A 144,179-nucleotide genomic window follows, 5' to 3' on the forward strand; every position below is an offset into this window, starting at 1 on the left:
GTGTGTGTTTAAATCAGCCGGTGGCGGTGGTCAGCAGCAGGTAACCTGGCTGCCGGTCAGTAATGGAGGAGGAGATAACTATCTGTGTGAATTCTGTTATCTTTACCCTCGTCCTGTGCTTTGTCCAATCAGGTTTAAGTGGGTGCAGTGAGTTGTATAAGTCAACACACTACACACACACTTAGTGTATTTCAACACACACTCTTAGTTTTTGTCAGTGCAACACAAGTGATTTTTCTGAAGTTTTTCTGATTGATCAAAATCAAAGTTGTTCTTCAGGCAACACTTTCATGTTTGCAGCTTCAGCCACATGAAGATTTAATGTGTTTTAAGTTTTCAATCAATTAAACATCTTGTTCTCTGACACTAAAGTCAGTTTGTGTGACTATACATGCTTTTCTTTAGACATCGACATGATCTGAAGACATCACCTTTAAAGACATCACCCTGAGCTCCCAGAGATTATATTTGGCTATTTTATCCTATAGGTAATATCTTTAAGGGATAGTTCAACATTTTGGCCATTGCCATAATCCCTATAGTCATAGCAGTAGGTTCGTTACCTTTAATTGTCGGTGCAAGCTATTTTTAGAACGGCGGAGCAGAGCCGCGAGCTGCTCAGAGCTATGCTATGGAGGCTAATGGGATTTCTTGGTTTCCCTCATCAAACTCATCAAATACACAATCCAACAACTCCAAAACGCTCTGGTGGACAAGTTGTGACCTGCACATTCACCACGCTATGAGATAATAACAGAACGTTACGAGACAGAGTTGTTTTAGAGGTGAATGCAGAGACTGCTGCTGAAAAACTGCCCCCGACGGGAACACGCATCAGTGGTTTTGCATGAATTTACCTCGAAAACAACTCTGTCTCGTAATGTTCCGTTATTATCTCATAGCGTGGTGAATGTGCAGGTCACAACTTGTCCACAAGAGTGTTTTGTAGTTGTTGAAACTTGGATTGTGTATTTGATGAGTTTGATGAGGGAAACCAAGAAATCCCATGAGCCTCCGTAGCATAGCTCTGAGCAGCTCGCGGCTCTGCTCCGCTGTTCTAAAACAAAGGTAACAAACCTACTGCTATGACGATAGGGATTATGGCAATGGGCCAATTTGCCAAAATGTTGAACTATCCTAGAGAGTAGATCATGTTTATTGAAAACAACTTTTTCCTGTGAAAACTCTTGAAGCGATCAACGACCAACATCAACAGTATATTAAACTCATTAAACTTTATTATTTTTTATTATATTTATATTTCTGTAACAAGAGGCGATGACAGATAAGGAAAATGATAGTTGAAGCACAGGCTTCAGTTTCAGTTTGAGTCGATCATATTTCTCTGATCATGGTCACGAGGATGGTGCGATCTTTGCTCTTCATGGCATCGTTCCTGAAATCTTTAATTAGGCTACACAGTGTTTTGCTTTCTTTTTCTTCTGAGAACAACATCTCATAGGTTAAAGCATCCTACTGGTAACTCAAAGTAGAAGTGGAGCAGCATCATACAGGATGGATGAATGTCATTTCCCCTAATTTAGCGTCTATGAGTCACTAAGTCACACTTGCTCCAGCTCCAGCTGTGAGGCCTCATTTTAATTTTCACTGTGTATCTTTACACAGCGGTCACAAATGTTCAGCCAACAAGAGCAAACAGGATATTTAGGTTAGTAGTACCCCAGCTCGCTCGTTCACTCGCTCAGGTTTATATCTAATGAGATAAGAGCTTATCTGGTTCCGGAGGAGAGGAGATGTTTGCTTGCACCAACTCAAACACCAAATACTTAGTGTTCACACCAATCAGCTCACTGATATTGACCTTTTATAATAGTCAGGAAATTACATGGAGGTTGTTTGTGTTAAGTGGCCGTTCCTTAACCACACAGATACAGAAAAACTCTGCAATAACTTATTATGTCAAATATCCCACAGGCAGCAGCTGGTTAGCTTAGCTTATTTTAGCATAAAGACTGGAAGCAACGCTGTGCAAAGGTTGTAACAGTCTATGGTTGTAACACCTGCTTATCAGCAACTTTAGGGCTCATTAATGGAAATGTTTTATGATAAGCTCTGTTGTTGTGGGACATTAATCAATATATTCAATGTCATCTTATTGTGCGCCAGACTTGTTTCCTGACCAGAGACTTTAAGGAGTTTCCAGCAAAATGAATAATTAATTACGCTTCCTTTATAACCATCCAGCTTAAATTAACCCGGACTAAAGTTTTAATTACTATTTAAATGTTGTTTACACATTAATGTGGATTAACTTCTGGTAATAAAACTCAATGTCTAGTTGATCAAATGTAACGATAATCAGTATTATGGCACAATTGTGTCATCAAAATCAAAGGAATTAAAGCTAAAGATGTTATTTGATTATTCTTTATTTCAAACATTTGAAAAAAAAAAGAGAAAAGACATAAAAATAACAGGTGTTATAGTGTCCCAAAAAACTATAGGGACATATTATAAGGATATATTGTTTCATATCCACAACTTGCTGTGGATTTAAATGCAGCTCAGCACAAAAAGAGCTCCTTTTTTTTTGCTCAGTAGTAAAATATGAGCGAATGGCTATGACAATAATGCAACTCTGGAACGTAAAGCTGGAGGCTTTTGGCAGTGCTGCTCTGACAGGGATCATCCAGCCTAATTTATACCCTGTGAAAGGCTTGTGTCCAACGACATAAATTTAGTTGTGGTGTGCGCTGGAGAAAAAAAAAAAAAGGGAAGGCCCATAAACCGGCTGCGACCCAGAGAGAGAGAGCCACAGACACAGAGAGAGGGAACAATGGGCAGCCATCAGGAGGAGAGCCCCAACAGCTGCAGAGCCCCACATCACAACACCAACACACACAGTTTTCTTCCTCCTACTCTCTGGCCAGGTCATCTGAATGGGGGCCAGCTAAGCAGATGTTCTGCCACTGTGATGACAAAAGGGCACAAGTGAGTGGTGGAGGAAGAAAAAAGAGAAAAAGAGAGGAGGAAAAAAGAAAAGGAGAAACTTCCTCATTGACTCAGCAACTCGTGACAAGTGCTTATTTTGTTATTTGTTTAAATCTTTGTTAACGTATCGGATGTATTTCTCAGTTCATTCATTAATCAAAAGTCAAACATCCTGCATTATAAAAAAAATGTGGGTTTATTGTGAGAACTAAATAAAAAATTCACTAAATTGCATTATTATCTTAATATTTTGATGTTACATGCGATCCAAGCAGAGGGACTTTAGCTGATTTATGTACTGGTAATGATTCCCAAGTTATTACTATAGGAAGTTTTTCTCCTTTTTAACTTAATTTTATTAAGTTTTATCAACAATGGTACAATGTACTTTACATTCTCATACAATTACTTTACATTTCCCTCCACAATTGTACAGTTTATAGTCTTTATGCAAACATACAGTTATTCAGGGTTTTAACCATCTGATGGTTATACATTTCAGTGCTGCTCCGAGGAATATTATGTATTTCTGTTCAGACCCTTATCTCCCAATAATGTCACTGTGAAGCTGAGGAGGAAACTTTTTGAGTAAAAGTATCAATATCTGTTCAATACAAGTTAAGTCAAAGTGGTCAGTGGTATTTGCCTCAGACATAAACTGAATATAAAGCAAGCGTATTATTGTGTTTAAGTATAATTAAGGTAATGGCGAGCTAAAGAGAGAGACATTCCACTTCCGTGCATACAGGCCATCATATGCACCAGTGCACAACCTCAGGTATCATGTGACATCACAAGACAAGACCTCGCACAAAGTTTCCAGTGTGAAAACTGCACTAATTTATGTTGTTTGTCAAAATGAAGTTGGTCGTATATGCTCAAAGTTTTACGTCCCTCCTGATGCATCTTATGTCTTTTCCCCCCAACACCCCTATGCCCCCACCTCACATACCCATCCACCCACTGCCTTCGCTCTCCCTTTTTCTCTCTTTCTCGCACACAAACACACACGCACCACGCAGCCTGCAGGTTTTGACCTGTAAATAACTGCCCAGACAGGGTCTAGTCAGTCCGTCGCGGAGGCAGGCTGAGGCGTCAGGGCCTACATGGCTCCTGCAGAGCAATAACAGATGCTTATCATGTTTTACTGAGGGGAGTGGAGGCAGTGGTGGTGGTGGTGTGTGTCTGTGTGTGTGTGAAGGAGTGGGGGGGTTAATGTGGCACGTTGGGGCCCTGTTGTTGAATGGCTCTGACAATAAATGCCCTCAATCATGGGTAGACATTGTACCTTAGAAAACAGAGCCACAGTTATGCCAGGAGTGTTATAATGGATTCAGACTCAGATTCTGTGTGTGTGTGTGTGTGTGTGCTTTAAAGAGGGAGGTCTACAGAGCGCATGAGCACTCGTACACCCACTGCAGCTTTTCAGCAGCTCATCCTCTCTTGCACATTCCTAGTGGAGGTAACAGCAAACAAATGGCTTAAGGTTCAAGTGAAGTATGTTTCATTCCTTTCTCCGCTGTCTCGGCTGCTCTTAAAGCCTCCGGCTGTGGGTCGCTGCTGCTGCTGCTGCTGCTGCTGCTGCCGCCGCCAGCGGCCGAGCAGGAGGTTAGATGCAAGGTCAATGAGAAGAGGATTACTCAAGATACACTTCAGATAAAAGTGTCAGTCCAATAATCGGCAGTGATCCATCATGTAGCCGTCTGTGCTTTTAAGTTGAAGGATTAAAAAAAAAAGGGAAAGCCTTCATGTGTGTGCTGTAATGAAGATGTAGCTTTATGGAAAGAAGACAGATTTCCCCCCACCCTGACACACACACACACACACACACACACACACACACACACACACACACACACACACACACACACACATACACACACAATCCAGCTCATTTGTTAAAAAAAAAGGTAACAGATGACTCAGTGGCTGTGAGGTTATCGCCATCCTCATTATTGCTTCTCGCTGAGACCAACACTTTTCTTTTCTCTGCAGAGGGTCAAGCACATTTTTTTCCCCCTTTCCCCCTGAGATGGGAGCTGTTTTTCCCCACTGTTTGCTGAAATGCCTTCACAGCTACCAGTGAAGGTGGTAATTTGAAGTCCCCAGCTCTCACCACTGCACCCCGACCGAATTTAATTCACATTTCAGGGACAAATATGTGTTGAATTTCAATGGAGGAGGAGGTGGAGCTGGAGTCTCACAAACTGTCACCCAGAGCAAAGCTTACACTCTGATCCAGGGGTATAATTTCATAATATACATATTACACAATATGTACTGACGTATTCCCACGTCATGCCACCTAATACTTCACCCTGTGGAGAAATATTAAACCTTTGACTCATCAGCTTCACCTGAAAATATATGATCATCCTCTGTGGTGCATCGTTGCAGACAGAGCCAACTAAATGTCAATAAAGTAGTTAAGACTCCACCTCAGTGACAGTGTGATTAATGTTTCACTGTATAGGCTATATAATAAATATGACTCATGTACACATGTGTCTTTGTAATAATGAGTGTGTTTATGTTTTGGCTGAATTACAGAGGGAGCATGCTCTTCTGCTTTACAATGACACATCTGTTGCAGTAAACTTAATATGTAAGATAACTTAATGCTTCCTCTACTACAACTAATTATCGGTGAATCTGCCCCTGGTTTTAGCTTTGAATTGATCAGTTGAAGTCATAAAATGGGTCCTGACAAGGAAGGAAGTTGTCTGAATTTTTTATTTCTGCTTAAGCAATCAAATAATAAACTAATGGTTTCAGCTCTGAACTGTCTGCTGTCATTGTCTTCGTTTGAAATAAGATGCAATCAATATTGATTAGATAGACTTTAATGACATTTTAGTGTGCTCACTGTTTTACCTCATGTGTTTTTATAAAATTGAACAACATTTGCCACATAATAACTTTATATTACTTTGTGTTTGTTGTTCATAATGATGTGATGCAGTGAGACTTTATTTGGAGCTTCTGAGCTAATTAATTTATTTATTGTCAATCAATTTACTTGTTGTTGTTTGGTTACCAGGTTGTAACCGATGATTATTATTTCCCAGCAGGATATTAGGACTGTTTACCAGCTGTTATTACGGCATCACTCATGATGGTTCTCTGGAAAAATCTCTCTTCCACCACTTTATGGCATCAGAGTTCATCAAAACTTGACAGCCCCTGTTGTTATGGGTCAGTTAGTTGATACACAAAAGATTAATATAGCTATTGTTTTTATTTTACGATGCATTAAGTTGTTTATTAAGCAGAAATGCTCTGGTTCCTGTATTTATCATATTTTTTGGACAGTTTGGACACAAAACAAGCAATTTGAGTAAATCAACAGGTCTTTAGTTAATTAGGCAGATGCAACTTCCCTTTCTTATTCTCCAAAAAGTCATTTACTGCAGATTGAAAATAGAGATAAGGTTATTGTACTAAACTTTAATTGTGAGATCTGTATTAAAGCCAAGATCTGTTTTGATGCTCACACATACCCTTTCATTCCTAAACTTTCTTTATTTGTACAGTGAGAAACAGTCACGGCCGATGCAGAGCCAAGTTATTTTAAAGTATATTAATTTATGTACAAAGGTCCCTGAACTTTGAGCCTGGAAAAAAAAGCCAAATATCTGAGCTGCTGCTGCAAACATGAGGAGAGGGTGAGGAGAGGCGCTAGAGAGAAGAGGGAGAAGGAGAGAGGGAGCGAGCGAGAGAGGGAGGGAGGGAGGTAAAGTGTGTGTGTGGAGCCGAGAGAGAGAGGGACAGAGAGAGAGAGGTGGTGCAGTTGAGCGCAGAGATCCAGGAGTGCGTGAGGCGACAGAGCGGAGGTGACAGCGGAGAATGGAGAGGAGCCCGTCCGCCCGGCGAGCTTTGACCGCGGCGAGCGAGGAGAACCCACTCGGTCCTTCTTCCCTTCTGGAGCCAGCGTGCTGAAAGAACCCGGGGGGAGGAATAAACTGGGGGCAAAAGGAAAGGAATGGCTGATCCTCTGCGGAGGACTTTACTAGCGAAACTCCGGGGGAAGAAATCCAAGAAAGGAGCGACGGTCGTCGGTGGATACGGCTCCGCTGCTGCTGCCGCTGCGGCTGCGGCGAATGGGGGCCGAGAAGGTAAAGAAAAAGTTTTGCAGACGCAGCAGCGAGACTCGGACGAGACTCGTCCGCTAGTGTTGCTCGCGGGGCTGGATTGCACGTCAGAGAGAATGAGTACGTACGAGAATTGTGTTGACGGGGCGATGGTGCAGACCAGGGGGGTTATAATAGTCCCGGAGAGGCTCGCGGCGGAGTTGGCCGGCGCGCGCCCCCAGGAGCGGAGCAGCGGGGGCAGGGGTCGGGTTAATGAGGAGCTCCTGGGGGTCTCACTTCAAAGAGGCGGGCGGTTTGTGGGGCTTGCGTGCAGGGAGGGAGACGGGAGGCAGCACGGCACGGTCGCGGTACCGGCGGGAGTCTCGGGACCACATGTCCAGAGAAAACACTTCGTGTCGGTGCCGCGGCAGTGCAGCGTCGGGGATTCAATCGGGTTTGGGGACAATTCAAATCACGTATTGTACTACCGTGCACGAGTAGACGCGCACAGCAAACCTCCAGAGGGCCGGTCGACCACCGCTGAGAGTGAGGGGACAGAGCCCAGAGACGCAGGACAGTCCCAGTCCCAGCACATGGCAGCGGCCGTAGTGGCTGAGCATGAACACAACAACGCCAACTGGAGTTTTGACAACAACCCACCAGGTTTGGAGACAAACTCTCCAGATTGCGCTGCGCTCGTGCATCCAAACTGCGCGTCGAGAAACACGGAAGAGCACATTTTAATCCGAAACATCGAGAGCTACGAGCCAGAGTTTGCAGCGGTCATTAGAGGGTCTGCGGGCGGTCTGCAGAGCCCGACCTTTTTCCCCACGGAGTTAGAGATATGCGACATTAACATGGCATCCCTGTGCGCCACAGAGGGCCCACTCACTTACCCCTTAGACAGCGAGGACGAGGATTATTATGACAATGAGATTCTGCCTTTTTATGAAACTATTAGAGTGAAATCAGATGGTGACAGGGCAGAAGCTGGTCACACCGAGGTGCCACAGACAGGTCAGGACAGAGGACAGCTGGATGACTGTAACAGCGCTCAGGAAACAGACAGGCTTAGGAACCAGCTGAAAGAAGCTTATTACCTTCTCATCAACGCTATGAATGATATCAACCAGGATGTGCAGCAGATTAGTAGTGGTCTAACCGAGCAGCAGGCCGCCTCCTCCTGCAGCAGCCACTCCAGAGACAGCCTGTGCTCACGCTTGTCTGCCAAAAACATGGACAGCGACTCGTGGTCCTCAGGAGGAGACCACAGCCCTCAGCAGGTGTCTGACACAGACTCAGTCCTGCTCTGCCTCAGTGGCAACTCAGAGTTAGGGCTGAAAAGCAAGCTGAACAGTAAGAGCATGGTGAACCTGTCAGAGACCAAGATAAGGCCCACATTAGTGCGCTCTGCTAGTGATGGAGCTATCAGGTATCCAGACGGGCTGTCGGTCTGTGTCCAGCTCCCTGGAGCACAGAGTCCAGAAACATGTAACGATAAAGATGCAAAAGAGGCCGAAGGAGCTGCTGAAGTCAGAGGAGAGGGCGTCATCATCGTCAGCAGTGATGAGCAGCTGCAAGATGCAGGCGGTGATGAGAGCAGCGGCTCGGTCAACAGCCTCACGGGGTCTTCAGACAGCAACGCCGAGGCTCCGTCGCACCAGGGGCAGGACGGCAAGCAGGAGGCGACGGGGGCCAGAGCTCAGGGGGGCAACTCTGTCAACAAGGGTCACGGTGTCACCGTCAACAAGATGCAGGAGTGGATGCACAAAGGCCGCCTGCTGTCCTCAGAGATGAAGCAGCGCATCGAGGGCTCGTCTTTGCCCCGTGGTGGCGGCCAAAACCAAGACAGACAGCCCTGTGCCCCCGTTAACCCCGGAGGGTCTAAACAAGGGGTCCAGGCGTCCAGCCGAGGAGTTAAACCCACCAAGGCAAAATCACCCACAGTCAAGTCACCACGGCAACAGCAGCAGCATCAGCAACAGCAGCAGCCAGGTAGGAAGGCTACACGGAGTGGCCTCAGCTCCCGTGGATCCTGTAAAAAAAAAAAAAAAATCAAAGACCTCTCACCCTCCTTCCTCCCGTCTGATTATTGTCATCCTCCTCCACTCATAGTAAACTTCGTCTGGTGGTGGTCCACCCTGCACTCCTCCATCTCTTCTGGATGAAAAGCAAAGGGGACGAGACACCTCAGATCTCTTTGCTTTCCCTTTTTTTTAAGACTCTAATAACCGGTGGCGGGTTCTGTCCTTCACACTAATTTAGGTGCATTTTTTTTGTTTTAACACTGAATCCATAGCGCATCAAGCCGTAGGTGGGATCACTCACAGAGTAGACCAGTAACAACTAACTCACTCCCCTTCTGGTAGCTGCGGTGGTGTTGGTGGTGGTGGTGGGGTTTGTCTGTCTCTATATGTGTGTGTGTGTCTGTGTGTACAGTTTATCATGTTTGATTGTATTCAAAATGTCAAATGATTTTCTTGTCTGTTCTTTATTCATGTTCTGTTTGTGATGGTGAAAACATCTGTATCATGAAACCATTCAAGTGTCATCAATCCAGCTCTAAACTACATTTACTCACTTGGTCAAACAATTGAACTCATGACAAGAAGGTTTATTGTCAGGTCGAAACAGGTTCATGAGAAAAATAAGACAATAGAAAGTCTAAAGCAGCAGTTCGTGAATAGGAGCATTGAAAATGAGAATTAAAAAGTGCAACTGGGTATCGATAACTATGGGTTTACATGTTGCACAAGACATGTAATGTAAGGGATGTGTTTTTGCACTACACATCTCCAGTGTTTGGCATTAATGAGTTGCATCATAGTGTCTGTTTAGTAGCTGCTCTGGAGCTTTCAATCACATCATTTAGTCTTCCTCAGCACATGGCATTGGCCCACTTTGCGCTGAAGTTGTAGCCTAGTTTTTAAAATTTGCATGTTAAGTATTTTTCTTTCATGTTTGCCTGAAAAGTTCAGACTGACACTTTCATCTTGACCTCAGACTCTGTGATTTCAGTTTTTTAATGCAGTGAGCGACCCAGCAGCAGTGATGATGAAAACATTTTTACTTACTGCATCTCTAGTCGTCGTAGCAAGCAGCAGAGTTTCATCACGCTGTCCTGACCTGACTTCGAACGAGGCAGTCGGCCAGTTTAATCACAGGATTCGGAAACTGCGTGTGTGGAAAACTGTGTATTGACATTTGTGGCAGTGCACTCGCTTTGTATGGATCAAAAAACAAAAACTACCGTCTCTTTCTATTCTGCCACTCGCTTTCCTGTCTGCGTTTGGATGTTTTTTTTGCATGTGTGGTTGTGTGTGTGTTGTCCTGACGATGCTTTCCAGAGTAAATAGATGACCTGCCATGTGCGCAGGATGTTGTTGACTGTCAGCTGCTAGAAATAGAGTGTGATCTCCGAGGCCCGCTGAGTGGAAGGGCCTCTCTGTGTTTGACTTCCAGCCGCCGCTGGCACATGCAGGCAGCACAGGCAGCACCGACCTCTACACCTCCAGCTCTTTCCCCTCTGCCGTGCTTCGGTTAAAGTAAAGACAGGACTTTTTGTGATATTAGTTTCCAAGGTCTCTTCCCCCCACTCTTGATTCTTATTTTCCCCCCATTATGCTCAGCTTTCCCCTCTCTCGCTCTCTGTCCCCACTGAACTTTTCCACAGCTGTGGCCAGAGGAATCCAAAGCAGGAGAGAAGCCACTGCAGTTATTCTCTATGTGTGTGTGTGTCTGTGTGTGTGTGTGTGTGTGTGTGTGTGTGTGTTTTGTGTGTTTGAGTGTTGAGAGGGAGTGTGGGCTAAAGGGGGTGGGGGTGAGGGGTGAGGGGTGAGGGGTGGGCTGGGCTGTCATGTCGCCTTCCTCCCCAGTCATTTGCTCAGGACAACTCCATGGTAACTTGCATTTTAAAGAGACTCCCGATTGAATATTTAGGATGCCATTCCTGTTGTTTAACTTGTTTGCGTTGTGTCACTTAATTCCTCACCATGAATGAACAAAATGAAGGGCGATTAAGTATTTATTAAGGTCAGGACTGGGCTTATCTTGCCCCTGTGGGCCTCTCAGTGCCTCACAAAGAGCCATTTAAAAAAAAAAAAAAAGGAAGAAGAAGAAATGCCAAAAGCTCTCAAAAGCTCCAGTGAATTGCTTGTCTTGGCTTGAAACTCTTCATTGAGTTTATGCGTCTACTCTTACTTTATGCAAATGTTTGTGTATTCCTGCCTGTCTAAAAATAAGCTAGCTCTTGCCCCCTGGAGTATTGCTTAGAAATTAAACTTGACTATGAAGTCATAGGGCAAATTATCGGCTTATTTAGACAGGAACTAATTTTTTTTCTGTTTTGGCTTGTCCTTTAAACGGTTTGTTAAAAAAAAAGAAAATGCAAATTATCAACCATAGCTAAGTGTGAGTCAGTTCTTTTATATGAACTTGCATATGCACATCTGTGTTGTGTGCATGCATGTTTGTATTTGCAGCTGGTTGGATTCATAGTTTTGTTGCGTTGTGCTTGTGCGTGGCAGCAGGTAGGCAGGACCCAGACGTCATGTTTTTGGCCAGACCTGAATTCAGGAGTGTCAGTCAAGCCTGAAGAAGTTGAGACTGAGTTATAGACACCACAAACAGAGGAGGCCGACCGACTCCCTGGAGGCAGATAGTCATTTATTTTATTACCTTTTTCTTTTTAAACGGCTTTGTCTTGTTTTGCAGTCTGAGAACAGTCATCCTCCGCCCGCATGGATGAAGATGCTTTAAGAGTGAGATAACTTTTTGCATGTCGGTAATAACTGCCTTTTAAAGTAGGTGTATTTTGCTTTCGTGTAAAGAGTTGGACGATAAGATCAATCATAAACTAGACTGACTAGACAGATGTGTCAAAAGCCGAGCTGCAGTGTTTCAAAGCAGCTGAAGTGAAGACATCAAGTTGGCTTCTTTCCCTGTGTGTTAAGACTTTATGCTAAGCTAAGTGGCTGCTAATATCATAAATAGCCTACTGCACCAAAATGAGAGTTTCATGATTCTTCTCATTCAACTCTGGAAGAAAATGAAAAAACATATTTAACCCAAGCTTCATAGAATATTGCTCTACATTTTTTAGGACATTTTTTGCCTTTATTTTATAGGACAGTAAAGAGAGAGAGAACCCCTTGCTCTACGTTTCTGATCATATTATTTTCTGCTTACTCAGTGGATTCAAAGCAGAGAGTCGTGAGTTGAGGCTGCAGGTGTAACACAATCCTCCTCGACTGCTGTCAAGTCATGTCGGAGCGATGTGGTGTTTGGTCTCTGCATTGTGCCAGAAACCTTGTTACTCAGCCTCCGTGTTGTGTTTTTTTCTCCCCCCACCTTCACATTTAAATACACGTGGCTGATGGTGGAAGTTCAGTAATTCGTCTTGTCTGCTGCGACGGGTCTTTGACAGATTTATGGAGGATGGTAGCTCATAAAGACGGATCAGGTGACTGGAGGAGAAACCCGAACCATCGGGGGGTTAATATCAGGATGGTTTTTTATGGGATGGATGGCTCATGTGAAGGCGTTGGAGGATGAAGACTGCGGGGGCCAAACACCAGCAGCTCCTTCTGTACTTTAAAAAGACTGATTTGCAGGTGGCAGCATTTTTTGCAAGAGCTTCAGGGCATTTCAGTGAGTTATCTTACTTTTATCAGGTATCTGAACTGAAATGGAGCAAACTGTGAGTTCAAGTTCCTTCTATTTTAGATTGTATATAGTATTTTCTTTCTTTTTTCAGTATCAGTCTCAATGAGACAGGACAGAGGACCGGAAGAGCAGCAACACTGAAAGGAATTAGGGTTTTCTAGCCAATAGCTAGGCCTATACTGTGGAGGAAAGGATATTAGCATTAGCATGCTCTGCTGCCATGACGCCTCTGTGGGATGCAAGTGTTGACATGTGATGCAACCCTGGACGATCTCCGCTCTGCCCTGGTGTAAAAAGAAAAATCTACACTGAGAATCCTAATTATCATATGAATGAGTGTCAACAGGAATGTATGGCACACAGCAAAAGATTCCCTCTGAGCAGGAGAGAAAGAGAGGGAGGGTGAGTGTGTGTGTGCTGAAACTCTGTATACACAACAAAAGTGTTGTCTGTATGGAGGAGAAAACTAGCTGGTGTGTGTTTTGCACTTATCAAAAGAGGAGTTTCTATGAGGGAGAAGGAATTTGGGGGAAATAAAAGAGAAGCCTATGGGAAAGTGGATCGAGTGTTTTGTCTTAAGAGGAAAAAAAACAAAAACGACTCGGCCAACTGCGAAGATTAAGACATGAATATAATTGGGTTTACTGTCAGGCTCACAGGTTCATACCAGCACATCCAGGAAATAAGCTGTTTTCTTTATAAGTTTGCATTCCTTTCAGCACCTCAGACAAACCCGCAGCTCCTCCTCCTCCTCCGTCGTCGTCGTCGTCCACCTCTCTCCGCCCTCTCCACCGTGTGTCCTCTTCATTTTCTCACAGGGACGTGCGCTCCTGCACTTTGTGTGAGTGAGCTCTGGCCATCTGTTACCTCAGAGTCAGGGGAGTGAGTCTGTGTGAGTTTTCTGTGCACTGAACACACATCATCTTCATAAAGTGAGGAGGACACAGGCTTCTGTCTGGTCTGTTATGAAATCTGGATCTGTGTTCTGGTTATAGGCAGTGAGTTAGTAGGTCTGCAGGTTATCAGTCTTAAACTATTACTATTTACTTTATTAAATGACAACTTGCCTGATATTAGACAATGTAAGAAAACAGCAGGGCTGCACACTTAAACTCTACAATAATCAAAATCAGTAATCAATTGCAATATAGCCAGGTGCTGTATCCAAATTGCAGGAGCTGTCATTGTCTTTGGCAAAATGTGTCACATCACTGTTGAGTGTTGTCAGCAGCGCTATGAGTGTTGGGTTGCTACGGAGTCGCCCTGGACAACAAATCACATCCTCAAGGTTTTAAGGGCCATTTTTTGTTTGGCACAAGATCTAACAAATATCACATCATCATTGTTATATTTTTCAAGTGAAAATGAACCCATACAACTGAGATAGCTAAAGCAGATCATATATCTGCCTTTAGTTCCTGTTGAATAATTAGAAGTTTATATGATGTTTTGTGCATATTATTCAGCTCTACAGCATCTACTAAATTAAATACCGACTTCCTTGAGCTAAAAAAATTATAGAAAATATTTCAAATTGCACAACATAACGTCTTTAAGCTAAGTGTGTGGTCTTGAAATAGTTTGTTGTGTTTAAACCTCCCAGAAATGTCACTTTATCACAAGACAAGTAAAATCAAGAAATCCTCCAGACTGACGAGCCCTAACAAAACATTTTATCAACTGATCATCTACTAGTTCCTTTTCTGATAACTGACTAATAGATGATGAATCATTGAATAATTTCAGTTCCTGTTGATAAGCATCCTTAGTTCAGCGGCGTAAAACAAAGCTGGTTTCTCTCTCTCTCTCTAAGAAACTCCTGCCATCTATCTGCCATTACCCAGTCTCACTTTTAAAAGTAATGACTGGTAGAACTGCTGACACGCTGAGCTCTGAACCATCGACTGCAGCGAAAACGTCTAAAATCTCACTTATTAAGTCGGAGCAGTGACCTGCCGTTGCTCAAGGAAGGTGTTTGCTCCCTGTGCAGAGTGTGACAGCGGCGGGCGGCTGTAAATCTGGAGCTGTGGTCTGGAATGTGTTCGTGTCAGAACTCGCTTCCTCTTCCAGTTATGAAAGACCCCTCAAAGAAGATGGCATGCTGACAACAACTCCATGCACACAACCACCTCACCTCTGTTCGGTCTCGCGTTACCAGACCGAGCGTCGGCGGTGGCAGAATCTGCTGTTTTATGGTCTTTAAGATATTTCCCCCGTCCTCATCAAAAAGTTGTATATTGTGCTTTTCTACCAGTTTCTTTAATCCACAAGTGTCAGATCGTTAAGTTTTGATTCAGACAAATTGGTTTCTACCTCCTTTATAGCTTTATTTTTGGCCTTTGTGTCGATCCTTATGTGTTTAAATTTAGCACTTTTTTATTTTTAGTTATTCCCAGACATACACTCACTTACCAGTTTATTAGGTACACTTACACAGCTTGTTGAGGGTTGTTATTTCTCCCTCATGTTGGTTCAAACAGAAGTAAAAGCTGCTTGTATAGACTGAGTTTAGAGGGTTACAAGGAGCTGCCAGGCCAGAACAGCTGAAAACAAACCATGGTGGATTATTATAGGCCTGGCGGCTCGGGCCTACACATTAACTCATGGGACTCTGCGTAGAGCCAGAAACATGCATTCTCTCCTTCACTAGAGAGTCGGCGCAAGCTAAAGCTGAGCTGAGCTCCAAGGTCCTCAAACACAACATCAACCTCTAATCCGGGGCTAATGCAAACACGATGCTGGCTCAGGTCGTACAAAAAACACATTTTTCTGGCTGGAAACCTGCTTTAAATTTAACAGAAAGGAACGAAAGAGGACATACATAATGCATAAAGATGTGTTTTATATCGTATAGCAGCACTGTGGTGCGTTTGAGTTCAACTAAATATGGGAGTGACTGATTGGTTGTGTTTTGGTTGTTCAGGCTGCTTGTTTTTTCTTCCCTGTGGAGATTAGGGATGCCTTTAAAGTGGCCCCTGTTCCAGCCACTGAAAGCTGTTTTATACACTTATATAATCAGCTGGCAACCAGAGGAATGGCATCCCACACAGAATCAATTTCATCCCACTTTATATCATACTTGTCATATTTCTCTAGTGGGGGAGAAAGAAAAAAAGAAAGAAAAGAAAAGCCGCGCTGTGGCATTGGAGTAAAGTTCGAGAGTTGTTTTGTTGTGGGCGAGAAGAACTACAAAGTTGGTGTTTACGGGATTTTGGGGGCAGCAATGATTGCGAGTCAACCGTTGCTTTATAAAGTTGTAGATCAGAGGAAAGCTGAGAGGCTGGTGACTCCCAGGGAAAAGTAAATCCCAGCGGAGCCCCCCCCTGCTCACTCAGTGGAGCTTTTGTCAATGAAAGCGACCAAGCAAAAAAGTACCTTAGTCTCAACCTACTGAGTAGATGTTATGCAATTTGAAACCATGTGATTTTTTTTAATGTACTTCTGTTCTCTTCCCTTCGACTGCCCTGGATTAATAATACAAGAAAAGATCTAGAAGTAGAAGAAAAAAAAACCCTCTTGTGCTTCATCTTGACTCATTCACACCATTTTTTTTAATGGCACAGTCACGCAGACACTCACACACACACTGGATGCCCTGTTTTCTATTTCTGTTTCGTAAACTGAAGATATTCTGACCTCTGTAATTTGGTGGATGCAGCAGGCCGGCGCGCATGAAAATGCATTTCCTCGAGGAAAAAAGGAGAAGTTGTCATTATATACTATAGCATGTGGAGGGGCTCGTCTGGGAGCTGCCGAGGATCAAAACAGTCTTTTACACGAGTCTGCTGCTGTACATGTTAGAGCAAGACCCTGCCCTCAGCACCTCGCTCTCCCTGTCACACACACACACACACATATGCATGCATTGAGGTTGTTTTTCTCTGCCTGCATCTGCTCATCAGATCTTGTAAAAATATAAGCACGTCAGATGATATCAGGAGGTGCTTTTTGATTTCTTTCATTCTTTCTTTTTTAGAAAACGCATCAACACGCTCGAGGCTACCCAGGCGCTCTTTTGTTACATTATGTTGCATCTCTATTATTTGTCCCTTTTCACTGTGCACATATCGCCACTGGCTGTACTTACTGACAACAACCCCCATTTTTTTCACTCTCAAACACACACACACGCACACAAATTCCCCCTCTCTGCTCTATTTTCACAGCTGTAATGCCAGTGGTTTCTCGCTCCTCTTTTTTTCCTCCATGTTGGCGTGATGTGTTCAGTTGCTCTGTGATCTCTTTTGAATCCAGAGCCCACATAACCTAAAGCTGCCATCTCCGAAAGTTTGACATTGTCCTTAGAAACTCTGACAGCCTTCAAAACTATGTCACGGTCAGATGAGACGTGGTGACTTTTTAAAATGCAGATACTTCAATCAAAGCAATATGTTGACACCTCTGGTTTCTTGATACAGATGTTTAAAGGACACAAATAATGTGATTCTAATCAGTAATTTCCTAAATGATGGTGATCAGGAGGATGATGAAATGATGTTTCAGTGGGGATGAAGTAACATTCACTTCTTTTCTCCCTCAGCTTTTATTGAGAATGCCCAAACCCCCTGTGCTAACGGCCGCGAGGTGGGCAGGACCACCGAGCCGTCGTCATGGAGGCAGCCGCTCACCACCATCACCGTCTCCAAGAAGCGCAACTGGCTGCAGCAGAGCTCCCTGGGGAAGAATCACAGCGCCAAGGATGAACAGCCGGGAACGCTGGGAGCCGAGGAGGAGGGTGGTCAGGGCTCCCACCAGCCCCCTCCTCCTCCCAGTCCCTCCCCAGACCACCTGAGACCTTCAAGGGGGGCCGCCCCGCCGCGACCGGTCCACCTGCAGCTGCCTCAGGTGAGCTGAAAGATACATCTCTGTGTTTACAAGCCAGAGGTTTATGGAGGTTTAGTTTAGTTTGTATGAAACTTCTTTATTTGGATAAACCCCTTGAGATGTACCATCTGGTTTTCGAGGGGGTCCAAACATATAGACAAACATGAATTCAACAAACAAACATGTTCTCAACAGTATAGAAAAACAAACAGACAAAAAAAAGTCAACAACAATAAAACAAACAAAGGACAAACCACAGTTAATGTAACTACATTGGAACAATACAACTGTAAGAAGGCCACAATGGCCAACACTGAGACTGAAATAACAGTATATGATGATTAATATTAATTCAACAAAACAGAAATGCATCTTCAGTTAAAACAGGAACAGTTTAGTGTGTTTATTTCAGTCTTATAAAAACAAGTTCAACAGACAAATATAAAAGTATAGATACAAAACAAAACAAAAACACAAAAAAGCAATACAATGCACTTTGACCGAAAAGGTGTAGGCTGAAGCATCAGCTTATTTTGCCTACCCTTCTTAAATTAACATTTTCTGTTCATATTACCATTCATAATTCAGTTTTATATTTATTAATAATATTATTTTTAAATACGTTTCTGAATCTGTTAAGTGTGTTACACAGTTTGATTTCTAATTCTAGTTTATTCCATTGATTGACTCCTTTAATTGATATACATCTTTATTTCACATTCGTTTGTTTGCTTTACTGTACATAAGTCCCTCTTAGTTCATATCTACTGGTTTGAGTCTGAAACATCCTCTGGACATCATCTGGAAGCATATTATCATTATTTACTTTATTCATAATTTGAGCAGTTTTATAGTCCACAAGATCATTGAATTTTAAGGTCTGTACTGGTTTATGAAAAATGTGTTTGTTGGGTCTCGATAATCAGCCCTGTTGATTATCGAGAGGTAACACAACATCTAACACAACGTTGTGTCATTCTTAACGTATACGTAGGTCGGTCAGGCCAAGGGGTCTCCTCCTCACCCTCGGAGCGTGGACCCAGCTGAGGAGAACGACGCCGACGATGAAGGAGAGATCTGGTACAACCCGATCCCCGAGGACGATGAACTGGAGGCGTCTCACCGACCCTCGGTCCGGCTGCTGGTCCCGCCTCGACCGGAGCCGGAGAGGAGGCCCAGCAGGGGAGGGGATGTGGGTCACAGCAGCAGGACTCTAGAGGCCGGTAGTGGTGGCGGCGGCGGCGGCTGCAGCGTGGGGCCGGATGTGCTCGGCGAAGGCGTCGGTGGTGGTGGAGGATCAGGAGATGCGAGTCATGGGAATGCTGCACATTCCACAGAGGTGCTACATCTGCACAGGCAGATGCTCGCATGCAAACCTCAGGAGGAGGGGGGGCCTTCCAGCGGCAGAACCACAGGTGAGGCAGAAAAAAAAAGAAAAAGAAAAGAAAGAAAGACACCCACACACCTTCACTCATTCTTCCTCTCCTCCCCTTCCTGCTCTCTGCCGACCTCAGACTCATTCAGTCTTTCCTTACTTTTTCTTTGCGCCCGATGCTCCAGGGCCAATTACTGTGTCTGCCGTTATGTCTCTCAGCTCGTCTCTCTCTCTCTCTCTGGGCAGATTTTTGCGGTTTTGCACACACTTTGAGCGCTAATTACAGCCACTAGTGTTGAAAACCTTTTTTTAATGGCGAGGAGATGCATTTAGTTGCACGAAGATCCTGGGTTACCATAGCACCGCTCACAAATACAAGTTTAAGACGATGTAGGACTGAAAAATCTATAAATATACCGTATCCATACATAACCACTGCTTTTACTGCAGACAGGAGCCACAGCTGTCGAATCATATCGCTCCATATCAGAGTCCCTCATTAGTTAAACTCAGACAGACATTAGCCAGGAGGAATTCAGAACCGGCATTCCTGGGAGGAAAAAATATCCATTTATGTGTGAATGAGGCTCACACACTCACACACTCACACACACACAAATAAACTGGTGGTTAGTAAAGATGTTCAGTCCTCAGTTGAGTAAACGTTCTCTCACCTCAGTTCAGCTCATTAAAACTGAGCAGATGCAAAAACACTGACTCACAGCCTGCAGAGTTTTTAAGTTTTTGTGAAAGAGTTGGTGTTTATTTATTGGTTTTCTTGGACTTAAAAAAAAAAAAAAAAAAAGTTGTTGACAACTCTCTTGACAACTCCACAAAGACGGCATAATAATGACAGCCAGCACACGGCTCCCTGTCTCTTAATAAGCTCGGTCTGTCTTTGCTAACTTCCGACTTTTTGTTCTCTCTGATGTGGCAACATGGTAGTTTGAACCAAGTGGCACATCTCGAGCTGAGCCTATAATTACAACTTTTGACAACACTCCTGTGGCACGCAACAGCCATTCCTAGTTGTAGCAGCACAAAGCGAAGCTGAATACTTTGGGTATGCTCAGTGAAATCTAATACGGGAGCTTTTAGCCTTCACAGCAGCAGATTTACTGCAGGGATGAAGGTTTGAAGAAATGAGCTCAGAAACTTTTTTTTTCTTTTTTTTCCCCCCTAAAATGGTGAAGAGTTTAAAAGTTGAAGCCACAATAAGTCAGGGGTGATGTGTCGTTAGAAAGAAATGATTATGCTTTTTGGCTGCAGTTTTTGAACCAATCAAAGCGCAGAAAGAAAGAGTTTATCTCGTGTGTAAGTGGAAAAGTCTTTACTTTGCCCTTGATGAGGACACTGGTTTGATTGGCGGCTGATAAACTCCTTGATCCTCATTGACTGGCTTCAAACCTCCTGGCGCTCGCTGACATCACGTGCAGCTCAGCCAAACTCTCCGTCCTGAGAGACTTTCCCTGTAGGATTAGGATTAAACCGGTCCCCAATGAGTCTTGGTGTACTGGTGCTAATCATAGAGCACACTAGCTAATTAAATTGTTGGCTATTTGTTCCGGCACAGTTTGCACTGCAGACCTATTTTTCTCTTTTGCAGTCTAGATTAATTTTGCCGGTGGTGTCATAAGGCGGCCTCTTGATTCTGGGCTATAAGCAGATGAGTGGACAGAAACTGCTTGGCTGGTTCAGCAGTTTTAACAGACGGATGATGAGAAATCTTGTTCTCCGCTCATATGATGGGAGATTTAATGTTCACCAATTTGTTTTCCATCCGTTCAAAGACCTGCGCCGCCTCATTTCCATCCTCTAAAATGAGATTGTGTTGAACAGCAGCAGGTCTGTGACAGTGTGACTTCACTTCACCGCTGCTCTGACTGGAAGCTGTGAAAGTGGGAGTAGCTCTCTATGTGTGAGTGTGTGTGTGTGTGTTTTTTTTCTTTTTTTTTTACCCTCCCGCTCCGGAACTGCCTCCCTCTCTGCTGCCTGTTGACTTTGCAATTGATTCCTGTGGGTTTGGCGACGCCATCCCACACTTCACTGCAACAAAAAAGAGCAACAAGCAGAGCACCGGCTACGTGTCATGGTTGTTTGTGTGTGTGTGTGCAGTGTGTGCATGGTTGTGTGTGTGTGTGTGTGTGTGTGTGTGTGTGTGTGTGTTGTGGGCACTTTGGTATTAAATCAAAGAGGGGGTTTGGCAGGTATAATATCACTTTACTGACTTTCCACCTCAACCCCTAGAAATTGTTCTGTGGTGTGTGTGTATGTGTGTGTGTGTGTGTGTTGTTGCTGCTGTTAACACAGTTTGTATTGGCTGCAGAATGACACTGCACTCCTCCTCCTCCTCCTCCTCCTCCTCTCTTTAACTGGTTGGGAGTGTTGGGGGATGGTGAGGAGGACAACAGCCTGCTGTGGCCATTCACTCCTGTCGGCCTCCCATCCCTCCACTGCAGCAGGCTCTCACTGTGGGCCTGTTTGGGGACGTGGATAATTAATAAAACAAGATTATTATGAGGCATTTTCTCTTGTTAGACTTGCAGCAGATGATAAATACTTGAAATCCTGGATATGAATGAGCTGTTAGGTCACTGATCGATCATATAAAGAAGTGTCAATAATGAGCAAAAAGCTGTATCTCAAGCTCACTCGCAGAAAGAGGAGGAAACCAGACCGTGCACCAGACTAAACCTCACTAAACACATATTTGTTGGTAGTAACATCACTGTTACCACCACAGTTTGCTGTATCTCTACCACATCTACTGTACGTGTGTTTAGGGCCGCCACATGACATGTTGCCTCGCCACCCACCACGCCTCTTTGGGAATAATGGTGCCTTGATTTGAGCTTTGACAAAAAAAAAAAAAAAAAAAACATTAAGTGGAGCCGCTGTGTCCAACTCCACTATTTTCATCCCTTCTTTTCTGAACTCATACAGTCCCCACTTCATCTGCAGGATTGGAAATTTGACAGGCTTCTCGTTGATTGAGCACGAATAAGAGTGTCTGCTGAATTAATGAAGCTGTGCAGATGTAGATGACTCTCTGCGACTATAGTTTCCCTCTGTTCGGCTGGCTGCTTCTTTTTCCCTCACCGGATACACTCCAGACTCCTCATGTGCTGCCTATTGACTGACTTTTTGTCCATCTGAATGCTCTATTTGTATGGAGAATAATGATTGATGGACTTTGGGGGGGGGGTGAGTGTGGTGTGTTCCCAATCTCTTGTTCCCTTTAGTGCCTGTTTGGGGAATCTGACTTGGCCGGCGCTCAGAGTGGGATCAGAGCTATTTCTGGGGGTTGTTTTGGTCACGCTGGCCGCTGCATCGCTTGAGGGTTGGCCCCTGGCTGCTAAAGTTACATGAGAGTTCAAGCCTCTGAGTTCAAACCTGGAATCTAATCTGGGCTGACGGTTGCACGGTTCGGTCTGGAGGAGGTCAACAACTCCAGAGGAGAGTGAGCGACGTTGTGAGAGCAGCAACTTCAAAACCAGAGCAGATTCCTTGACTTGGCGCTAGATGTGAAGTGAAGTTCGGGTCACATAGTTTTCTCATGGTTCTTTCTCTCTCCGGTCTGTTCTTCATTTCATCACCAGAGCAGCTGTAGAAAACCAGTGCAGAACTCCGTCTTTACTATATAATGGATGGATCAGAGGTGACGAAGGCATCTGCAGTTTGTTTGGTGAAGCATTTAGACCTGCAGCTAATCTTCATTTACATTACTGATCAATCTGTTTATGTATTTCTCAGTTAAATTACAAAAATGTCCAGAACAGATTCCCAACGAGAAGCAAAAGATATTGCAATGGCAACTTCAGTGAATACAAGGTGGAACTTTATTAAATATGCGACGTTGCTATAAAAACACTGCAGTAAATCCTCAAGTGTTTGTCTGAATGATGACTAAGGATAATGCTAGAAACCTGTTCCCTGAGATGTCGTACTTCTTTATATGTAGTTTTATTTACAGTTTAGGAAGAAATTATTGACTAAATATCATGACTGTGCAGTTTTAAACATCACTGTTGCTGCTGGGGAAACAGTAATTGATTATATTTTAAACAACATTCATGCATATTGAATAATTCAGTTGAAAAAATAATTTTAATAATTTCAAAAAATGTTTTAGTAATACAATAGAATCAGTTAAGAGTATTGATAAAGCACTGAACTAAGAATAAGTATTGTTTGGAGTATTTAAATTGATAACATCCAAATAGTGCCAATGCCTTTGCCATTAAGAATATCATGTTAAATTGAATGTTGGCAGAGCTAAGATTGTATCGCTGTAGATTTTTTTAGTTTTTGGTTTGGTTTTCAGGTAGAAACGGGTCATGTTGTGTCAGCACATCATGTCTCTCCTGTCAGTGCCTCGCTGACGGGTCGGTGGAGGTGCAGCGAGGCCGAGGTGTCTGTCCAGAATTAGCAGCCGCTCTGTCGCTTGAGTGACGGCAGAGCAGGAATGCTGCATCCAGCGGTGGAGCGAGTTAAGACTACATGAGGGGCTGCTTTGGCAGGGGGCCATGTTGTGCTAGTGAGAAGGCCTGCATGCTTGGATATATTAGCAGGGGTTTTGTAACCATTGTAATGAAACGACCGGGGCTCCCGTTGCCCCTGAAAAGGCCCTGTCCAAACGCTGAATGACTCAGAGGTGAAAGCAGAGAGAGAGAGAGGAAGCAGCACAGAGCCCGGCCTTGGTCACCGGGCGAGGAAACTGCAGGACAAGTATGCCATTCACTGGTTTATTTACACTGCCCTTGTTTGTCAGCACACCCCGGACCTTACTGTTTTTACATTTAACACACACACACACACACACACGCATTTGGCAGAGCTGCTTGTACGGACACATACACCACTCAAGTGAATACAAGTGGTTTTACAGGGGTAATCAGGGACAGCAGATTATTGTCCCCCTCTCCAAGGCTTATCAGAGTGTAGCCTTTCTCTCTTTCTCTCACACACACACAAACACACACACACACACACAGATTGTCACATTGTTGTATTCAGGCATGTAACATTGTCTAATCAGAGGACATCTCTGACTATTATTTATGTGTTGGCACCGGCCACAGGGACGATTTGGCTCGTCGACCGTTTCAAGATGGCTGTAAAAATATAGCAGGCATATCTGATAATGAGTTTGTCACATAGACATACACATGCACAAACACACACACACACACACACTGTCCGCCTGCACCTGTCTGGTGCCAGCGTTGTGAAAAAGCACTCGTCATAAATTCCTGGGCTTTGTCCCGGTCTTTGTTATGAGGTGTCAGTGGCCGGGTGCCTGAGGAGGGTCGTAGGGTCAGCGAGGGCGTGTGTGAGTGTATGTATGTGTGTGTGTGTGTGTGTGTCTCTTTATGTATGCATATTTACATGCACTCTCTCTCTTTTGTGTTACAGTAATCAGGTGAGTGCATGTGCATGTTAAAGTGCAGGGAGGGGATGGGGTTAGGACACACAGTTGCCCAGCTCAGGTGTCACCCAGAGGAATGCAGACCTTTTGCCCTTTGCCCCCCCAGAACATGGCCCTGGAGGGTTGGGTGTCAAACCATCGCCCCTGAACCTCAGCTACAGCCGAGGTGTCACGTTACTCTCTTGGCTGCTGCCACAAGGCCAAAGGCTATAGAAGACACAGCTGCATGCGTGTGTGCGTGTGCGTGAAGCCACAGTCATTAACGACGCAACAGTGATTAATTTAGTCTGAGGCGAGCTGGTGTTGATCGACTTCATGCTGCTGATCAGATAAATGGGAAACAGCAGGACACTGATGGAGGTTGTTTTGATTGTTGAAAGACACGAGTTGAACTTTTTTGAGAGAATAAATGGAGATGAATGGAGATCATGACTTTGTCTCTAATAAAAACCAGAGAACCATATTAATATAAAGGCTGACAGTTTGGTTAAAACCAGTATCATAGAACATTAAGAATATTTATGCCAATATTTATAATTTTATAATGTCTACCACATCAAGTATCAGGAAGGGAAGTATGAGCTCATAGTCCTACATATATTAAAACTTTTGATACTTAAATCTGTGTTTTATTTATTTTATTTTACCCAGAAAGGATGAGATTTTACTCATATATGGATTTTTTTTTGTTTTTTTGAGAAATATGATGGATTTTATTAAATTTTCTTACACTAAATAATAACTTCAGATAGTATATACACATACTTAATGTTTTCTTTTCTTTTTCCAATTATCAGAATGAAACAATCATATTCTCTGTTTTACAAATAACTACAGAAAAACAGTCCCGACAATAAACAGAGACAGATCAAACCCAAAATCAATTTATATATGGATTTTGACAGCAAGTCCTGTTTTGACTAGATTAGCTCCAGCTTCCAGCCATAACCACAAACACATGGAGAATCAAACTAAACAGTAATGTTCAATAATACAATGAACCGTGTTCCCTTGTTATGTAATATTCCTTTCAAAATCCATCAGTTGTTGATTGTAATTGGCTGTAATGAAAGTCATTAATTTGGACAAGAGAGTTTTGTAATCAACATGATAGAGTTTGCAGCGTTTTCACAATAATGAATAATAATAACCAGTTTAAATATGGTAGCATCCTCTTCGTTCAGTCTTGATACGACTACTAATGTACTTCTGCTGTTCGACAGGTTAAGATTATATAAGACCCTTTCAATGAGTTCAGCTGTGTGAGGAATTTCTCTCCTGAAAACCTTGTTTCAGACCTGACCGGGCCTCTGTGTGTACCCGACCCCACCCCAGATGTTGTTTGGTAAAAAAAAAACTTGCACCTCCCAGTGCCCTCGACCCATTTTCTCCCTTCGTCTCAGAGCACCTCTGTGTCTCTTATTGGCAGGAAGTGGTGACAGGGAAGGCTACTCAGCCAGAGGAGGAGGAGGAGGAGGAAAAGGAGGCTAAACATGGTTTGGTTAGGAATGTGAGAGAACAGCCGTGTTCATTTGTACATTCACCAGCCGGCTTGCCAGCCTCCCAGTCGACCATCCAGACCTCTGAGAGCCTGGACAAGGGGTGCCTTTGTCCCCCATCTGCAGGCTACACCCTGCCCTGTTCCTGCCCCCCATCTTACCCTTCTCTCCATCCTGTTGGACCTCCTCTGCCTCCCTCTTTTCACTCGCGGACCCTCATCCCAGAATAGCACAGCAGGTCTCCTCTGAAAATAGAGCTGGTGCTGTTGGCAGGGTCAAGCTCTCCCCTCGCTCCTCTTTCTACTTTGTATCTCCCTCTCCCTGTGTTTTTCTCTCTCACTTACAGAAGCACTCTTTTGTCTCTGAGATTTATTCAGAGAAAGTAATTAGCCTGTTAAAACAATAAGTGCGTTTTCATCTGAAATGAAATGACACATCCAAACCAAGCGCAGAGAAACTTGACGTCATGAATGTATTTGATGTCTTAAATATCTCAAACAGCCCCTGGACTTAGTGTCTTGTTTAATATCTAGGCCTCATCATCAAGAGGTAAATTCCTCCCACTGAGTCATGTGGTCCGGCCTTAATCTCCCTTTAACTCCTGCGGTGAGGTATTCCCCCCGTAAAGTGTAAAAATAATGCAGGTTAGCCGGAGAGGAAATCTTATTAAAACAGCACTGAATGTAGCAAATAGCTGTTTTTCTGTTGAGGGAGGCTCAAGTTTCCCATTGAGCAAATAGCAGGATGCCCCATAATTTGACAGATTCCACTTTAATCACTCAAATCAGAGCTGGCTCCGTGTCAACCAGTTTTTTCTTTCTCTTCCCCTGCCAGATTGTTTTTACCTTTTGATAGTGACTGAAATGGTTGCATGAAGGTCAATGATTGGCTTTGAAAAAGTGTGTAAAGTGTGTAATGAAAAATGTGAAAATCACAGTGTAGTTCTAGGCACCAGGCCACAAGGTGCATTGGTACATTGTTATCTGTTGTCGTAATGGCACAGTTACAGTCAGTACGTACTAATGGACGTACAGTGTAGACAAGCAAATACTCAAAGTGATTAGATGTGAACATACACGCTGTACAGATAGGTGACAGTGTAACCAAGTGTTTACTGGCTCCTAAAGTTTCTATCACTGATATATTTACAGGCTCAACAGATTAAAGGAATATGTGTATCTAAGAAGAGATAATTATTACTCAACTTTGCCATTTATTTTCATTTTTTTAGCTCATTGTTTTGGATTCTCGCGGCTCTCCTCTCTGCAGACAGCTGCTTTAAAACCCAAAGATACGGTGGCCCTGAAGGCTCAGCGCACCGCAACTCAGGAAAGCACATGCAGAGACACAGACACGCTGCAAATTCGGAAAATATCTTCACCAATTTAACAACACGTGCAGATGAATGTGCTGCAACTTCAGTCCTACAACACAATGAAAGTGCGTCTCCAGTGGACACCATGAAGGCCAAATCCTAACCCCAGTGCTTATGACTTTAAAATTGACAGATAACAAGTCCCAGCTAGGTTAGTGTCCCATGGAAACACACTTAGTTGCTTCCTGTCCATCACTTGACAGCAGGCAGAGCCACAGGTGATGGTGTTAGTGTCTGTTAGCGACAGGTTACCTTTAATAACCCCACTAAGTGACATTGTGTCAGTGTTGCATCTTAAAACATCTGATGCAGGTTCCAATGTCATATACTTTCGGTTGGTCTGGTGAGAAACTGTTTGTAGACTAAACAATGGCTGTCACTCTTGCATAAGAAATCTAGACCCTGAAATTTCACGGCGTAGACGTCTAGTTAGGCGATAGCTGCCTTCAAGGTCCAGTCCAAATGGATATTTTCAACTTGAATGATGAGGGAGTAACTCTAGCTCGGCCCTGAAGCAGTCGGTGTCTCTGGACGGACGTTTCCCCGCTCGTAGACTTCTTGTTTTTCCTGGAGCTGCTGCTAATTGACATTCCGCTTCGTTGTTTGATTGAATGAAATCCACTTTAAGAAAATGAAATGCGTGGAAACTTCTTTTCAGATCTGTTTTTTTTAAACTGTAACTTACTAAATCACCGTCTGGGTTTACATCTATAGACTGTAACTGTATTATATAGAGCCAAAATGTTTATATGAAGTGTCGCCTACTCAATGTATCTCTGGCAGTGGATTATGGGTTGCATGTAAACCTAATCACTTGATGATGTGCTGCGGAGGTGTAGCTGTTTTCCTGACAGACTGTAAATTATGGCTCATGCACACTTTGCCTTTGGTTTCTCATCAGTCTTTCTCTCTCTCCTGTCTGTCTTTCGCTGGACATCTCAACTGTTGCTTGTAATCACAGGAGTGAGGTGGATTGTCTAGAGAAACCGGCGATTACGCTGACTTTAAGAGCTTGTGACTGGTGGTACCCATTTGTTCCTGTGACTGAGCCAAAAATTGCTTTTGCTAAACACCTTCCTGCCAAAGAGTTTGGCAGGAAAATATGTTTAAACTGTTCCACCAAGTGTCAACCAAAGAAAGATCAAAAGCCAAAATGCGTCAGACTCCCCCCCATCCCTTTTAACCAACTTTTTCTCTTTGGCTGTGTCATTTCCTCTGTAGATGTTCCCGATGTGCCCAGTGCTGTCGGCTTCTCCCCTCCCTCCAGCCCAAACCCGGCCAAGAAGAGCAGCTCCATCAACTGGTCCTTCCCAGACAAGATCAAGTCCCCGCGCACTGTGAGGAAGATCTCCATGAAGATGAAGAAGCTCCCGGAGCTCAGCCGGAAGCTCAGCGTCAAGGGGATGCCGAGCAGCAGCAGTAACAGCAACAGCGGCGGCGGCAGTGGGAGCAGTCAGGCGGAGCCCAGAGCCAATTCCCCGAGAAACAACGGGAACGGATCGGAGGCCGTCTCCCAAACGTCGGGCCCTCCGAGGTTAGCGGCATCCGGGGGCGGGCAGGCGAGCCGCAACGTGATCTCGAGGTACCACCTGGACAGCAGCGTGTCCACACAGCACAGCTTCAGCAAGAAGAAAAGCAACGGCAGCTCAAAGTCCGCCAGTAAAGGTGGCTACCTCAGTGATGGCGACTCGCCGGAGCTGGTGGCCAAATCTGGGAAGCACGGATCTGCGGAGGGGAAGGGCGGGAAGGGCAAGGAGGTGGAAGCAGGCGGGGGCTCGAAACTCAACGGCACAGAGCTGGACATTGACGCTTTCCGCCACTACAGCTTCACAGAGCAGCCCAAGTGCAGCCAGTACATCTCCGGACTCATGAGTCTGCACTTTTACGGCGCCGAGGACCTCAAGCCTCCACGCGTCGACTCTCGAGACGTGTACTGCGCCATCCAGGTGGACTCGGTCAACAAAGCGCGAACGGCTCTGCTCACGTGTCGCACCTCCTTCCTGGACATGGATCACACCTTCAACATCGAGCTGGAGAACGCGCAGCACCTGAAGCTGGTGGTGTTCAGCTGGGAGCCCACGCCGAGACGCAACCGCGTGTGCTGCCACGGCACGGTGGTGCTGCCCGCCCTCTTCCGGGTGACGCGCTGCCACCAGCTGGCGGTGAAGCTGGAGCCGCGCGGGCTGATCTACGTCAAGCTGAGCCTGATGGAGCAGTGGCAGAACTCGCTGGACGGCGGGCCGGACGGAGACAGGGAGCCCCAGGTGTTTGGCGTGGAGGCGTGGCGGGTGGTGGAGCGGGAGAACACGGGACTGATGGTGCCGCTGCTCATAAGCAAGTGCATCAATGAGATCGAGAAGAGAGGCTGTCAGGTGAGTGTGTGATGTTTGTTGTCAACTAGCAGTTTTGTGCTAAATGTCCTGGCTCTGCAGAGAAACAACAACTCCTCACATCTGTGATGCTGCAAATAGGAAATATTTAGACATTTTATTAAAGGGATAGTTCAACATTTTGGCAAATTGGCCAATTGCCATAATCCCTATAGTTTTAGGAGTTGGTTCATTACCTTTAATTGTCGGTGCAAGCTGTTTTTAGAATGGCGGAGCAGAGCCGCAAGGTGCTCAGAGCTACGCTAAGGAGGCTCATGGGATTTCTTGGTTTCCCTCATCAAACTCTGGTGGACAAGTTGTGACCTGCACATTCACCACACTATGAGATGATAAGAAAATTATACATTTACCTCTAAAACAACTTTGTCTCATTACGTTCTGTTATTATCTCATAGCGTGGTGAATGTGCAGGTCACAACTTGTCCACGAGAGTGTTTTGGAGTTGTTGGATTGTGTATTTGATGAGTTTGATGAGGGAAACCAAGAAATCCCATTAGCCTCTTTAGCGTAGCTCTGAGCAGCTCGCGGCTCTGCTCAGCTGTTCTAAAAATATCTTGCACCGACAATTAAAGGTAACAAACCTATTGTTAAGACTATAGCGATTATGGCAATGGGCCAATTTGCCAAAATGTTGAACTATCCCTTTAAGGACTTGATTAGTTCTCACATTTGTTGTCTTACTCAAATTATTTCAGCACTCAGATGTCAAATACTGATTATTTTCATGATCGTTTAATCTGCCCATTGTTTTCTCAGTTGATCCTTGTATTGGTAACATTACAGACAATAGTGAAAACCTAATTAGTGTTGTTTCCCGGGGCTCAAAGTTGCAGCTTTAGAGAATCTGGTCAATAACCCCAAAACCGAAAGATTTGAAATTTCCAATGAAATATATCACAGAAAAAGAGCAAATCCTGAAAGAAAATAAGAGCCATGGCAAATGTTTCATTTTTGCTTTTAAAAAAACAGTTAAATTTGATTATAAAAACAAAACACTAAACACTAATCAATTTATTTCCTGATTAGTTCTGCTCTATGAAATATGTAGCACACGTTCAATGGCGTGTTTAAACAGTACGTGTGGATGAAAGCCTCTCTAATCCTATTCTGCCAATGTAAAACAGATGTGGATTCCTTTTGAACAGAAAACTGGTAGGATACAATTATATAACACATTTTTGTATGAGAGTGAAAGAACAGGAGGAGAAAGAGAGAGAGAGAGAGGAGAGGAGCATTCAAACCCTGCAGCCAGTAATAACGCTGCATGGTGACTGGCGTGAACAGAAAAGATACAGGAGATGTACAGCATGTACCGCACTTCATGATGTCACCGGGAACTTCCTGAGGCGACTGGCTCTTTTATTCAGGGAGGAGAAAGACTCAGAGTGAAGAGATCGCGCTGCTGCTGCTGGTGGTGGTGCTGCTGCTGGTAGTCATGAGGGTGGGGGTGAGGAGGAGGAGGAGGAGGAGGATGATGATCATCATCTCTTCTGCTCTTTGAAGCCCAGAAAGAGGTGGCGGCGTTTCTCCTAATTAGGTCCTGAGACAGCGGCAGTAAAAGTGTCTGGCCACTGCTCCTGACTGATCACTCTGGAAGTGTGCATCTATGTGTGTGTGTCTGTTGTGTGTGCGTGTAGGGGGGTGGCATGCCAGGGGCAGTCAGTCAGTCAGTAGTGCCTGGGGCCAATAGACAAACATTAGACCTCTCCAGAGAATGTCTGAAGCTGCCAGTCGGATCATTTTGTTTTAACTAAGTTTCCCTCAGAGGAAGTTTTCTCTGATCTTTAATGCAAATGTCCTTTAGTTTAGTTTAGTTGCAGTATTTCATGTTTATGCATCAAATGTACTGGATCATGCACTTCTTCTTGTGGTTTACTCACTTTGCTCCGGTTTCCTCTGATTCACTCTTTGCTTTGTCTTTCCATATTGTGATTCCCATCTGTTTCTTTCCCCTCCTTTGTCTGCTTTTGTTTTTATCTGTCTCTCCTTCTGTCTCCCTTTTTTCTTTTTTCTTTTTTCTTTTTTCCCCCCCAGCACACTCCTCCTCCTCCTGTCCTTTGCAGTGTTGTTGTGGTACTTCTGCCCGTCTGTTTTGCTGCCTGCTTTCATTACACTGATGCTGTTGCTCAGGGTATCAGTCAGAGATCAAGCATAAGTGCTCCCCACAGGTTGCAGGCAGCCGGGGGTGAGGGTGTGGAGGGGTGGGGGTGGGGGAGTTAGGGCGGCGTTGTTGACACCAGATCTCAGAGGAATTTGCAGGTAGTGTCACTGAAGCTCGCATGGCCAGACGTGTAGCTCGCTGTGTGTCTTTTTTTTTTTTTTTTACAAATGATTATGTGGATCTTTGATGGAGAGACTCTTTTTCAGGATTGCGTGTCCTCGGGGGGAGAGACTTCTCCAAGCTTTTAAGACGCTGGCTGATTGTGGGTGTTTTGAAAAAGAGACTGCAGATAGATAATGTCTGTGTGGAGACTAGAGACAGGAGTTATGTATGTGTGTGAGCCCATTTAAAAGAGATATATCTTAAAAGGAGCTATCCCAGTAACCTACATACTGTCTGTCACACATGACAGACGGAGATGAACATGTATGCAGTGACATGTTATGAACGGGTTTAACAGCGGCGCCACGGTGGAAAGCTCAGAAATCCTGGTGCTGTGAAGTATCAATGGATCTGCTGATAATTCTCCTTCATAATCATCTGCACTAATGACTTAATGCACTAATAACTTTTCTAATTAACTTCCTTGCCTGATAGATAAACTCAATCTTTTTATTCTTTTTTCTGCGGATTCACCCTTGAAGTGGCTTGAAGCTTAAGGTTAGACTGACACACAAGTTGAAAAAACACTTCAGAACATCATTTATATAGTGCTTAGTCATGGAATACTAATTATTGTTGGTTTATTAAATTGATTTTATTGCATATGATGATGATGGTGGCCTTTTTGTAAATGTTATAGCCCTAATATGTGGCCATTTTGACTTTACTGCCCTTACTTTAATTATTATGCACTATTTTCATGATCAGTTCATTTTTCCACGGACGTTTAAATCAAAGAACGCCACAGATCTTCTCTTTTAAGCTCGTTATTTGTGACGTTTTGTTGTCTTTCTCTTTGTCTTGTGTGATAGATATTTCATAGATCAAAAACATAATTGATTAATCAAGAAAATAATCAGCAGATTAATTGATACTGGAATTAGCTAATTATCAGTTGCAGCAGCCCTGCTTTGGTTTCTTTGTTGATTTATTCAAAGTCATACCCTTAATACGTGTACGTACATGTGTGGCAATTCTTGAATCAGACCCAATGAATATTTTCATTAGTGCCATTGATAAAGGTGAGTCATCGTGTTTGGAGGAAGTCAGTGAGTCGGTGTTAGTGCTCTCAGATGCACTTTTCTTTATTCTTCTTTGATGTTTCTATAAAGTCCCTAAGCTGCAACAACAACAACAACAACAGATCCCATCATTGATCCACATTGGGAACTCGTTTTGGTTTGTGGTCATTGTTTTTGCCCGATCCTACATATTGGTCCCTGCTGGTGCTGCTTGTTGTGTTGCCCAGCAGCAGCAGCAGCAGCAGCAGCAGCAGCAGCAGCAGCAGCAGCATGAGGAGGAGGAGGAGGAGGACCCTCTTTTTGCCAACAGCTGTTCCCCGCCTGCACTCGGGCTCGCCCCCAAACACGGAGAGAAAGAGAGAGAGGGAGAGAGACTCCTTTTTTTTCCTGAATGGACTTGTTGTTCATTGTGCCCAGTGACTTCTGTTTACTCTCACACAAAGCCAAATCCCTGCCTAATCTGTCCTCCTCTCTCTCCCTCTCGTGTGAGGTTTAGAAAACACTCACGACTCAAACGATGGAGCGAGATGGAGAGCTCACGAATAGTTGGTGTGGTGGGACGGGGAGACTTTAACAGCGCTCCTACGCTGGAGCCCGGAAAGGCCAGCAGAGTGTGTGTTTGTGTGTGTGTGTGTGTGTGTACAAGTGTGTGTTTGTGTGTGGATCCAGACTCGACCCGCCATTCACAGCCCACTGACTTAACACGTTGCCGGGGCAACCACACCAGTTGGTCTGCTATGCCACATACCAGACAGACACATGTAGGAGAAATTATGGTATGTCTGCAGCCAGGGCCCTAATCCCAACATAACAAAGAAAACCACTGGTGCCGAGTTTCAACTATCAAATGTCGACGTCTCGAAGGAAATTGTTGAAGAGTTCCTTCAGGTCACAACTCTGGAGGCGTATGTGAAGAAACATAAATGGTTTATAGCTGAGCTGAGCGCTTCCATTTTTAATGCTGAGCTGTCAGCCTGTTTTTACATTTTTTTTATTTATTTTTTTTTTAGCTCCGTGTTTATCCGTTCAGTCATAAGGACGTGTCACTTCTATCACACCTCTGAGTGCAGTGTGCTGCAAGTCAGGACACATTTTCATCTTCAAATAAGCTGAACAATGAAACTATGTTCACAGAAGTGATGCCGCCGGTCAAGTAAAAGTTGTACGATTTGAAAGTGAGATGATGTCTTCTGAAACTAAGCAGAAATACAATCCAGCAGTTATAGAAACATAATACGCAGACGCAGGATTAGGATGTAAAGTGTGAATATTAAAGTGATGAGTGATGAGTCATGGCTTCTCAGAGGGATTCACTTGGTTTTTAAGCAGCTTGTCGCAGTGTCCTGTGTCATACTGAGCCTCTTACTGTATGTCTCATGGAAAAAGTGAGTCCTTATACCGATTAGAAAAAAAAAACAGTTTAATTAAATGAGCCGTCGTTTTGTCGAGATAAAACAGACGAGAGTTTTGTGACACGTGAGTTTTGTGTTGAAAGTCGTTCTGGCTTCTGTCCAGCACTTTGTTTGAGCACAAACGTAGAAGTTGATCGATTGTGGTTGTAAAGATGTCTGTGTCTCTGTCAACTGTTTGACTCCTTCAGACGTGCCTGTTTATTTGACCTACTTGTGTGTGTGTCTGTGTGTGTGTGTGTCTCCAGGTGGTGGGTCTGTACCGTCTGTGTGGGTCGGCAGCAGTGAAGAAGGAGCTGCGTGAGGCGTTCGAGAGGGACAGCCACGGCGTGGAGCTGTGTGAAAACACCTATCCTGACATCAATGTCATCACAGGTAAGCTGAGCACAGGAGAGCTGAGCAGGCTAACACAACACAAGATCAACACACACACACACACACACACACACTCAGTGTAATTGGGAACTGGTAATTAACGAGATGGTGGTGCCAAGCTGCGCTGGTGAACCTCTTATATCTGGATACAGCTGCAAAACACCTGTACTCATCTGTACTACTACATCAACATCTTTGTGTTTACATGATAGATTATTCTGCTGATTAGTTTCAGCACAAATCGCAACGCAAATCAATTTGAGGACCTGAAATGTGATTTTTTTTTTTTTTTTGGCATTATTTCATAAAAAGTTATTAACTTTGCTGTTTAATTTGATGATTTCCTAATTAGCTCTAGTTTGGACCTTTTAAAATCAGAGACCATTGTGAGACAATTGAATTATGAAACACATTACAGAGATTCGTTATATTGTCCAAATTTTAAAATATAGATATCATACATCTGCCAGAGAAAAGTACTTTATTTTAGGCTTCTGACACATATTACAATAATAAAACGTATTTGACACAGTTTTGCAGCAATTATCAACCTAAAAACAACAGAAAAATAAGACCTTAATAGAAACCAGAAGAATATCAAAACACAGAGACTGTGAAAACAAAGAGGTGGTAAGAATTAGTAAAATAGTACATAGAAGGAAGAAAGTTGTGTCAGTGAAAACGAACTAAGGCTTAGGAGCACATGTACGCTGATAAGAATGGGGCAACAATACCTTGGTTGTGGTGGTATTACTGATTGTGTCGTTGCCCCAGTGAACGTGTCTGAACCCGCGTGTCCGCTGCAGATGGGTCAGCACATGCTTCCATGTACGTACGACCGTGGGTGTATGTGTGAGTCTGCGATTTGTAGTAAAAGCATTCCAGCAGTCAACATACCAGGATAGGCCAATGCCTGAGGGAAAAGGCCCACACATGCACACACACACACACACACACACACACACACACACACACACAGATGAGACCGTGCTGTACATTCAGGTCATTCTTTCTCCTTCAGGTTTGTAGTTGAGACATGCTTTGTACTGTCCCTTCCAGGTCATGTTTTAGTCGGCAGCCGAGCGACTTGGCCTCATAATGGCGGCAGTCAGTGGGAATGTAAACACTGTTTACTTGCCCCCAAAAGCAGCGCTGCACATCTCGTGCCTCATTATTTAAAGCCGGTAATTTAAATACCTCTCACAGACGGTGTCAGCTGCGGCTCATCTTAAAAAATGTAAACCGTGAGTTACAGCACTGAGTCGAAAACAGCCATGTCACTGGATTGAGTGGTGACTACAGCAGTGTGACAGAGTTTGAGCGTGTTGGGGGGGATTGGGGGTGTGGGGGTGGGGGGCAAAAATAGTAGAAAATGTCTTTGTCATGATTTTTTTTTTCTCCCACAAAAAGAGGAAGACCATGGAAACCCCTGGGCATTGTAGGAACTGCTGTTGGTTTTGGGAAGAGGCCCCGTATAGGCGTCGTCCTATCATGCCTGCTTTGATCCACATGCATTTGCATGGCAGGGCAAAGAACACAGTTAACAGTTGAGCGGGTCAGAAAAAAAGGGCCAGCACCAGCGTGGATTGTTGGTTTTTGCTCGCTGCCTAAATTTGCTCTGCCAAGCGAGTTGCTGTTGCAGTTGGACCTGAGTGAGTGGAAGAGGGCAGAGAGAGAGAGAGTGGGGGTGGGGGTGGGGGTGGGCAAAATGTCCATCTGGGATATAATCATGGGTTTAGTCTTAAAACATATTTCCTGAAACATTTGGTTAAAAACCTGCCACTTTCACTGACCTCGTTTCACTTTTCCTGCCAGTGTTTTGAAATGTAATCTCCTCATGTTTCAAGAAACGCCTCCTAATCTGAATTCATAATTAAAGTATAAAAATAATGCAGAATATTGGATTAAAAATGAGCCTCTACGCTCAGAGTATAGGAGCTAATAAGCAAGCCAGCGAACGGATGAGCTAAGAGGGCTGCTGTGTCACACGGCTAATTTAAAAGCGGAGGTAGTGAGAGGGATTAACCAGGAGTCAGAGTTCAATCCAAAGCTTGCAAAACATGCTCAGTGCGCAGCCCTCCGTTGTTTCAAATCTCCGTCCCGTTGTTTCAAATCACTATTCACTCAGAGGGAAACAGAAACATGTCGTCGACAGGAGCAACATGCTGTGAAATATCAAGGCAAACAATGTTATCATCAGTCAGCAGTTTGTGTTACACTACTGTGAGAAAAAAAACTGTCACAGGGAGAGTCATTGTGGTGCCGTGGATCAGCTGCAACACTGTGTACGATGTGGTGGTGTTGACAAGAGAGAGGGTCTTCATAACCGCCACTCACTCCTAGTGATAATAGAACAATGTGTGAGGACAGTGGCCCAGTTTCCTTCCTAATTTCACTTGATACTTTTATAAACCCCACTTTAAACTTTCTATAATTAGTTCCTGAATCAGCAGAAGACGTCAGAGTGTCAGATTGTGAAAGACTAGTGGAGATAGAAATGCAACAATCTGGGCGCCGCGCAGATAAAACCGTCCATAGACTCACAGATTGACATGTTTACACTTCAGTTATGGGGTGTGTTAAACAAACAATGTCTGATGAGTTAATTCATGACCTTGTTTTTTCTGCTTTTTAGATAATCCTGTAAAGACTTTTAGAGTTTAGAGTTTATTCTTTAAAGGGATAGTTCAACATTTTGGCAAATTGGCCTATTGCCATAATCCCTATAGTCATAGCAGTAGGTTTGTTACCTTTAATTGTCGGTGCAAGCTGTTTTTAGAACGGCGGAGCAGAGCCATGAGCTGCTCAGAGCTACGCTACGGAGGCTAATGGGATTTCTTGGTTTCCCTCATCAAACTCATCAAATACACAATCCAACAACTCCAAAATGCTCTGGTGGACAAGTTGTGACCTGCACATTCACCACGCTATGAGATAATAACAGAACGCTACGAGACAGAGTTGTTTTTGGCTAATTTGCCAAAATGTTGAATTATCCCTTTAAAGAAGGGTGAAAGTGCTGCTTATTCTATTATTTAAAACATAGTTTTAATGTTCATTCTACACCAGATGCTGCTTTTCTGGAGCACTCAGCCCCAAGCCGTGTGTAATGCATGTCCGTCAGATTAGTGTTATTCATTATAAACTGTATAGAGCTTTGTTTATTATGTTAGTGGTGAAGCAATACGTGAGCATCAGTAGCACATTACAGTTTATCTTACAATTCTCACACTAAGAAATAATTCTGTTTGGATGAAACAAATAAACACAGAATCAGAGTGAAAAGGTTTGTTGTTGTAGGACGGTTTAGTGACTCTGAATAATGATTAATTCCTCAGCTCGACCTGTTTGGCCTTTTCTATGGAGAGAAAACTTGTGATGCAGTGACGGAAAACTGGTTCAGGTATTTGTCCTCTGAAAAAAAAAGAAAGAAAGAAAGAAAAAAAGAGAAACTACTAGCGTGTCCTGAGTCCTGCTGGTCGGTCCAGCGCTCAGCACGGTTATCGATCATTGTTTGTGGTTTTTTTAATTCTGCCTTTGCCTGACATGTCTTTTCCATAACCCACTTCCCTTCGTTGCCCCCCACCCTCGGCAGTACTCCAGTGAAGACATGGAAAGTCATTAACAAGTGCCCCCTTTGTTGCCGAACAAACACAGATGGTATTTGGCTCATGCATGGGGGATTAGCTGAACCCTGGGCCGGCCAGGGAAGCAGGCAACCACTTTACAAAGAGCTCCGGGCCTGTGTGGGTGTCAGAATATTTCTTAAACTGGCGGGGTCGGGGCCCGAAAACCCGGTTGTGGACAAATTTCTGATGAATCCACTTGTGGCGTAGTAAGAGCTGCAGAGTTGAGTTGGGGTTTAGCTCGTTTTGAGGTTGTTCTGTCTTTTGGGGAGAGGAGGCGGGGAGGAGGATGGGGGTTGAGTGTGGCTACGGAAAGTTTGAAGCACCACACCGCAGTGTAAAAGCTTTACCATGTCAGTGGAAGAGGCAGAGACACACACACACGTCTCCTCTGGCCCCCCCTAGTGCTGTGGGGGCGTGCAGGGCAGCAGGGAGGAGGGGGGCAGGACAGGAGAACAAACCCCCGTTTGTTCTCCGGGGGCGAGGCGTTGACTGCAGCGCTGACAAGAGGAGTGACCTTCCGCTTTGTTTGAACAAGAGGTCAAAGGTAGAGCCGTGCCCCAGTGCATTGTGTGCCTTGTAGTGTTTGGTGGCACATTTAAAAACACTGAAAGAAAACTGTTTACATCAAAATACTTAAAGCTGCCGTCGTCTTAAGCCGCGTCTCTGTGGGCTTCATGGATGAGCTGATTGGAGGTTCAGGACCACCACAGTATTGCATGTTCCTCTGCTCAGTCTCCTTCAGCCTGTTAGGTGTGTGTGTGTGTGTCTGTGTGTATGTGTGTATAATTCATATGAAGCCAAGCCCCAGCACTTTGACTGTGAGGGAACAGACACTCAGCGTGCGCTTGTTGTCAGCTTGGCTGTGAAAAAGAGAGAGGCACCTGCAGGGGAAGCACACCTGTTCACCCCCGAGCCCATGACCTTGTGTGTACATGTGTGTGTGTGTGTGTGTGTGTGAGTGTCGATCAGGGGCTAAGACGCTAAAGTAAACACTAACACTGACTCATAGCAGGCTAATGATTTACCTGGATGCCTGTATTTCTCCTCACATCAGACAAACACCATGTGCACACAGACACACACACACACATACACACACATACACACAAGTCTGGACTGGACTGACTGGTGTGTTTCCTGTTTTTTATTGCAATAGAAATAGTGCGTGATATTTTCATACATTGCATGTGAGGGGATGAGGCGACGGCCTGCTTTGTTTTCTAAGGCGACGCTAACGTGAAACAGTCGCCGTTGTTGTTTCCAGATGAATCTGCTGCCTCACAGCACGGGGAGAGAGGGAGGGAAGGTCACAGGGTCTGCCATGCCTGAGTTTACATGTGAAGGAAAGTGGTACTTCTCTGCTTTTTATTTGCACACTTGAGTAACAAAAAAAAAAAAAAGCTTTACTTTGCAGAGATAAGGATAAAAACACATGGCCACTCTTTGCTCCCAGGCAGCAGCAGTCCTGTTTTCCTGTGATGAAGCAGGCTGATTATTATTATCTCTGTACAGTCGTGCTAAAGATTGACAACGGGAAGCAGGAGGATGTTCACAAAGGAATTTCTGTGTAATCTGTTTTGGAAATCAGCGTGTCCAGGGAAGCGTTAAGGAGACTGAATGTAACTTGTGTTTATGTGTGCGCTGCTTATCACACTGTGCTCATACCAAGAACCCAGGAGCGTTCATCAGTGTGAATCAGAACTAAAACAAAATGGAAACATGCAGCCACAGATCGGCTCCGCCGGCTTCAACAGGCCAGAGGGGACGTGTTTAATTGCAGGGGCATTTTTTTTCTTTTTTATCAAGCTTTGAGTGTGTGTGTGTGTGTGTGTGTGTGTGTTTGCCTGAAGCCGTGTCAAAGTCTGACCCCGGTGACTTAGAGCTGTCATTGTGTTGGTCTACCTGAGATGGGGCGGGCTGACACAGAACGCCTGTGTCTTTTTTGGGTATGGGTTGTTTTTCTTCAGAGTTAATACCAACGGCCTCAGGGATACGCAACATTTCTGCATGTATGTGTGTGTATGTGTGTGTGGGTGTCAGTGTCAGGACCTGTTTCATCTGTAGTTCAGAGGAGGGGATGCAGAGGAAAGAGAAGAGTGGTTAAATACCACATAGATATCACAGCATTTATAGTCGCAGCTAATTGTAATACTTATCTCTGACTTGAGCAGAGAAGAGTATACAGTAGCACGTAACCAATGCTGATACCGATAACCGACAACATTTTTAATTGTTTAAATGCACGCCAGAGGTTAAGAAAGGCTAAGATGTAGAGAGTAAAGATGAATTTAACATTATAGCTCTGCATCTGACTTAACAACATAATATAGCCGACATCTCTACTGTAATCGCAACAAAAACAAGAACAGTTCTGACTCTTCAAGTATCAACATTTACAGTATTAAACGAACTGATAATGAGTGAAATCAGGGCAATGTTAGCTGACTATAATTGGCTCTAGTTATCGGCAATTCAATTATCTGACTTATCTGTGCGATAATTATTGGCCAGTATCGGGCCGATAATAACCTGTACCAATAGTTAATGTGCACCTCTAATTTTAGCCCTGACAGCAATCAACCTGGTTGGTTTAAAATATGATCAATATATAAATTGGATTGGACTGGAAAAAAATACATATGTATGTAGAACTGTAGAAAATACATCTGTCAGTAAGACAACAGGTTCCAGCCATGCTGAGAAATCAAGTTTTTTTTCTTGCCTGTGGTACAAGATGACAAGACAGAGACTCAGAAAAGTTACCGAGCTTCATCCTGAACATCTGCACAAAAATGTAATAGCTATCATTTCTGTTGTTGTTGAGACATTTCACAGATAAAACAGCCGATTAGCTGTGTCTGAGTGAGTGTTGCTGATCGCCCTTTATAACAAGATGATCCCAGTCCCAAGCAGCTCTGTGGAAACCCTGCAGTAAGAAGCAGAGGTTGTGTGATAGTGACACGTCTCACGTGCTGCTGAAGGGTAAAGTCTGTAAACTTAATGCTGAAGGTTTACAGTGGATTATCGTCCTGATAAGTGTTGAGTTTGGTTTTTTTTTCGTGCTGAATGTCAGTGTGAAGACACAGAACCTAAAGCTAATCTGTGCTAACCTAATCCTAATTGTGGTGTAACATTGAACTGATTTTCGATCCGTCCTCCTCCCTCTAATCCGGCATTCAAAGACTCCTGGTGCCCGTCGGAGCAGCTGGAGAAGAAGAAGAAGAAGAAGAAGACGGGGCATTTGAGGGTGTCATCACCTACGAGTGATGACGTCAGCTTTATTTTTGAAATGTTTACCTTTGTTGTTTATTCTCCAGACACTGAGGTGCGATGCACCGACAACAGCAGCTAGGAATAGACTGAGGAGTGTTAAGCCTCGGGCTCGCTTAAAGAGCAGAGCGGGGACTTACTGGGATTAAAAAGTTAACGTGTTAAGTTGTGCCCTCCATTCTCCTGACTGGGCCTAAGGGGACGTCAGTGGATTTACTGTGAATCTTATTGGAGTTTTCTGTAAATAGAAGGCGGGAGGCAAAGAGGAAAAACACCTCGGGTACCCAGTGATGCAGAGGCGATGATATTTCCAGCATCCTAATCACAGTCTGCGCTGAAAGCTGCAGAGATTTTGTCACTGCTTTGGGAATTTAAAGGAAGACTGTGTTGTAGTGCAGCAAGTTGTTGCAGTGCTGAGCAAAATTTTTTTGGGGTTTGATCGCTTCCTCTGTGGAGTTTGCATATCCTCCCTGTGCCTGAATGGGTTTTCTTCAGATTCTCCTGCTTCCTTCCATAGTCGTTGTTTGTGTTGTTTGTTTCTATACGTTGGCATTGTGAGACACTGGCAACCTGCAGGGTTTACCCCACCCTCGCTCTCTCTCTATCTCCAGCTCCCCCACAACCCTGCACAGATAAGCGGTATAGCCGATAGATGCTATTTGACACAGATACCCATTTACCTTTAGATTTTTCAATACCTTAACATCCTGTTGTTGTACTCTCTAAATGAGAAAACTGCCAAATCATGGGCTATACAATCTGAATGTTGATATTGCAGCATGAAACTGCAACCAAAAGAAAAGTTATAGCTCAGCCACTATCACGATCAATAATCAATATCATGCTGCATATAAATAGAAAGAAGAAGCATAAGAAAGCAGCACACATGAGAAGCAGATCTGTGTAAGAGGGATCGAAGATGCCATCAGCATCAGCAGCTTTCACATTTAGCCCCAGAGGACACAACATGATGAACATGTTCACACAAGCAACTGATGTAGAAAACTCGTCACGGTCACAAAGTTGCCAACATCACGGGCAGGAAATCTCTCACTCTGGTCCTTCGGGTGCATGTTTGAACCGGGGTGGCAGATAAGATAAGATAAGATAAGATAAGAAGGTGAAAGACAACGTTGCGGAACAGCGGCAGCGTGATTACTCCTCAACAAAGCCGTCCTGAAGAGACGGGGATGGACCGTAGCCAGGTGAGGGTTTAAGGCTGCTCAGTCAACAGCAGCAAGTGTTTGCAGCAGTTTGAAAGTCTTTGCAGATGAGCAGTGCAGCAGCAGCAGCACTGCAGCTCAGTCTGGTGCAGTGTGGATGTATTGATCGGAGTATTGTGTCTGCTGGCGTTCGATTGCAGCAGCACAGGACAACTGATCTGCCTGCTACTGATGCTCACTCACAGGCGTTTCTATTGGCAGATCAAGTCAAATATGATCAAAAACTACCATTAAAGTTGCAGTTGGGAGAACAGGAAGTTGCTTTGTGTGCAGTTTCTAATTGGTTGAACCGACGACACACTAATTTTATATGAGAGTCATTTAGTTTCATACAGACAGACAGTGTGAGTTACATTGGTGCATAACTAATATTGCTGATTACACAGCCCCCGGTCTTCTCTGGAAACTGATCCGGCTTCATGCAGGGAAAAGGGAGCAGACACTCACCACAAAGAGCTGTCACACTGCCAAGAGCCTTTTTTTATTCCCGTATTTATTATCTTTTTTTTTTCCTCCCCCCCACCTCCCTTTGGCTTTGATGAAAAGACATGCCAGGGCTGTTTGAGGGGCTTAGTGGAGACAGACAGCGTGGGTTTCATGTGTTGCTGTGTGAGTGTGAGTGTGTGTGTGTGTGTGTGTGTCTGAACTGCGGGTGTGACAGGTCACAGGTGTGAATGCACCGTCACAGACACCGGGCTCTCTGAACACTGTTTGGCCTGCAGAGTCCCGCCGCCGCCGCCTGGCTCTGATCAGGGCGTCCCGGCAGAGACGCCACAGGATCACCCGAGGAAACAATGGCACCTCGATTTAGCAGCCAAGAGACCGCGCCAGGTTCATTTGTGAATAGGAGACGGGGAAATAAAAAGCTTTTCATTTCTCAGTGGCAGGCAGCGCTTCATAAAGATGTGTGGCTAGTGATTTGTCTGCTGCAGTGTGGAAGAGAAAGAGCTACTTTTCCAATGAATGACCCTCAGATCTGCTGCAGAGAGATGGTTTTTTATTATTATTCTTTTTATTAACATCCTCCCTCCTTCTCACTCTGCATTGTCTGCCTCTCCTCAGGAGTATTGAAGGACTACCTACGAGAGCTGCCCTACCCTCTGATCACCAAGCATCTGTATGAAGCCGTGCTGGAGTCCATGGCGGTGAGGCCTCTGCGCATGGGAGCGTCGGGCTGCGAGAACGACCAGGCCGACTCGGAGCACACGGTCGGCCTGCTGGAGAACCTGCCGGACGTGGAGAGGGTGAGGACGATGAACTGACTCTCATAGTAGTCGTCACAGAAAGGCAAACTGGTGAAAGGCAATAATTGTGGCGTAGATAATGATGGTTATGATGTCGAGATTACTATGTTTAATTTCTGTTACGCAGGTTCATACACTGGCTGATATTAGTGGTGGTGGCGCACTGACCACACGATGTTCTGTCCACGTCTTTTCATTTAGGGATTTTCAGATTAATGATGAACCACACAAAGTGAAAAAAAATCAGAAATAAACAAACAACTGTCTGAGAGCCTATAAGTGGAGTTTTAACCCCTCAGTCACCAGGGTGTCTCAGATATCCTTATTATATTGTACAAATATTTAAAGGATCTATTAAATATGTTTCTTTCAGAATAACGAGGCAGTGATTTTCTACTACTACAATTATAAATTGCGTGTACTGTAAATTCACACAAAACCGCTGATGCACGTTCCCGTCTGGGGCAGTTTTTGCCTCTAAAACAACTCTGTCTTGTAACATTATGCTATTATCTCATAGCGTGGTGAATGTGCAGGTCACAACTTGTCCACCAGAGCGTTTTGGAGTTGTTGGATTGTGTATTTGATGAGTCTGATGAGGGAAACCAAGAAATCCCATGAGCCTCCGTAGCGTAGCTCTGAGCAGCTCGCGGCTCTGCTCCACTGTTCTGAAATAGCTTGCACCGACAATTAAAGGTAACGAACCTACTGCTATGACTATAGGGATTATGGCAATGGGCCAATTTGCTAAAATGTTGAACTATCCCTTTAACAGTGTCTGCTCAGCTAATTTATTGTTCCAGCTCTGTGAATATTCAGGCACTAATGACAATAAGTCGCAGCTGTAAGTGTCGGCGACGGTGAGAGACAAACAGAGAGAAACTCACTGTCAGCAAGAAATAAATGCTCCAGTCTTTGTTACACATGTCTAATGGATTTAAGGTCCTGCAGTGCAGAAAATAAAACCGTTTTCCTAATGAGAACCAGGACAAGTGTGTGTTCAGTTTTGCTGCAGAGTGATCCACGTGAGATCAGATAACTCCAGGAACATTTTTTCCTGCAGGAATCCCACTTGGAATAATCATTTAAAGGCTCCGCTGGTTAAACTTTCCAAACAAAATGTCAGAATTTCCTTCCTTCGTAACATTTTCTGACTGCAGCATGATGTTTCTGCTAATACGATTATCATAGCTGTTACACTAAGACCTAATTGGAGCATTATCGTGAACATTTTGCCTTCTTTAGTAGCTCTTCTGCTGCCAATGCAACTATAAATCACAAAAATAACATCTCTTATGTTGTCTTCTGTGTGTGTGTGTGGATCAGATGACGCTGCGGAAGCTTCTGGACCACCTGAAGCTGGTGGCGTCCTACCAGGAGGTGAACAAGATGACGTGTCAGAACCTGGCGGTGTGTTTCGGCCCGGTGCTGCTGAGCCAGCGTCAGGAGGCGTCCTGCCACACCAACCGAGTCTTCATCGACTCCGAGGAGCTGGCCAGCGCTCTGCACTTCAAAAAGCACATCGAGGTCCTGCACTACCTGCTGCAGCTCTGGCCAGGTGAGCAATCAAAGTGTTTTATTTCGTTGCCATGGCCTGATAAAACATCTTTTTTTGTTTTACAGTCAGGGTATATGTCTGTGGTGTCGGGAGCTGTCTAAAGCCCCAGGGGCTCGTACAGATCAGCAGCAGCTCTGTGGTTCAGCTCTACAAAGCGACTGTTGTGGGATCGGTCGTGCTTTGATCGTTGAGGTCATCCAACACTGGCACAAGTACAGCTGATAGCTATTGGCCACCATCTGTTGGCTCCCAGGAGATGAAAACCCTCCACAGAGTACTTCATGGTTGGCGGGCTGAGCCAATCAGAGCCAAAGCCACTAAAACCCTAATGTAAACCAAAGTTTCAAGGCGTGGCCCCGCTGCCTTTAAGATAAATCGGCAAAGCCAAGGACAGACACCCAGTACCAGCCTCGCTCAACAGCACAGGTCATCTGTCTGCCTGCACAGCTGCTCCGTGCCAGCTGCAGCTGTCTGCTCAGTGTGAGACATGAAGGAATCCAGAGATTATTCAGGAGGGAGCTGAGAATGATGAGAGAGCAGCAGACGATGGAACATTTATATTGGTCACAGCGGCGAAGTTGAAATGTTTCTAAACTGTTGGGCTCGATTTTTTTTTTTTTTAGGAATTTCTGTTCACCTCCTCTCTAATCAGTGCGTTCGAGCCTCAGCGGCGTGAGGAAATTAACCAAAATGTCACTTAATGTAGCTGTGTATGTTCTGCCTACGCACAGATTGAACAGATACTGCCATTTAAGAATCCATTAGTGCTCTCAGGACAAAATCCTGCAGTGCAGCTGTTGGCACTTTGCCTGTTCTAACCTCTTTGGGTTGTTAGCCTACCACTTTTTATAAACATCATCCAATTTTAAACATGCAGCCATCTCAGAGTCTCAGTCAGCTCTGTGTTTCCTCATTTCAGGAGGTACAGAAAGAGAGACTGTTTTCTAAGTCCTCTAAAAAAAAACAAAAAACTGCTGATCGATGGATGTCTGACGGAGCACTGACACCGTGACTGTGTCTGTCCCTCTGAGTTTAACTCCCACGTTGAACCGGTTCTGTGTAAACCACTGCAGTGGAGCAACCTCCACCCTTACTGTGCATCAGAGAGAGAGAGACTGAATAAGTCAGCGTTTGTCAATCCTATAATTGCAGGTAGCTGAAAGTGAAGTAGTGAAAGCACAAGTGGATTTTTAAAAAAGCTCAACAGGGAAGTTGACACTGACATACTGTAGGAAGGTGGGAGGAAGTTTGCTGTTTGATCACATCATTTCATCAGTTCCCGTCTGCACCTGATGCTGATGCAGCTACTGCCTCTAACAATCTGTAATATTTATATTTATATTTTATATTTATTTATTTATTTATTTAAGGAGGACAATGCAAATTAATGAACATAATAAAATGTAAAGGTGCCAGTGTTAGCCAACAGCTAGTTTCCGACTGTAGTCCTCCTGGCAAGGTGTTAAAAGCCATTAAAATGAACACAAGGACATAACAACATAATTCATAAAACAGGAAAAACACATACAACAAACACATATACGTATCCAACAGAAACCAACAGACAAAAAAAAACTACAAAGAGAGACAATTAACATGACACTACTATAAAAACAAAAAAACAACAACAACAGAAAAAAGACTATTTATGGATGGATACAATGGATGAAGATGCAACAATGCAAGACCAGAACAGGGTTTCTTGATGGAGTTGTGCGAGGATGGGTTGACAACACAACGAAACTAAAATATAATAATAATATAATAATAACCTTGTCAGAGCTCTCAGTCCAGGTCATAGTCCAGGTTCAGGCCTTTTTGTTTACCCCCGCTGACACCTCCAGTCTGTCCGCTATCCTCGCTCAGAGCATATAGCACGGCCGGGACTATAATTAAAGACATTCCAGGCTTAACCTTAGCCCTCAGCCCCTGAAGCTTCACCCTAACATTTCACAATCATTATGGGATATTTCCAGCCGCCTCTTCACGCCTCTCACGCACAATCGCACATACTTTGGCCTCCAAGGCATCAGGTCTCAAGTGTGCATGTCTTTGGACAAGCACTGAGGGTGGAGGGCGGGGTTGGGTGGGGGGGGCATCTCTGCATAAAATCACTGGCACTACTATTCCCAGGAAGTGTGAGAGAGCATGAGCATATGTGTGCTAAAAATGCTGAGGAGGTGTTGTTGAGTTGAGTGTGAATTATGCAGCGTGCCAACTGTACGTGTGAGCAGATATTTACTGACAGGAAGAAGAGGAGTGTGTGTTTGTGGTGAGCGTGCCACTGCATTTGATTTGTATTAGGTTCTTATTGTTGTGCGGTAACGCTTTAAAAATCAAGCAGCATCACCACATTCAAAGCACAACCCACATAAGACCCACTGAGGTTTATTTTACAGACATTGCTCTTTGTTTAGCACCTTACCTCAACTGCATGCTTTCATTTTTCAGCACAAATTCAACCAGGAATATGACTCATCAGTAAAAAAAAAAAATGTTGTTTTTGTTACTTTTCAAACACAGCAGAGAAATGAAAGAAATAAATCTTCAATATATTCTATTTATTTGTAATAAATAGAATATATTATTGGTAATAATAGATTTGATCCCAGCATGATTTATGTTAAATGAAAGTCTATTTCCTGATGAATAGACTGAGGGGAAAATGAGCCCACACAGCACATTATTCCTATTGTAAGTCAAGGTGCAGTGTTTCTGTTTGCCTTCATTTTCTCTGCTGACAGCTAATAACTCCAACAATGGTGCCATCAGTGAATCATGTCTGAAATGAAATAACACGGTGCCTCTTAAAGGAGGATAATTTCTGTTTTTTTAAGGGTGATAATTGCTCGAGTCTTTAACCTCAGGGGAGTTGCAAAGCGTGCAAACGCTGCACATAAATACTTGTATCAGCACCTGCCACTCCTGGTGAACTGAACTGGACTCGACGTGGATCATAACTCATCAGTATTTCTGATTATGAAACATGTAAAATCTTCCCCCCCCCCAGAGACATAATCAAACTCTTTTTTGTTTCATGCTGTTCCTCTTCTATGTGACTGAACACCCTAACTTCTTACACCTTTTTGTGTTTTTTTGTTTTTTGTTTTGTTCCTGTCCAATCCAGTAAGGGAGAGCTAGAGGTGTCAACAAGTGTAGGTACACTGAGATAAAGAGAGACAGGTAAACTGGACTGTGCTGGTTGTGTTGGAGTGCTCACTGTTCCTTTCTGTAGCACAGTCAGATGATCCTTTCGTAACGTCCAAACATAGTTTCAGTTTAGTTGATTTAATACAATACTGCTTTAGTCAACAGATGATAACAAACAGTACAAGGTTGGCACCAAAGTCACAGAGTGTGTTGGTGTGTTGGCTTCAGCATGGTTTTTGACTGTGAGCACGGCATGGCATGTTCATACAGTATCTGAATTATTTTTGGCTGGACCTGTTTGAGATATGAGGGTTCATGAACTTAACTGCAGACTTATTTTAAATTTCTGTGGCAAAAGAATCTGAAGTATTTTTTTTATAATGGTAGAGAATTAAACGTGTCAGGTTGGTTCTTGTTTCTGAGGCATGATTTCACCACAACGTTACCGACAGGGGTGTATGTAACACGTAAAAGCTTCATGTAATTTACAAAAAAAAAGGAGGGAGACTATTTTGTCACTTGCAGATGAGCTCTGCCTCTGCAGATAGTTTCCGTTTTGTGCACATGTTTTCAGATGTGTTGAGAATTTCATTTGTGAAATTCAAAGCAATGGAAACCTACATTAAAAAGAAAATATCAAGGACAGACAATTCAAAAACATGTGCAAACAAAACTTGAAAGCATCTGCATGGCTGGACACCACTGGGGTGAGAAAATATCATGGTTTTCCTCTGTAATTTGGGTGAACTAACCCTTTAAATGAATATTTGCTCAATTTGGGAAATATCCTTTCAATAGATTTTTTTTTTTAAATAGCGTTTCTGAGGAGCTAATGTTTGGCAAAAACAGCAAATAAACTTGTTTCCCGAAATAAGCCTGTGCATATTCTCATTTGTCCAGGTCATAGTATCTCAAAGGAGGTTAAATCGAAAGCAACTGGACTTAGTTATTTGTCTAGGAAGACGTTTCACCTCTCATCATCACCTCTCATCTGTACATGAACTGATGAAGCCTCTTGGATGAGAGGTGAAACGTCTTCCTAGACAAATAACTAAGTCCAGTTGCTTTCGATTTAACCTCCTTTGAGATGTTTCCCGAAATGTGAAACTATTCCTTTAAGGGTATTAGTTCAACTGGCCTTTATAATGCACATTTGATTAACTTAAATTAAATTAAAACTTGTCTTTTGTCTCTTGTCTCTCTGTTCCTCCAGTCATAGACCCACATAGACCCACAGACTCCCTCTCAGCCTCCTTGGCGCCGGCCTCGTCGGACTTCCTGGTCGTTCCTCCTCTGCGGCGGAGGAAGGAGCGCCCCCAGGTCCTGAACCTCACCGAGGCGGAGATAGCGGGCGTCCTGCGGCCCAGACCGGGTCGTCTGGACAGCCCCAGCAACCGCTACGCTGGAGACTGGAGCCGGTGCGGCGAGAGCTACTTCCCCTCTGAAATGCTGCTGCTGCTGCCCCCCAGCAAAGAGGAGGCGGACTACGATGACGTCCCCTCGGAGGACACGGAGGCAGCCGAGGAGGGGAAGTCTGATGACAACGCAGAGGAGGATAAAGCGCAGAATTCGGTCACTGCGAGCTCCGCGTACGAACCCGCCGCCGAGCAGGACCAACCTCCAAGAGAGGAGGTGGTGAAGGAGGAGGAGGAGGAAGAGGAGACGGAGGAGACAGACGAGAAGGAGAAGCAAGGAGAGAATGATAGTTCAGGCACCGGGCAGCCGTTAGAAGATGATGAGGGGGAGGAGGAGGAGGAGGAGGAGCAGGAGGAAGAGGAAGAGGAGAGGGTGTGCGACCACATCTTGCCGCCGCGGCTGCCCAAAGAGCACACGTACCAGGCCTACATGAAGATCCAGGACATCAGCCCCGTGCTGAGCAACAGAGTGAACCTGAGGGACCTGCAGGAGAGCATCGACACTCTGATAGGAAACCTGGAGAGAGAGCTCAACAAGAACAAGCTCAACGTCGGATACTGACTCCTACCACACTCACACACTCTCACACACTCTCTCTCACACACACAGACACACACACACACATATATCACATCACACACTCTCACAGAGCCTGATGAGGTTTGGGGAAGATCTTTACCGATCAAAGGTGCTTCAGGATACAGCCACAGGGTTGCCGCGGAGATCTTTCGAGGTGACCATGGCAATGTGGCGTGCAGTGCTGCTGTAAAAAAAAAAAAAAAACGAAAGGATGACGAAGATGAGAAGAAGAAATTGTAACGGGGCACTTCTGACGTTTGTACCTTACCCATAGACATTCCTAATGTTTTTATTTTCCCTTTTTATTTTGTCGACTGTCTTACTCCATGTTGTTGTTGTTGTTGTTGTTGTTGTTGGTTTGTTTCAGTCCAGTTCTGTGTTCCATGTTGTTATTGTTGCTTCTCTTCTTATTAGAAGAACCCATTGACCCCTCAGGGGTTTAAAAGGTGCCTTAATTGTGTGAAGGTGGTACGTCGAGATGAGAATCCACCCTGGAATAAAATGCATCTCCTCCTCTGATCTTGATACGGTGTAAGCATCGAAACAGGACGGCCTCTGTGAGTTTTTACACAAGAATAAGGCTCAACTCTGGGCACTATAAGGCTCTACTAATGCAGATTGAAGTTACTGATAGATTACATTTATCCACTCTTCTTTATCCTCCATTTTCATATTATAACGTCCCAGTACTTCCAGAGTTTCCCCCTCTTTCTTGGCAGAATCTGAGGCAGCATCTGGACGTGGGACATTTTCCACATCCTTTCAGTGGTAGGAAAAAATCTGGGATACATTAGGGCTTTCAATTAAGAAGTGGTTTCCAGCAAAAAAATATGTAATTAAGTAATTAAATTAATATAAAAATGTGCAAAGATAACAAAACCATCCGGTGGGTCGGAGGCAGCCCCTCTGTCGTTTTTGGCTGCAGAAGAAATATGTTCCGATATTTTATTGAATCCCACTGATATTGACCAGAACATTTGTCTCTAGTGCTGAACAGGGGAAAAAAGTTTCCAGAGTTTCAAACTTCATCCAGTTTCTCTTTTGTAACTTTATCTTTTTTATTAAATTAGATCAATTTTGCCTTTTCTCCTTCAGCCACAGTAGATTTAACTGTTTCATAAGGTCATATTGAACTCCTGTTGATGAGTATACTAAATCAACAGAGCGTTCCTTAAATGCAAACCAAGATTTCAGGAGGAATTTATTATTTCAAGGTGGATTTCCTTGTTTAAGGCAGCAGAGAGCTTTTCTATTGAGGTATGAAACACTAAATGTTGTACAACAATAATGCACTTATGAGGCAGGCAGTAGTGTAGATTGTCATTATAGATCATGCAGTAAAATAAATATTGTGGCTGTGGACCGCGGCAGCCGCCACTGAAACCTCCTCTAAAATACAACTAGCCCATAAAAGACATATGGGGTTGAAATATATTTTACTTTGATCAATATTTTTCAATGTCTAGACACCCATCTACTGTTGAGATAAGGTGACTAACAGTTGTGTCTCTGTTTATCTCTGTTCACAAGTGTACAGTAAGAGATGTGTTTGATTTTAAGCAAGCAACAAAAAAGAGAGAAAACGCACGTTTCATATGGTATTCATGAGTTCAGTTTTAGGCTTGAAAGGACAAGTTCAACATTTTGGAAAATTTGTTTTTTCACTTTCACACCCAAAGTGAGATGAGAAGATCAATATCACTTTCATGTCTGTATGCTAAATACTAAGCAAAAGCCTGAAGACTGCTAACTTAGTTTAGCTTAGCATAAAGACAGGTATCAGAAACAGCTAAATATCATGTTCAGTTAAAAAGTGATTCGATAAATATATTATTTTTTTTAATCAATTTTAATTTCAGTTTGCCAAGAAAGTAAAAATTTACACTCAATAACATATTATTATTGTAAGACACAAGAAGAGAACTTGTGGTTTTACAGGCTCTTTATTTAGCAGCGTTTGGCCTACAGATCGATATTAGATCTTCTCATATAACTGTTCCCGAAAAGAACCTGAATGTGCGTTGTTATCCCCACAATATCAAACTATGTTGCTTTAAAATCCTTCTGCTTCTTCTCCCAGTTTCTGGTAAAAACCGTGAACTAGAAACAGCCCGAATGTGAAGCACAACTTTCATAGCAGCGATGGGAACTGTCAGCGCTGGGCTTCAGTTAGTGCGACTAAATAGCTAGCTGCCTAAATCGACAAAGGACGTTTTCAGCAATCCAGGGATTCAGAATGATCAGTATTTAACCTATATGTATGTGTATATAATTATATAAATGTATTCGGAGTATATTATTTTTACAGCTTCTGTTTCAATGGCGTATTTAAGTACTTCCGATGACCTCGTAGTGTTGACTTGTAGCAATAGTCGCTTTTCCTCCCTTCAAGCTACCTGTACACATCTTAATGTGCTGGACTAATGGTACAACTTTAGCTGTAAAATATATGATAAAATCGTGCTCTTGCAGAAAAAGTGATATTGTTATTTTTGTTATATTGTGTATATATTTGACATTGTTTTGTGTCTCTGGTGGACTAAGCTGTGTTCATGTGTTTTTTTTTTTTTTTTTAAGGTACTGAACGTTGCATGGTCAAAAGCTTTACTGACATAAACAAGGCTTCTTCTCATCTGCCTTTGTATTTGATATTTATGTGTAAAAAGAATATTTTGTTATGTATGCTGGTTTGTTCGTCACCTTGTACCTCCAATAGACAGATGTAATTGCATTGTTCAAGCTTTTTCTCCAGAGGACTCAGAGGCAGACAGACCCTGTTTGGTGCAACTTCTGACTCTCTCCAAGTTTTTTCTCTATTGATTTATTTGGTCTGTTAAAACCAGAAAATTGTGAGAAAAAAAACACAATTTGTAATGGTCATGGTTCTAAGAGGGCCTAATATTAGGCTACAAGCATGAATTTGTGAAAACATGGATTGATATTACACAAACACTTGATTACACAAAAATATCATTGAGTCAATATCATAAAAAAAAAGTTTAGAATTTACAAAATAAGACAATTTCACTTTTCTCTCGCCATCCTGCATGATATCTCTTCATGATCCCACTGCTTCCTGGTGAAGCTGTGGCTGCTGCTGCTGCTGTCAGCCCAAGCGGCTCTGGTGAAAAGCGACTTTCAGCAGGGTTCCTTTGAAACCATCTGTCTGCCCAGGCAACACAAAAACAACCAGGGCCTCATTTAAAGAAGTCAGTGTGGAGTGTCGGCCAGACTTTGATATCTTTCAGATCCTTAATCGAAATTTGAAGATTCTTTTTTTTTTCTTTTTAAAGATCTGATGTTTTTAGTAGGAAGCCCTCAAAGGAAGCATTGAAGCTAGATGTCTTTTTTCTTTCTTCTCTTTTTGTGGTTTTTCATGATAAGAAGTCTAAATTCATCATGGAGCCTCTTTTAGGCAGCGCGGTTCTGTCAGATCATCTGTTGCTCAAGGATCCAGCCTTGGGGCTAGAGACACAACATCCAATTTCATTATCAATGCATTCCTCTGTCGACAGCAAACACCTGCATTACTTTTTCTCTGTCTTGTCCTCTTTGTCCTTTGGAGAGAAAAAAGCCACGTGAAAAGCATCGCTAAACAAAACAGAAAATTGCTTTGTATTGATCCTGAGAAATGTATGGTCATAATAAAGTATATTATTTTACATTCACATGTAGCCTGTCTGTGTGTCTTTTTTTTACCAGTGACAGGGACTTATTATGCTTGCTATACTGGATTAGCTTTGCACAACATGTTCAGATTTGCACTGTCAGATTTGTGGTCATGCACAGTTAATGTCTTCTCACTCCTACGCACATGAACAGGCCTGGAATACATTCATAAAAAACTTTGGTTGGACATTTTTAATGCATTATCTGCTAATCTGCATGCGGTTCAGCAGACATATCGCTGTTGGTGAAATGACTCAGTCCTGCAGCCGCATTTTCCCAAACAATCCTGAAGACTGTTTTTGTTTTATTGAAAACCATTGGGAACAGATTACCTTAACTTCAGGAAAATGGACCCTTTTCTTCTGTTTTTGTAGATTCGTCTCTTTGCTGTGGGAGCAATCGTAACCCAACCTCAGCAGAGTACAGATAAATAAGTCGGGGAATTGCCCTTGCTGGCTTGTGGGAATCTCCCAGAACGACTTTCAGCTTCAGGGACATTCCCAGGATGCAGCTGCATTTTGCCGTCCAGTAAAATCCACTGCTGCGCTGTGACTGTGGCTCCAAAAACCAACATTACCAGCAACATTTTGTGAGAATTACGCAATTAAACTTAACTTTGTGCACCACAGGTAGACTCCAAGGCAGTTAGCTGAAACAGTTAATGTTATGAGCTCAGGATTGTGCCCAAGTGGCTGCTGCTGCTGCAGCTGAGGTGATATACATCTCTGGCACTTAGCATGAGAAGTCAGTGCAGCCGCGGGCCTTTCAGCACTAAATGGTTTAAAGCCTTGTTTGATGTCACTACTGCAAGTTCATATCATCTTTTTAATGGCTCTCTTCACAGGTATGAGGAAGCTTTAGGGTACAGAATGTACACACTAAATTTACATGCACCCTGCAGCCATGTTTTATGTCGCCACTGAAGTAAAAAGAAGAAAATCTACCTGTCCTAAACTTCCATAAACATTCAGACTGGAATTTATGTGGAGACAGCGAAATATTTCCTAGACAGTTTGAACATATCATTTCAAATATGGAGAAAAATGTTCCTGTCATACTCAGTTATTTAAGGTCTTCCACTCCACCAGTTAATATTTATTTCTTCCTTTTTGAATTCCGTCTTTAAACATCTGGAAAAAAGCTTCAGGTGCTGACTCGAAACGCAACAGGTCAGTTTTGTCTTTCATCAAAAAAGTATCCACGTTTGACTTGCAAAGTAGTTCCCTCAGTCCCAATGAAAGCAAGAGTGAAATCCCATATGAAGATGAGGTAGACATAATACCACGGAGCCTGTTTGGATAGTCAGGGTCGCCACTTGATATCGGGCTGTCTGACTGCGTGAACTCAACTGAACTTTTGTTCATTTCTAATTTGGGAGAGAGCAGAGATATGGGTCTCTTTAGGTAAACATCCTTGACAGCCACCTGCATGTGAAACCAGACCTTTTCTCCCCTTCTTCTTCTCCTCCTCCTCTGTTCCCTTAATCTCTGCTGACCTTTGAGTCGGTATCAGGGCCAAGCAGCCGAGCAGCCGAGCAGCCAACCACACAAACACACCGTCTTTGTTACTTCACTTTTTTTTTAGTGTTGTGTAGTTTTAACCATGGCAGTAAAAGGCAGACTGATCCTTTGGCAATGTAACTGTTGCGTGAGGACATACATATATCATTGTGGAGAACAACAGCTGTTAAAATATCTGATGCATGATGATTTTGTTGAACAGGAAAAAGCAGCATTTATCAAAACCCGAAGGAAATAAGCACAGAAATCTGTGTTTCCCACGAAAAATGTCCAATTGAGGATGTGGAGAGTATTTGTCCTCAGTTTCAGGTTTACCAAGTAGCAGGTGTGAGAAGCTAACACTAACAAATACACATAAGATGAGTCTAAGAAGATGAAGAAAATCAAACAGTTATTTTAAAAGTCAAAAGTGTAAACAAGTGTTTGGCACATTGAAAATGAATAATGTTTGTAGCTCTATTAATGAACTACCATGCACTTAAAATAAGTTGATGAGTGAGTCCATTGAAAACACCTTTGTTCCTGACCATCTTCCCCGATTGGTTGTTGCTGTTCACCTGACGACCTACGAGGTAGAAGGTCTGTAAGTTGTGCTGATATTGGAAAATTATCGATAGGCTACCCCTCAAAATATGTTGGACATAAAGCAAGTAACACCCTCCTTTGCTGTACAGTGTGTAACCTACCTGCACAGCTCTGCCAGAAGTTGAAAAATGCATTTTGTGCTCCATTGATCATTTTCTGCTGTTTCAGCTTACAGTAATAGGGAAAAAGTTAGTTGTTACTTGAGACGTATGTTTATTTACATTCAACCAAAACCACAATCCTGTGTTTGTCTCGTCTGCTCCGACCACCTCCACCTACAAACATTTCCATTGGAATTCATAAATGGACGTTTTATATTTGTTTAGGAAAACTGTACGTCTGAACCTCATGAATGCAGCCAGCGATTATGTTTGCTGCCACAACATAATTGTGGTACTACAGTTTTTTCTTCCAGATGGACAACACTTTTGGTTTTATACTAAGTTCCCTCTGTAGTATCTGTGTTATTTGCCTGTGCTGGTCTGAAGAGGGTGAGGCTCCAGTGGAATAAGCCGGTGTTGTCACATATTTCTGAGCACAGATCAGAGTTTGATTTAACATTTGATTGATGATGTTGGTGGGTTGTTTGCTTATGTTGGTAGGCCACTGTCAATCAAATTTAATCAAAACACAACCACACAGACCTGAAGCAGATTTGGCAGAGTTTTAAGTCCAAATTCGGTAAATAATAACTTACAATACTTTGTCTTTTTTGTTTTGTTACTAATGGAGACACCATGTTTCTTCTTTCAACACATCATAACACTGTGGCAGGCCTTTTTTATTAAATCACAACTACATGCATACGTTATAAATTATGAAGTCATATTCAGTGTTTTCAAGCTTTTAAAAATACATTTTTCACCGGAGGTTGGGTTGGTTAATGGTCTGCAGTGCACTACTCATTCACTCCTTATAAACATGGCAGAGCTAAGCCTGAGTAATTGCTGGGAACCTTTATGCAGTGACCCTGGGCACACATTCCATACATGCAGCGTCCTTCAGTGGGAAGGCTATTAAACACATTTTACCAAGGTCCAAGCCTTTCTGCTGTGTTTTTTGGGGGACTCTTTTGTTCCCCTTGCGGTCCAGCCCCTGTACTTGGCAGCTCATCTGAGAGCCTCGGGGCAGATCTCTTGACGCACTGCTGACAGATCAGCGTCGATGATGAGAGAACAGCCCGGAGGAAAGGAGTGGGGAAGGAGGGGGGGAGAAGATGAGGATAGAGCGAGAGGTGAAAGTGAAGAATGGAGGGAAGGAGAACACAGAGGAGCGGCGCTTCAGATCCTCCAGGGGCCGGGCCTCACACAACGTAGGGCCCTCTCCTCTGTCCTCCCTGGCTCTTCGCTCCTCGACCTCCATTGCTCTGTCACTCAGGACTAGACTATTTCATTTTAATAAGGCTAATCCCTCCTAGAGGTAAGCTGCTCATCACCTCACTCCCTCCTGCTCCTCCAGAAGAGAGCAATCTCCTTTCAGCGTGAAGACAGGATGAGGGTGAAGGTTTGCTCCGCTTGATACGAGAGAAAAAATGTGAAAGGTGAGACTGAATAAAGTCCTTGACAGCAGCTGTGGTCGGGCTCAGCGAGAAGATTTGGGCCTCATTGGTTTGATAAACCTGCAGGTGGTAGCTATACACCTTCAGTCCTGATTCAACCCCCATACAGTCTTCAACATCACACTCATAATAAGCATGATGATATCTTTGTTCCCTGGAGAGGAAATGAACTGATACAGTATTTTACTGGAGCCTACACTATCGTCTGCCTCCTGTCAGGGGAGCATTATCCAGCTGTCAGCAGTAAATCTTAGTTTGCCTGCTGCTTGAGGTGATGCCTCCTCGGTGCACACTGTCTCGCTCCCTCGTCTCACCTAAGCTTGACATTTTGGAAAGAACACTTTTTCATTTTTCCCTGCGGAGTAAGTAAGATGAGACGACTGATAGGATAAACATGAAGCTGTAGGCTAGCAGTGAGTTAGCTTAGGTGTTGATTAAAAAAATAATTGTTATTTTATGTGCATTATCATAAAATATATTTGAAATCATATTGAGATCATGTTTGCCAGTTTGATAGTCTTGCCAGTAATCTGTGCCACCACCAATCAGCCATTGCAACAATGTGAGTTGCTTTTGACAGGAAAAAAAGGTCTGAATGTTGTAAAATATTGTAATTATTATTGCATTGATAAAATAAGAAAATATATTAAAAAGTTTGTTGCTGTGTTTTGAAAGAAAGGGGTTTGAAAAAGAGGAATAGGTCAAGCTATGCTCCTCACCAAAGCTAACACAACTTCTAGTTCAAGTTTACAAACTAAAATGTTTATATGTTTTTCAATCGCTTTAAGTAATATGAAAGAGTGTGGTGTTACAAGTAACACTAGTAACTAATTCCTGGATCCACATTACTGTCTGTAGGCTATATGTTTTGGTTCGTCTGCTTTTCTGCTTTTGTGACTAATGACAGTATTCATGTCAAAGAGGTTGATCCAAAGTTTCCATGGCCCATAAGAAAAGGCCTTAAGGGTTTTCCAGTGGGCTACACTCTGATAGACTGATAGTTTAGATGACAGATCCCACTCTGCATCCTGGTCTGGATTTTTGCCAAGATACCAAATGAAATATTTCTCAAAGTTCAGTGGTGATGGACTGAAATTTCATCACCTGAACCTGAATTCTTTTGATAAAAATATTGTGAATACTTTGTGACTTACAAGCTTCTTTTTGAAGTGGTTCAGACAGTGGAGCGTTAGTTGTTCACGATGACAGCCACAGGAAGGAAGCCCTGCTACTACCCTTAATAATTAACTGTAGAGAAGCTGAAAAAGAACTAAAAATCTGTATGAAAGTTTGCTTTTTTTTTCTTCTTTTTTTTAAAAATTAGGTTAAAATCATAAGTAGTAAATCAGTTTTGGTGTGATAATGTTTGGAGTGAGGTATTTTTCCACCACTGAATATGTGAAAAGGTTTTGAGCGTGCCACAGGCATCTTTATCCTAAAAACAACAACAAAAAACATAAGTGTGAAAATGCTAACTCAGTTCCACTCTGTGTTGTGTTGTCGACTGTAATATCCTCGCAATAATTAAATGGATTTAATTTAATATGTCCAAATCTTGACTTTTTTGTTAAATAATGTAGGCACATTAGCATGCTAATATTAGCATTTATCTCAAAAATATAGCCAGCTGCTAGAATGACTAGATGCTCTTAATCTTGTTGAACAGATAGTTTGTGACGGCAACTGATGCACAATCATTAAGTTAATTGTGATTACAAGAAATGTAAACACATCAGCAAAAAGCTGCCATGTGCAATATGAATAATTCAGTCAACCGCTTGTGTTGGAAGTTTGGTTGTATTTTCACAGACACACACACATGTACCAGCACGCGCCCACACACACGCACACACATACACACACATGCAGGCCGCTGTAGGCCTTGGGGAGGCTCTGGTAAAATGACAAGAATCCAAACTGTTGAGAGCTTTTAAATTAGAAAATGAAAAGGAGTCAAGAGGGAACATTCCTCAGCAGTGCCCTGGTCACCTGATCTCTTATGAGGTCAAGGGTCAACTAATGAAACCTACCACCAGCCTCTCGGAGGTTTTAAGCAGAAACAGCTTTACGGTTCACAGCGATGAAATGTAGCCTGTCGATTTAACTGGAGATAATTTTAGCAGAAAAGGACGCTAACAAATTCCTGTTGTGTTTATCTTTTTCACTAGAGGCTGATGTGCTCTGACAAAAAGACAACATGAAGTCTGATTTTCATGACTCGGTTTTCTTCTTGTTTTTTTTTTTATCTTTGTTGGGCATCAATCTGTCTCTGCTGCTGCACGACCTGTGACACTGCATGTTTGTGTCAGCCGTCTGCAGCTGGGGTCCCATCCACTCAGTTGACTGTGCAGGGTGCCCCCATATTGGGAGATTTAGGCAGCAGACCCCCACTCCACCCCAGCCCACAGCTAACACCCTCCCCAGCAGGAGCAGCTAAGAGGCCAGCCAGAACAATACCAAGGCAATGGCTTAATTCGCCAGGCCAGATTTACAGCCCCTCCTGCCCAGCACCTGCTCACATTGTTTCCCTGGATTTGGCTTGAAAACTTTAAAGAACTGGTGATAAAAAATTGGACCGCAGGCAATCCAACCTGTATGGACGGCCCCCCTTCCCCTCCCTCCCTTAGTTAAAGCCTCTTTTTTATATTTGGGAAAGCTCTTGGACTTGGATGAAGAAATCAACCGAGGGAAATAGGACAACATGAACACCCGTTCATCACGCCAGTGGGAGTGGCTGGGTTTATGGCCATGCTCTCGTCCATTGCCCAGAACATTAACAATGTGTAAGTGGTGAGCGGCAGAGTTTAACCTGCAAATGTCTGCGCGTACGTCTGTGCAACTTCAAATGCCACAAGTGTTTATGTTACACATGAGCTGTCTCAATTGCACAACATTCTTTGCATCAGTCATTATAATAATAACTAACCAGCAAGGGTGAAGGCATTCCCAGTGTGTGTGTTATGTGTGTGTGTGTGTGTGTGTTGGTTTGCAGAAGGCACATTCCTGAGCCGGCCTGGGAGAAAGTGAGAGGCTCCCGGAGGAGAGAGGGACTGCAAAACAGAATTCCCAGAGAGGTTTGAGGAGGGGACGACTGGAAAGCAGAGGCCCCTTTTTGTCACCCGGGCCTTGTTGGTGCCTCAGGGGCCATATGGACCCCTGCCTCTTTGCACCCTCACATCAGCCCATTCTTCACCCTCCGCCCCCCCTCCCACTTTTGTGACAGGACCGTCCACGTGAATGAGTCATGGCCGGAGTGAAGTCGCTCCCCAGGCTCACTTCACTTTGACTCTGTTTTCCATCTCTTATGTTCATTTCCTCTTCTCTCTCCTTCACCTTCTCACCCAACATTAACCAATTGTGTTTTTGTTCTCTGTCTGCTCTTGGTATCATCTCTCTTCTCTCTTTCCTTTTCAGGGCATCTTGGACATAGTCTTAAAACCTGGCAATAGACAGCTGCCCCCCGTATTATGCAGCGACTCCCCCCCTCCTTCTGTCCCTCCGGCCTCTTTTCTGGCAGGGTACTGGCTGTCAGTTGTGACTATAGGTTTGCTGGGCTGCTCTTGACCTGAGGTGGACCCGGCACTCTGAGGCGTCCTTATTTTATCCCCCGTGAAGGAGCGAAACTAATGGAGTCCACTTGTTGTAAGACACTGAAATGGAAACAGCGCTCTCCTACATGCTGTGGAGACGGTGTGGCAAAAAATCAGTTGAATTTATGAAAACCTTTCCGTTGCGGTGAAAGACTTGAACTGAAATTAATGAACAAACCATGTGCTTTTAGCCACAGAGCTACTTGTGGGTGTAAACAGTGCATTGCTTGGTGCACCACCGCCCCCTCGTTACTGTTGGCAACGACTATTTCAGATCCTCCTTGACAAAGTTTCAAGGCCCACCATCCGGGTGCAGTTTCCAGTGATCTCAAAACAAAGATGATTAGATAGCAACAAGGCAGCAAAATACAGAAATCATCAAATTCCCATCAACTCCTGAGTGAAAGACTAAGGAGTTGCTAAATACTCCACTATGTTGAACAGCTCAGTTCCTGGGTCACAGGATTTCACTGTTTGTACTTTTACTGTTTGTAATTACTGCTGTAACTGATGAGTGACTGGAACAGTGAAGTTAAATGAAAACAATGAGCTGACAGAGACACAATCCCAACTAACAACAGAAATATGTACAAGCTTTATTGCTATTGTCACAGTTTGAAATCCCTTTATAATAATAAAACATGTGTACTGAACATACTGGAGAATCAATAGCATAACATCATGAAATTAAAGAGCCATGAAATGACTTACAGCCAAGGTCAGATTCCTCAGCCAAATCCAAAGTGGATCCTCAGGGAGCAGTGGTGAAGGGGGCATTAATGGATGGCATATTACCCAGTAATTAGACCTCTGTTGGGTGGATGAAATGAATCCATTGGTGACCCTGAGGCTTCAACCCAAGGACTGTCTTAGTGCCGATGGCAGAATCACCTTGGCGTGATGCTAAGTCTCTTCAGGAGGTGTCCACAGGCCCATGCTCTTCAGGAGGCTCTCCTCCAGCAACAGGTACTCATCATACAACTTTTTCTCTTCATCCTCTTTCAGGGATTGGACTGACTTGTCCAACTCCTGGGGGCAAAAGAAGAAGAGAAGAATTAGACATAAACCACAGAGAAAAGGACTGGGCACAACTCTGAGGCAGAAATAATATCACCCTACAGTAAAAAAACAAACAGTAAATGAGCTAAAAAGCCCTACAGAATCTCAAGGTGCAGAAAAACATCATTAATGGATTATAGTCATATATAGTTTTATAAAATCTGGATATTCATGTCAACAAGTGACAGGGAAAAAAAAAACACGACGTGGGGAAATATTTGCTTGTTGGGAGGAACGTAGAGACAACATCCACACACACTGAAATGAATGTGAGATTACTACGGCACAACAAACCTTCATCTGCATTTATAACAGTCATCTCTAGGTTAAACTGAAACATTCAGCCATTAAAAGATTTAGCTTCTATAGATAGCAGACAGACTGCCAGGCAGTGGCTGTCAATAACTATACTGTTCCCCAGTGCAATGGATCAAATTGCGATCCATATGAATTAAACATTAGGGGCAAGAGAATAAGACAGAGATAGAAAGACAGACAGAGAGAAAGAGAGAGAAAAAGAGGGATGGCCTACTTCGACTTTCACAGTGACAACTTTGAACCAGTGTACACACTTTTAACTGGGTCAATAAAAAACATTTGAGTCCTAACGTACAGGAGGGAGAGTGTTCATTGATACCAGAGGCTGTGAGTAAGGTTAGAGTGTAGCTGTGGACACAAGGTCTTTTTCAAGGCCACTACAAATATTGACAGATGGAATATCAATCATCATGCATTTAGTTTGTCTAGACTTCTACAAACTACATGAGGACCCAAACTAAAACCCCTCCACTGGCTCTGGAGGTGGCTGGCTGTCTAACTAAATACATAAGTGCTTGGCTTTATCTTCATAAAGCTGGGTGAGATAAATTAATAGTTCAAATTCATTGTGCTGCATTTGGGTCACATGGGAAGTTACAGAAGTATTTCACTAAAAAATGGAAAAATAAATTCTCATTGAGGTGGTAATTCTTCACAGTTTCATTGATTTGAACCGATTACACACTGTTTTCACATTGTCACCTCGATCTTGTTGATGAAAAGATTAGTTATTATATAGCTTTTTTAAATATACTCTTATTTCTGTTTAGAATCAAATCAATAACTCACCATCTTCTTCTTCAGTTCTTCAGCCTCCTTTTTCTCTTTCACCCACATTTCCTCTCTCTTCAAATAATCCTTCAATGCATCTTCCTCCTTCTCAAAGTATTTATGCATACTCAAAATCTGCACTCACACACAGGGGAAAGAGATGCATTGACAAACATTAAATAAACCGGCACTCTGATGTTGTTGTGTATCTACCTGCTGCAACAAGAAAGTAAAGGGCAGAAGCTTCTATTGAGGGTAAGTGGTCAACAAAGCATCCACTAGACACTGAAAAACTGCTGGATTTAATTAGCGACTTTCCACATCCATAGGGACTCATCTATTAGAGGTGGCAACTGTCAACTATCCTGAACCAACTCTAACCCTAGTATAAACATCTCTGCTTCTACTGTCCTGTTGATATAAATGCAGTAAAGAAGCAAAAAGAAACTTGACGTATGAATGGCAGTGAACTAGTGTTGGCATGCTGCAGTAGTGGAGTTGTTTCTCAGTTACTCAACCTTGACAAACTGTAAATATTTTTGAAGAATAAATAATACACAGAAAACTCCTAACCACCTTCAAAGTGAGTACGTACGAGGAGTCAGGAGACAGTCTTACCTCAGTCTTCGAGGGAACGCTGAATGTCCTTGGGATTTCAAAAACACGCACCATTCCAAGGTCGTCGCTCACAGCTAGGAAGTGCTGCTTGGCTGTAGTTACAAATAAACAAAACAAAAAACAAAGCAAAACAAAACAGAAGATGAGCAAAAAAATATTTTGTATGGTCGTCCAAGACAATGATTGAAGAAAAATAATTAATAACAATGATAAATATTCAGTTAAACTAAACTAGACACATGTATGGGTTACTGAGCGGGCCTATGGGCACAATTGGCCCCCCTGAAGTCTCAGGCCCTTAGGCAACAGCCTCTCTATGAACTGACTGCTAATAGTTCTTGTTCAAGGTCTAAAAAACAAAGGAAACTTGATGGACATATTGATTATAATGAGACCCAAATGCTTAATTTGGTACTTGTGCATTAATGAGCTTCCAGCAGACAAAAGTTTATAATTAGGAAGAAAAAAATATCTTTAACAAATAACTTTAACACTTTTGGGGGCTTTTGGGGAACAGAAATGACTTTACACTTTGCTTAGTATCATACACCAAAAATAGCCAGAACTCACGGGAGTAAGTCCAGGGTTTCAAGCAGGTGATCTTGGTGTTGGTGACACCTGCTTGGATGTGTGCAGGCTCGGTGCTGTTTTCCAGCAGGTTCCACACATCAATACTACCATCATTTTTCCCAATGAAGAAGACAGCTGGTCGGGACAGGGACCAGCATCCCACGGTGCACTGCTGCTCAAAGGATGGTGACAGTATGATGGGGTCGTTCTGGATGTTGACAAGAAGCCAAACAGAGTCATTGGATTTTAAAAATTAGATATCATTGAGTTTATGCTGTTGTGTGTGTATCATGATGAACAACCACATCGAACATGTTAAAAGTCCAGGAAAACCTGTCGAATCACCAGGTGTTGTTACCATGACTTCTTCCTTCCAGATGGCAAAGTGCCAGCCTCCCGTCGTCAAAATAATGTCTTTGAGGAAGGGTGACCGCTGCACTGTATTTATCATCCAGTGATGGACGTTAGAGCAGTGGAGAGGTTTGCCACCTTGGAGAGAGAATAGAGAGGCAGGCCAGAAGGTGCAATGTTTTATTTGACAATAATTTGCTGCCACTGAAGCAACAGGACGCTGCACGTAGCAACTAGGTTTGTCTTCCTGCAAAGTAGCTGGCTAATCCATTACATTCAACATGGCTTCCAAACAAAAGAGATAACTTAACAGTTATTGAAATACCTTGAATACACTAATGCTTGTGAATAACACTGAACTGGTTAGGATCCTTCAATTTGCGCTAACAATGTTGATCCAGAATACTCACTGTCTACGCTCTGTTCGTCCTGTTTCCAGGTAGTGTAAAGAACCTCTCCATCCTGGTGGTTAAAAGGTTCACATTGAAGAACAAGATAATGACAGATATAATATGAAGATTCAGTTAATCCAATCACGTGGCTATATTATGAAGTTTGTTCCCTGCATCTACTGTGACACTGTGACACAAGAAGGACTTGACTAGTTATATCATTTACTCTGAGAGTGAGGGATATTGTTTAGTGGCCCGTATGAAGAAGAGAAAGGGTTACAGAATAAATAGATTCAGTGTTGACATGGATACCTGACTATTACATAAAGCCAGATTTACACCTGGAGCAGAAGTGTTGGTGTATTGTTATCTGACACTGGAAAGTTATTGCACGATTGACCTGCATATACCTTGTCTTGATTTTATGTCTTAATTATGTACTTCCACCATTTGTTCTGGACCTTTAGATAGTTAGAATAAAACTGTCCTTCAAGCAGCGTGTCCAGTGTTGTACTGGTTTTGATATTGTTGAGTCCATTGTTCACCTCTGTTCCAATCAAAAGGTTGGTATTGACATCCTCCAGGGCAGTGGGTGCTTTGGCTGAGGTTGCTCTGTCATCGTTTTCATCAGCTTCTTTTGTCGGGGGATACCGCAATGGAGCGTGCATGGTGTGGGGCAGAAATGAAGACAAGGTTAAAAGTTCAACTCATAGTACTTCTTTCTTTTACACACAGACCTTTTTGAGTAAGTCAAGAGTGACAGCATGGTCTTTATTAGAGGTTAAAGACACGATTGTACACTGAAGAATTGTTTAAAAAATGGTTAGCTACATGGGGCATACAATATCTACACAAAACCACAAAACCAAAGCAGTGGTCATGATTATGCAGCTATTTTGGGTCTCAAGGAAAAAATCCTAAGTATGCATTTAAACCAAAGAATATACAACAATAGGGGAAGAACAATAGGCAAGGCCTTAGGAAATACTACCAACATGTTGGAAGAAACACTGAAAAAATGTAATCAGTTAAAGTCAGGAAATAAGAGATTGAACAGAGGCAATGGTGCAGTCTGTTCTGTAATCTGACCATGAACAAGGCGACAAAAGAAGGACAAAAGGGAGGGAGATGAGGTGAATGAGTTGGTAAGAAGGGTGGTGGGAGATAAAGGCAGAAGAAGTGGAGGTGGGAGTGAGGGCTTGTGATGTGAAGGCGGACAGTAAGGGAGAAGGGTGGGAGGTGTGAGATAGGCACGGTTGCTAGTGATGGAAGAGAGAGGCCCTTTCCATCACAAAAGCCCAAGTGTCTGTCAGGGGCATTACAGAACTGTCCGTTCACAGCAGACCGCTCCCAATCAAGTCTCAGCCTCACTCTGTTAGATTAGTTCTGGGAGGTCAGATCAGATTACCCAGTCACACATCTTCTGGACCCACTTTCTCCCCAGTTAAGATGAGTGTAAAGATATGAGAAAAACACAATGGAGCACAGTTACCGATGTAGACATTGTGTAACTTTTATCACACTGCACTACTGCTCTGTTTTGTTCTTAATCCCCCAGAGATCTTGCTTGCAAGCACTTGGAAAATCATGTGGTTTGGTTGTTGAGTAAGTTGGAGGCTTTCTACGGCGGTTACAATAGCACAAGACGACATGCTGAATGTAGAGCTCAGAAGGAGACAGCATAGACTCAATTAATGAGTCTACGTCTTAGGAATATGAATTCATTAAAGGGATAGTTCAACATTTTGGCAAATTGGCCCATTGTCATAATCCCTATAGTCATAGAAGTAGGTTTGTTACCTTTAAATGTCGGTGCAAGCCATTTTTAGAACAGCAGAGCAGAGCCGCGAGCTGCTCAGAGCTACGCTACGAGGAGGCTCATGGAATTTCTTGGTTTCCCTCATCAAACTCATCAAATACACAATCCAACAACTCCAAAACGCTCTTGTGGACAAGTTGTGACCTGCACATTCACTAGGCTATGAGATAATAACAGAACGTTACGAGACAGAGTTGTTTTAAACAACGTGCATCAGTGGTTTTGCATGAATTTACCTTGAAAACAACTCTGTCTCGTAACGTTCTGTTATTATCTCATAGCGTAGTGAATATGCAGGTCACAACTTGTCCACGAGAGCGTTTTGGAGTTGTTGGATTGTGTATTTGATGAGTTTGATGAGGGAAACCAAGAAATCCCATCAGCCTCCATAGTGTAGCTCTGAGCAGCTCGCGGTTCTGCTCCGCCTAAAAATAGCTTGCACTGTCAATCAAAGTTAACGAACCAATTTGCCAAAATGTTGAACTATCCCTTTAAAACCTTAATATACAGTATATTAAAAAAACAAGGCAATGCATTGGCTCAATTAGTGAGCATATTAATTTTATATTGACCAGCCACCAGATTTGTGTTTATGGAGACAGACTTTCAGCCAGACAAAGACAGGCCTCTTCTTGACCAGTGAGGATACACATGATCATCTTCTGGCCCCCAAGGACCCTGAGCAGCATATTGCAAAGAGCTGACAGTCAGCAAGGCTAATGCTCTGCAACTATGAGGGCCTTGTTTTGCAAGTATCACTTAATAAAGTGCTATGAAACTGGAGTAGAGAAGAGGGAGACAGACAGAGAAAGAGAGAAGCCGAGGGCCAAGCCGACCCTGCTCCACTGATCACTGTGTTCAACCATCCAGAGCAGGATTCAAGAATCCAAAACCCCAAAAAATAGACTCTTGCCCACACTTTTGACAACTATTAGACAGTCATGTTTGAGTATTATCTAGGATTCTTAATCCAGATATCACATTATTTGTCAGAATCTTCTGAAGGTTAAAAAGAAAACTCACATTACATATACATACAAATAATGAATTAAATTTAACCACTTTATCTGTCTGTGTGTTTTACAGTTTAGAGTTATCAAATTCTTATCCAGGCTTCCATGCGTTAAAACAATCAGATGTCTCTTTTGCACAGTCTGTTGCTTTCAGTGACAGAGTCAATGTGTGAATGAATTAAAAGTTCTTTTATGAAAAATTATTAAAGTGTTTGTTATAAATAGAGAAATGCTTGTGGGGAGACGTAGCAACAGACAGAAGCAAATAAAGCCAAGCAGCCTCAAGGGTAAAATCCCTCACCTGTGCTATCTGTATTACCATTACAGGTGTAGTGTTCGAAGCTGAACTTCAAAGGAGCGTATTCTCCTCTGATATCGATCTTTGGCAGCGAAACCTGACACATGACAAGGGGGAAACACAACGTTTTACGTCTGAGGAACTGACAGACACTAATGTTCCATATATACTCAAAGCTTTTGATATAAAATTAAAAATCATATTGTGGTTCTACTTCTGAGCACCACGGGGTATCAGCCAAACACAAAGCTTTAGTCTGTCATTATAACTGTTAATCAAACTACTACAGAACATGTTTAGTTTCAGAATTACATTTCATAGCTACATGTTTAATGATATTTATCCACTCCACACTGTTGCTGTTCAGGTGTGTACAGATTGATTTATGAAACTGCTGAAAGAAAATTATTCCTGATCATTTAACAATTCACCTCAGTCAAAGGGCTTCCACTGTGAAAACACATACAGTAAATAACAAGAGTTTCAAATTGCACCCGAACCCCTGCAGTACCTTAAACAGTGGTCTCCATGTGCGATCCAGGTGTTTGAAAGCGTTGGGGACACTGTGGGGTGTCGTCTGGGTGTTCTGATCCGCATTCTGCTTTTTAAATGACGCTGACATGCTCGACATTTTTGGCGCTCGCACATCCCAGAACATTATAGTGCTTTACAGAAATAGAGAGACACAGAATCACAGAATAACAGTGGAATGAATATGATTAAATAGATTTCATGCTTATACTTTTGTATATTTACTCAGATTATGAGCCTTGAGCTGCAGGAGTGCAGGCTTAGATGTTCTGTACAAGTCAGGTTATGTAGGTGCCAGTGAAATGGAGACACTAACTGAGAGCATTTCATCCATTTACCATTTAAAATGAACATTTTCAGTGTTCAAGGCCTACCAGTCAGGAGCACAGGTGATAAACTGAACAGAAGTCTTATTCTTGTTTTCCATTGCTACCCCCGTCCTGGTCACCTAATCAGAGAGAAAGAGAGAGAGTTTCAAGATCAACAAATATCTGTGTCAGGGTTATTATGCCAAGAGTGCAAAGTAGTGAACAAGGTCCCTGTGAAGATATATGGGAGCTTAATGTTCCCCTTGGGGCACTTTGATGATTGCCTTATTCTACTCATCCAGATGAGTGCCAGTGGTTGTCATGATTTATTAGAGTGAAACAAGGGACAGCCACCAGTGGGAAACCATAATGTATTCATTGTTTCACGAGGAATATTTTAGAAACACTCAGCAATACGTGTGGGTTCCTATAGACTGTAAGAATTCTCTGAATCTATCTGAGACCATAGATCATTGAAGTAAGAAGTATTTCTATGGCTGCTAGATTTATTGTACACTGGTTAATGCACAACTAAAAGTGTAAAAACACAGAGCCTGTAGCAAACCTCATGTCAGTGCATTTTGAAAAATCCTGTGCAGAACATTTAAATATATTCTTTTGTGCTGGTCCTGCAGAAACCACAGCCTAAATTTTGCATTCCTGTCTTTTCTCTGCAACAACTTCAGTATACCTTATATATCCTTAGCGCCTCTTAGAACTTCTCACTCTCAAGTTAACCCTTCACCTTAGTCAGATAAAACTAGTTATATAAATATTTTTGAGAAGAGGTCTGACCCCTTAAGTGTAAATATTTCAATATAGTTTAGAGACTTGTGTGTGTGAAGGGTTAAAATCTACCCCAGCTCCCCCTGTTATGTTGGAAACTATGTCACAGTGTTTACATTAGATATGATAAAAGAGGCCTGAGATCAAGAAAACATTAAACAGTGTTTCACTGAAACCACTGAAGTGTAGTCACACAAAAACCTTTTATTACTTGAGATAGGCCAAACGGCAAGCTGATTAAGCTTTTGTAAGTTTCCAGCAACTACCCACTGTACTCCATGTGGAAACTGTCAGGGAATAACTGTATTGCGCCTCTTTGGTTTCCCCCAACCCCTCTGCCCTCCAGCTGTGTACCTCAAACGTTGGTGGCAGCCACTGGACATCAGTAATTTGTGCTTTGTGGCTGTTCTCCAAGGCAGACACTGCACAGAAGCGTGCGACAGGAGTCTTATTCTCTTTGTCATGAAGGTCCTGGTGGGGGGTCAGACACAAAAGGCACAGTATGTACTGTACAGAGAACGCTGAAAATTAAGTCTTAACCAATCTAAATACAAAGACTTACAGTGATGCTATAAGAAAAAGAGAAATGTGGTAGAAAAATGAAAGAATAAAAACATTTAATAAACAGATCAGTGTGTATTGTATGTAACTGAAGCAGCTTCAACTTATTAACAATAAAAGTTTTTGCAATTACTTGCAAAAAATGTTTTATTGGAGTTCAAAACATCAACTCGTATATTGTGAACTAACCCTGACTGCACGAATATCAGCTAGATTGGCTGTATGATGCACCTGTAGTTGAATTTGCTATGTACAGTGGTGTGAACAGAACACAAATCTATACAGGAGGATTTTCATTCTTTGTTTATCTGATAAGCTAGCAGCAGGTGTTGGTGTAATGCAGCTTTCGCAGCACTCAAAATCGAAATAAAGCTTTTTAGCTGATACAACTGCCTTTGTTTACACTGCAAACACTGGGGAGGGCAGTGATCTGATTTGCTTGTGTGTTATCTTCTATGGGGACAAACTGTAGTGGTAGACAGAGGGCATGTGTAACAGCTGGAGTATGTGAGCTGATGCTGTTGACTCTGGGGAATGAAGAGCAAACAAGGACAAAGAGAATAGACTGAGGAGCGGAGGGAGGTGGGGGAAAAGCAAAAGAGAGGGAAGTGGTGAGGAGGAGAGGGCCGGAGACAGCTGTTCCACTGTAGAGGCAATAAAAACACACAAAGCAAACGGGGGCTGGATGATGGGGGCATATGTGTCTATTTAAATACAGCAGTCAGGTGGAAGATGTCAGCTGAGGTCAGGCTTTAAGGGACAAAAGTTGTTTGATATTTGGTGTCTCAGCTGGCTATGGTGGATTTAATGTACTTGCTGTGTTGTGGGTTTAAATATGAGCCCTGGTATTTGTCATGCGTCATTACTTCTATCTTCCTGACCCTTTCATCATTACTCTACACAATATCATTGAAACAAGGCAGATATATCATGAAAATCCTACTTTACTATGATGTAAAGCCAAAAGAGAAACCCTCTTTAAGGTTTCTGTTTCTTTTTTTCTCTTAGGGCACTTAAGTCAAAGTGAGGTGTTTGTATGCAGCCTTACAGCCGACTTTCTCTTGGCAGTGGGGTCATGTAATGATATAAAGTTGCTTTGAGATCTACCCCTGGCAAGTAGTACATTTGTGGAACTAGTTTTGACAGCTGAGGCTGGCTTGAAAAGGACCATTAGGCTGCTGCATTCCCAACTAATGAAAGGGTGAGGATGAGGAGAGCTCAGGAGTCAACGTATCATCATCTTGCTCTGTCATACAGCACGACTCAAGAGTACAGTCTGTCTTTAGAGCAAACATGATGCGTGCTTGGATAAAGTGACGACCCACATTTGAAGAAAGCAAGCCAGCATCATCACTTGTCAACGAATTATGATTACTGATACCACATTATACAGGAATACATCAACACAGATACAGAACACCATGTATTGTTGTATCAACATTGTGCATGCTGCAGACAGGATACGGGTACTTACAAATGCGTCATTGGTGAGAGAGGTCCTTTTTCCACAAGACCTTGTTCCCTGTAACTGTGTGATGTGAGCAGAAATGTCCCATAACACAACCTGAGACAAGAGCAAACAAGAAAACACTTAAAAGGATATTAACATCTGAGTATGGTGCAAAAAAACACAAACAAGAAAACACTTAAATACATCACATCAAACTTTGATTAAAACATAATGAGAAAGAAAACAATAGAGGGAGAAAAATGCTAGGACCAACCATGAGTATCTGATAAATAGTTTTCCTTTTGATAAAATAAAAGTCAGTCAGAAAGTAGTATGGTACAAAAGCTAGGCAGAGCAAGCAGCAAGGCAGAGAAGCAAGACAGAGTCAGGGTCTGCACCTGGCCATTCTTGCAGCCGCCAACGATAATATTGGGATCAGACGGGCAGAGCTCAAAAGCAAAAATGTCATCTGGGCACTCCAGTAGCAACTGCAAAAAACCCCATAGAGAAACCACATTACAAAGGGCAGAAATATCATATTTCAAAGTACAAATCTGCACATATTGGGTGCTTGCCATCCCAACTATTTATTTATTCTAGTCTCTCCATACACAGTTCAGCTTTTAATCCACAAAACCAAGTGCATGTAGCAGATTCAGTTTCATCAGGCATAAAGGGAAATAGACCCAGGAAGGATAGGATGGTATTTACAGAGCAGTCATTTTTCATCTTGATGTTTAAATGTGCTCGAGTTTATAATTAGCTGCGCAAATGGACTACAGCACTCCCTACAATAATAAATTCATCTATTTAAATTATATAATGTCTCCAGTTTCCCCTACATGATATCCTCTGCTGCTTTGATCGCTGCTCCAGGAGATGGTGAAACCAAAGGATGACACATATCAGTGAAAGCATACGTCATGCAGAACTCGTATTTCTTTTGAGTGATTTAGAAGCTCAGTTTTATTGATTTAGTGCCTGGGTCAAATCAATAGTGCCTCTCAAATTTTCCTAAAGCAAATAATGGTTTTGAATGACAGCACAAAGCAAATCCTTCCACCCATTTCTTATGAACGTGTGTCTCTGGGCAGATATAAGTGAGAGGAGAGACAATGTAAGCTGTCAATGAGAGAGAGAAAAATGGTCTTTCTAATATCTTCTCCGAGTGGTACATTCCTCATGTCCATTCAGTGTACTATCATGTATTTTCCATACCTGGGGAGTAGTGGGGTCATTGAAGGAATAGAAGACAATGAAAGACGGCCTGACGTCAAATGTAGTCGACTGATCCTCCTCCTTCCTCTCTATCAGAGCCACAGCTATAACTCCTACCACATCAAAAACACACCATACAATGTATTTAATAGTTGTTAAATATGTTGATATGTTAATAAATGATAAGCTAATGAGTTGGTCCATGAGAAAGAGGATTTGATTAATCCCAATCGTGTACTAAATAAAATATTAAATGAGTCAGACTTCATATTTTGGAGTGAGAAAAATTCCACTCATCAAATCTGGTAGACCAAACTCATCACTGATGCAGATTTTGTAATTTACCATAGATAGTTGGATGCCAGTTAATGCAGCTGATGTTCTTGTCCTTAGTGTACTTCTGGTCTGCGAAGACCTGATAAAGCTTCAAGCCGTCCGAAGCCTTTCCAGACCAGTCACCAGCCTCAGCTGCCCCCTGACCCTTCCAGGCATCGGTGAATACATTCATAATCTCTTCCTGCTGAAGGGCATGCAAAACCCTGCAAGACAATCAACATTTTTATGTTAGAAACCGGTGAAAAACCTAATTAAACTACATCATTTAATGAACAACTGCTTCATAAGAGCTTACATTGGTGCTTATAAAGTGCTTTTATCTTATCTAGTACCTGGAGACAAAGGACCACAAAAATAAACATGTGGGAGTTTGAGAGAGACTAAGATTATTAGACATCATTACTTTAAGTACAGTGACAGTATTCTAATGCTCCAACAGTGGTAATAATGGAGTTACCCATGGCTGATACAGAAATGTTTGAGACTAGGTTTACTTACCTGGGAGTTACTAAGTTGCAAAAATTCCTCAGACTCTCAGACTGGAGGATATCTCCTCTTTCTTCTTCACTTAATTCTCTTGGCGTGTACTGTGTAAAGTTATTACTCTTACACTTCCTGTAAATGGACATAAGATGCTCATCATAAAACGATCAAGATGGGGTTGCTATTAACCAAATAAAGAGAGATAATGTGTCACAGTATGTGGTTAACTCTATCATATAAGCATGTATATAATGCATGGCAAAGATAATCTGCACAAAAATACTTACACTCTGGTGTTATAATCTAATTTTAGTGCATTGAAAAAAGAGAGAAATTATTTCACCAGATGACCTGTCAGTGGTTGTTTCCCCCTAGTAGAGCAAATAGGTTAATATACACTGATCTGCTAGCATACCACTGAGTCTGAGCACTGCTGCTCTGCAGAGTTGGAACAGCCTGTATCCCACAATCCCTCTGCATCTGCTTGATACTGAATCTGCTATCTTGATAGGAAGGACACTCCAGGTGGGCATCCTTAAAATCTCCAGGATTTCGGTCAGAAAAGGAGACTGGTAGCCCAAACTTGCTCCGCACTCTTGAGAACTTCAACCACAGCTGAGGAAAAATATGAAGTACAGTAAGTAATACAAGTACAGTGTTATTTAATATGGATACTTAACGTGATTTTAAAATAAACTGCTGCACCTTTGGTCGGCTCTCTTTGACAGATTCTTCTTCTATTTCCAGCTCACTGCCAAGAGATACCCATGGCTTTGGTTCTGGGGTTTTACAGACTTCCTGCTCCAACTCCTCCGGTGCCTCGGGCTCTGGGGGCTTCACGACGCAGAAAAAAATACAATAAAACAGACATAACATAGAATAAGAACTGGAAAAACACTTAAATGAAAGATGTTTCTCAGTAATTAATCATAAAACTTCCTATACAGTTACACAAAATTACACAACTATTGCAAGAGTAGTTTTGAAAAGCTTTTAATTAATTTTATCTGCACAAGTTCACTAGAATAAAATAGAAAAAGACAAAGACTTCCAAACACAAATATTAGAGAGGGTACTAAAGAACATAGGACCTATTACTAAAGCCAATGCACTTCTTACATTGAGGATTCTTTCCTTAGCTTCTGGCGTCAGAACGAGGTAGAAGCTCTGGCCGTAAGTGAAGTCTCTGTCAAAAACCAGTAACATCTCGTCCTCTGGGTAGTCCTGTCAACAGTAGACAGAAAGCAGTGTCAGATTCACACCAGATTAAGGGGTTTCTTTGGATAGAATTAAAGTCATGCACTTGAGTTTATTCTGGCAACCCCAAGGAAATTATTTGCTTTACAATAGCACTTTGAGAAAGATAGTACTGTAAGTATGATGGGGCAATATGTGTGGACAGACAACCACCACACACATACCACTAAAAGCAGAAGCCAGGCCTTGGCTGTGTCCCAAACACGAAAGCCAGCATTACTTGGAACAGATGAGTCCTTTAGGGTGCCCATTGGTCTAATGTGAGTAATGTAATCAAAGGGACATGAATGCTTTAAGTAAGAGTGGTGGTTACCGTGTATTTAATCTAGATCAGACAGTGGGGGGAAATGAGGTTAAACTGGCTGCTCTGTCTTTTCCCACAGTGCTCGACTGGGGGTCTGTGTATCATCACGGTGTCTTAGGGGTTTTGTCAGAGAGATCTGTACAACAATGGATCAGCCTCACCAGCACAAGCTGCTTCACTGGACTGAAATCGGACACTGCGGCTCTTGTCCTCATGTCCTGTATGATGTCGTCTTTTTTCAACAGCTTGTAAGGGCTCTCCCCTGTGACGTCCTCATCAGCACGGCAATCGAAGAGCTCCTGGGTTGCCGATGTCAGGACCATGGGGAAGATATCCTCAGGGTGATCTTGGTGATACATTGTTAACAATCAATACAGGCGTGCCAGATGCTAAGGAAGTTATATATTAGATGTATCTGTATCTGGATGGACTTCCTGAGTACACAGTAAGCACATATTACTGCTTTATTGCGAGCAGTTTTAGTAATTTATTAGTTGTTGGAGGCTGCGCTCAATTAAATGTATTTGTTTGTTAGTGTTGTTGCTTTTTATGGTGTTAGGTGCAAGGAGCAATCAGCTTGGTCACCCTGATATTCACACGGTGAACAGGCTCAAAAGTCACCATTGCCTGTGTGTGATTGTGACACAGATTCTTGCCCTTCATTTTCTGATCAAACGCACAACGACGCCTCTGATCCATCACCTGCCCCTCCCTGCAGGGGCGGACCACCCTTCAATATCACAGCATGAAATGCAATCCTTTTGAATAACCTACGCACGACGTCCAAATACTTGGAGAAGGAATGCCGTTGTTTTTCTTACGACTCTTGGCATGTGAAACAAAGATCAATAATAATGCAGGACTGCTCAGTTATGAACATCTAAACCATCATTGTTGCTATATTGTTATTGCTACTATAAAACCACAGCACTGCACCACAACAAAATTTGTCTTAATAAACAATCTATATAGACTCCACCTCCTCCTCCCATCTAAGGCCAGGCTCAGTCCAGGGCACGCTACAGTAAACAGGGCTCTGCATAATGATAGTTTTCATCCTGCTTGTGGTCTCTCTCTTCAAAGTCTTTCCACAAGGTTGCTGAGGGGACGCTGGGAATGCTCAAGTACAGCTTAAGTAACCACTTCCCAGCTGGGTGTGTCAACCTTTTCCACTCACTCCACTCAGGCCTCACACCAAATCATTGTAGTGGAAACTCACACCACTCATTTCACAGAGTTATGTGTCAACTATGGTATTTGTATTCATGGGAAATATTTGCTCGGAAGACAAAGAAAGTGTGATGTGCTATGTCCCATAACCCTCAAGAATGCAATTAAACTGTGTTTGTAGGCTGTGCCAAAGAGATATTTTAAATATGTTGGGCCTCTTTCTCTTGCATAATTCACCCAAACCTAGCATTTTTTGACCGCATACTGTAAGTCTTGATATTTATAGCATACCACACATAACTTTGGTTCTGTTTATTTTCACGTCTGCTTACACTAACAAAGAAATTAGGCCTGAATGAAAGGTGTTTATCAACTGATAAGATTAATCCTCACTTATTCTGTCAATGTTGAACAAACTCTCAGAAAATCTGCATTTATGTTTGTGTTAAAAAGCCACCGTGCAGTCATTGTCATGTGGTAGAAACTAACCCCCTATTTATGGACAAAAAATTGGTTGCCAAAAGATATATCATTAAAGTTTAGAGCTAAAACTTGGTTTTAGGTCAGACCCTCGGGAAATGGATGTGTTCATTTAAAGAGATTAAAACAAACTTGTACTTATACTGGTTGGTATATAAGCTTTAAAGCTATTAAACAAATTAATATACAAAACTGGGTCAGCCTGGATCTGAGGACCATTATCTTCAACTCCCAACAGAGCCAATGACCTAATCTACAGTACAAAGAAGATACACATGTAGGTGACCAGCAGTTAGCCAGAAGCATGCCTCAGGGTTGGTATGCTGAATGTAAACCAAACCTTGACAATGAGGACTTACAGCTGAGTACCCTGCTCAAAGGCTATGCAACAGTACACTGAAGATCACACGAGAGTTGTTTTTTTCCCCCTGACTCTTCAAAGAGATCTCTAATCTCTACATTTCATTTAAACATGCAGCAAATAAAGCTAATGAAATATCAGGCATTTTACGAATGTTAATCAAAATGTACAAGTTGATCAAGATGAATTTAAGATTTAAGATGCTGAAATGGAAATTGTATTTAAAAACTATGTAGGGCTCCTGGTTATGACGATTAATTAAGACAATAAAAATGTGCTTCATCTTCATCTAGTTTATTCGCCAGTTTTACTTAAATTGTTTGTTTTTTTTCATTCATGTGAGTGTGATTATGTCATTATTGCCTCTACTACTACGTAAGTCAGAAAAAAGTGATTGGTTGTCTCTTACCAGGGTTTTCTACAGAAGTAGGTGATGGGATCTTGGTGCCTGAATGGAGAGCAACGGTCAGTTCACTGTGTTTTTTTTTTATTGTAATAGAAATCTTCTTAACACAAACTTGTATGTGTTTCTCTCTTACCTTTATGTTTGCCTTTACTGCCTGCACTGCCTGCTGCTTTTGTTTTCTTAGGTGGCATCTTTGTTCCTAGCCAGGGGCAGCTTCATTAACCTCCGGGGAAAAAAGTTGATGTTCAAATTCTCTGCGAAGGGAATACAGTAGCAAAACACCAAGTTACATGCATTTCCTATTTATACAGACACAGATTTATGTTTCATTAGACAGACTACACAAAGTGGCAAATGACAGACGTTGCAACTGCCATTATCAATGCATGTGGCGACATCTTGTGGGGGAATAATTGAAATACACTGTTATTTTGCAGTCCCTTGTTAGCAAGGAACTGTTTGTATGTATAACTTTATTGGTGAATAAAAAGTTGAACAAAGTCTTGTGCATTTGCTTATGTTTCAGCTATTTACATGGAGCTACCTTCATACAACGAATGTGTCAGGTTATTACTGTGTTGTGCTGTTGCTGTCAGACTCCACAACAAGAGCTTCTCCCAGTACTAAACACAATTCAAATGTGTATTATTTATATTTCTTCTTATTTATTTTTTGTCTTCATCATACTATTACAAATACTGCTTTCTTTTTTACTGCTATTGCTATCTGCTATTCATTGTCTGTCCTACATTTATTTGCTGTTGTCTGCTGCTGCAACCAAGGATCATCTTATCTTAACAACTTAATAACTATTAGATTTCCATATAACGTTAAACTGTGTGTTCAGATCACTGCTTTAGTAAGAGCGGTAAAACATTGCCTTACATTACGTCCACGATTAAAAATACTGTTTACAATGTAACTACCGTAGATGTAAGAAAAATGTACTTTAAGTATGATTGGCTCTAATTTAATTACTTTGCATCACTGAATATGTTAAACAACCAGAGGTTAATGGTGGTCACAGGCACTAGGATACAAAATACAAAGCTACAGACACACACAGCACGTCCTAGCTAACAATGTAACAGTAACGTTAACGGTACTGTAATCAAACATTACTCATTAGCCACCTTGCTGTGGCTTAAGAGCACCGCTTTAACGACTATTTTTTAAATATTATTACTAGGTTAGTCAAAAAGTGAATCAATAAACTGAATTTTACCGGGGAGCTGCAGTTTATAGATGAATAAATAGATTTTACCGGTAGTTTACAGCAGCTTGAACTCCTCCACACTTTCGTTTGGTTGTCAATGGTAACAGTAGAATGGGCGGAATGGGTGCGGGTGTGATTGACGTTTCAAAGGACCAATCACATCGCAGCTTGGGGAAATGACGTTGTAGCTTCGTAAAAAGTTACCTGAGCCCTTTGCACGACACCGGCACACAGTTTGAGGAGGTTACCGACACATACAGACACATCTGGGCGTTTAATACACTTTTAATGCCTCAGTTCTCATTGTTAGACACAAATTCATGACTTTTAATTGAGTCGAAGACATTTGGATTTAGCTCTTGTGCCACAGACTGCAAGTTGATCAATCGTAATCTGGACATTTGGTAAGCAACCTGACATGTTTACATGTTTCCTTATTTTTCTTTTTCTTTTTTTTAACTGGCAGTGTTGGCCCGAATATAAAGGTCGATGAACAATTCATATCTGATATTTTTGCTACAATAGTGGAGGCTGATCTGGTTTCAGAAGTGCGCTGTCATCAATAATAAACACCTGACTTGGTTTCCTCATTTCCCTCTTTCAGTTTCTCAGTATGTCTGTCTACTATTCACCATTCAGCTAAATGGGATTAAGGTAGATTTGTAGCCTTTGTCTGTGTGTTTTTTAGTTACTAAAATTACAAATAGCCTACAAATTGGTCAAAGGACAGAGAGAAAAGGAAGAACAGGTTTCACATTTCCCGGAAATAATTAGTGTATCACGTGCACTGACATTAAGTCAACCAGCCCTGCAGTACAGTAAAGCCTATATAAGCTTTTGTTTTTGTTGCCACTGTCAGGTGTTGACTCAGTCTTTTATTGTATAGAGTAGACTATAATGATATTGTATGGACTATAATGATATTATTATGACTAGATAACTTGATAGATCATTTATGAATAAGGGGTGGGAGTAAATAAGTTTTACTTCTTCCAACTCCTTTTCGGATATGAAAAACAAACAAACAAACAAACAAAAAAATCAAATTTTCAATTATTTATTTATTTTTTGTTCATATGTTGTCTTTGCAAAGTTTTTATTTGTTATGTCTGTCCATTTCTGTATTATGTTTTATTTCTTTTAACATGTCCGAAATAAACTTAAACTTAAACGTATCTTTTAGTGTCATAATTAAGAATAGGGTTAATGTACCCACTGGTTTTCATAATAACAGGAAGTGTTTTTTAGGTGTTTCCTCTTATCTATGTCAATTTCAGAAATATAAATCACCATTGTCCTGACACAGTGTAAACAGAAACTGAACACTGTTTTAACAGAACACATTTAGAGCAATGGTATTTTGTTGCATTACTTTGTACAATTGTTCCCTTAAATATAAAAGTCACTGGTGCTCAAGTGACATGTTTGTGAAGCTGAGGGATTGGTTATTAGCTGACATCTTGATTCACACTTTGTTTTTTAAGGCAAAATTCATGGTATAGAAAAATATGAGTAACATTTAGAAATATGTTTTCCTAAAATGTCTTTCATTTATCTCTTTCTAATGCTAATCAATGCATATTGTTACATCATTATTTCAGATATGGAGGATTCCAGTAACTTGTACGATGTTTATGAAACAAATGACCAACCTCCCTGGGCGGACCACCAGTGTATGGAGGAACTGGACAACGTGGAGTGTCTCAGGAGGAAGATCAAGTATTACTTTATGAACCCCTGTGAAAAGTATTACGCTCGTGGACGTAAACCGTGGAAACTCATGCTGCAGATCATTAAAATTGCCATCATTACTATTCAGGTAGGAGTCTCACGCATGACCTGAACAGATGTAGCCTACAACCGCATTGTTTCACCGCCCTGTTAACAAGTGTCCTTTCCCCCTGTCAGTTGGTATCTTTTGGGCTCAGTAACCAGATGGTTGTCACATTCAAAGAGGAAAATCTGATGGCATTTAAGCACCTTTTCTTGAAAGATTATGTCGACGGAAGCATGGAAACGTATGCTGTCTACAGACAGCAGGACACATATGATCACATTGATTACATCATTAAACAGGTAAATGAATCCTACAATTGGAAACATCATGAAGGCATGACTTTTATATGCTCGATTTAGTTGGGAACATGATTTATTTTGTTCATTTGACGTGTTGGTGTGGATGTTTTTACTTTTTGCTCTTGCGTTATAGTTAATCATTGATGGGATTTTATAATTCTACATGCTTGTATGTCCAGAAAACATTATGAGCTCCCATGACAAGCTCTAATTTGTCATGGGAGCTCATAATGCTTGAACTTTGTTCTTTGGTCATTTGATTCTGTCATTTACTTGGCTATGGCTGCATAAACTTCTCATAAAAAAAGCTAGTTAAATAACTTAATCTGCTGCAGCTAACCTTTTCCCGCCACCATGCACAATTGTCAACAACTTGACACTGGGTTTTAATTTGGTCATTTCTATAGTTTGGACTCCTGCACAACACCACAGTTGGTAATCATGAGTATCAGAAGATTGGTCGTGCCTACAGTCCACTGTTGCTGTGTCAGCAGTACTACAGGAACGGTACCATCTACCCTGCAAATGAGACCTTAGAAATTGATGTCGAAGTGAAAACAGGTAGGAATGACTGTTTGAAGTATGTGTGGAAAATGCAACACTCAACCAGGTTTAATGAGTTTATTTGGCAAAACATTTGACTTTTTTAAATGTTGTCTTTTTCTTCTTGTCTTGCCTTAACAGAGTGTATTGACATTTATCCGATGTATCACCCAACATTGCGAGAACTTCCAGATTTTGAATTGTATTTCAAAAGGTTTGTACACAGCACTCAACTAGCATCTTATTAACAGTGCAAAACATCTTTTGGTTTTATATTTGACATGTACTTTCTGTATCTCCCAGGATGCTCTTGGTCAAGGTCACATTTGTTCTTAAGGCCATAAATTTACAGACAGTGAGACATCGAGAGCTGCCAGACTGCTACGACTTCACTGTGATTGTACGTCATTTGACTTATTCCTCGTGGCTGAGTAAACACTAGTGAATCACATCACAGTTTGGACACATCTGATCATTTCATTGATTATGAGAAATTTCTTTGTTTAATAAACCCCTTTAAGATCAATCTGAGCAGTCTAACAAGAAGGATGTTTGCACATTGGGCCTGATATTGACATAGTTAAATGTTAGCTTTAGGTCCTGGCAAGTCAATGTTTAGCTCTTTGGTTCAGCCACATAAATGTAAGGCTTATTGCGAAAGTTGTCTGTTCTCTGTTTAACAGATCACTTTCAACAACCAAGCTCACAGCGGCAGGATAAAGATCGACCTGGAAACGGATGTGGACATCAATGAGTGCAAAGACTGGAAAGTAACTGGAGCTTGTACGTTTTTTTTTCCCAAACTTGATCTTAAATTACACAAAGGAGTCATCTGTGTTGCTGGGAATCAGACTTGTATCTGTGCTGTTTAGCTGTTGCTGTGTCAGCAGTACTACATGAAGTTCTTCTGCTTCATCAGATGGGATCATTTAATTTTTTGTCTGTTCCCACAGCTCCCAGAAGCATTTACCTGACTTTACTGCTTGACTGCATCATCATTGTGACATGCCTCACCTCCTTCACGCTTTGCGTTCGGTCAGTGATCAATGGGATTCAACTGCAGTTTGTGAGTAAACTAGTAATTGTTTTAGTTTTAGTAATAGTTCACTCAGACCTAAAAAAAAAAGGTGTGCTTGTTCATTCTGGGGTTAACAAAGTGGAGCCTCATGCCTCCTTGTAATCAACACCGTTTTACTTAATACTTTTTTAATTTAACTTAATCTGTCCTAAATGAAAATGTACAGTATTTATGGGCATCACAGCAGCTGTGGTTATGATTGTTGTGTCATATCAGTGTTAGTTTAGTGTAGATATCTTCTCTTCTGGTCTGCTAACCAGATGCTCCTAACTGTGCCAAGAGCATAACTAAAAACCAGAGACAGAGCCCCGACACTATGGAACAGCCTACCTCTGCAGATTAGGACTGCACAAAGCACTTTAAGTCTCTATTAAAAACTCATCTCTTTTCCTTGGCATTTCATATGTCTTCACTGTTGTTTTATTGTTTAATTGCATGGTTTTAGTGTACATTACCTGTATCCCATTTAGCTTTATACTTGATTGTTTTATTGTACAGTACTTTGGACAACTTGGGTTGTATTTTTAAATGTGCTATATAAATAAATATGTATTGTATTTAACTTTTTCTGGTTTGTTTGATCAAAAGTTGTGATTTTTCTTTCAGAGATGGATAAAAAAAGAAGAAAAGACTTGTGTGTCCATTTAGGGGCCTTGATGTGAAAAGGTTTCTCGAACCACTTTCTAACAACGTGGATTTCTTCTGTTTTTAACAGGAGTACACACTCTACTGCAAAACTCACTGCAATAAAGAAGTGTCGATGTCAGACAAGTTGGAGTTCGTGAACGGATGGTACATCCTGATCATTGTCAGCGACACCCTGACCATCATTGGCTCAATTATGAAGATAGAGATCCAGACTAAGGTAATGGAGGGTTTGATCACTGCGAGTGGTTCATGTCAGCTGCTGCCTACAGTACATGTGTTGTTGACGCACTGTTTCTTCCAGGTCCTAACAAGCTACGACGTTTGCAGCATCTTCCTCGGCACAGGCACCATGTTTGTCTGGATCGGGGTCATCCGCTACATGGGATACTTTTCCAAATATAATGTGAGACTAGTAAATCATTTGTCAAATATGATGCATTTATAATCCTAAAATGGTTTTATTGCTTGAGCTTTATGTCTACACAAACATCTCCCCTTGAAGATACCACTTATTCAGTGTAATCCATTATTTGGTGCATAAAATACGAGGAATTGTAATATTTTCTACAGTTGTCATGAAGCCATTAATCTTGCCGTCACATAAATACTGTAAATAGATCCTTATTTACAATGAAATTTGAATTAGATTTATTCAGGATGATTGCAGCTAATTACCTAAAAAATATTCTTTCATGAGGTTTCCAGATACTGGTCTTTGGGGAATAGTTTTCAGCTCCATTACCATGTGTTGTGTGGCTATTTTCAGATTCTCATCCTGACACTCAGGGCAGCTTTCCCAAATGTTATCCGTTTCATCTGCTGTGCTGGAATCGTCTATCTGAGTTATTGCTTTTGTGGCTGGATCGTCATTGGTCCATATCATGAGAAGGCAAGGAGCGTTTACATTACACAAAGAAAATGTTTTAAACTCAAAATATAATATAGAAAAAATGTTCACACCTCTGATCTAACTTTTTTTTTTTTTTTAAACATTTTTGTTTTAGTTCCGGACGTTGAACACGGTGTCAGAGTGTCTGTTTTCTCTCATCAACGGAGACGACATGTATCCCACCTTTAAGAACATGAAGCAGAAGAGCAGCCTGGTGTGGGTTTTCAGCAGAGTTTACCTCTACAGCTTTGTCTCGCTCTTCATCTACATGATCCTCAGCCTTTTCATCACCATCATCACCGACACCTATGACACCATCAAGGTAAATGCCAGTCAGTGGTCATTTTTATTTTCTGTTATGGTTTTTATTCAATACGTTGAGGTTGAAACGATCAATTGTCACTTTGTTTAATGTAGCAACAGCAGCAGAGTGGGATCCCAACATCAGATCTGCAGAAATTCCTGTCGGTGTGTAAAGACCTGCCAAACTCTGGCCTGTACCGACTTGAGAAGAAGAAAAGCTGCTTCTTCAACTGCTGCATCAACAGGTAAGACCAGACGCCCGCTCCATGTTACTCCTGAGACGCTTATCCCTTTTTTGTGTGTGATAAAACAGCTTTGACTATGGTAAGGTAATCTGCGTTAGGGATCTCGTATTTCAACATAAAACAGGAGATTCAAGTGCAATGTGTCAAAGCACTTTTTAATACTCTGTGCAGTCACTTGATATAACATCTTGAATAGAATCTAAGCTGAGCCAATTTCTCCTTTCAGGTGCAGGGAGCGTCAAGAAGAGAGGCTGACTTCAGAGGCATAGCAGGTCTTTAATGTCTAGATATTGAAAAACTGTACTGTATAAACCATAACCGAACAATGAACGGTCCTCTTATGCTGTTAAATTCAGCAGGGGAGGGGGTTTTAAATCTTTTCTCTTTACCAATACGTTTACTCAGGTGATTGATTTAATGCGGGGGAACTTCTCGTTGCTGAACAAGACCGAATCCCTGTGATCATAAAGGTTTGAGCTGAAGGAACTGAGACTCTGAAGTCCGGTCTCTATGATGCACTAATGGAGAAAGCACTTTGTAAATACACTTTAACACACTGATTTGTAGATGAACAAAAAAACTGACGTTGAAATGTGAGATGGAATTGCTTTTGAAAAGCATCTCCCGAAGGATCCCAAAGCTGTAAACTGAAGTTAATGACTCAAGGTTCAATAAATGTTTTGTAAATTCATGTGAATTTATTTTCTCCCAAACAGGAGAAATGTGTTGATATAAAAGCTAAAATTACATTTGCTGTTTTTTTTTGTTGTTTTTTGCTCACATGTTAATCACTGTTAAAAAGAAGAAAAATCCCATTTCAGTTCATGGTAGTAATATTCCACCTGTGCAACCTTTTAGCCATGTAAAATCCACTATTTAAAAAAAGGTAATATCCAGACATGGTTTCCATAAATGATTCACATCCATTGCTACTGCTCTACTGATGACTAGTGGAGCCAGAGATGAGTTATTCTTAGAGGTATGAGATTATTTCCAACCTAGATATACCACTGTTAATGGAAGCACAGGCCTTGAAATGTGTCCACTTTGGTTAACTGAGTTAGGTCCATCATCGAGAAGCAGAAAATCCCTTCAGTTTGGCTTTTTTGTCCTTCGGGTAGCCCAAGCAACTGAACAGCAGCAACCCGTAGTTTGTATGAGTGACTTGATGCAAGCCTCCAGAACAGACAGACATCAGGACTGAGGTCTCTCATAAACGCAGCCTGCAGGGGTCTCCACAACACCCTGTCAGGTATCTATCTATATTTCCCACGATTTTACAGTCACAATGACCAGTTCAGTTTTTTTTTTTTTTTAAACAATCCCTTCTTGTCTTCTTGGCAGTCTCATAGGAATGTTCTCATGATAATCCCAAAAGGCAGGGATCAAGTGTCTTGTTTCTTTAAAAAAAAACAAAGTCTAGATTTAACAAAAGAAGGGACAAAAATGTGGTTAGTTTGCCTGATATCCTGAGATAAGTAGAGAAGTCACTGCATGGAGTCAGTCTGGTTTGGACTGGGTAACAGCAGGGGGCGGCACGACTCGCTGCTCCTCCATCCTGTTGGACTGGGAACGCAGGATGAGACTGAAAAAGTCCTCGTCTGGAACGGTTGGTCCTTTAGTCTTGGAGGGCGGAGCAGCGCACCTCTGGTCATTAAGTCTGGAGCCCTGAAACAGTGGAGAGATTGAAATTAATGTGATATTGACTGATGCAAGAAGCCATGAATGGATCTGCTGAGGGGATAAAATGATAAGATAAATTAAAGATACTGTAGCAACTATTTTATGGTTTATTATATCAAGCAGAAAACTCAATAGTTTCTGCTTCTTAAGTGTGACAGTTTATAGCTTTTTATATCAAAGTAAATGGAAAACATTTGGGTATTGTACCATTCATCAAACGAAATAGTTTGAATATAACTTTTAAAATAAATGCAATAAATATTTGCCATAGTTTCTGGCATTTTATATAGTACACAATAGTAAAACAAATCATTGACTGTAAGAATAAATGAGACAATTTAAAAGCTCTTTCTTTAAAGACAGGAACAAAACATTACAACATATGCCTTAATTAACAGAGTACTTCAATGTGTGCATTTATTTGATAAACTACAAATACTGCACAATCTCAGAGTCTTGATCAAATGAGGCCTGTTGTTGCCACACTGTGTATAATAGTTTAAACATTTGAATTGAAATCCTTTTCTTGATTCAGTTATTCCATTCAAAGAATAAATCTCCATAGCTCAAATTAAGCTGTGAATAACTTGTGAGTTAACGGTGCAGAAACTGTAAGCATTCATGTGAAACAGAATCTTGTTGATCAAATAAATGAGCACTTGGCTCAGGTTAAAGTAAGTCGTTTCCCATCATGCCACTGAGCTGCAGCACCTGGCTCTGTAAACTGTGGCCACTTGATCTGATGAGATTATCGCTGCCTGTGCCGATGTCACACTACAGCAAGTCGTGCGCCGTAATGAGCCAGACGGTGATCACGGTGACTGATTCTGTGTCGGCCTTGTTTACATGTAATTGATTGAGTGTTTTCAGGAAAAACTCTGTGTTTTCACCTGGTTGTCGGGGAAGTGCACAAATTCTGCCAATACTCAAATGTCTCACTGTCTAAAGAAAAGAAAGATTTTCAATTGGTGGATTTATTGCTCTAATGAGAGTGTATGACTTCCAGAGTAATAGCTGAAGAGAATCTAGATAAAGCTTCATTTCACAGGTTTTAAATTTCACCCAAAAAATACCAGAGAAATGTCCTGGAAAGCATCGTGTAATGTGTTTTTAATTAGAGGGAAAATAGAGACTGTGTTCAACTGGTGCACTTCCAATAATTGAATATTTAGTGTAAACTGGAGTCTTTTAGTCAGTGCACAGCAGGTCATATTAACATGGAAAAATATAAAATCTGGGCATCAACACGTACTTAGAGTTATGTTTATAGTCATGAATTAAGACTAAATTAAAATTTATTTAGCTTTTAATGGATCAGGTCTTCAAATTAAATTTGTGTTTCTCCCCATAAATGTCAACAAATTAAGCTGCTATTTCGAGGGGACCTCTTGGAAATTATAGACCAGTAAAAACAAACATTACTGAAATCTTTATTTTTATTGCGGGAAACTATGTAATACACTAGATTTATTTTCCTCACCTGGCACTTCACTAGCATGTCGAAGAATACCTCATCCCCCTCAGGCTGCTCAGTGCTGGCCTCGAGGCGACTGTACAGGGAGGGTGTGTGAGGGATATCTGTACTGGAGATTGGGGCTGGAGGAAAAAAAGAAAAAACAAGCAGAAGAGACGGTGTGAGCAGTGATACCGAGGTGGAGATGATGATGAAACTGGGAACTGTCTCATATCGTTTCACCACCTTGTGGGGGGACTTGATCTGTGCTGGAGGTGGAGGGTGTACGAGGCGGGCTGGAGGTGCTGAGACGTAAGCCAGGAAAATGGTTCAAGCTGACTCGCTGGTCGTCCAGACGACGGGCCTGGGAGCTGGCCAGCAGCTCCAGGAAATGACCAGGATCCTGCAAGGGTGTTTCGCACTCCGAAATAGCTAGAAACAAAGATAATCGTTATCTGGGTGATTTGTAACATATGGAAAACATCGGATCGGGCCAGGGATGGCGAGTTCTGCCCTTTTCTCATCTTTCCAGCATTTGATTTAGTTAAAAAAAAACGGTAAATACAAAAAAAGAGAAGAAAAAAGTCGGGATGTCTTTTTATGAAACTTGAAGCAGCTCTCCACCCAGAATCTGCCCTCTGAGTGTCAAACACTCCCCACAGACTTGACAAATGGTTATGAAAAAATGCCTGGAGCACAACTCCTGGAGGGATTTGTGACCTTTACAGAGGAATGAAACAATTACAGATATTTGGAAAGTAAGTATCAAAAGTAGCTCCATGGAGGCTGTTGTGCTCTGTGAAAATATGAAACTGTCAAGGCTGTAAGGGGAGAGTGATTCTCAAAGCATTTCGGATGGAGCATTATTTCAAGTAATTTTCACAACATTTAAAGGAATAGTTCACCAAAAAATGAAATTCAGTCATTGTTGACCCACCCTCATGCTGATGAATACTCCAGAGTAGTTTTTTATTCCTTAAAGTGCATCTGGGGACCCGGGAGGGGGGTTCAAATCTTTATATGAGAGTAATGGGCCAGATACAAAAACGTCCATAAAACTAAACCTGCCTGGTGTGCAGTGCGCGCTCTCGCATTCACACGGACGTGACCGGACTTGCCTAAATTATGTTGTTTCGGGTAAACTCTGGACTATATCCCTTCAGGACACTTGGATTGCAGCGACCGAGCAGTGTGGAGGAATATTTCAAGGTTTTTGTGTAGTTTTATGGATCTTTTTGTGTCGGGCACAATGCACGTGTGCATCGAGTGCATCGCGTGAACGTGAGAGCAGGCACCAGGCAAATTCAATACAGGACTGTTTAGGCTGTAAAAATGTCCTAAATGATGTTGTTTCAAGTAAACTCTGGACTATATCCCTTCAGGACACTTGGATTGCAGCGGACATGGGGCATGGAGGAATATCAGGGTTTTTTTGTAGTTTTATGGACGTTTTTGTGTCGGTTTGTCTTTTGAACCCTCCTCCCGGGTCTCCAGAGGCACTTTAAGGAATAAAAAACTACTCCGGAGTATTTATCAGCATGAGGGTGAGTCAACAATGACTATTTCATTTTTTGGTGAACTATTCCTTTAATATGTAAAGGAGACATTTATGGATAAACTGCATTCACACCATAAAAGGAGGCAGTGGTGGTACATGACCGGCCATCCAGTCAGATATGATCAGCTCATTGAAACGCCTTTATATGTATAATTTAGGTTTTTCTGTTATGTGGATATGGTGTGAACACAGAAATGAAAACACGAGGGAGCCCACTCACATTTCTTTTCAGCTACAGGTGGGGTGGAGGAGGGAGACAAATGGGCAGGGAGATGGCTCTGGCCATCCAGTAGAGAGCACCTTTGGTCGTCCATTCTGTTGCCTTGGAAACGAGAGAGGAGGTCAAAAAAGCCGTCCTCTCCAATAGTGTCCCGTGATCCTGGCTATTAAAATGAAGAGAAAAAAACAAAACACCTGTGAAACAGCGAAACAGATCGACTTAATAACATCAAAAACAACTAAAATACAGAAAACAAATGAAACACAGTGAGGACAGGGACATAAAGGAAAACATTTGTGTTCATACTAATGAAAATTCAAAGTATGTTGCATTGTGCTCAAGGATATTGCATTGTGAATTTTGAGTTTCTGACATTTTGTTTATTAACAATTGCCACTCTTGAAAAGAAAGGTTTGCTGCAGTCCTGATTAAACTAGACTAATTTCATTAACCTTATTCGTTCTCTCAGCAACTAATTCAAAATATTCAAAACATGAATACAATTAGCACAACACAGCAACAATTCACAAGGCTGCAGATATTTTCCCAAACAGACATCTCCTCTTCATCTTATTCAATTAAACTGAAAAAAAGTCTAATGAACATTAACTCAAAGAAGTAAAAGGTAAAAAAGTTACACCTTTATGTAGAGTTTCTTAAGTTTCTCTTAAAGTTAAAGGACATTCATCATTTTTATCAGTGTAAAGATGTTTAATCTGATAAAAATTAATAATTAATTTTGAAACTGACTTGACTTCCCTTCATATGCACTGGAGCTGGACATTTGTTTGGGAGACATGAGTCAGAGATGACCAGCCCACTTTATTTCCACACCACATTATTTCCTCCCACAGTGGTGACATTGTATGTCTGGGCTGAGACTGTGTTATAAGATACATGTTTAACTTCTTCTTGAGGTTGAATAAATCATTGCCCATAAGACTATTGTACGTAGGTTCCAGGGATGGTTTGAGTGGATAGGAGCGATCTACCACATTTAGAAATACCTTAATAGACAGTGGTGTGTCCAGCTCTTGAGTCTTGTCCTCAGTGCGGTTTTCATGTTGGTCTTTCGGAGAAGATTTGTTGGTCTTGTTCTTTTTGCTCCTCAGTCGGTGGAAGAGGAAAAGCTTAGTGGAAGCTTTGATTGTGTTGTTTTTCGACGACCCAGGGAACACGTCCTCCTCCCAGTCCTGTGTGTTCACAGTGTAAACAAACAGATCACTGACGGATTCATGTTAGACGCTGAATGTTTTCCATTATGTTAATAGTAAAGGCTCGGTGAACAGGTCCTAAGGACAAAGAGGGTATTTCAACTGTATTATAAATACAAATATATTATTCATTACATTCATATTTACACAACAAAAAATCTGAACACATCTATAATTTAAAAATATAAGAGAATAGCCTTTTACCTGGGGTGGACAGTCTATTATGTTTTATTGTGGTTTTTTTATCTTTAGAATTTTTGCCTTTTTGGTATGTTTTATGGTTTTTATTTTACTGTACAGCACTTTGGAAACCTTTGTGTTTATTTAAATTGTGCTTTATAAATAAAATGGATTGGATTGGAAGTGAAGCAGAGCAGGCTACATACTTGAATTTTAAGTCAAATAAAAAGGGGGAAATTTGTATGTTTGCAATGTAAACCACTACAGAACCACTTCATTTGTTCAAGAGGTTTTGAAAACAGAGTGAGCAACTCCCACTGGGTTTAAATGTACCAGGACAAAAAGAAAACACACACACAGCACACTTCACATCAGAAGTGTTTGTGCTTTATGAAGTTGTTTTTTACTGTACGTACTGGGTGTGCTGGTGAATCTCCTGTTTGTTTTTTGTCAGGACTTGGAGTCAGCTGCAGGTTCTCTGCACTGCCTTTCGTCCTCGGAGGAGACTTCATCCCTGAAACAAAGATAGGAAATTCAACAGCGTGGCCACATGTTTAAAATATTTATACAGCACTTTCACAACTACGGCTCAGAGGAAAACAAAGCATCACAACAGAGATTCTTTTGCAGTAAAATTAGTTTTCCATCTGGAAATAAGTGCTTTAAGAAAATAAAGATCATTTGGCTGTTTTTAAGGCTGTTAAAGATGCAGTTACGCTTGTATTAAAAAATGATTGCAACTATTGATTTGTCAGTGATGTGAGAGTCACAGATTATTCTGAGTGTTTACCTTGGAGGTTTGGGTAACCCTGGTAGCTCACTGGCAGAGAGGAGCTATTCGTATTTGTATTGTGGAAGATGCTGGGGTGGATGTTGTAGTTGGACTTCAGACCCACAACCAGACGGAGATCTGACAAGTTCATCCGGGCTGTAACCTCACTGCTTTTGTCTCCAGTCTGAACCATTGGAAACATCAAAATTAATGTAAATACAACCTAATTAAAGCATATAAATGAATAAAGACAAAACATATTATTGCTAGTAATTGGTATTTGTTTTGCATGGGTGCTGTAAAAAATCGTATTGCATGCACACAAATGGACTTGCGGTTCATCATACAGCCAGTAGATGGGAGTGTCACCCAACTGCAGATTGGACTCTGGGAGAGGAGGTAAACAGTAAACAGTCACCTCTTTGGCAATTTCCAGATGTTTCTCAGCAAAGTACATTGCTTGCTGGTGATTCCCCAGGGCAGTGTGGGCATTTCCTAGACTCCAGTAAGCTCTTCCTTCTCCGACTCTGCAATGACACATGGAGGAAAAACAGGCCGGGCAGCTTAAAATGAGATTGCACAAGAATGGGAAGGGCATTTGACAAACTGTCAAAACCTTATGACCTTATGGCTATTCTGCAATAACAATTGGTCTGTATCACATCTATTCATGTAAAAACAATCAAATCACATTGTTTTCTATAAGAATCCTGTTTCTTTCAAAACCAATAGTTACAGTATGGGATTTTGAGCACTGTCCCTTCATCCCTCCTGTTACATCCCATTTTATGCCTTTTACATGACTTAGTGTAAATGACAAGGCTGTGCAAGTTTTTCCTAAGACCTTAAAAATAGCAAAGTACGCCTACAACAGAAAATACAGCATTGCTTTGTCAGCAGAGCTGCAGTAAAGGACAAGCCTATATTCTCTGACTTACATCTGTAAAGTAAAAGAAAAAGGTTGCAGTTTTCATGCTGACACACATTGTTCGATCATGTCAGTTCAGTCAGGACTTTCTATATTCGTTTGTGTGAGCAGGCTGGAGTCATGTTTTAATTGTGGAAAAAGAAGATCATGTTTTTGGATGAAAATGAGAAAAAAAAGTCCTGTTTTATGCCTAACACTGACCTGTTGTGAATTTGCTTTCGCTATCCTTTTCCAAAGACAACACTGTGGCAACTGCAGCTTAATGGTTTCCTTGTGACTTTGTCTGGTTTCCAGTTTCTTTGCACTTTACTGTAGCTTGATTGGTGTGAGCAGTAAAACCACCAAATTTCAGCCAATGATTAGTTCAGGGGCCACCCACATTCAAACTGCACAGGGCCCTTTTTTACTCCACATGAGACTTTTGCAGCAAAATGGGCTTTTATAGCCGATACCTGTCAGTAAGGTCCTGGGCGATGACCAGATGTTTGAGGTGATAATCAATGGCTCTATCATAGTCCCGCAGTAGTGTGTAGGTGTTGCCCAGGCTGTAACAGGCCTGGGCCTCCACTGCTCTGTCCTTCAAAAGCCTGGCCAGCTGCAGAGTCCTCCTGGGGGCAAAAAACAGAGAAGGAGGAGGAGGAGGAAGAAGGTCAAAGAATGTCTGGGGTGGGTGCAGGAGAATGATGGTTATCTGCTCTCTTTCCAAGAGCTTCTTGGAAAAAATAGCTGGAGAGAGGGATTGAGAACTCTGTGGTCTGTGGTTGTTATAAAACCTGTGTTGCATTCAAAACCCTTCTGTTTGGTTTTAATTCATATCACCTCCTAAATCACATTTGAAAGCAGCAGACAAACATTTAATAGATGGCTTACAGTACAACACACTGTGATGTAGTTGTAAGTATCTCTATGGGTCATTTGTGTGGTGATGTTTATCAGCTGTTAATAAATTCTACATTTGAGGCCCTTAAACTAAATTGTTGCCAACACAACGGAGCTGTTGTGATGCATATCTTCCAAGTGCAGGTCTTTCAAATTTAATCAGATTTTCTCTAATTGATTTATGGTTTTTATATTCAGTGTAATCAAACTTCCAAGCTTATGTCACTGAAGCTTTCACAGTGCAAAGAAAACAGAAAACAGTATCGGTGTGACAGTGATGATGAAATCAAAGTCAACAGCATCATCAGCAGAGCCGTCTGTAAGCATCCACTATGAGGTTAAAGAGGCCTCAGATTTACTCACTTGTAATGACCCGCTGCCACTTCAAACTGGTTCAGGAATATGTGAGCGTTGCCAAGGTTACAATGGGCTCTCCTCTCAGCAGACTTATCCCCAAACTCTTTAGCGATGAGTAGCCGCTGCCAAACATGACAAACAGTAGGTGGACATTGCTGTCATTAAGGTCAGGATTAACAGCACAACACTTGGAGGTAACGAGGAGCACAGCCTTCACAGACATGAAACAAGCAATTAGAAAATGTTTTTAAAAAAAATGTCTGTAGATACAAAATCTTCTTAGCAAAATGTATCCACTGTCAACTAATGCTGTTGCATGGCTGTCAAAACTTTAAGTTTGCCACCTACCTTTTCATGTGCTTCTACTGCAGTTTCCCAGTCTCCCAGCAGATAGTAAGTATTCCCAAGGTTCCCGTAGGTCCGACCCTGGGCCGCCCGATCACCCAAGTCCTTCACCAAGGCCAGGTTTGCTCTTTGAGAAAGAAAAAAAAACAAACAAATTGATGAAATCTGATACATTTAACCCTAACCCTAACCCTAACACTCAGGATGATTTGTCAGGCCATGCAACACAAAAGGTTTCCCTTAGTTCCCATGCAAATAATGAAGTGGGCTACATATTTTCTATATTCTAGCAAATGTAAGGATTATAGGTTTCAACAGAGCATCATTAGTTAAATTTAAAATGGGAACGATGGCGTTTATTTAGAATTAAATTGTGACAGATTTTGATCTAAAAAACCAACAGCATCAACCAGGACAGAGTCAGTAGAAACTGAGCAGGCTGCCATCCACAACGGCAAACCCACTCTGTTAGCACATTAGCAAGTTAAATAGTGAGATATGTGATGAAAACTGAGAAACTTAGGCCTCTAATAATGAACTTTTACAATTAATATTGTACACTCATCCAGCACTTTAATGAAAGCTCCTGTATTCATGGCAGTAACCAGTCAGCCAATCATTAGGCAGCAGTTAAATCTATAAAGTCACACAAACAGAGGTCAAGAGTTTCAGCTAAAGTTCATTTTAACATCAGGATGGGAAAAACGTGATCTCAGTGACTTCGACTGTGGCCTGATGCCAGTGCCAGATGTTTAAGTAGAAGTATTACTTAAATTGCCGGTCTCTGGGGGTTCAAACACAACAGTCTCTGGAGTTTGTGAAAAACAAAACAAAACAAATAAAAGAAAAAGAGCGGGCAGTAGTTTTGCAGACGGGAAACGCCTTGTTAAATGGGAGAAGTCAGAGGAGAATAGCCAGACTGATGAGCTGACAAAAGGGATTAAGTAAATGGAGTAACATTGTAACATTTACAACTGTGCTGAGCAGAAAACAACATTAAACCTTGCGGTGGATGTGCTACAACAGCAGAGGACCACACCGGGATCCGATCCCATCAGCCAAGAACTGAGGCTGCAGTGGACCAGCTTCATCAAAAGTCGACAGGAGAAATGTGGCCTGGTCTCATGAATATGGATTTCTACTGAGTTGCAGAATTTGGCATCAACGGCATGAATCACTGGACCTTCCTTGTGTCAACACAATCAAGGCTGCTGCCTGCTGGTGTAATGGTGTAGTAGAGGATGTTTTCTTGGCACACCTTGAGCCTCTTAATACCAATTAATCGCCGTTTGAATGTCACACCCTATGTGAGTATTTTGACTAACCATGTGCATCCATTTATGGCCACTATTTACTATCTGCTAATGGCTCCTCCCAGCAGGTCACAAAGAAAAAGTTGTCTCCAACTGACAATAGAAAGTTTCCAGCAACTTGTGGACTCAATGTCAGGGAAGGAAGTGAGACTGTTGAGAGTGAAATGAGGCCACAGCAATACATTGGCACAGTGCGTATAATAAAGTGCTTGCAGAGTGTATTGCATTTACTAAACAATATAACAATGGTTGCACTTCAAGATTCAAGAGAGAAGATTTCTTTGTCATTTTTATAAAGCACATAAAAAACACAATATAATATTTCATGCATCCACCAGTCAGTGGCCGTGCAGAAAAGCTTATGAAATGAATGTTCATAAAGTCTCAAAGTTTCAGATTTAAAATGTTTAGAGTGGTTAAAAAGATTCTTGATGCCAATATACACTACTCACAAAAAGTTAGGGATGTTTGGCTTTTAGATTAAATTTCAGAATGCACCTAAAATGCACTATAACCTTTACAGGTGAACTTAATTTAACCTTCTCTAAACTTTTGAATGCACATGTCCAATGTTTCAGTACTTATTGAATAACATGCTGTTCTCTCACAAGGTGATTAACCAGAAAAATCACAAGCACCGTCTGATTAGTGGTTTTACATTTAGTGGTTCAATTGTCATGGAACCACTAAATGTTCTAGCCTGGCTCTCGCCAGACCCTTGTAGTTCCGCAAAGCTACGCCAGAGGCGCTACGCTCAGCTTCACACAAGGGTCTGGACTCGAGACCAATGCAAACTTCTTCCCCGGAGCAAAAAATAATGAACCAATCAGGATCGCCGGGCGGGACTTTCTGAGGTGTGACGTAGCGCTGAAGCGACTGTTCGAGTCAAACAACAATGGCGGCTCGCAGTGAGTGGCTGAAGTAGCACGTCAACAAGATAACGGACAAGTGGTTTATCCAATCACATACAAGATTTTTTTACAAGGCCCCGCCTTCTGAAATGAATCGCCTATGGAGCAGTCCCAGACCCTTGTGTGGAGCTCAGCGTAGCTTTGCGGAACTACAAGGGTCTGGCGAGAGTCAGGCTATAAATGTTCTGGTTCAATGACAATTTGTCCTCTTCTCTCTCCCTCTCCTCTCCACAATGTTTTGACATCATGAGACCAAGACAACACTCCGATCAAATTGATCAAGTTATTGAGACATTGAGATTTTTGTTGTGCTATAGCCACCACTGTTGTTAGCTTTTGTTTGAGATAAAGAAATTACCATTGCATCCTTCTACTTAAAAGGCTTTCATGATAGAATATCACTGTAGCATGAACTTTTTATAGAGATATTCTTGTCAAATATCCCTAACTTTTTGTGAGTAGTGTATTATTCGATATAAACATTACACAGCATCCAGTACATCTGAAACAGTTGACTTTACGCAACTTAGAACCAGGTAGCGGTCATCAAACTTGACACTACCACAACTAGTCGACTTGTATCATTCCTCAGGGCTTCCAAAATATTGACTTAGTTGTATTTTTGAAGTAAACAGTAGTATCAACTCACTCATAGTACTGAGCAGCTTTCCTCAGGGCTACCCTGGCCTCCTCTGGGAACTCTCCTGGCTCTGCTCCACTCCAGCAGATGCTCTTGCCCTTGGCGTGGTAAACGTTCCCGAAATTGTACAGCGCCCGAGCCTGCCCAACCTGCGGCACGCACACAACATTTACCCAGATGGAAACCACAATGACCACTGTTGTAATTACATACTTAAAATACACTGACACCAGACCTGCTTGTTTGCATGGGGGGGACGGCACAACTATTCTAGACGTTGGTGCTCGGCAGACAGCGAGCGTACCCAAACTGCTCTGTGGCTGCAGAGCATGTTATGTAACAAATTGGTATTCATTTACTCTAATCAAAGCAAATGAGCCTTTTAGTCTCAAAATGAACTTTTTATTTACAGAACAGTGAAAAATCATTTATTCTAAGGTTGCCAAAACAAAATAACTCATGGAAATGTATTTGCCTAACCCTGAATTGCTCCATCCTGTACTTCTAAATATTACTAAAACATAACCCACCTTATCATATATGGCTCTTGTGATTTCCAAATGTCTTTGGCAACAAACCACTGCTTCATCATACCGCCCTAAAAGCTTTAATGTGTTCCCAAGGTTCCCACTGGCTTTGGCCTCACCAAGTTCATCTCCAATCGTTCTGGGATTGCAAAGGAGAAAAGACGCAGCAGGAAATAATTAGACTGGAATATTGCTGGATTACTGAAGTGTATTAGCATGGAAACACAAGAGGCAAGACAGTAATGCACAACTGCAAGGAGCAATATAATTGAGTGTTGAGCAATTTACTCATGGAGGGAAATGGAGGTGATTAAAAGTTTACTTATTTGTTTAGAATATTGTTTTGTGTTAAATTGCGGCTTTGCAACAAGTTCCCATTAGGCTTGTGGAAGTGTTTAGCCTACCTGGTAAGTGTGAGGTCATGCCGATGGTACTCCAGGGCTTTGTTATACTCCTGTAGGTGAAAGTAGGCATTTCCCAGCTGGCTGTAGATGGCACTGAGGATCTGGAGGTCCTCCGTTCCAACCTGGATGGCAGACTCAAAGAAAGACACACCGGCACGATAGTCTCCAGCCTTACAGAGCCGCTCACCCTCCAGAGCCAGGTCCAGACATGATGACTCCATCCTGCAAAGAGAAGTGTGGTGACTAAGTGTGAGAAGTGACAACTATCGTATGATCTCATAAGTTCATTTTTAACAACTTTGTTTACACAATCGAGGAGTCGTGTGATATGCACGACATGAAATGAGGCAAAACATCTGATCAAGGGAGATAAAAGAGAAAGAGCCTTTTGTATGTGTTACTCTGTTAAGACAGCTGTGCACACAAAAGAGCTGGAATAAGAAATTAGGCTGCAATGCGAAAAGTAGCTACCACTTTTACTGTGTATGGCTATTTGCTTCAAGTCTCTGTGACCTTTTATTTAACATTTATCCTGCTCTGTAAGTGTGAGAACTACAGCTTTCTCAAATAAATGCTTCCCAAATGTCAGAAAATAGGGTTATCCATCCTGCTTTCCCAAACCCAGGAAAGTTTGTCCTTTTTCTAAAACAAACTAACAAAACTAAATCAAAAAAAAGAATTAATTGTTGTGCACAACATAATGATCTAAATAGTTGCCGATTACTTATTTGTTCATCAGCTTATTGGCTAATCATTGCAGCTCTGATGATGACATGAGGGAAAAAAAATAAAGGAACTGGAAACTGGGAGACAGATCATGATCTAAACTGGAAGAGGAAGACAAGGCTATAAACAGTATTATTTCCTGTATGAATAACTCAATAATCAATATTACATAATTCAAGTCTTATTGTTTCAGTATAACAACATTTCAGAAATGTCCCATCCTAAAATTAGAAAAACACACACAGTGACATTATTCACAGTGGGAAATCATGGAGAATCAGGCCAATAAACCTGACAGATCACATGAATGACTGAATGATTACACCAGCTCCTCTCAAACCTCCAAACTGTAAGTCACAAATATAACTGACAGAAGCAGCATATGTCAAGCAGAGAGTCCAGACTCTATGAAAGCAGACACTAGAACTATAAATCCAAAATAGGACTGAGCATTTCCTGTCTGTCGTGACTGAGGCCTAAGGGACTCCATATTTACCCTGGGACTCAAGTATGAACCTCCCTCACATCCAACCATGAACACAAAGTAAACTCAGATGTGTCTGTGGCGAGGAATACCATTTTACGGCCTCCACGCCCTTCCTAAAAAAATAGGATCAGCACTTTTTGTCGGCTCGAAGCCACCGGTATCGGAAAAAAAAGAAAGAGAAGAGAGTGAAACAGTGGGATTACATCACATTGTAAAACAAATCCAGTCATGCAAGGATGCGCATGATTCACATCTTAAGTACTGCAAATAAAGAAGACTGCCATCAAGTGTACGTGCAGGAAGCAGTTTTAAAGTTTAAAAACAAAACTTCAATAGCTGAACTCCATCTGACTGACATTAAACTTTAACTCACAACACCCTACTTCTCTCTTACAGATGTATAACTAGTTTTTAAGACATAATGTCATAAATATAATATTTTAAAATTGAATCATGATTTGAGTTCAGATCACACGAGAACGAACTGCTCACACATTTTTCTCATCACATGTTTTTCACTTGAGGTTTGATGATGTCAACCATCAAAGCAAATGGTTGGGTGGGGGGTTAGCATCGAGCCTCCAACAGGCTGCGTGAGAGCTTCTTCTAAGTCCTTGCTGAGCCCACCTCAGAGGAGACACTTCACCCAGACAGTCACCACTTCCTCCCAGTCTGTCTCTTCCTGACCCCCCCCTCCTCAAACAAAAACAACCTCTACCAATGCTTTGGACGACTGCTAGTTAAAAGTTGGGCTGATCTGCCCCTCCCTGAAACACAAACACAATGTTGTACTTACAGCTCTTACATGTGTGTCATCCTGGTATCCTGCATCATATAAAAATATACTTATCTAATCTCAACTGCAGAGCAAGAATGTCCTGTCAAAGGTGTACAGTAAGTTGATGCAGAGACTTCAGAAACGTCAGAGCTTCCCTCTCTGGGCAGCTTCTCCATTAAAGTAGGCCTATGTCAACATGTTATAAAACCCACAGACCTGACGCTGCTCTTAAACCTATTTAAAAGGTTAAAGCAAATTCTTTCCTGTGTCCAGATTAACATGCTTCCTGACATCTAACTACAGTAGACAATTCATCACCTGCTCAGCGTCATTGTGAAGAAGTGACTTACTACTGCCCACGCTCAACATACCTGCTGCCTTTCCCCATTCTGATGCACTCCAGACAGTCGGACACGACGGACATTTCAAGCTCCTCGATCTGGATTTGAAAACACAGCTCTTTCAGCTTAACTTCCTTTACCTCATCTCCCTCCGTGCGGATGCACATAACGCACACAGCCGCCGTGTCCCGGTCTCATGAAAAGAAAGAAAAGGCAGCTCCCTTGCATCTGCTGCCTTTCTTTAGGAGCGCCCTGCTAACTTGTGGCAACAGCAAAGCAAAACAAAAGGGACTTAATCCGCTCAGCGTTTCTTCAAGTCGACCTCAGCGGTCAGGTGCCGGGGTCAGAAACCTTTTGTTTAGGTGAAGACGGATTAACACCAGGTTGTTACCATGCAGAAATCTACAAAGAGTACGGTCAGCGAGGCTGCCAGGTTTAGCTGACCGTCGTATTCCTCTATTACTTATCCAGTGGTAACCTGCATGTCTAAGCCGCCCGATGGTGGGTGTCACTTCCAATTAGGCCAGACCTCAATGGTAATTATAGCCACAAGTGGCTCCGGTGAACTCTAAGGCTATTTGCTCAACACTCCATGAAATAATCACTCAGCAGCAGGCGGCCTCGGTGGCAGAAATTTTCTTCTGTTGGAAATAATTCCTCCTCAAAAATAATTTACCTGCATGACAATATATTTATTAATGAGATGAGTTATTCATGGTTGTATTTCCATAATTTCTTGGAGCAAAACCCCACAGGGGACAGAATAATGATATATTAGAGAAAGAAAGCCAGAAATAAATTCACACCACCATCCTTTCTTTAAAGCTTATAGTAACTCAGCTGCAGCCAATCCAGAGAAATCCACTTGTCTGAATTAACTAAATCTGCCAATGTGCCCTTTAAGGCAAGACACAATACAGGACTGGTACAGGACATGTGACATTAAAGCTGCCACCTCGATTGACCAAAAGCCAGATCAGCTGTTATATAACCACTGCAAACATTGGGACCAAGCCCAACCTTTAAAAAAAACGTGGGTGTGTTAATCACACTTTCTAGACGCTTTCCCTCCAACAGATACAAACAGCCACAGACTCACAGCTTTTTTAATTGTGGGGTTGGCAACAAAATTTTCAAAACACACCTGTGCGGGACTTTGCCGTTACTGCTTAAGACTGGACCAGCAGGTACTTTCTTATCAGATCGTCAGAAACTGACGGGGTGTAATTCATCCAAACAGACCTGACAGGACTTGTATCCAATACCTAAAGTTACTACGTGGTGATGCAATACGTGTCAACTCTACCCCCCCCACTACTCAAAACCTCACCAGGGTTTCTATACTGTTTATGACTGTTCTGATACGTCTATATCTTTATGGCATCAATTAAACACTAGCAAACACCAGCAGGAACGCTCAACCATGGGGCGGCCACCTGGATTACACCTTTCACATAAATCTTCATCACATCATAGATTATTATTTTATATATCAGGATCAGAAAAGTAAAACACAGTGGTTGAATGAGTGTAAAACATTTCAGTCACGTCGTGCATTATTTACACTGTGGTCAGTGAGGACCCCCTGCAGACAATTCAGTTCGACAATAAGGTGTCACGTTGCTGCTGCAGAAAAAAACTTGAAAGAACACAGTGTTACAGTAACTATCCTCACATATGTATATATAAAATAAAGGTGAGTACAACTATATGGTGTAATTAAAATACTAAGTGATTTGGTTGTCTGATATTTCCTTATAAATTAACAATGTCAAACAGTTTTCATTGTTAAAACATTCAAGGACTATGATATGACAGAAATTCCACATCAGGGCGGCACCTGACAGAATTTTTAAGAATATTTGCACTAAATCTACAAATAATTTCACCAATTATTTGTTAAAATTCCCAAAACAGAGAAAACAAATAAACAAAAGTAAATGTCTATTACAATTTTGGACAAATGCCAAAGATATTCAGTTCACTACCAGAGAAGACTTGAGGAAAACAAGCAGATACTCACAGTAACGGATTGTTTCACCTCTCACACTATATAAATATATCAAAATTTGCCAACTTCTCACATACCTTTAAAACTCAGCTTGATATTTGCAGTCATTTCAGAAACTACAGACCAGTGCTACATGACCCAGTGTTACCCCTCTTCACCTCAGACTCTGGTAACATAACATACAGCCCTACCTCTGGCGGACATGAAGTAAGTGCTCCCAGTCCCGTGCACAGCGCAGAGAAACGCTGCCATACATGACAAGTCAGCGCAGCAGCAGTCCTGACCAACAGAGCTGGAGCAGGAACATGATAAGTCCCTGGGTCAAGTGCAGAGCTAACAAACAAGAAGAAAAGACAGAAGAACTCTACACGGTTACATGTGTCAGAGTGACCTGGAAAGACTGAAGGCTGCCACGCATGAAATGAGTGTGGGAATCCAACCGACACACTTTCTCCGTCACGCCCTCTTTTTCATGAAACTGGAGCTGGTGGAGGGGGGGTAGGAGTAAACACACTCCGACACACATTGTCATGTGTTCGGCATATTCTAATTCATTAGTGAAAACAAACACAATCAAGTCGTTTGGAGAGGATGCAGATGGAGATGCACTTGAATCAGCAAACGCTCAGCGCATGCAGCTTAATCATTTCAACTGCAGCTCAAGCTGTCGTAAATATTGTACAAGCTCTCAGTTCTGGAGAAGAAGAAGAAGAAAAAGAAAAAAACAACCATAAAACTAATTGAGCAAATTGATCTAATTGAGTTACATCGTTCAGATCTTGTTCTGTTGTGTTTTGCTGTGTTATGTGTGATTGTTAATGTATGTTCTCATGAAACTCTGTGACATTTATAAGACAATGAATTAATAAAAAACATTACCGGTAATTGGCAACAATTCTGATAATCTGTGTATGATTAAATTCTTTCATTGGTTCTTATAGCTTCGTGAGGTAGTTACTTGAATCTTTCTGGGTTTTAAAATGTAATGTAAAATTCTGCTTTGGGTAAGTCACAGTTTTATAGACCAGAGAAAATCTTTAGCAGACTAATCAATAATTAAAAATAACCATTAGCTGCAGCCTCAGTCCACCTTTGTTCAAGGCACTGCTGGAATATACAAAGCACAGCACTAGCTCATAGCAGGCAGTGCACTGATTTGATATATGGCTATTTCGTTAGAAGCATTGGTTTCAAAGAGAGCTGTGGCTCATCATCGTCATGCTGAGACACTGTGCTGCATTCAAATGACGTCCACCTGCTACCACAGAAAAAGACTGTGTGTGCCAAGAGACTCCACATTATCAGCTTCCTCCTTTAAAACAATGCAGGAGGGTTTTTAAAGCCAAATTCTCACGAACATGTCAAAACAGAAACTTGAGTTTCAGCAGCGTTTACCCACTCGGTGATCGTGTGCAGACTGTGAGCTCTTTGTTTTGATCTTTTCTGCACATACCGTTGCACTGAGCTGTTGTGGACTTGTTTGCCTCTTTGCCAGCCTGAATGAGTTTATCCTCCTGTGATCTCACTCTCGCTCTCTGAGTCTGACTAAGTGTTTTTTGGCCAAATAACTCCAGCTGATTGCGTGATCTTTTCTCGATTCCCTCATTCTCTATAAACTCCACACACAGCGTGGTGCTAAAGTAAAGTAAATAAAATTCCATGGGCGCAGCCGCTTATGATACAGACACCATGCTGTGTGGGAACAATCACACTATGTTGAGTCACTGAATCTTCCTCTTTGTCCTACATTTCAAATGGTAACTTCTTTTTTTGACTTGTTTCCATGCTTTATCTTTTTCTCCAGTGGTGTTTGAGGCTTGTGTCATGGTGATTAAAGTAAAGAAAAAGTGTCAGTCTAGTACCACTTTCACATAACTCATTATGTTCTCTATGTCCGAGCATTTTCACTACCTCTGACCATGTGGCATTCAACAATAGCTTTACTGGAAGTGAGAAATGTGACCACGAAGATAAAAGTGCAACCAAATAGCTACCTGCTTTTTTCACTTTTGGTATCTGTATTCACCTCAATGGATGTGAATCAAATATCATCAGATTATTCCGATAACTTTTACTCATCTGAATACTCAGGAAAAACGGTCAGTGATGTAAATAAAGTACGTAGGAGTCATGGTGTGTCATACAATTATTTGCCAATAACTCAACCATGATCATGACACGGGTGAAATGGCACACCCCTTTCTTGGTGCCAGGCGCCAAGTCATGGTTTCTTTCCTCACATTTCAACTTAACAGTCAAATCATTTCTTTAGTATCCTTGTGTGAAACGTACAAAAAATCTTTCATGACACAAGTACGAAACAACTCTTGAGAGGATCTTCGTTCCAAGTTATTTTGTCACGTGCGCTCATGATTTTTTATTTTTTTTTAAAAGGCCAAATGTGGCTCCTAAAAACCATAAGTATTTCAATATGCACACACCCAACCAGTCCCTCTCCAATTAAGAGATGTGATAACCATATTTCCCTTTTGAAGCACACTTATGAGAAACCATCATTAGAGACTTAACCCGAAGTCTGCATGGGGAAAAAAAGAGACTCACAAGATAATTAAAACAGCAAACTGAGCAATGCCAAAAAAACTGTGGGCCAGCCTACAACCACCTCTTATTTTCTTAACGAGTGGAGTAGAGGTGTCTCATCAAGAAGTGAAGGGAGTACAACCAGTATAGTAAGGCTACTCATTAACTGTACTAAATGAGAGCAGTTGGTTTAACATTTGGAATAAACTGCCAGATTTAGAAAGTGGCTGTTTAAGGCCAAAACACTTTTCTGGTCAGTATGAAGCATTGAGGCTTCTCAGGTCCAATCACTGTCCACAGAGTCAGAATTAAACAAATATTTGTGAATAAACTCCCAGAAAAGTTTGACTGCAACTACAAGACAACAGACACTATTCATTCTTATTGAATATCTATAGGCTAAGATAATTATAATTTTCTGTTTCTTTTTAACAAGGTTCTCATAAAAACAGAGAATATAACAGAAACTACAAATTCTTGCTGACCAGATCCCCCCCCCCCCCCCCTTTTCTGAAAAGAATAAGGAAGTCATGTTTTTAGTTCAGGTCAGTGAAGCGTCCTTCTCATGACACAGACTTGCTGGTGATGATGATGTTGATGAGTGTTTGAGGAAATTCACCACTAGAAAGCTGGAAATGAGTCAGTTTAGTATGAGCGTGTCATCACATGTTTGTTTGTCTGTCTGTCTGTCTGAAACGGCGAACAATTAAACGAAAAGAAACGGGTTTACACGTCTGCCTGACATGAAGACGAGGAGGAGGCTGACGGCTGTTTTAGAAAAGTGTATGAGAGACATTAAACTGGCTTAAACTGAACGGTCAACGAGCGGCACAAACATTTCAAGTTGATATTTCACCCACCTTAAAGTGAAGTCCGCGAATACACCACAGACATGGCTCCAGGTTCAAAAAAGTAAAAATAAAATGAATTATTCTTCCCGAAAACTTGTGTCTACACCCAGTTATTTATAGTTAACCAGCAACTCTCTCGTCCCTGCTGGAGGAGGATGACTACGCTGTGTCGGGTTGAAAAGAAGAAATAGAAGAAGAGGAAAGAAAGCCACTCCTCACCCTCAAAATCTGACTCCAATTAGGATTCTACGTTTGCTGCCTTCAAGTGCGGTGGGAAATGTCGACACTGCTGCTTAAATCGGCCGAGCCAAGTTGGTAAATACAGGCTGTCAGTGTGACGTTCAGGGGGCGGGGGAAAAAAAGTTGATAGAAGTCACATCCTAAACAGCAACATGTGGCGAATAGCCTGACTTCATACGGCAGTAATTGTACTGTAGCCTATGTGTCAACGCACCAGAAGCATTTGAAGCCCTCTTCCGCCCCCTGCCGCACGTAGTGGCACGTTGCTACAAAAAAAAACACAAACGCACATAAACAACAGCAAGAAATTACACAAACGTTCTGTTGTGTTGAAAAATATTCACACAAAACCGAAGTAGTGAAAAGGTTAGCTACTGATTGACTTCAGAGGGAGTATTTGTGCAAATTTATGTTGTTTGACCCCCACATTAGGACAACCCCAGGCTCTCAAATAGGCTACCAGTTAATTCTACATATTATCTATTGATAATTGTTAGCTATTGCCAAACTTTAATCACTTATTTAGCTCTAAAATCAGAATTTCAATTTAGAAATACCAGATAGGCCTACCAGTCAATATGCTAGTGTCTAACTATTCAGCTATTGGCTAACAGATAAAGCACAAATAAATATTTTGCCCCAAAATTAGAATTTCATTCAGATTACCAGTGCTTCCATATACTGGTAATCATCGAATAATTTAAGTTTGGGGAGTTTTTGGTTGTTTTTTGTGCAAAAATTTATTTCTTATAGGCTACAATTAACTGATGATGAAATACCGCCATTGCTACAGTAGTGAAACACTGATAATCAAATACAATTTCTTTTATCCTATCAGAATTTCATTGAGGAACACCAGTAGGCTACCACTCTAGTGCTCAACTACATTGATAGCCTAAATGTTTAATGATTTAGGTGATTTTTTGATGCAACAACAAAAACATCAGTCAGCCTCTATAAGAATATTTTCTTGTGACAGTCAATCTAATTTCCAGTACGAGACTGCTACACCCCTGGCCTGTGGGTTAGGCCTGTCTTGTCCACATTTCATCTGTTGTTGATGTATAGGTCAGTGTAGCTGTCGCCGGACTTCACTACTCATGTTTGGTGAGTGGTTTTAAAGAGGATAAGTTCCTGACCGAGGCACTGAGGCACTGAGGCACTTTGTTTATTGGAGACTCTCCTGAGTGACACTCCGACCACATAAGGGATGACTTATCGCATCTCCTCTGCTCCAGCTCTGGTGGCTGTGTTGAAAAATAGGCCACTCTGGGTAAAATCTGTAAGCTTTTAAAGCTTTTCCCGAGATGTTTTGCACCTGTCTTTCACTTCGGTGCTGTTTGGCACAGTCTCGACGCTAATAAACCCAGATTCTCCTCTGCTTCACTGTGTCCCTGTAAAGCTGTCCCTAGCTGAGTGGTCATGTTGTCTTTCTCCACAACGATGCTGGGGAGTATAATGTTATATACTTTCCTCAGTGTAATGTTCAAACCAATTAAAATAAGGCTCTTGTTGTGGAGTAAAAGAATTTCCTTTAAAGTTAAGTTAAGAAGAGTTCCAATTAAAACATTAACAAAGCTTTCTTTTACTCAAAATAATGTTTTGTCTTTGCTTACTGAGTTCTTTTGGGGCATTTTTTTCTCTCAAACAATAGTTTTTGTGTTTCTTTGCTGCACTGTGTCAGCTCTGTTTGCTTCATATGTTTGAAGAGGAACTCAGTAAAATTATTGCTTGTCACGGCAGAGTGTTACTGTCTGTGTAACTGGGAAATTAACTGCACAAATGCTGCCGCTATAAAAACGCTTTATTGTTTATTTATCCACTGTTTCAAATAAATGACAGATGTCAGAAATGTCCATCACGGTGTCCCGGAGCTCACAGTGATGAGCGACACTTCACAAATGTTCAATTTAGAACGATATAAAACTCTGAAAAAGCTGAAAGGCACCACTTTTATGAAACTGGAATTATAGCAGCAGGGGTTTGGCTTTGTCATTTTCTCAAACAGTTAATTGATAAGGAAAATAGCTATCAGCTAACTGATAAATCTAGGTTTTTCTACCAATATCTTAGTGTTGTCAGATTGCAAGTTTTCCCCAGTAATTGACAGGATTGAAACCAAGATTTATTCAATATTTGAAGTCATTTTCAAATACGTGTGCTTAAGCCATGGACGCCTTGGGAGCACTGTAACGGTTGCAGCAGAGAGGTCATTTCATGGCCAGTGAAAAAGAGACAGTATTCCTCTCATTAGCAGAAATTATTACAGGCCTCCAGCGACAGGGAGCGGAGCAGTTTACCAGGCAGCTGTCTCACTGGATAAATTAAAGATGAACAAATGGACTCCTGAGCAGCGACGGTTAAACTGTGGTGTATCGAGCTGGACCAGGACAGGAGCGGAAAGGTGAGAGCCCACCGGGGAAATCAGACAGGAAGACAGGCTTGTGTGTGGGTGAGGCCTGTGTCAAAGCCTGGCGTTTCTTGCGGTCGTGCTTCTGGTAGCGGAAGTTAAAGGGCGGACGCAGCGCCAGTGGACCTCCGACTTCTTCTGAGGAAGAATCGGCAGTGATCCCGGTCACTGGTGGTGGTGGTGGTGGTGGTTGCTGCTGGTTGATTAGGCCTTCAAAGGACTCACTGGAAGAGGAGCTGAGGGGAATTGATGGGTTAACCACAACAGAGGGGTCAAAGGGCTGAGGGTGAACGGGTGAGGGGTCAAACGGCGCTGGCTGGACAACAGGGAGCGATGTTGGGGCAGAGGGAACAGGCTCCGGGTCAGAAGGAACAGGCTGCGGATCATTAGCTGGGTCATCGATCCAAGCAGGGAAGGTTGGGCTCACGGGGTCAGGGGGAAGGTCGTGAATCTGCGGCTGCAGCGGTCTAAGGATGTCCACATTCTGCAGACAAACAGATCAACAGATCAACAGATCACACTCAACTGACGCGTCACAGTCTGTCTCGCTCAACTATAGCTGGAAAAAAAAAAAGAAGAGCTCCAGTTTTGCAATATTATACGACACACCACAACTCCAGACAGAAGCGAGAAGACAGCATAATTATAGTACAGAACCATACAATTTGAAATCTCACACATATGTTTAAACATGCAAAAGAACAACACACACATTTGTGGACACAAGCAGAGCATGTGAGAGATATGACGAAATGATTATATGGCCAGTGGCAACTGCTTAAGGTTGCTTAAGTAAAAAGTCTGAATCAAAACACAGCATAAAACGTTCATCAAATCTAGGTCACAACTGTGAAACGACTGTCACTTCCTCACCACATTTCACTTAAGTGTTTGCACTTTTACCCACTCTGCGTCTTTTCATTCAGTCAAATGTGCACTTCTTTTCACGGATTTTGACAGTGTGGAAAATGAAAGGGTATTTTACTGTACTAGTCTGTAAATTGGATTTCACATGCAATTATTAATTATAATTTACTTGTTAATCTATGCAAAGAAAAATCAATAAAGGCTTTGAAAACTGTTGAAATATTTCTGTTTCATGTCAACAAGCTGCAATTTTCCGTTCTCTTCAAACTATCTGTCAATTCGGACACACAGTATGTAATAATTGTATACATTTGTTGTCACTTTTTGGTTATTTTGCAAAATTACTGCTGCCACTTTGGTTTAAATACCTCAGATATAAGATGGTAAATAAATATTCCCTACCTGTACTTTGTACATCTCACAGGACACCCGGACATCAGAGTGGGCGTTGATGTCTCTGTGCACAGATCCTGCACAGAAACCTGCAGTCTGAGAGCAGACAACAAGACGTTTTAGATTATATATATTTATACAACAAGAGGATGTGAAGAATATGAAAAAAAACAAACAAACAAACAAACAAACATATAAATAAAAAAGAGACCTGTCAGACACAATCTTATTACTGCAGCCTTTTTGGTGATGGCAGTTTTTAAAGTATAGTCTGTCATCTCATCAAGTAGCTTTTCCAAGGACGGTAAACAAGATGCTGGCAGGTCGATGTTTATTTGGGTTTTAGGAACAACATTCATTAGTGTCATGGCTGTGTCAGATTGTTATCATTTTAATCCTCTTTTTAAATTAATGGAGTATCACTCCATGACATTGCTGGTCTGAGTCTTTTTGTTTATCCGTCTTTGGATTTAAATCAAAAACTGAAATGATAAGCAACTATTTTTCAGTGGATTAAAGTAATGTCCTTTTTTAAATATAAGTGAATAACTTCTGTACAGTATGTGTTCAGCTGAAGCTTCATAAGATAATAATGATAAACTATCTACTCTTATCTATAAAATTGGTTTGCACAGAATGGAAAACGAGACAGTTTTTCTTGTAACTCAAGAAAAGTTGAGCTTTTGAAGATCGACATTTTTCTCAAAACAGCAGCACTGTGTTTAATATGTCAAGGTAATGTCTTTGAATATGCACCTCTGTGTCAGAGTTGAGTGTCACTTGCTGGCAGGTGCCTCTTTCGGTTACTCCCTCTGGACACTGTTGGACTGTGTACTCCACGAAAGTGGCTTTCACGGGCACAACCTGCAATATAAAAATAATAGAGTACGAAAAAGGACAAAGTGAACAAATGAACACACACTGCCAGATATACAGATATAGAAGAGATATGGTCTTGTGCTGTAATGTAATGGCTGTGAGCTCGGTTTTAGAGCTCAAAAGATGTGAGATCATATGCAAAGAGGAGCAATATGCTGAGCTTGATTGCCCAAGAGAACCATTCGCTTTCTCATTTGCTCCCAAAACAAAAGCCCGACCAGACAGTAAGGTCTAAAGTGCCTTCAGTAATCCTTTGCAACCTTGCCAGACTTGCATCATTATGGTTATTATGGAGCTGTAATGGTTCTCATCTTGCACACAGACGCTCAAAGGTGCAGTGTACCGTCTGCTCATGCACATCTAGAGATTATTCTTAAGTGTAATTTTTCAATAAACACAACATTCAACACATTGTTGTGTAATGAAATCAGCCCAGGAGCGTTGTTTCTCACATCAGAGCTAATAAGCACGATACCTGCTCTGCAGCTCTGGTGATCCTCTTCACACCGAGTCCTGCACCAAGTCTGGACTTTCTCTTATATGACGCCAGAGTCGCCTGAGCGGCGCTCACGGCCTCGGGGCTGTCTGCAGAAAGCAGGAGGGGGCAGGTCGGACAGATCCTCTGGAGCTTCTCAGGAGGATCTGCAGGGAGCCGTAGCACAGATGGTTAAGGAGACAATTATGTTTAAATTACAAGAAAACAAGATAACAAACATGCAGGCCAGAAATGCATGGACACTGTAGATGTTTGGTAATATGCATCATCATACGCACAGATGTTTTTATACTGAACAGGTGTGAACAGGTAGTTGTAATGGAAGAACAACTTACAGCTTCAAGACTGTTAACATAACATTAGCATATTGTTGAGCACAGGTCTAAATACCAAATTAACATAGGGCCTTTAGATGATCTAAAATCCTTAGTTTAGCATCAGAGCGAAACCAACAGACATTTTTATGGCTGACACTTTGATTTGTTATAGCAGGTGTAACTAATTACATTAATCTAGGCTCAGTTCTATTTAGATGTTCCAGCAAATTGTTTCTAACGTTATTAGTTACGCTTGTGTGTGTGCGCGTGTGTGGCAAATTCAAATATCTACACTGAGAAATTTCTGCTCTATTACACTTGAGCCTTTGTTAGTTTAATTCTTTCAGGACTCCACAGGATGCTGCATGTATTGATTAAGCTGCAGGAGGAGGAGGAGGAGGAGGAGGAGGAGGCCTATTACACATAACACAAAGTGGTACAATCTGTATAGTTTAGATTTTCAGTAATATCAGCTTGTAAAGTTTGACTTGATTTGATAACAAAGAGCCTCTTGAGCACACAAGCGTTTTATTTTCTGTGTACAGTCTGCTGGAGTTTCTATCAGACTGGTGCATGACCAAATCAAAACACAGCATCAAACATTCATCAAATCTAGGTCACAACTGTGAAACGACTGTCACTTCCCACCACATTTCACTTAAGTGTCATTGTGAAAACACAGTAAGTCGATGTTACCTTACCTGGCACCAGAGTGCAGTCGTAGCTGTACAGGTAGGAGTAACCCTCTGGCGTGTGGAGGATGGTGGTATTGCAGTTGCCGGAGATTTGCTGAAAATAATAAAACAGTAGTAGTCACAAACACTGATATCATATAGAAAGATTTGGGAATATGTGATGTAACTACAAACAATAAAAGTTAAAGTATAAAGAGGACTTTTTTTGTGTGTGTGTGTTTGTACCGTCTCCATGAATGGTCTGACGTCACAACGTTTCCATGGTTTTGGGCTGCCCACATGACACTTGGTCTCCAGGACTTCCAGGTCCAGATAATACACATTGCCTGCTGGGCCCTGACATGCACAGTGTAAACACGAATGACAAACAATGATGACAATTCAGATTTCCAGCAGCAGCAGCACAATACGATAAAATAAAAACATGACGTGATTTTCTACTGTTTCTATCTGAGGCTCCAATCTATAGGAAAAGTCCTGTGTCAGGTACCTTCATTTGTTCAGTTACATCTTAAAGGAGCCATTTATGAGGTGCTCTGTGTAATTCCCTCTGTCACTTTGTTCAATATTGATCCCCGACTGTGGTGCTGAAAACAAATGTTAACACTTTGGCCAGGTGTAACGGCAGCTTTGAGGTCATGAAGTTGAACTGAGCCTCTTAAAACCTGATCTATCCCACAGTCGGGCTACAATAGCCTTCAGCTGCTGACAGCGTGACGTTCATAAAGCCTGTTGTGCAAGGTTTGTCCCAGCAGTCCTGGACCAAAATGACCTGCACTTTATTAACAGACTCTTCCATCCTAAAGGCCTTTTTTCATGAGGCGTGAAAGAGGATGGCTTCTCACTTCACGACATAAAATCATGTACTTTAACGTTGCATTTATCATAAGCGACATGCACTGATGGTGGTCGTTCACAGCAAAATGCAGACAACAAATATTTATTGTTGTTTTTAGGGCTTTAATGTAACTGCTGCTGCTATTTTTCATGTTTTTGATGTAGTCCAGTGGTTCCCAAACTGAGTGCTGGGGACTCCAATAAGTCCTTGAGAGGCAGAGTTTAATTTTATCATCATTTCCAGAGTCAGCGCATTGTGACAGTGTAAGAGGATGATTTCTGATTAGGACTTTGACTGTGCGCAGTCTTTTCTAACAACAAAACATAAATCTTATCAAATGGAGTCCCACTGACATGAAGATTGGCCACGGCTGGTTAAATCTATCAGTGTGTGACTCCTTTGTCACAAAGGGTGTTAGGGTATCTCAGCCACAACACATGACAAAATAACCTTTCCACACCACTTCCTTTGTTAAACATGGACAAATCCCCCACTGATAGAGATGTACAAAAGCCCACATGCAGTTTTTTTTCCTCCCCACTGAGCATTTGTCTCTGTACTGACCTGGGCATGCAGGTGGACATTTGCAATGCGGTTGAGGGCAAACTTATAGCCATCGTTGCGATCTTCATTGATGTAAGTGACAGCCAGGCGAGACAGCTTCTCCACCGCTTTGTCATTACAGGGGGTTGGAACTGGTTCACTTGGCACCAGTGCAAAACCTTCACCGTGCACAACTGATAGCAGGGATAATAACAGCAGGAATAACGTGCAGACGGATTCATCCATGGTCGCACAGGTTCAGAGAGGATCTAAAAGACAGAGGTGGTTTAAAGTCAAGTTTGTTCTCTGGTGTTTGCGCTCAGCTGAGGGCCGTGACTTTTGGAATCAAAACAGGGCACAGATGCTGGAACGGAGCCAAGGACAAAGTTTATTTAATGGCAGGGACCGGACATATGTGAATGAATGTCTCAGAGAGTTGTGTACTCTGAGGGGCCTTCATTCACAGACAAACAGAAGGAATGTCAAAAATGTATTTGCACAATACTGTATACTGCATATCCCTGCAATGATATGACTGAAATGTTTTCTAACAAGAAGAAATCTTTATTTATACAGCACCTTTCAAAACATACAAGCAGATAACGCAGTAGAAATTCCAACCCACACTTAAAGCACATCTTTAAAACCATCAACTATCAAATGGTATTTCATAGAGTTGATGCAATAGCCTACTTATTGAACTGTGGAGTGTCCTTCTTTACATTTATTAAGAAATTAAACTATTGTATGTGTATGTGAGGGATTATTCTCAGTCTGTCTAATCCCTGCTGAAATGTGTATGCTCCTCATTATATAAAACCAACACCAAAGACTCACTGTACTGTACATAATGGGTCTTTTATTGAGGCCGTAGTAACACCAGGTCGCCACTAGGGGTCACTGTGAGTCTGAGGTGCTCTACTGGCAGGGGGCTATGGGAGAGCTGTTTGTCCACCAGGCAGAACTGGGTTAATGATTCACTGATATCCAGTTAATTACTTCCAGCTTTACACTTGCTGTTGTCTTAGGACCTTGTAACTCTTGTATCTGTGTTTTTTGTTTTTTTGTTTGGCCTGAATTTTACAGAAACACCGAGATGGCCCTTTAATCTCACTGCATTTACTTCATCATCTTTAAATGAGCCATGGTAGCCTATTTATTTCAACAGCTTCACTTCAGTGGGTTATAATGTGAACCAAAAAAATATTTTGAACAATCTACAGTATTACAAATGTGACGTACAGGTTTTTGTAATGATCATTATCATCATTATTATATATTAGCCTGATATTTTTTAGGCAGTAAACAGGGCAACCAGGCTTGACTGTGTGCTATGGGTGGGGTTCCCACTTTGTAGCAGTCAGATTGGTTCCATTGTTCACGACAAGGCCGATTAATGTCTGTGACTGCAGTTGAGTACAAACCTTTACACAGTCACACACACATGCACGCCACACGCACACACACACACACACACACACACACACACACACACACACACACACACACACATACACACAAACCTGTAAGTCCAACACAAACACACATTTCTAGGTAAATCTCTCAAACAAAAAACACAAATAACTTTTAAAAAAATCTTTTCTGTGTGAGAAAATGTGCTTTTTTTTAAGCAATTGTGCAACCTTCTGGTGGAGAGTTGATGAGGGGATTTATACCACTATCACCACCATCTGCCTGTTAAATCTGGAGCTGCATGGGAGAGAGAGTTAGCATAGTTTAGCATAAAGACTGGAGACAGTGGGGAAGCAGCTATAGCTAGCTTGGCTCAGTCCAACTGTAACAATACCATAACTTCTAAAGATCATGCACTAATACCTACGTTGTTGTATCCCATTTGTTTAATCCATATAAAAAACCAAGGTGTTAAAATGGCAGTTCTCTGTTCTACAGGGGATTATGTGTCAGACTATTTGGCTTGGAGCAAAAAAAGACGCATAATCCCCTGTAAAATGGTGAACTGTCATTTTTACACTTTGGTGTGGGTATGTATTGAGCAAATATATGTCGCCTTTTGTTACTTTTGGACACGGTTCCCCTCTGTTTCCTGTCTCAAGTCACTACTAATATAGACATGGAAATATATCAACCATGCAGTTAGTTCTCAGATATAGGCTAGACTGTGCATCAGTCTAAAGTAAATAGATGTGGGAGGTTGTAATTGGATGCTTTTTAAAGATTTCCACAACACAGCACCTACTGTTAGATTAAGACCACTCCAATCCGACCTTTAGACTCTGGCTGTACAATAGTATATCTACTGTAAATGAAGATTTAGCCACATCATTGACATCTATCCAAGAAGATGGGATGCTGTCTAAAAAATGAATAGAAACAGAATCTGATTTGCAAAAACATTTAAACACCATATTTGTTTGAAACTATTGCAAAAAAGATCCCCACAAAAACATGTCAAGCGTTGAAATGGAGGAATTTCATACTCATTTACATGCTCATTTTGAATTTTACGCCAGCAACACATTTCAAAAAAACTTGGGACAGGGTCATGTTTACCACTCTGTTGCATCACCTCCTCTTTCAACAACACTGTGTATGCATTTGGGAACTGAGGAGACCAATTGCTGTAATTCCAAACATTTAGTATTTTCCTGTTTGCTGCTTGATCTAAAATTTGAGCTGCTCAACAGTTTCAACAGGCGACAAGTCAGGACTCAGGGTTGTAACATGAAGAAGATGAAGATGAGCCATTCTATCTAGTAGAATATGAATGAACTGATTTAGAGAAGTCTTAAACATCACTGATGAACATTTTTGTTGATACCAAAGGCAGTTAAAACATTAGGAGTTGATGATTTGTGACGCTGTAATGATCTTCTTGCATAACTCTAAGCAAAAAAAGCTCAAAATATCAAACTTTAAGCTGTCTGATCTACTGTAAACAAACTGTGAGACTATGTATCATGATTATCAGCTAAAAAACTGTTTGTTTACGTGTTCATCGTGGGTGATTTGTGGTGTTTGTGGTTGAAAATATCAACCATAAGTAGTTAAAAATATTAAAATATCAACACTCGAGTGTAGTGGGCTCTTTTGGTGAGCATCTGTCCAGGGATAATCATTTAATCCATTTCAAACATTCACTGAACCAGGTTCAGCTCTCAACAGTGGCTGGAGGAGGGAGACAGGGAGAGGGAGAGAGAGGGAGAGAGGGAGAGAGGGAGACTCACTCAGCAGAACAAATTCTGCTAATATCAATGTTGTGTGTGTCATTGTGCGCCTGTGTGAGCCTGTGCATGTGTTTTCATACAAGAGAATGTGCGCTGGTGTTTGTCAGTGTGCACATTTGACCGTGCAGAGCCATGCATGCATGCGTCAGTGTTACCGGCAGCCAGTTGTGTTGCAGCAGAAAGCAGAAAGAGTCTGTGGGGGAGAGATAAGAACGGCGAGGCTGCTCCAAGGACTCGCTCCACCAGCACATCGCCAGACCCAAGTTAGACAAACCTCCTTTGATGTGAGCACAGAGTAATCTCCTCTTCTGCTCGCTGCAGAGAGATGCCACAATGTAGTGATGCCCAGGCCCAGATAGGATGGGGCTGTTGCCACTGGGGCTCCTGCTGTTCACTTTGTACAGTGATGGGCCTGGGGGGAGAGAGGGAGGAAGAGAGGAGGAGAGAAAAAGAAGAGAAAGAGAAAGAGAAGAGAAGAGAAGAGAAGAGAAGAGAAGAGAAGAGAAGAGAAGAGAAGAGAAGAGAAGAGAAGAGAAGAGAAGAGAAGAGAAAGGAGGAGAAGGAGAAAGAGAGGAGGAATTTCCAGAGAATCTTATTTTGAAATGTTACACTGGAGTTACTCATACTGGAAACTTTTACTCTGACATGGTCTTAATGCTCTTTCAGGGAAGTTCATTTGTGTTGTTTTCAGCGGCCAATTTCAATCTTGCACGCTATAAATGCGGTTTCACAGACCTTTCCACCTTATCAAGAACACATTTCTGGGGGAAATACTGGCAGAAATCTCCTCCTGTGTCACATCACCTGCGTCGTAGGGGGTGGGGGTGGGGGGGTTGGTTTCTTCACTGCATTGCACATTGGGGTAGCTAAAGCTAAATGCCACATCTTCTATTTCTCTTTCTAATCACATTCTGTCTGGGATTTGTGTGTCTCAGTCAAAGTATTTACATTTCATCTTTTATCATTACTTTGTCCATCTCTCACAGATACGTGTGGATGAATAGAGCAGAATTACAGCACGGCAGACAGCCTTTATCTTTAGCAAATCATCCTCTTTATCTCCACATCATATGTTTTCATTTATATCCACAGTTTCTCTGCTTTTGTCTCCTTTCTTTTTTCTCATCTTGTTGGTCACAGTCTGCCCAGATCAGGGAGGACATGAGGATAGAGAGAGGGAGAGAGAGAGAGGAGAGGGAGAGGGATAATTCTCTCATTTAATTGGTTTCAAACTTTTTCCTCCCCTGGTAGACCTGATTCCTACATTGTTGTGGCCAAAACATGGACAGCGATGCTAAACCCATTAAAACTCCACTGTAATTGGTCCGGCCATGAGCTCACATTAGCAAAACTTCCACCGTTGATTGGCATTCGCTGCAGCAGCGGTTACAAATCCCTGTCATTTTCCTTGGATAAAGCAGTCAGCTTTAGACTCCTAATTTCCCCATCATGCATTCAGCTCCTCTTTCTGCAGCCGCAGGAAGTAAATGAGAACAGGACACCCGCGCCGAAACACTACCTGGAATACGAGAAAATTCATGCTTTTATTGTTAACAATAAACGTTATTTATCTTTTTGCACAGTGACACTGCAGAGACATGTATTTTCCTCACTACACACACACACCACCTACCTCAGATGTAATGTCTTACTCAGGTGGTTGTACTGAACTTCAAACTGAAGTAAGTTTCAGTGATTATAGTTGTAAATTTAAATAAAACACTAAACACCCATATAAATATAATTGAAAGTATAGTGTATATTTCCATCATAGCTATAGCTACATGCTAAATAAAACATTATTATATCAATTATGTTTTTTGTTTGATCGCGTTATGATTCACTAGATACAATGATGTACAATGATGTTTTGAAACAAAATATCATCATAATTGTGTAGTACTTTGTAGTCTAGTTTTATTTTCCTTTTAAGATGCCAATGGTAAAGAAAAGTTTGTACGTTTTTTTTTTTTGCCACTGAGGATATTATAACGTCTTAAGGGCAGACTGGAAGCTACAGTGAGTTGCTATTGGAAAGTGTTGTGAGCTAAGACGTGATATAAGGACAGGAGTTAACGTTAACATTAATGAATAATATTGCTCTCCACATCTGGACACAGCTGCAAGTGAATAAAGGAATAAAGTTTGATGTTGAACTCAAGACTGTACAAGACTGTAAACAGCTGTAAATGTTCAAATTTGCCTTGTAGTTATTAATTTAATGAATTTTCATACATTTCCATAGATTCTTCAGCAACAATACAGTAATTCTAGCACACATAATTTAGCACTGTTTTACTTCTTTGGTCATCACCACCCTATATTGCTTTGAATATTATTACTAGGCTACAGTACCTGGTGTTAAGTCTCATTCTTGTGGAAATTACACAACTCACAAAAAGTTGGGGATATTTGGCTTTAGAGAGGGTTAAAATTAAGTTAATCTATAAAGGTTATAGTGTTATATAACATATTGTTCTAACATACTGTTCTCTAACAAGGTGGTTCCCCACAAAAATCACAACAAGTGTCTGATCCATGAATCGACCACTAAATGTTCTGGTTCAATGACCGTTTGTATTGAAACAGTCATCTTCATCATGCTGTTCACACTCTGACATCATGAGACCAAGACCAAACCGAACAGTCCTGGACCATGTGAGGCTTCAGATGATGGGATGTTGTCAGAGGGACGTGTCCACTGAGCTCAGAGTGTCATCAGCAGGTTGGACAGAGACACAGAGAGACTGGAAGAGTCACAGAAAGGTTGAGAAGTGGATGTCCTGACAACTTATTGACACATTGACATGTTGTTGTGGTATACCCACCACTGTTGTTAACTTTTGTTTCAATACATTGTTTGAGATGAAGAAATTACCATACTTCTACTTAAATGCTCTACTATCATGATAAAATATCACTGTAGCATGAACCTTTAGTAGTGCATGTATAAACCCTCCACTTTTCCTTAAATACATATACTTTTATTATTATACTACTACTATTTTTTTTAACCTTTTATGCATGAGCTGCTGTTACTTGCAAATTTTGCCACTGAGGGATGAACAATGTCTTATGTAATTTTAATAATAAATGTTTAAGTTACAGTTGCCATGATCCCACTCAGCTCTGAGGCCAACTGGACATTTGTAACTCTTTCATTTTGTCTCCAACTAATGTCTGAGAAAATTATCTGTCTTTAGTAGGCTACTACGACTAACAAGCGGAGGCTCTGTCGAGCAGAGAAAGGCCACTGTGATTACCCTCTGTCACACTACGTGTCTTCATTTTAATCACTGCCCAAATAAAGAATTTAAACAACGTAATTATACTTGGTTTTTCATTCACAGAGTTTTCTGTGACACTGGGAACAAATTGCAACGAGTGAGAAAAAGAGATTTGGAAGAAGAAAAAAAAACTGATTTAAAAGACATCACGAGACACAGATGAGCTGTCGAGCCATCACAGTAAATGACACCATAAGTACAATGCATCAGTTTCGAGTCCCAGGGAGAAAATGCAGGGAACATAGTAATGTCAGGGTGTATTATAGAAACCCAGAGCAGGGATGATGATGCACAGTGTGAGAGACTGGCTCAATCACTGAATGTGATTGAAGTACCATGTGTGGTACTCCAAACTCTGGCTCTCTTGATGCATTGCCCACTCCTCATTTTACCTCCTCTGCCAACTCTAAGATGTATCACGACCAGTCACCTGCTACCCACTACCCTGCTGGACTTCAGTACCGGTCACGCTACCCAAAGAAAAATAATTATTTTGCAAGTAATATTGCAGCTGTTTGGAAAATGTGATAACCTCTGCTTGATATTTATACTTCAGGCTTGTTTGTGTTTGTGTGTGTGTGTTCATGTCCATGCTGCACATGCTCAAATGTGTCTGGATTCAGTGCTTATTTACTGTGCAGTATTTGAAAGCCTGCATGCAGGCGGTTGCCTGTACTGCCCATGTTATGGTCTCTGTGTGTGTTCATGTGTTATCATGTGTGTATGTGTCAGAGAAAGAGAGAGAGGGAGGGAGAGAGGGGTTAGTGAGAAGTCACTGAGTCAATGCATGACCTTGTCTAACCGACTGGGTATCAAGCTCATGACAACTAAAACTTTTTCAGCCCTAAAGCCTATTTATACACCCATACGGGCCTCTTTGATGTCTCCACTTAAAAGCACTACTAACTCACCCTGGAGGAAGAGGCTGGCACAGAGGATGCTCTGGATGTCTCATCCTGTGTGTGCACATGTGGGTGCAGTTCTGGGTATATGTGCGAGAATGTGTGAGAGAGCTCATCATCTGTGTTCGGGTTCACAACGACAAGCCTTTTTCTTTTTTCTTTTAACTTCAATATTTCTAGACTTTTACACCTCTCATCCCTTTTATGTCCATCTGCTCCCATATCTGAGGTGGAGTCTTTGTTTTAGGCTGAGATGTTTAATAAGATGTGTAATAATTCCCCCTCTGTCCTCTGCAGCACTAAACCTGTGCTATAATATTTCAGATTGTTGAGTAGATATATACTGTGCCTGTGTCTTCCCTTTCAACAAGACACTGATCTTCTTGCCTACACTAGTTCTTCTCACTCTGCCTTATACAGAACAGACTTGGGGTGTCGTTGGCGGCATGCCATTTCAATTATCTTTCTCTTTCACTTTCTCCAGAGTAATCTTTTAATCTTACTTACTATCCACCTCAGCCCGGTCTTTGAAAATCAAATGCTATTTTTTCTCTCTTTAATGTCCATCAAATGTTGAATCTTTTTTTATTTTCATTCGGTGTGTGTCTTTGTTGTGCATTTCATAGTGTCGTAATATCCTGTGATATTTTCTTTTCAAATGATTTAGCTCTTCTTTATCTCTAATTGATATGACACCACAGTGAATCAACTTCTACCAGGTTCACGGCAGCTTTTACATCCGCAGCAGCTTAATTCTGTTCTTGTTGTGAGAGGGATTTTTCGGGGGGAATAAAAACCTCTGACTAATCAATGTGATGTGATGCTTTTTTTTGCACTTTCATTTTTCTGGAGTAATCAGACAAGAGGATGTGATGACAGACCAGTCAGCTAACGAACACTGAGCGAACACTCAAACGCCTAAAGTGAATAAACAGGAAGGTAGCCTGTGGAGTTTTTTGACAGCAACTAGCTGTGGAGCAGTGTTTTTGATGAGTGAGTTTCCATTTTGTTTTTGTGATGCACATGCCCATGAACGTACTACACACACACACACACACACACACACACACACACACACACAAACACACCAACAGCAACAACACACCACTCCACAAATCAACAGGTGGTGGTAATGTGGTAGATGAAAGTAGCACAGCACCTTTGAGGACCGGAGCACATTGGACATGCTAATTTTATAGCTGCACATATTAATGGGTTAAAGCAGACACTCTGTCTACGTGAGCTGCATTGCAGTTGCATCTTTGACCTCTTGATGTCATATTGGCATCATAGCACATAAAACTGCCGCCAGTTCACTATGGTTGTTACTATAGGCTTAATCTGAATATATGATAAAGGTATATCATATTAAATATAAATATATTCAACCATTTCAGCAACTACATGTGGAGATAGTGGCATTTAATGACATTTTTTGTCAAAAATAAATCTGAAATCAATCGATAATGAAGAAAAATCCAACATCACAGTAACCTGCAAACTGTAAGTGGAGAGATGGAGCTGTCAGCAGTGGCAACACAGCAGAGACAGGACATCAGCTGCCAAGCACATGTAACACAGTAATTGTGTTCCCGGAGTAAAATCAAATGCAGAGATGAAGTAGACAGCAGGTAAATATGGATGTAAACTACTCTGGGTTTGTAAGAAAGGAAATATACTGTATATAGGATTTTTAAAGCCCTGATTCACACAATGACTTAGTAAGAAGCACTAAATGCCAATATAGGCGCATTTCATACCAAGGTCTAACTCAATGTGCTTTACATAGACAAACATAAAATAACCTAGAATAGTTAAAATTGGAAACATTAAAATTACAGTTAAAATCAAGAAGAAGAAAAAGTATATATATATATTGAAACAATTAAGAGGACTTACAGTGCAAATCCAAAAGTATGATTTAAAGTTCTTAAAAAGAGCTCAGCCATAAGCAGATGAAAAGAGAATATACATTTAATACTAAGCTATGAGAGTGGTGTCGTGTCTGGTTTCAGGTTGTCATACCTCTCACAGGGAGTCGTTAAAGACCGACTCTGGTCTGAGTTGCTAAAAATGGACCTTGGTCCATTTTATAATCAGCCTCATTAAGTGGAATAGCAAAATAAAACAGGATGAACTCTATTCAGCTTGTCATGTTGCCCGGTGGGTTCCTAATTATTGACAGTCTGGTTCAGTTGTTCCTGGCATGACAAGTTAGTTCAAAGATTATTTTATCATATAAATGTATTACAATTAGAATCACAGCGAGGTTTTAGCTTCAGGGGGAGATTTCAATTATATCAGCAGGAGCGACAATAAAAATCTCACAAGGTCTGTGTCCTACTCACTGGGGACAGACGGTCCGTCCAGGGCTGAGGTGAGCTGTGCTGCTGCTGGGTGGTTGGTTGCTTCCTTCCTCCATCCATGATAGTTGTACCAAACCTTTGTTGGCAGACCTTGAGCTTTTGAAGTGGACTGGCTTGTCACACATACATGCACACTCTTCAGCCTTAGAGGTGTGAAGCCAAACCTGCCTTCAGGCAACAGAGCATGAAAAGGGGAACGTTGGACCTGCACACAGAGGAGAGCTGGGTAAGTAGACAGGAGGAGGAGGATGAAGAGGAGGAGGAGGAGGAGGGGGAGGAGGAGGAGGAGGAGGAGGAGGAGGAGGAGGAGGAGACACACTCAGACACACCTGCATTCAATCAACACCTGATGTGACACCCCAAACACTCATTGGCTCACTCCAGCTGAAATCTCTCTCTCTACACACACACTCACAGCTCCAAATCAGTGCTCATGAATGGTTTAGTAAGAAGGTGGCAATTCTACATTTCTACCTGTTACACACTCATTAACAGCTGCTGCATATTAATTGTTGTGATATCCGGCTGCAGCTTGATGCTCAGGTCTGTTTGGATATTGGATCGGTCTGATTAGACACTTCTCAGTTTGGGTCTTTGTTGCACATTGGGTCAGTCTTGGATTTGCATTTGGACCGTCATGCCTGTGATAATAGCACCTCTGAGTCGCACCTGACAGTGATGTACTGAGGTGTGCTGACCACACACACAAGAGCACATCGTTTTGCAGCATCACTGCAGCAAAACGAGAGGAACCATTTCAAATGTTCAAACTCCAATTGATCCGAATTTCGAATTGGCAAATAAAAGATCAACCGGCGGGAGCAGCACCAGCGTCGACTCCCTTCACCATGAGCTTCAGCTCGTGCTCCTCTAAGGAAACTACCACATAGGATATTTGTGCAGGCAGTTTACTGTATTATGACCACTGGTTCAGTTTTTATTGCTGTCAGCCGCAGAGACGGCGCCTTGTCAGTAGAGATGACATGTTTTCATTCAGAGTCATGTGGTGACCATCGTCTTCACAGGCAGGAGGTCGGTGTGGACTCTGGGCTTTAACAAGGGAGACCGCTGTTTTTCTTTCGGTTTCATACGGTCCGCCTGCATCGTTTCTTTCATCCATGACCGTTCCACAATTGTAACAGCATGTTTACTGTCATTACCAAGACGACTGAGGTCATCTGACCTAATTGTGGCCACATGAAAGGGTTTCTTTTCCAAATTTTCAACATATTTTTACAGTTTATCTTTGTTATATCCGATTTTGGGGGGGAAACCTCGAGGGACTAATTTGCTTGTTTGGGAGTGAAAGACTCATTGTTTCCTTCACTTCAGTTTGATTGATCCTGGTTTGATGTTTGAATGAAGACGGCTAGTTAGGGTAAAATAAAAATTCAGGTCCCGGCACCACTCCCACACAGTCTGTCTCTTTGTCTGACTATACCACTCTTTGCTTGGCTGCCTCTGACCAAACTATCTGCCTGATTGCACACTCTCTCTCTCTCCCTGTCTGTCTATCTCTCTCACTCTCCCCCTGCCCATCAGATCAGTGTTGCTCACAGTCAGAGAGAGAGGAGGTGTGAAAAGCTCATGCAGAGAGAGCAACCCTAGGAAATGCCAGCCAGAGAATGACTGAAACAAGGAAAGTGTATCTGAGCATGTGTGCGTGACTGATTTTGTGTGTGTGTGTGTGTGCGTGGGATTGTCTTTGTGAATATACTTGTGCGTGTGTGTGCATGTTACATGTCATTCCCATCTCTCCAGTTTTCTACCTGTCTGGTTCTCTTAAGTTGAATGGATAAAACCCTGGGCCTGACAGTGTTATAATGCACGGCACGAATTTCAAACCTCTGTTGTTTTAGTCAAAATGGGTCTGCTATAAATACGCCGCCACATTCACACACTTGTATGCACCACGACACACAAGCCCTCACACACATATGCTCCAGATTTAGAGCACATTTACATGTTTAAGTCTAACAGTTGCACATAGCGTTTCAGACCCTAAAAACCTGAAATCCATTTTAAGACGCGTGCGCACGGCACCTGCACACGATTTCACTGAAGCGGTCGTTGCACCGTCAGGAGGATGCACATGAGGAACATGACGATGTAGTCATTTCAACACTTTAATCATAGATGTTTCAACGCTTAAATGCTGTAGGAGAGGAAATGGAGAGCTGTGCCCTCTGCCAATGATATTAAGCATTAATAGATAAGAAAAACACTCCACACACACACATGTGCACGCACACATGCACACACCTCAGTGGCTCCTGAGAGGAACAGTTCTGCAGCTTTATCAACCCTGAAATGGGAAGTGGTTTGTGGTATTAAAAAGGACTACGTGACTGTGGAAAGCAAGTGGAGGCGAGCGAGTGAGTGGGGTGTTGGTCAGGAGCGATAGAGAGAGAGAGGAAGGTGTGTCTGAGTGGCAAACAAGGTGCCTGCGATCCTAATTAACCCCCCCCCCACACACACACACACACACACACACCTTGAAGGTTCAGGCTTTGAGATTTGAGACTTTGGCTGATGTCAAACGTGGAGACGGGAGCTGCAGACTGGAACAGGAAATAAAAAATAAAGACACACAATTAACAAAAACGCACACAACCAAATCATCTCAGTGCATTAATCAAACACCTCATTGATACAAGTCGAATTCATCATCACACCCAACCCGCCCTGTTTATGAGAATGCATATTTGATGTGTCTGCCAAGGATGAGCACCTATATAGCTTAATAAGCTGACGTTGCTAAACAAGTTTAAAAGTGAGTGGAGGTGCTAGTTTCTAAATACTATCCTTAATGTTTCGCAGCAACACGAGAGTCTCTCGGATAATTAAGCGATAATTACTTTGTGCTATGGTCATCGATTTTAATTATTCAGCTTAATTTTTTGAGTCCAACATCATTACTTTGCACCTTATTCACTGTTTTTGTAATAGACACATTAGTTTACTGTGCAGGAGCAGTAAATTGGCATTTTGGGATTTTTTTTTTTAAAGGGTCCTACTTTATAGAGAGAAGTGATGTCACACTCATAAGACAGTGAGAGTATCGTGAGCTAACTATTCATGTTTACAATGGATGAGTCTCAGATGGAGTTGACCAAAGATGCAGGGGAAGCTGAACTGGGAACAATATATTTTTTTATTTACTTGGTTATTTGACGGGGACAAACGCAGCTTCAAGGGGGGCACAAGCCAGATAAATGCAGAGGGTTGTGGCAGGAAGGGCATCCGATATATAACCTATGACAAATTGAAGATATGAATCAGACAATAACCTTATACCAGAGGTTGGTGTGAGAGAAGGGGAAGCCAAGTATGAGGTTAGATGGAGTCAGATGATTCGCTGTGGCAACAACCAAAAAGAAAAGAAGAAGGTTTGACAGGGACAGAGCATATTATTGGACATTTCTGTAAACATGCCAAAAAGGTTAGTTTTCATCTGTTGTCCCTGGCCAGCAGGTGTTAGGCTACAAAGGCTCCATAAAAACATCTGTAACCACTTACTTTCTGCCTGCTGCCGCCATCTTGCCACCACCATACTGCAACATTTGAGTTTTTACTATCAAATCCAGTTTCTTCTAATGAACTTTGTCTGTGTTTTTATGTTTCAGCTGAGAGAGGTTATGGGCCCCTCCGAGTCTCTGCAGGTTTCCAGCTGCTGGCCACATGCCGTCACACTGTTTATGCAGAAAACAGTAAAAAAAAAGAAACTAATTTTCTGTATTTTCTTGAAATATACTGTAACCTAGGTCTGTAGGTTTTAAAAAATTAATACTGTGTGTGCAGACACATTAAGCACAACTTTACAGTACTGACCTCCTATAGAAAGAAGCTTATTCTGTAAAGTAAAATATGCTTTTTCGTAACTGTACCTCAGGCAGCAACAAAGAGAGGCTGACATCACACACTGACCTTTTCACCTGCCACTTCATCTGCACACATGTCTGTGTTGAATAAACATTAAAAGCTGTCACACGTTAGTGATAAAAGAAATAAAAAAAACACCAACTGGCGGCTGAAAACATCTTAAGCTTAAGCTCTTATTTTGAAGAGCGCTGCAAAAAAGGCTGCTGCGGGTTGGACCATCAAAGTGCGACCACAGGTGATGACACGGGGGCTGGTGCACGATTCAGAGCATTGTAATGAGCTTCAGCCATTATGTTTCTGCATGTATAATTATGTGTGAATAATGCTACTGAACTGTGAGGGTACCTCCCACTGTGGGTCCCTGTGTAGCCAGTCCCTGTGCTTTCACATCTGGCTCGAGCTTTGAAGTGGCAGGTGTGCCATCTACATGCCACACACACTCTCTGTCTCCCTCTCTCTCTGTCACACACACACACACACACACACACACACACACACACACACACACACACACACACACACACAGCCACCATGTTGGCGAATGAGAAAGAGAGAGAAAAAGAGGGAGAGAGGGAGAGATAGGCTTTTGTTGGCAAGTACAAAGAACATACACATTGTCGTTTTGGTGTTCAGGGACTGTTTTTGATACAGTATAATCAGATTCATACATCTTAGGTTACCGAGGCTTTAATGAACAAACGAAATAGAGGCTTAAAGCCCACGGAGTTGTCAGGCTAAAGTCACCTGGGATGAGCGATGACTTGACTCGAGTCTCACTCCTCATGAGTGAAAGACCTGATCTAAGACGATTTCTTCTCCCAGCAGCACATCAGAGTCGTACTTCACGCACAAAGATGATGGTATTTAAACACTCGCACACACGTACACACCCACACTTATGCAAAAGCACCTTGAAATTATGTGCAAGTGAGTAAAAGCCACAAAAGAATAAGTCAAAGATTTACAGAAAAGTCGTTTTTGAGTGTGTACGTCTTGTTTTTGAAGTTTGCACTGAGCCGAAAAGTTGGAAAACTACCGGTGCTAAACAGAACTATTTTCTCCTTCTCTGAGGAGGCATAAATGTGATCCCAAAAAAAGCTTATGTTGATTTTTTCTAACGGCTTATGTCACATTTTAATCCCAGTTTATTTTGTACTACAACAAGGACACTAAAAAAAATAATACATAAACACACCCCCGTGGTTATTAGTTCATTTTGATGCAGTTGTTTTTCACTATTGTAGATGGTCATGGTTCTGCTCATTTTCAGGGGTGGGGTGTAAAACATCCATCTAAGCATCGTCTATACCACTTATCCATGCTGGTTCAGGAGGAACTGGAGCCAATCCCAGTTTACGTATAGGGTAAGTACACCTGGACAGGGTGTTATGCCCAGCTCTTTAAAGAGCATAACTAAGAAGCAAGGACCACCCAGCAACCAGTTAAAGTAATTGTAAGTGTATTAAAGGTAAAGTAAAAAAAGAAAAAAAAGAAAAACTTAAAGTGTAAGTCAGAAATCAGTGGTGAGGTAAGGGGTGTTGAATGCACAAAGAAACCAAAAGAACCAAGCAAACACAACCAGAACGAATCAAGCACCAGCCATCCAGGAGGGAGAAAGACCACCATTTTGGATGTGCCAACCCAACAGTATATAGAGGAGCAGCAGGTGAATCCCACAACCAGATAGGGAGGAGCTGGGCCAGAAGACCCTGGTAGGGTGGAGCACAGGCGGGGCAAACAGCAACAGACAAAATGGACCGGGGCCATCACAAGGCTGACCAGTCTTTTACAGGGAAACATAAGGAAACAAATGGCCTCACACAATCACATTCAAATCAATGTAGAGTTATCAATCAACCTAATGTGCATGTGTTTGGACATTGGGAGGAAGCTGGAGAACCCAGAGGGAAATTATAGACACAGGTTGAACATGTAAACTCCATGCGGGACGGCTGCAGGCCCAGGAATCAAACCTAAATAAAACCTTGTGAGGCGACAGCATTAACCTGAACCACTGTGTCACCCCAAACCTGTGAAAAATGGAGGTAAAGTTGTTATATTTCCCTCTAAAACACAGTGGAAGTCAATCAATGTAATCATCTTTTGCACTGACACACATAGCATCATAGCGTTGCTGCTCGCCCGACCCGTCTTTTTGGACATTACATTAATAAAACAATTACACGTCTTCGCCTGAACCTGTCCATCCTCAACCTTCAGTCATGCGTGAACAGCGGTGCGTTAATTACTACTCTGTTCTATCTGTGCACTCGACCAGCTGTATATGACAATTAGATTGTAGTTACATACATTATTTGAGTGAACGTATGTACCATGTTACTTTTCCATGAGTATCAAACTCCTTTAGGGTGATGTGACTTTGAGGTAGTGATATGAGGTTATAGGGGAGCCCAGATCCTGAACACACACACACACACACAACACACAAACACAGACAACACTCTCAAATAGAGGTCCCGGTTTAAAAATAACCACTGTCTAATTAGTTGCTGTTTGTGTGCACCCACGTTTGTGTGTGTGTGTGTGTGTGTGTGCGCACGCGTGCATGCACATGTGTGAGGGCAGGATGGGGCTGCAGCGACAGAGTAATTAAGAGAAACAAGTCTTTGATCTTAATGAGGTTTTTCTACTCTCGTCAGGGAGTGAGGGGATGTGTGGGTGTGTGCGTGTCTGCGTGCGTGTGTTCATACTTTCTTAAAAAAAAAAGAGAAGAAGAACAAGAAGAAAAAAATGAAATAATAAAGTCCTTAAAATAACCCCCTCTTCTGAAATGAAAAGTAAACTCCAGCTCTATGCAATAGCTACAGCAAAGGGAAGTTTCATCCCTCACTGCTCTGGTGACTTTCTGCCTCTTGGTCACGAACTCGGTGTCACTTCTTTGAAATAACAGATTTAGGTCACTCTGGGAGGGGGAAAAAAACACAGAAAAGCTTGCTCTATCACTTTTTTTTCCCCCCTCTCAACTTTATGACTAATTGACTGAAAGATAATTTGAATGCTGAACAGTGTGGCAGCGGGCGTCCATCCACTCACTCCATTCAGCGGTGAGATTGATGCATCCAAACAACACCAACAAATGTGGCCCGCAATCACTCCAGAGGGGGGGCGGGGGGCTCCACTGAGAACATCATTACAGACTCTGTGTTGTCTGCTAAATCAAAGTAACTTCCTCGGCTTTGATAAAAAGAGCCTAGTGCCAACAAGGGTGGGAGTTTGCCGCTGGGTTACCCAGATAAAAATCGTTCGATGATAGCTGTGTCTGGTTGGCACAGCTGCAACGACTGAAACAAAAAAAACAAAACAACCAAAAATAAAAATAAGAGTCACACAAACAGGGAAGGGGGGTTTATACGGTCATCATGGGAGAGAGGCTGAGCGGCCGGATGAAGAGAGATGATTAGCGACATGACGTTCAAATCAAACAGAATGGGATAAGATTGGAAATATATTGAGCAATACAATCAAACCGAATAAAATATGACCGTATAGTAGAACAGAGCTGAACACAATTAGTTCAACTTCTCTATCACTTATTTATAAAGCACTTTATCGCAACATGATCTCAGAGGGTTGAGCGCACACAGAGAAACAAAGAAAGTTTTGCACATCAAACTGATCAATATTCAATGACAAAAAGAAGAAAAAAAATGTGATGCAATACAATATGCAACAGCAACCCGGGGCTATAACAATGCGTAAAACAAAGATGGTATATGGAGGAGACTAAGTTCGAGTTCTCCATATTTAACAGTAAAAACACACAGTTAGTTTTTTTCTGATCTGGATTGAGGACATTTCATTTTACTTTATACTGAAAAAAAATCTATGTTTTTTTGTGACATGTATAAAAACAACCGAAGAGACCATGGTCTGAGTTTCAAAGACGACTTCACAAAACCTTAACAAACGGTTTTGTTATTGTCACAGTGATAAAGACGCTCTCTCACCTTGGCAATGATGTGGTCGAACTTGATGTGCCACAATGTGACTGACAGCCCTGAGCCACACAAGGCTTTGTCAAACCTCAGATAATCAGTGGGTTTGATGGAAAAGGCAACCTTCAACAGCAGAAACATTTATTCAAACTGCAGGAACTTTTTAAGAAATAAACAACAGGGATTTTGATTTTTTTTTTTTTATCGCTTTGTGGGCCTTTCACTCTGCTTTTCCTCTTTTTTTTTAGTTTTGAAAGAACAACAAAACAAAACAACAGAAAGCAGCAGAAACATATTTTGTGAATAAATGGAGTTCCTCAGCACATAAGTACACACACACACACACCATCCCTATCCCAGCAGGTTACCAAAAAATAATTAAAAAAAAAAACTAAAAACAAAAGCCAAGGGAGAGAGATACTAGAAAATAACCTTAAATTAAAAACAATGCTTTGTAGACTTACACTAAAAAACATAATTCATGCTAATTGGAGACTGGAAAAAAGTTCCTTTAATGCAGGGGGAAGGAATAAATGCTGGTTTATCATACTTCATTGATTAAGCCTGGATTTACATGAACCCAAACATGCCAGACTGAAAGCTGTGAAGAGTCATGCTGAGCATTGTGGGATTTTTTTTTTTTTTTTTTACCACAGCTTGTACTGAGATTATATTGTACTGGACTCATAATACATGTTAAATTCTCATGCAGACTCTGTTTGAACAATGGACCAGACTGCTGTGATCAATAAGCACCAGCTGCTTTGTCCCACTCCTCCAGTGACGTTACAGGACAGGAGGTGTTGGGAGGAGCTTTCTCTTCATCATGACTCAGACATTCAGAGTTTTAACTTTTTTTCACCAAAAAACGAAATTCACCCTCATGCTGATGAATACTCCGGAGTAGTTTTTTATTCCTCAAACTTGCATCTGGAGATCCGGGAGGCCGGTTCGTAGTCCAACGAAATCCTTATATGAGAGTCAATAGCACCCGACACAAAAAGTCCATAAAACTACACAAAAACCTTGTACAGTAATATTCCTCCTTACTGCTCGTCCACTGCAATCCAAGTGTCCTGAAGGGATGAAGTCTAAAGTTTACTCAAAACAACGTCATTTAGGACATTTTTACAGCCTAAACAGTCCTGTATTGTGCTAGAGAGCGCCCCATGCAAATTCAATACAGGACTGTTTAGGCTGTAAAAATGTCCTAAATTACATCGTTTTGAGTAAACTCTGGACTATATCCCTTCAGGACACTTGGATTGCAGTGGACGAGCAGTATGGAGGAATATTACAAGGTTTTTGTGTAGTTTTATGGACCTTTTTGTGTCGGGCGCTATTGACTCTCATATAAGGATTTCGTTGGACTACGAACCGGCCTCCCGGGTCTCCAGATGCACTTTGAGGAATAAAAAACTACTTATTCAGTATTCAGTATTCATCAGCATGAGGATTTTCATTTTTTGGTGAACTATTCCTTTAATGGGAGAGATTTATCAGAATTTTTGAAGCTCAAAATGAGTGAGAGAAGTGTCGCTGATGCTGTCTTTTTACACCTGTGCATGATTCCTACCCAGCGTCCTTTCAAACATCTTAATCAAGTGATAGTGTGATAAAAAAACAACAAAAAAAAAAAACAGCATTGTATTCATGAATCTCGTCATGGGAATGTGAAAAAATGTTCCTGAGCTCCTGGTACGTCTGGCTCCTGCTATTAGATTACTTAAAAAAAAAAAAAAAAACGGTCGAAAGGAATGATTTCCCACAGGAGCAACCTGAGTGTGTAAGAGCGTAGATAAAATGGTAAAATGGACAGTTATACAGACAAGGCCACTGAGATAAAGAAAAAAAAGAAGAAAAAAAAAGAAAAAAGGCACAACAACAGAAAGTGGATGTGATGGAGAGAGAGAGATATGAGACTGTGGCCACATCCACTGCCCACGTTAAGCAAGGACAGCTAGACACGTCCACCGCTGTGTGGAAACACTACTGCACGCGTGTGTGTGTGTGAGAGAGAGAGGGTAGATAAACAGACACACAAACACATACACATACACACAGTACGATGCCGAGCATGACTCACACTCTCATTGTTCGGCTGGATCAGATTCCTGTGGAGAGGCGTGAACAGGACGCAGCCTCTCACCTGCATCCAGCTGCTCATTTCTGTGGTAATGATATTTAAACTAAAGCAGCAATAAACCCTGAACTGCTGAGGAGAAATGACGATGCGGAAAAAAGATGTTGTTGATGAACCTACAAATTAATAAAATTGCTACCTAAATCTGCAGCTCTCCTTCAAACTGGTGATTTCTAAGCAACAACGTTTCTGTTTTGACTGACTCACGGTGCTCTGCTCATTGTGTTGTTTTCAGATGCAGCAGGGAAGTTGTTTAGAGTGACAATGAAACAACAAAACACTCTCTAAAATCTCACCCTGCACTACAAACAGCAGACAGATACAAGTGGTGATGAACAGGTGAACAATGTGTTGCAGCTAAAGGGCCGGAGCGTTTCCCTCAGGAGGTGGTGGAGACCAAACACAGACATTAAAAGGAGATTAAAAACTCAAATACCGGTACTTCTTTAAAGGTGAGAGACTCAAAGTTAATAGGAAAACCTCTGTGATCCAATGCAACAGCTTTGCCTTAAATTCTCCTTTTATGAAATGTACACACATTCAGTTTTTGCTGACATTGTCAGGTGGGGGATGTTTATTGAGATGTGCTCCAAATATTACGAGCACTTAGCATATTTACATAATACAAGACATTATTGTTGCATTGGATTGCAACCTAACCCAAGACCAAGACAAGACCAAGACCAGATCATACCAAGACTAAGACAAGGCCAATACTTTGAGGGCGTCAAAACCGAGTCAAGACCAAGACCAAGACCAAGACCAAGACCAAGACCAAGACCAAGACCAAGACCAAGACCAAGACCAAGACCAAGTCAAAGACCAAGTCAAAGACCAAGACCAAGAGGGGGCCAGACCAAGTCAAAGACCGAGACCAAACCAATGCGAGACCATTTCCAGTATTCAGTGCCAGTACTCATAATAATCTTATGGTTTGATATTTACATTATTTAAAGACAAGTTTGGATTGAACAGAATGAAACAACACAGAACCTGCTAAAGTCTCACACTGTTTTTTTCAGATGGTTACACAAGCATATACTTTTGTAGAACAATTTTAATTATCTTAAAGTTATTGAATTACATTCCACAAACCAGAGTGAGTCAGAGAGAGAGATTTGCAGTTTAAAATGTCACGTGGTTTTGAGAAAAAATCCAGAGTCCAGATTGACCGAGACTGAGACCAAGACTGGTTATGAGTACCACAACACTGGTACCGAATAATGTGGCCATTGAGTGTGTGTGTATATATATATAGGCTATACATAAATGTCAATATATGAAATTTCTCTGTAGCTGGTTTTATCTTACAGGTAGCCTTCATATGGAAATTTAATATTTGTATGTGTTACATTTGCATATGGGTTATCAGGGCTGGCAGAAGGTGCAGTGAGGTAAGGCAGACATCTTCTTACCACATGTCTTCTTAACATCCTCCAGTTCCTGGTGGCGGGTCCTGAGGCCTTTCCCCAGACCACATGAGATACAGTGAGCTCAGCAGGTTGTGGCTCTACCCCGCGGCCTCTCACCACTGTCACTTCGACGTCTGTGAAGATAAGATTTCAAGGCACATGAAAATGGATCCATAAGAGTTGGAATATGGAAGAACTTACTTTGTCTCAGCACTGTCACACACACACACACACACACACACACACACATGAATGTCAGTGAATGTGCCAAAAACATTAAAACACTTTGTGAAGTGGAAGCAATGTAAGTGGATAAATGAACAAATGTTTCTCGCTTCCTGCAAACCTGACCTTTTTCCACAGCGCGGTCTGTTTTCTGTTTGTGGGGGACACACAGACGAGACGATAGGTGTCTTAATCAAACTGGAGCATTTGGTCCGAGGCCGCCGCTGACAGCTTCAGACAGTTTCTCATTACTGAGCTGGCATTTAGCATTTAGTCATTTTTAACATTCAGTTCCACTCCTCTGTCTGCTGAGTCAGAGCACAGTCTGTACGCTGGGATGGCTGCTACTCTCCCAAACACACACACACTCAAACACACTCTATAGTGGGACATTAACGAGGTCTGAAAACACTTAATGGAACGGTTAAAGTTGCCTAATAGACTGATTAGAAGTGATGAAGAGAATTACACACTGATGTAAAGACAGAGTGACAAAGTGATGGAGGTTTTTTTTTTGCTTGGTTTGTTCATTTTTCTGGTTCATTTGCTCGGTTAATTCACTGTGTTGTTGGCTTGTGGCTCTAGGTTTTTAATATTCATGCACACTCACATGCACACACACGATTGCTGCTTTTTACTGTTGTGTGAAAATTCTCATTTAATTCCTCCCATAACCCCCCCCACACACACACACACACACACACACACACGCAAACACACACAAAGCAACATGATCAACTAGTCACTGGAAGACTATTCATTTCCTGTGGAGCTTAGTAACCAAAACTTGGCCGGCGACGTGTAGATAGATAATAATAAACAAACTTGTCAAAAGCCAAACAAAAAAAAAAGAAAGTCGGCCACGGTCGAACTTCTGTGAATCTGCAGACCGTCAACAGCCAATCAAATTCCCCCTCTCTCTTTTGTCCGCCCATCACTGTGATTTTGTTTCACTGACAATGGTTTTGTGCAGAAAAGGACAAGAAGCTGATTACAACTATTCACAGCGTCTCAGTTCTCCACTACTTTGATTTTGAATTAAAAAAACGGCTCCCAGAAAACGACTGCATCAGTCATTGAGGTTAATGTTAATCGCTGACTTGAACATGATTGAACATTTTTACTCATTTCCTGCTTTGTCCACAACTTTTGTATCTTGTCATAGTGCTCACATTTAAAAAATATATTCCTCGTTCATTTAAAAATAATATTCTGAAACAAACTCTCATCATATCAGTCTCGTCAGCTGTAAACTGTAGCTACAAAATAAAACCTGAACTTCCTTTGTTTTCAGTTTGATGTCACTTCACTTAAGTAATGTGAAAGGTTGTGCAGGTCAAAGTCTGTAAATGCAAAATGTTCAGGCCAAAAAAACAATACAAAAAGCTTTACCGATCCAAGAAATCCCAATTAACATGATCAGATTAATGAGTTTAAAGGTGTTACACAAGCTAACATACTAAATAGTTATTTATAATAGATATTATAACAGCTTTTGATCATTTTATTGTAATATTTCATGCAGCAATGTGATCTGCTGGTGTTTTGTTTGTATTTGTTTGGCTAATGAGGTGTTGACCCAGGTTCAACTGTTTGCTGCACAGCACTATGTTTCTTTTTTCTTCTTCTTTTTTTCCAGAAACAAACACAACACATTTGCTACATTGAAAAGAATGAGGATGAGCTTTAATGCAGGAAGTAAATATAAACACAGCCTGACCCCAGTGGTCATCAGGGTCATCTGAAGCTGTACCTTCAGGCTACAGGTTGATCGGATTAAGACCTGTGACATTTGACAGATTTGGAACCAGGCAATAAGAGATTAGAGAAGATGCTGTTAGTCATTTGAGGATTGAGCTTTACAGTATATATATTTTTTAATCATGGTTGTGTGCAACAGAAGTAAACGGTTTCTCTTACAGTGTCTTTCCATGGACAGATTTATACAAATCTTCTTTCTTCAACTCTCTAAAGTCATGATGTGTCAACATGTTGTGATAGTTGAGAGAGAAATTGTCACCGCTGTGTCCATTTAGTAGCTGTTCTCAGCCAGAGCTGTCAGGTCATTGTCATTTTATCTGAGCACTTCAGGGACTTATCATTCAGTGACTCAGATAAAAGTGTACTTTGGTGCATAAAGTGCTATAAAAAATAAAGGAAATTGTAACATTTACAATTCCATTAAAACCAACACAAACCATGACTTCTGATGAAGATCATTTAAATATTAGTATTTTTGGGGGCAGTGGGCTTTTTAGACCTTTTTTTATTCTTATTGTGATAGGACAGTTGGAGAGAGACAGGAAATGGGGAATGAAAGGGGGGGAATGACACGCAGCAAAGTCCTAGAGTCCCAATGAGTACAGTGCCTTCAATTTGTGTTATACCTTTTATTTTATTTCTATTCTATACGCATATTTAAAATAGCTATTTTCCTATTCTGTATTAAACCTTGTAAATTTGTTTTTCTATATTTATTGTATGAAAATTAATGTCTTCTGGAAAAAAGAATGCAATATGTTCCTATTGAGAGTGTATGTAAATCTGAATACAATAAAGTTAAAAAAAAAAAAAAAAAAAAAGCTAATTTCTCCCTTATTTGACCAGAAATCAAATCCGTCCAACAACTGATCTATTTCTGTTCCCAACTCCCACAGTGACTCAGTGAGAAAAGCTTTTCCCTGTGTCTCTGTTGTTAGTAACCCCTGCTTCTCTCAGGTGCAATAATTTGGAAAATCCCACAATACCAAAGCTGTGTCCGCGCCAGGAAAAGGGGACTCTTAAATGACTACCTCATGCGTGCTATACTGTACAACCCGTAGCTATACAACACAGTATCAGGAGATTATCCCCTGGTGCACAGTGAATCCTTATCTTTATGTTGCAGTTGTGATTATTTGTCTTGTCTTTTTTTTTTTTGGAAGCACCAGTATGAGAGAGGAGTCTGTGTGATATAATAAAAAGCACAATGCATCAAATTAAAACCTGAAATCTTATATTATCTAATGTTTCTTCAGTGTGCGCAGAATGACGGCAGAAACACTGAGCCGGTGTTATTTATGGAGGTCAGATTTATATACTTCTTTTGTAGACACACACAGCACATGACTCAGAGAACTGGCAACACAAGCAGCACCGGGTTCCCGAGCCAAGAAATACCTCTGCCATGGCAGCACATCAGGTACCACAGGTGACGCAGAGACTTCCTGTTAATTTCCACAGCAGCAGCAGCAGCAGCAGCAACAGTTATGTGCCAGCCAAACACACGCTGAACCGGGCTGAACTGAAAAGCCTGTTCGAGCCGTTTCTATCCAATATGCATAATGTGAGCAGGAGAATTAGTGTATTTATCAACTTGTGTGTGCACATGTGCATTTTTGTGTGTGTATCTGTGTGTGTTACAGAGGGGGTGGAGGGAGGGGGGGGGTGGATGCTTGACTCCCAATAGATGTCATTATTTTCCACTTGCAAGCTCTCATCTCAGCATGAGTGCAGAGGTATTCTTATTATTCTGTCTGTGTGTGTCTGTGCACACGCACGCACACGAGGATGAGTGTGTGGTGGCGGTGCAGGGAGGGGAGGGAAGGGTGGGCAATGTATTTGTGTGTGGGTGAGCACTTCACAATATTTTTGTCTCCCAAAAAAGTTCCCCCACACTTTCCTGTGCGCTCTGGTTAGCGGAGGAGCGTGTGAAATCTCATTTCCAACCAAAATTCCTGCAGCAAAGAAGCTACACGACGCATCAAGCGTCACAGTGTCAAACGAATCGGTTCGAGTCAATGACACAAATACAATCTTTCATCTGGCTCAGGAGCAAGCTTTTGAATTAACTCTGTATGTGGCGCGGCTGTCTGTCTGTCTGTCTGTCTGTCTGGCAGGTGTGCGTCTGGTGTATATCGGAAGAGAGGGATGGGATTCACCCTGAGAGGGAAGGGATGACACGATCAATTACATCAGCAAAAAAGCTTGCAGAAGGTGTTTTAAAAAAGTGCTTTTGTGAGCGCTGCACCTGGATAAAGGCAGCCAAGTGTCTCCATGTTGCTGTCAGCACCACGGACAGCAGTGTGTGTGTGATCAGCACCACGGACAGCGTCCTGCTCTCCGCACCGTGGCTCGAGCTCTGATCGCAGGGATTCAGCTCATTTCTGACCAATTAGTCCAAGTAGATTCATTAGAGAGGGAGGTTTAATGAATGGGCCTGAAGACTTCACTGCCAAACTAATCTCCACACTGGACTCAGGCCGGTGCAGAGCAAATGCTACTGCTGCTGCTGCTTCTGCTGCTCCAGTAACTCAGGAGGTGTAAATCAGCAACATGGAGGGAGCTTGGTTCAAATGGTTCAAATCTACCTGAATAGAAGAAGTCAACACTGATGCAAGTCCAGCTGTTAGTCCAGCTGTTAGTGCAAATCTGTTGTAAAGATGTTTGCACCCTTTAAATCAAAATGTCCTTTAACAGTAGACATAAAGAATTATGGCCGTACTACAGTGTTTTATTGCATATAAAACCTATTTACATCATTTTCTATTGATAAGCAATAAAAAACAAATTTTATTGCTTATAAACACTTTATAAATATGTATAGATATCGATAAAAGCCTGTGCATGTGATCAGGGTTGTGCTCAGTCTGTGGGTTTCGCCAAGTCAGTTTGAAGATTTTAAGACTTTTTTTTTTTTTTACTACCTCAACAAATTCAGATTTTATTTATGATTCACGATCACACCGGGCGGTGTATGAAAGTCTGATGGAAAATCAGTCAGGACTCTACGGTCAAGACTTATTTATTACCATTGTCACTTTTGTCTCTCTCGTTACTCTCCAGCTATAGAAGACAATAATTTCTACTTCTATTAATACAACACTGGCCCAATAAGCAGAATGCAACTGAGTGAGGACATTATTCATTTACTGACTTTGACTAAAGTAAAATAAAGATCAACATTACTCCTTGTGAGTCAATGAGAATCAGAGCTGCAACAAAAACAGAGGATCCTGAATGAAGACTTCACTTAAATGTATTCAGTCCAATTTTGAGTCTGTTTGTCTTTTTTCCTTTCATTTCCACAGCCTTGATATCTCCATAGTTGTGCAAAGAGACAGTTTATTCTCTGCCACACAAATTAAGTTCAATTAAATGTCAATGTCTCTATTTTCACTTTAGTTAAAGTCAAATCAAATAAATTAAGTTTTCGGCTATTCACAACTTAGTTCATGTTTGCAAGAAGGTAGTTTTATAAAAAAAAAAAAAAAATTGCACAAAAACACATTGATGAATAGATGAGGTTTTGACAGATCATTTAGTATTAGCTCAGGGTTATAGTAAGTTGAGCTGTAGTGACTTTCACAACCCTTTTATTTATTATTTTACATCAGGAAAGTAAAAAAAAAAAAAAAACCCTCTTACTCTCTCCTCTGTCCTCCCCTCCTCCTCTTCCTCTCCTGTGTGAAACCTGTGACCAGTTTGATGCTGAGCAACTCCCTGCAGCACCGAGGGAGACAGAGAGAGAGGGAGAGGCTGAGAGGGCAGAGAGATGAAGAGAGTCGAGTCAGTGGAGGGAAAGAAAGGGAGAAAGTGAGACAAAAGAGGGAGGCAGACAGAGAGAGATGGATAATGAGGACAGACAGAGCAGAATATTTCACCACTGGAATATTTCACACTTCACATAATATTTCATTCTTACCGTCAGATTTCTGGCTTTGAGATTCTACCCAGGGCAGACAGATTGACAGACTATTTTTCATCAGCCATGCTTTTCCTCCCCGGCTCCGGCAACTGTAAACCTCCTCCTAAATGACGGCAATAAATCCTCCACAAATCCACATATATTTCTGCCATATTTCTGGCGACAGCTGATTATTTCTGCAGCGTTTAATGTGCATGTTTCCAAACTAGTGTATTAATCTGAGTAGCTATAATCAAATTGACGGGTCCATCATGGCCTCAGGGTTTTTTTGTGTGTGTGTGCCTGTATGTGTGTATGTGTGTGTGGATTCAGTTGATGGAGGTTAATGAAGAACAACAGGTCATTTATAAGACAAAGTAATAAATGGATGGAAAGATTTCAAGGCCTGAAAAACTTCAAACAAACTGAAATATCTTTTATTCATAAACTGATACTACAAAAAGGCAACACACAGTTCAATCCTGTTTTAATCTCAACTACACACCTGTCAAGTTTTGTGATTGCCTCTTGCACGGTTGTTATGGTAACACATTTGTCCTATAAACACGTAAACAAGCTGCCAAAGTAGCACTCAGTGCTACTGAGAGCTCTACGAAGAAGTATTAGGGCCAACATAGGCAAAAAAATTAATAAAAAAGCCAGGCAAAAAAAAAAAAAAAACAGACAAAAAAAAAAAATCTGGCAAAAAAAAAAAATCCATTGGGAAAAAAGAAATCTGGCAAAAAAAAAAAAAAACACGGGGAAAAAGAATTTGGCAAAAAAACAATCCATCAGAAAAAAAAAGATTGGCAAAAAAAAAGAAAAAAAAAAAACATCGGGAAAAAAAATTAGGCAAAAAAGAAAACAAACTCCAAGTTTGTGTCTCTTCAACGTTCTTATACTTATGACCACACCGTGTTTATGTGCCAAAAGAGAAAGAATATCCTTAATGAAGCCGATTCTGAAGTACAGCTTAATCAAGGCATCTGTGGCCACCGAGTAATTTGAATATTATTTTCAAAAGGGGGGGCAATAAAATACACTTGGCTGAATATTGGACTTTTTAAGTAAAAACTTGATGACGTCGGGGACATTCTTTGTCACTTTGGCACATGCATTGGCAACGATAACATCGGCTGTTGTTCGAGGTCAGGTCCTATTTTGTCTTCAGATGTCATCAGGTGGGACCTCTGGTCGTAAATAGTTGCAAGTCTGTAACTGACCAATCAGCATTCATTAGCAGAATGCTAGCGTGTTATGGCCAACAACAGCCCAACCTGTAGAAAATCGAAAGGACATAACTTCTCTGCAATTTCACTTCTAACCTCTAATCCATATTGAACTTGCAGAAAATACAACAGAATTTGCAACTTTTCAACGATTACCAGGTGAAAGGGACACATTTAGCCTTCTAGCTCCAAAGGACCCCATTCATTCTGCATTCTGCATTCATTGGCATTCATTCTGCATTCATTGGCATTCATTCTGCATTCATTCTGCACTATAGTGGAATTCTGGTGGAACTGCAACCAAGTTACAATAGGGCTAAATGGAGAGTCATACTGTTAATGCTCGTCGTAGACCGGCTCTATGTAGCCTTAGCTTTCACCCCGGTCCATCACTTTTATATGTCCTCGTAAACAATTTTTCACTGTGAGTTTTGCAGCACACTGTTGTACAACTGATGAAGTTTTGCGACTTTGCAGCATTTGTAGGCTACTATGTTGTGCAGTGTGTGGGCCATCGTACAATACTGTCTCTGTGGTAGGCTACTTCCTGCTACACTGCAACACACACACACACTCCCAAGGTGAAGACAATAACAACCGTTGCCCCTGGTAATAACAGCACCATCATCCAAACTTGACAAATGTGCAAGTGTCTCTCACACTGATGAAACACATCAGCATTCATAAAGTTCACACCAAACGGGTCGGCAGACGAAGAAAAAAAAAAAAGAGAACAGGACACATGTCTGAGTCACAGAAATCCATCCCAGAAATCATAAATGACAAAGTGGGATGATTATGATGATGAGCCGCCTGTCTGGAGTTGACCCTTGACCCTGACTTTACCCTTGAAGCACACAGTTTCCCCGGAGTCTTCATTACTCGCTGGAAGAGCTGAATTAGGAGCAACAGTCTGTATAATGTGGGATCTAAATTTCTAAAGTGCACGGCTGCATCTCGTCTTCAACCTCTAGAGGTGACCCGGTCCTGTGTGACAGGACGCAGAGTTTATGATGCCATAATATAATCAAGTGATTCAGGAAAAGGTTTCTTAGTTTATCTAGGAATATTTAAAAACGAAGGCCCTGTTTAATCATCAATCATTTCCAAACTAGTGGCGATACTTGTTTGTATAATTACTGTAAACAAATTACACCACAGTGGAGATGATTGGTAATCAGAGCCTTTGCACCAGTAACCCCGTCACTGCTAATGTTCCTCTGAATGAAGATCGCATTTTCCCATAAACCAACAAACCCTAAATCTTTTTTAAACAGGAAAAAAAAAAGATGTTGCCTCTTCATACAAATATTTTCTCTTCTACTTCACTGAGGAAGAATAAACAGCAGAAAAAGTTATTTTCCATGTCTCTCACTCCTCCTGCCATCTGCCTCTGTGAGGAAATGTTTGTGCTGGAGGACCATCAGTCTCTTCCTGTTTTGTGTCATGAAGCAATCCGGCAAAAATCTCCAGTCAAATTTGACCCGGTGTCACACACACACACACACACACACATATGAAGTGCAGCAGTGTCCAGGCACAGGCTGCCAGTCT

At 41.7% G+C, this 144,179-nt stretch overlaps 5 protein-coding genes across 9 annotated transcripts; 2 read left to right on the forward strand and 3 right to left on the reverse strand.

Annotated features, from left to right (window-relative positions):
- Positions 1-6,712: 6,712 nt before the first annotated feature.
- Positions 6,713-52,188, forward strand: syde2 (synapse defective 1, Rho GTPase, homolog 2 (C. elegans)). Of its 2 annotated transcripts, none has more exons than XM_085774962.1 (8): positions 6,713-7,067; positions 17,227-17,531; positions 18,505-18,925; positions 28,409-29,559; positions 34,580-34,706; positions 43,891-44,072; positions 45,399-45,630; positions 49,994-52,188. In XM_085774962.1, exons 1-8 carry the CDS (start codon positions 6,935-6,937, stop codon positions 50,755-50,757), a joined length of 3,315 nt encoding a protein of 1,104 aa, XP_085631088.1. In that variant the 5' UTR covers positions 6,713-6,934; the 3' UTR covers positions 50,758-52,188. The 2 variants fall into 2 exon arrangements, with proteins under 2 accessions (XP_085631088.1, XP_085631089.1); XM_085774963.1 differs by having other exon boundaries at positions 6,713-9,017; positions 49,994-50,842.
- A 10,089-nt stretch (positions 52,189-62,277) lies between these two features.
- On the reverse strand, positions 62,278-79,869 carry dnai3 (dynein axonemal intermediate chain 3). The gene is made up of 23 exons (XM_085774964.1): positions 79,822-79,869; positions 78,691-78,782; positions 78,561-78,599; positions 76,302-76,486; positions 75,699-75,803; positions 75,285-75,413; positions 74,995-75,194; positions 74,595-74,711; positions 74,106-74,299; positions 73,761-73,873; positions 72,941-73,030; positions 72,567-72,656; positions 70,886-71,002; positions 69,812-69,885; positions 69,418-69,571; positions 68,910-69,003; positions 66,322-66,410; positions 65,795-65,846; positions 65,392-65,522; positions 65,034-65,241; positions 64,464-64,555; positions 63,864-63,980; positions 62,278-62,726 (listed from the first exon to the last, which is right to left on the reverse strand). The coding sequence occupies exons 2-23, from the start codon at positions 78,746-78,748 to the stop codon at positions 62,601-62,603; spliced, it is 2,574 nt and encodes an 857-aa protein (XP_085631090.1). The 5' UTR covers positions 78,749-78,782; positions 79,822-79,869; the 3' UTR covers positions 62,278-62,600.
- Positions 79,870-80,005: 136 nt separating this feature from the next.
- mcoln3b (mucolipin TRP cation channel 3b) lies at positions 80,006-86,246 on the forward strand. Its single transcript, XM_085774970.1, has 14 exons — positions 80,006-80,177; positions 81,375-81,592; positions 81,682-81,849; positions 82,257-82,410; positions 82,534-82,606; positions 82,696-82,792; positions 83,076-83,175; positions 83,346-83,458; positions 84,186-84,335; positions 84,420-84,521; positions 84,885-85,007; positions 85,123-85,329; positions 85,425-85,555; positions 85,782-86,246. The coding sequence occupies exons 2-14, from the start codon at positions 81,377-81,379 to the stop codon at positions 85,822-85,824; spliced, it is 1,677 nt and encodes a 558-aa protein (XP_085631096.1). The 5' UTR covers positions 80,006-80,177; positions 81,375-81,376; the 3' UTR covers positions 85,825-86,246.
- Positions 86,247-86,400: 154 nt separating this feature from the next.
- Positions 86,401-106,987, reverse strand: LOC146989050 (G protein-signaling modulator 2-like). Of its 4 annotated transcripts, none has more exons than XM_085774968.1 (15): positions 106,684-106,987; positions 98,940-99,161; positions 98,539-98,674; positions 98,018-98,157; positions 95,148-95,271; positions 94,806-94,921; positions 94,016-94,171; positions 93,054-93,162; positions 92,654-92,819; positions 92,280-92,377; positions 91,477-91,662; positions 90,470-90,632; positions 88,938-89,123; positions 88,719-88,834; positions 86,401-87,223 (listed from the first exon to the last, which is right to left on the reverse strand). In XM_085774968.1, exons 2-15 carry the CDS (start codon positions 99,158-99,160, stop codon positions 87,056-87,058), a joined length of 2,085 nt encoding a protein of 694 aa, XP_085631094.1. In that variant the 5' UTR covers position 99,161; positions 106,684-106,987; the 3' UTR covers positions 86,401-87,055. The 4 variants fall into 4 exon arrangements, with proteins under 4 accessions (XP_085631094.1, XP_085631095.1, XP_085631093.1 ...); XM_085774969.1 differs by having other exon boundaries at positions 106,894-106,916; XM_085774967.1 differs by lacking the exon at positions 106,684-106,987 and adding an exon at positions 103,474-103,684.
- Positions 106,988-108,710: 1,723 nt separating this feature from the next.
- On the reverse strand, positions 108,711-114,623 carry LOC146989051 (alpha-2-HS-glycoprotein). The gene is made up of 7 exons (XM_085774971.1): positions 114,374-114,623; positions 113,197-113,307; positions 112,978-113,065; positions 111,939-112,105; positions 111,341-111,448; positions 110,594-110,680; positions 108,711-109,808 (listed from the first exon to the last, which is right to left on the reverse strand). Exons 1-7 carry the CDS (start codon positions 114,596-114,598, stop codon positions 109,275-109,277), a joined length of 1,320 nt encoding a protein of 439 aa, XP_085631097.1. The 5' UTR covers positions 114,599-114,623; the 3' UTR covers positions 108,711-109,274.
- Between the last annotated feature and the right edge of the window lie 29,556 nt (positions 114,624-144,179).

The sequence above is a fragment of the Trachurus japonicus genome, chromosome 4, assembly GCF_045865225.1.
Source record: "Trachurus japonicus isolate A0001 chromosome 4, Traja_1.0".
Classification (NCBI taxonomy): Eukaryota; Metazoa; Chordata; class Actinopteri; order Carangiformes; family Carangidae; genus Trachurus; species Trachurus japonicus.

What these genes read in the sequence shown, in the direction of transcription:
- syde2 (XM_085774963.1), top strand. Translation starts at nt 6,935, where the DNA reads ATGGCTGATCCTCTGCGGAGGACTTTACTAGCGAAACTCCGGGGGAAG. An exon ending in TTCCAGCGGCAGAACCACAG is followed by an intron (nt 18,926 to 28,408) that starts GTGAGGCAGAAA and finishes TTTCCTCTGTAG; the next exon opens with ATGTTCCCGATGTGCCCAGT. An exon ending in TGACATCAATGTCATCACAG is followed by an intron (nt 34,707 to 43,890) that starts GTAAGCTGAGCA and finishes GCCTCTCCTCAG; the next exon opens with GAGTATTGAAGGACTACCTA.
- dnai3 (XM_085774964.1), bottom strand. Translation starts at nt 78,748, where the DNA reads ATGCCACCTAAGAAAACAAAAGCAGCAGGCAGTGCAGGCAGTAAAGGC. An exon ending in CTAAGGAAAGAATCCTCAAT is followed by an intron (nt 75,414 to 75,698) that starts GTAAGAAGTGCA and finishes TGCGTCGTGAAG; the next exon opens with CCCCCAGAGCCCGAGGCACC. An exon ending in GCGGCTGCAAGAATGGCCAG is followed by an intron (nt 72,657 to 72,940) that starts GTGCAGACCCTG and finishes CTCTTGTCTCAG; the next exon opens with GTTGTGTTATGGGACATTTC.
- mcoln3b (XM_085774970.1), top strand. Translation starts at nt 81,377, where the DNA reads ATGGAGGATTCCAGTAACTTGTACGATGTTTATGAAACAAATGACCAA. An exon ending in AGATAGAGATCCAGACTAAG is followed by an intron (nt 84,336 to 84,419) that starts GTAATGGAGGGT and finishes TGTTTCTTCCAG; the next exon opens with GTCCTAACAAGCTACGACGT. An exon ending in GATACTTTTCCAAATATAAT is followed by an intron (nt 84,522 to 84,884) that starts GTGAGACTAGTA and finishes GGCTATTTTCAG; the next exon opens with ATTCTCATCCTGACACTCAG.
- LOC146989050 (XM_085774966.1), bottom strand. Translation starts at nt 101,438, where the DNA reads ATGTGCATCCGCACGGAGGGAGATGAGGTAAAGGAAGTTAAGCTGAAA. An exon ending in CAAGAGCCATATATGATAAG is followed by an intron (nt 98,158 to 98,538) that starts GTGGGTTATGTT and finishes TGCGTGCCGCAG; the next exon opens with GTTGGGCAGGCTCGGGCGCT. An exon ending in ACCTGTAGCTGAAAAGAAAT is followed by an intron (nt 89,124 to 90,469) that starts GTGAGTGGGCTC and finishes CTTTGTTTCTAG; the next exon opens with CTATTTCGGAGTGCGAAACA.
- LOC146989051 (XM_085774971.1), bottom strand. Translation starts at nt 114,598, where the DNA reads ATGGATGAATCCGTCTGCACGTTATTCCTGCTGTTATTATCCCTGCTA. An exon ending in ATGTCCACCTGCATGCCCAG is followed by an intron (nt 113,308 to 114,373) that starts GTCAGTACAGAG and finishes TGTGCATGTCAG; the next exon opens with GGCCCAGCAGGCAATGTGTA. An exon ending in CGACTGCACTCTGGTGCCAG is followed by an intron (nt 112,106 to 112,977) that starts GTAAGGTAACAT and finishes GGCTCCCTGCAG; the next exon opens with ATCCTCCTGAGAAGCTCCAG.